Source organism: Alligator mississippiensis, chromosome 4 (assembly GCF_030867095.1).
Source record: "Alligator mississippiensis isolate rAllMis1 chromosome 4, rAllMis1, whole genome shotgun sequence".
NCBI classification, from domain to species: Eukaryota; Metazoa; Chordata; order Crocodylia; family Alligatoridae; genus Alligator; species Alligator mississippiensis.
This window is the reverse complement of record NC_081827.1, coordinates 39,739,867-39,881,704: the sequence shown is the minus strand read 5'-3', so window position 1 is coordinate 39,881,704 and position 141,838 is coordinate 39,739,867. Positions and strand designations below refer to the sequence as shown.

Genomic DNA, 141,838 nt, shown 5'->3' with positions numbered 1-141,838 from the left:
ACAATTAAAAACCCTTAAATGGAATGTGAACTACAAACACAGACAACTCAAGGTCCTAAAATTAAAGTTTAACTTTATTAGTACAACAAGTATTATATTAGCAGTTTTTATATTTAGAGAGAGAAAAACACTTAGTACAATGATTTCACCCAATCCCAGATGTTACTATGCTCAACAGAAAAGACGGCCACTCAGTTCCTGAAGCAAAGTGTACGTCATTGGCTGGGATGGTCTAGACAGGTGTTGAAGGCTGGATTTATGATGACAACGACACACTTAACTTTTTTGCTGCCCCCTTTCATAGTTTTCTTAAACTTCACACCTTTGACTGCCTGGCTTTCAGATTGGTCTCTTTGCAGTCAACATATTGTCCATATTTTATCCTGTCAGTGTATTCCTTTGTTCAACAGACCCATCATAAGCACACCTCTTAATCTGGCCTTTTTCGGGTGTCTTATTTTGGGCATTGTCCATTAGTTTCCCTTACCACCTTTCATTAATATATCCAATCATTTCATCCTGTGATGCAGCAGGTTAGTGCCAAGTTCAGTTAATTTGAGCTAGTAACAAAACTATTACTATATTGTGTTAGAAAAACTCACAGTGGTAGAAAAGGAAAGAAACATCATGTGAGCAAACTCAAAGCCATAAGCTGCTTGCAAGAGGCAAGGCCATCTGATATTGCAGAAATGTTCAGATAATAAGGAAGCTATACAGAATTTAAGCAACGATTAAATAAGGCTAAATATAAAAGAAAACTTTAAACAATACCGTAATTCACCACTCTATAAACAGGTACAACTTTAAAGCATAAAATACAACAAGCTACCTTAACAGGAAGACATGGTAATAAGAGTAGAAAGGATCATAGATGTGGCAAATAGGAAATTTACCTATAGCTTATTTAACCCTTACTCCCTGCCACCAGAGGACTTCTTCCCTGCACTGCATCTTTATAGACTTAAAATGTTTTAAGTTGGTTGAGCTTTTTCACTGCTTTCAATGAAAGACTATCCCAAACATGAGAGTCCTAAAATTTTCCTGATGTTTATGCTAAAATTCTCTTCTTTGTATTACAGCCTTACACCTTAATGCCTCTTCTGTGAAACTTCTAACTTTCAAAGGCTTGTAAAAAAAAAAAAAAAAAAAGACATCTTTATGATTAAGCTAAGTGTCACTCGTACTTACTAGTTAGAGGCATTGCTATTCAGCTGCTTGTTTCTTTACCTAATTAATGCACTCAGGGTAACTGTAAATGCATTTATAGACATGCAACTTCATGTAATTTATATATTAATTATTGATTTAAATATGAATATTTAAATTAGAATAAATTAAACAAGAATGATTGTGAGTAATCAATTGTTAAATTAGAATATATGTGAATATTTAAATTACATCTTAACAATACATATTTTAAATAAGACACCAGTCCTATTTAAAACTTTGACCACATTCTTTCAGTTCTTTTAGCCTCTTTCATCTGTTGTATTTCTCAGTGACTGGATTGGTATTTCTGGTTCTGGAGCTGGTCTAAGAGTAAATTGTTCCCCTAAATTATAAGGTAGCCTATATACAAAATAGGAGGTTTGTGAATGTCAATTGTTGCCAGCTATGGCCATCTTCAAGGGGCCTAGGCCAAGCTGCATAAGTATGGCTAAGTAGAAGGCCCCCCAAAGCCTATTTCTGAGTGACTGTAGCATGAACTTTAAAGATATGACAATTAGCTTAGTCAGCAAAGTAAAGGAAGCCAGACACATGTACCAAGATGCAATTAAACAAAACACAATGCCTGAAAGGAAACATTATAAGGGAAGAACATACATTAAATAATCCAAATACACTATATGATAACTATCTTAAAATAATAGTAGCAGTGACTGAAGTAACCAAATGTATTAGATGTTATTTTGCTATAATAGATATATTTTTATTAAGATGCTTAGATAAATTGTAAAAACAAAACAGCCTTGTCAGAGATTACCATAAACTCTAAGGTAAAGAAGAAACAGGCCAATGTTGAACTTTCCTTCCCAATTGTGGAATCCTAGAGATTAGAAAGCCCTCCTTATACTTTCTGAAGGATATAAATCCCAGTTAATTTACACCTTCCAAGTCCACAAGAGATCTCTGGTTCAGTCCAGGTCCAAAGTTTCAACGAAACAAAGAAATTTAAATAAAACCAATCGGAGATCATTTAATATTAGAACCAGCCAACTATAAATATTGGGCATAGTCTGGAAGGAAATTTTAATAACTCAGCAAATTCAAGAACTGCTGCCAATCTGTGCCACCCTCCTCCTACCTATTGAGTCTCCCTGGCCACTATAAGTGAAAATCTACTTTGGGCTGTCACGGTAGCCAGATAGACTTTGAGATAAATGTCCACAGGCAAGGTCAGCTCCCAGACTATTGCACCGGGCAGCATAGTTTGAGGAAGTGAGCAGCCTTCAATGGTGAAAGAACAGGTTAGGGACTACCTAGAAAAGCTGGACATGTACAAGTCGGTAGGGCTGGATGGGATGCACCCGAGGGTGCTGAGGGAGTTAGCCGATGCGACTGCAGAGCCACTGGCCATCATCTTTGAAAACTCATGCTGATCAGGATTGGTCCTGGATGATTAGAAAAGGGCAAACAGTGCTCATATTTAAGAAAGGGAAAACGGAGGATTCAGGGAACTACACACCAGTCAGCCTTACCTCAGTTGCTGGAAAAATCATGGAGCAGATCCTCGAGGAATCCATGTCTAAGGACTTGGAAGAGAAGAAGGCGATTAGGAACAGTCAGCATGGATTTACAAGGGGCAAGTCATGCTTGACCAACCTGATTGCCTTCTATGATGAGATGAGTGGCTATGTGGATGTGGGGAGACTAGTGGTTGTGGTGTACCTTGATTTTAGCAAGGCTTTTGATACAGTCTCCCACAACGTTCTCAGAGGCAAACTAAGGAACTACAGGCTGGATGAATGGGCTGTAAGGTGGATCGAAAACTGGCTACAGCATCAGGCTTAGAGAGTAATAATCAATGGCTCAGTGTTTAGTTGGCAGCCAGTATCAAGCAGAGTGGCCCAGGGGTCGGTCCTGGGGCTGGTTTTGTTCAGTGTCTTCATCAACGACCTGGAAGATGACATAGAGTGCACCCTTTGCAAGTTTGCAGATGATACCAAACAGGTGGGTGTAGTAGGTACGCCGGAGGGTAGGGCTAGGATTCAGCGTGACCTAGACAAACTGGAGGATTGGACCAAAAGAAATGTCATGAGCATAGGTGATGGGGGGGAGGAAGAAAGCATGTGCCCCCCCAAGGTTAGCCGATGCCGATTTCTGTGGGTGGTTGCTGCTCACCACCCCCCACTGGCTTCTGCAGGCAGTTGCCAATCGCCACTCACCACCCTCCCCTTTACCCCACTTCTCCCCTCCAACACCGCCACCGGCTTCTGTGGGCAGTCATTGCCGCCCACAAATTGTGCTGCCCCAGTCTCGGGAAGCACCAGTCATTTGTGCTCATGAGGTTCAACAAGGACAAGTGCAAAGTTCTGCACTTAGGACAGAACAGTCCCATGCACTGCTACAGGCTGGGGACTGACTGGCTGGGCAGCAGCTCTGCAGAAAAAAACCTGGGGGTTACAGTGGACAATAAGCTGAATATGAGCCAGCAGTGTGCCCTAGTTGCCAAGAAGGCTAATGGCATACTGGGCTGCATTGGTAGGTGTGTTGCCAGTAGGTCAAGGGAAGTGATTATTTCCCTCTATTCAGCACTAGTGAGGCCATATCTGGAGTACTGTGTTCAGCTTTGGGCCCCTGCACTATAGAAACGACATGGACAAATTGGAGAGAGTCCAGTGGGGTAACAAAAATGGTGTGGGGGCTGGAGCACATGACTTATAGGGAAAGACTGAGGGAATTGGGTTTATTTAGTCTAGAGAAGGAGAGACAGAAGAGACTTAGTAGCAGCCTTCAACTACCTGAAGGGGGTGGGAGGTGTTCAAAAGAGAATGGAGCTAGAGTGTTCTCAGTGGTGGCAGACAATAGAACAAGCACCTGTGGTCTCAAGTTGCAGAAAGGGAAGTTTAGGTTAGATATTAGGAATAATTTTTTCACTAGGATGGTAGTAAAACACTGGAACAGGTTACCCAGAGAGGTGGTGGAAACTCCATCCTTGGAAGTTTTCAAAACCCGGCTAGAAAAAGCTTTGACTGGGATGATCTAGCTGGGGATGGTCCTGCTCTGAGCATGGGGTTGGACTGCATGATCTCCTGAGGTCCCTTCCAACCCCAGCTTTCTATGATTCTACGATCTGTTGGTTACATTTTCAGTATGCACCAGCCATATCCTTGCTTACAAATGTCAAAAAGAGCAACTGCTAATTGTCATCTCATACTAGAAACAGAGTGCTAGAGTACATTTTACTTTAAGCTCACTAAACAGTAACGAGTGAATCCAGTCCCAGGTTTTCCAGTACACTCCAGACAGCCAGCTTTCACAATTTTCCTTTGTATGCCACACTCCGTTGAGATCAGCCATGCCACAGTGGCTGAACCGCCACCCAGAATATCCTACATCCTAGGCACAGTTGTCATATTCATGATCATCAATAATGCATACAGTGTAGCCATCATTGTCTCTGTCATAGGTAGTGAAATGTTGGCCATTCTGATCCCCAAATTCTTCTGTGCCTCTGAATGCATCTCAGAACAAATGCATTCACTGGCATTTCAAAAAGATGTTAATCACCAATGAGATAACACAGGTGCAAATTATTTTGCTTCATTTTTCTTAAAAAGCCATGGTGACCTACAAACACTAGGGCCCAATTTTGTATTCCATGTATGCTTGGAAATCCCAGGGAAATGAGTGGAAGTTTTGGGTTCACAAGGAATGAGAGTTGGAGGCTTTTCTTAAAGACAAGACCATAATCAGAGATGTTCTCCTATGTTTTGTTTTGTGTGAGGATGGCAGGCTAAAAAAGCACCGTCATCCAGCTACTGTAGACTTGTTAGGGGAGGTACTGCTCTGGTACCATATCCTACAGGAGGGGCTTCGGTTAAGCAGCAGTCATTACTTCCCTTTATTAATTTGTAAAAAAACAGATGTACAAAACCCAAGTCACCAAAGTAGGAGAAGTGGGAGAAGGGGAAAGCATGGTCTTTTTTGTCTCCAGTTTTTTAATGTACTTCTTTGTTACTAGTTCTACAGCCCTCTACCACTCCCTTAAGTGCCTTTCTCTTTTACATATGGAATCAAACACAAGCCATTGTTTTATCTGGTATTTACTCTAGGCTATGTTTTATTTCTTTCCCAGACCTGATGAAGGGCACTTTGTGCCAAAAGTTTGTCTAACATCTTCCCCAGCTCTGCAATTGGTTCATTAAAACAGTGGTTGGCAACCTTTAAAGATTGTGGACTGGAGTGACCTAGTTTGGGTTAGAGGCAGGGCAGGTAGGTAGGAGCACTACTCCCCCCTCCCTGCACTAGTGCTTTTCCCTGTGGTGGCAGGGGACAGAGACTACTGAAGGCCTGCCCCCCCACCCCCCAACCGCTGAATGCTGCCAAAGCCCCACATCTGTGGGCCAAATGTGGCCATAGGTTGCCACCCATTCATTGAAAGATACCATCAAAACAATTTTGCTTCTTGCACTGAAGACCATGGCAGTCTTTCATGTATTTCACTAGTGCAGCAGGCCAGAGGGGCATGTGGGGGTATCCCCATTCAGAGCTTTCTACTACCTTAAATATTTCCTTTCCCTGCCACCCCCCCCCAAAAAAAAACCCCAAAAAACCAGAATTCAAAACAAAATGGTTCATTTCTGAGTGACTTGGCTGAATCCTGGTGTGTGTCCATTTTGAGGCAGGGGAAGAGAATGGACTTGGGAACTATTAGTTTGCTCATTGAGAAGTGTAATACATGTGTTAAAGTTGGAAGTTGGTCAAATAATGGGGGAGAAAATAGTTTAATGCTCTGTTATCTGCCAGAAACTTTTTAAGGCCCCTTTAGGGTATATTTAACTCAATACTCTCAACAAGCCTAAGCCACATACCTGTTTCCATCTATACCTGACCTCGGTGATTCTCAGCCACGGTGATATGAGATCCTTTTGAGGGTGCCATGGGATACCAGACAATATTACTATTAGGCCTTGCACAGCTTGTCTAGGACTACTTGTCTCCCTTTCTAGGATTATCTGTATTTATGGACAATAGTGAGCACGAAGTGAGTACAGAAACAAAACTGTAGGATTGCTATTGGTGGACTTTCTGTGCTTGAGACTCATGTAAATTCTAAGCATACTGCAAAAGGAGATGGGCTAGGAGGTGGAGAGAGGTGCTGGGAGATCAGCACAGCTTCCAAAGGTGGGCTGGACTGCAACTGGTACTCAAGCTTAGGAGTTTATCATACTCATAATTGGCAGGTGTGTGCTTTTGAAAACCGTGCTGTAGCTCTGAAACAAGGTAGATATAAGTTTAAATCGTTAAAAGCACTTTGATTTCCTGGGGCACTTACCTACATTTCCTGTGAAGTTTCCTGGAGAAATTTGATACAATTCACTTTCATTGCCAATTGTGAAAGTAGCATATAGTGCATAGGCATGCTCTTCTTTGCAGTTCTTCATGTCCACTCGTAGCTAGCATGTTTTGCCTGCCTGCTGGCTCAGGGTATAAATATTGTCAAGTCCTAGCCAGTGTTCATCTGGGAGAAATAGTTCATATCAGTGATGATGTCTGTGCATTTTCCTTTCTATATAATTAGGGCATCTTTATACTATACAAGGGAGGGCATCTTATACCACTAATATAGCATCTACACAGCTTCCAGTAATGTGGAATGTGATTAACATCTCCTAATTAAATTATGAGCAGAGACATAATAACCATGTTAGTTTGAAGTCAGGCAGAAAGCAGGGTAAAGAGAGATGCATCTTATAGATCAGCTGGATTCATTATTATTGTTAATCCAGGTAGTCTATAAGGTGCATCTCAACATTTTGCCTAATTATATTATTCAAAGGTAGCAATGTACTGTCAGTATGCTAACAAGAACACAATATAAAGTTCGAGAAGCCCAGTAGTGGGAGTCCTGGCTTCTGCTGCAGAACAACCTAATACAACAAGCTAACAGAACCACTTGGTGCATACCTAGTTAGACCTTGCATGTTTGTATATAGTTAGTAAACACAGTTCCTGAGCCCCAAATTGCATATGTGGCTGGGGAAGTGTTTTCTAATAGTGTCTAGAGAATAAAGACACATTAAAAAAGGATTCAAAGAAATTCCTCCCTTACCCCAAACCTATAAGAGTTAGCTCATGCTGATGTCTATAGTCAATGGCACACAGGGGAATGACGTGGCTAGTAGCCACTTTTGGTTCCTCAGTTTGATGACCCGGTAAACACCTACTGATGAGTTGACCAAAGGCAGATGTTAGCATAAGTCCAAAGCAAGGCTTAAACTCATATTTCTGGCTCTGAGGCAAAATATCTTAATCACTCTACCCCACACACACTTGTTCTCCCTAAAAATACACAAGCCAGTAGGGTATTCTACAGTAGGCATGTCTACATGAGATGCTACATCACCGTAGCAACAAGCCATGGTAACATAGCTCGTCATTACAGTGATGTAGTATCAGCAGACACAAACCATGATGCCGTCGCTACTGCGCGGTAAGGTCAGAAACAACTTGTGCAGTGCCAGGACTGCACAGTGCTGGTGATTACTGCACGGTCAGGCACACGTGTAGACGTGCCCAGTGAATCACAACTTGGGATACTGAAATAAAAGATGGGAGCATGCAAAGACCTCACCTGAGGTGAAATTTAAGGGTCCTCCCAAGGGAAATACTTGATATTTGGTGATAATTTGTGCATCCAAAGGCAGAAAAGTCACTTCTGTACCTACAATGTAGGCCGACCTTAAAAACTATAACTTATGTTAGACATTAGATTTTTTAGGCTTAACTTTAAGACTTAGTTTTAAATGCAGTTTCTGGCAACAGCAGTCTTTTTACTTACACTCAACATGTCCAAATCCTCTTTTATAGCTTCGCCAGGCCTTCATAAAATTCACTGGCTGACCATCCTCACCCTTCCCATCTTGCCTCTGAAAAACAGTCCATCCTCCATCTTCACACTTTTCACAGAAAGCCTACAAAGCAAAGGCTGCAGCTGAGGTAACTTTGTTGCAGACTACACAGCACTTAATATATATGTATATACATTTTTAATGTGCTTTGCAAACCCTATTAGAAATAGAGGAATCAACCCTGCACTCATTTGCCTGATAATTCTACCCAGCCAGGAGCTAGCATAATTCAACTCAAGGTTTACATTGACAGGATGCTAGAACAAAAGCTTTTTAAAACATCCTGTAACAAAGGTTTGCCATGTCATCTAGCCAGCAAACTTTGGGCTTATCTAGTTTTTTCCTCCCTCTTTTCCTGTTTTCTTTTCAAGGAAGAAATGAGCAGTCACAGGATGCAGATTTTTGCAGACCTTGGTTATATTAGGTACAGTTGAGACCAAATGCAGCCTTGAGCAATAATAAATAAGAAACAGCAAATGCAAAAAAAAATGCACCTATTCAGTGAAAAAGAGCTTCTCATCATAAACAACTTTGTGCTTCAGGCTGCATTAAACCCAGCCCTGTGCTCGTCGACCCTAATCTGTTTGTAACTGTTTAAATTTCGTCAAAAGGCCTTTGCCAAGCAAAATGTGCATTTTCCATTCTCTTTAGTTTAGTGTTTTGCCACTAAATTATACCAATGCCCATGCTTTACTAAAATTGAATGAGAAATCTTCCCATAGAAAACTCTGAAATGTTAACATTTAATTTTTATGTAGAATCAGAAAAACGTTAAAGTACTGAACTTGCTTAGAAGTGGTGAAACATTTCATTCTAAACAACATTTTCCTGTTGTGGTACATATATCAGGTCTGCTGTCCCCATTCTCTATAAGGATTCTTCAACAGGATAGGTTAGATAGTTGTGACAGTGGCTATCGAAGGACATAAAAAAGAAGTGGATGGTCTGGACTGAGAATGTGAGTATGAAGTGATTTTCAGAAGAACAGACTTCCCCATCGGGTGTGTGTCTCTGAAGTGCCCAATTATTATGGCAGCTAAGCATTCCATCAATGCCTAACTACAAGATGGTACCTGTCTATTATATGTATAGCTCCAACAGTATAGTACATGTGAAACAGCAGAAATGCTAGAAATAACAACTTACCTTAAATGGTTTGGCAGTTTTTTCTGGTTTTATCAGATAAACACCACTTTCAGCATTCATATTTTTTGCAAATATTTCTGTACAGTCACCTCCTTTAGTTAAAAGGAAGAATTACAGTTCTGAATTTCAGACAGGAGAAGAGGGTGCATCACACTAACATTTTTATTAGAGCTGGTCAAATGTTTTTCACTGAAAATTTTCTTCAGTATATGTAATATGGCTTTTGAGCTGAATGGAAATGTTTATGTTCAAAAATCTGTTTTTGTAAAATAAAAAGGAAGGTTTCCTAGACAATCTGAACCTTTTTTATTTTCAGCATTTTTGGCTTTTCATGAAAAAGCACAGAGTACATTTTTAAAAAAGGAAAAAATGTTTAGGTTTATCAAAATTCTCACAGGAAAACAAATTGTTTCCTGAGCAGCTTTGTTGTTTAATCTCTTTTCACGGAAAGCATTTTTTGACTTACAGGATCTAAACACATGTTTAGGACTTCAGGATCTAAACACAACAGGATTAGTGAACAAAGTAGGTACAGTATATATGATCTGGAACCTTAGGTATATTCAGTACAAATGATGCAACAAAAAGTGTGTGCACATACACATATATTCATTAAAGATATGCGTTTCTCTCCTTTTTGTAAGCTACGTGTATATTATCTGCATTACACTTAACTATTATAATGGCTGGGATAAACTGAGAAGTTTTAGCTGTCAGAACTAAAGTTTAAATATTCTGACCAAAGTTTTCTAATCAGAATACCTACAATTTGAGAATTCAGCTAAAACTGAATGTTATGCTATTCTGAAATTCAGACTATTTATCCTATGCACCTAAATTTTAGCCAACCATTTTTAACGTTAGTTTACATTTCTTACATTTCAAGTCTACAAAAAAAATCTAGCTTTTGAAATTTACTCCAGTTGCGAGTAACCAGGCATGATAACCTCCTATTAATTTCAATAAGCTTTGGATGAGGTCATTGCTACACACAGCTGTCCCAACAATGGGTACTTCAGTATATAATTTATTCATGATCCATACCATAAAAACAAAAACCTTACCCTATGTTTTGCAAAGTTTACATTCCAAAATGTATTGTTAAATTATTGTATTTAATTTGATAAATTAGTATCACTTTGTAAATAATAAACATTTTCATTAACAAAAGATTAGTGGCAAAAAGATGTATTCAGATGTCATACCTTGAACAGTCTCTTGAGTCACCTTCTGCAAAGTAATTGTATAGTGTTCATTTTAGTCAAACCTAAACACAAGCACTACAGCACATAACTCATAGATGCTGTTTCATTCATTCAACAGCAAAACAGATTAAAATTAAATGAGTCCCTCCCATTAAACTGGATTTCTAAGAGGACAAGGCAAAAGCTGTATAAATGAAGCATTCACCAATCAAGTTTAATACATCAGATACTTTTATTCCATATCTTCTTGGTGAGGCCTTCATTTCCCTCTGGTGGAGTCTGGGCAAACACAGATTCATGAGTTGGCTAACATGGCTGACTCTTTTAGTTTTAGGCAACAAAGGTTCATGCTTTAAAGTCCAGAGGTCCCAGGTTAGACTGGTACTGCCAGGAAGCCAGCCAGGGAACATCTATATCATTGCCTATGTGGCTGTATCATTGCATATGAACTTCTACATGAGACCTAGTTACCCTTCAAGCAGGCTAAGCTGAATGGGTGCAAATTATGTATTTTTCTTGATATAGAGAACAGCTATTTTGTTCTGGCACTGGACTGGGCATCTGGAAGGCTGATTTCTCTTTACAGCTGTGCCACTTATAAACAAGTCATATTGCCTCTCAGTGCTTTACAATTCCCCAGTTGCACGATAGGAACTATAACTTGTGTCCATTCTTGTGAAGCCATTTAAAATCTATCAATGAAAAGTGTGAGTTAAACTAAGTACTAACCATTATTCTGTTTTATTTTATTATTAGGTCTTGCCAACATTGAAAGGCAGAAAATAAGTCAGCAAAATTACCATTTTTCATTAATTTGTTCCAGCAAGCAAATGCTTTTTTCTTATGTTTATATTAAAAGTTACATTCAATCTTACCTTGGCACTTGCTTGCTGAAACTACAGGCTTAATAAGAGCATTACAATGCTGTTGCATTGACAAGGGAGATTCATTTTCTTTACTAAAACAGAAAGTTTTCAAGAAAGACGTTTAGACTTAATTCCTTGGCTGAGTTGACAAGAACAAGGATAGTGGTCTCTTTACTGCCATTCTTTGGCATTCTGTGGCAAAATGTATAAAATGATTAATCAGCCTTCTTAAAAACAAAATCTTGTTTATATTGCACAAGGACCACAGCATTTAGAAAAGCTGCAGACTGTTTAAAAACAACAGTCTACAGACTATTTTACCTAAAACTAGAAAGATCTGACTTTAGAAAACCCCAGTGTGTATCTGTGCCTTGTTCTAGTTCCCCCAAATTGCCCCCTCTTGAAAGCGAATTATTTTTAAGCTGACCATGCTTTTCTGTGTGCTCAAGTTCTAGTGTGTCAGCCCCTGTCATCAAAATCAGTTCTTTTGGTTGGTTAGAACTGGAGGTAAAATCATCAAAGTAAGTCTAGTATTGTCTTAGCAACTCTTTGTGTTCGTTGCTTATTTTGGGTGGCTTATTTTTAATAGGATCTTAGGAAAGTAGGGCTAGAAATGACCTCACAGCATCATCTAATCCAGCCCCCTGCTCAAGGCAGGATCATCCCTGACTAAAACCATCCCAGAGAGATGTAATTATATATCTACTTTGGTTAGTCTGTAAAGTGCAAATCTACCCTGCCTTCTGCTAACCCATTCCAGCCAAGCATCTCCCAGCCTGCCTTGAACATTTCCAGCGATGGAGATTCCACGACTTCTAGGGGTATCAATAGGACACCTATAGAAGTATGTTTGACCACCTTCCCTCATAGTCAGAAAGTCCCTCCGAATCTCCAACCTGAATTTCCTCTGCTGCACTTTGAGGCCATTGCTTATAGTCCTTTCCCTTTGACCACAGAGAAAAGCCCTTCTCCAGCCTCTTTATATATTTTGATTGCCCTGTATTAATCTAAATATACAGTATGTAGTCCAATAGAAAGCACTCCAAAAACATGCCAGGTCAAAAACAGTTCATAAATTACCACAGAACTGCTACAAATACATGCCAAGTGAAGTTATAAAACTTAGGAGCTCTGCAGTATCGGAAACATAAGCATTGCGTGCACCCATAAAAATAGTCTGCAACTCAAGCGTATCACACAGGCAGGCCTCCTGTCCATGCACTTCTGCCCTCACCCTGCCCAAAGCATCCCATTAACAAGAACCAGGAAAACAGGTGATGTGAGAATAGAGAAAAACAACTGCTACTCAAGGACAAGTCTGAGGGAACAATGAGTCTTGCTGTGTGATCTGATGAGTGGTTTAGGACACTGCTAGGATTGACAAGCTATGGAACTGGGTCCCCATAAGAGTCCTAAGTGTTCCCAAAGGACAGGGAAGATTAAAACTTTAACCCCTTCCACAAGTCTCTTCTTTCCCTGCCCATGCTCCCCTCACATCTCCAGTCCTGAACAACTCTACGTGGGGAATGTGAGTGGTTTCTCCACTATTTTTTAAATATTGTGCGTTACCTTACCAGCAGGGCCAGATTAACACATAGGCAAACTAGGCACATGCCTCAGGCCCTAAGCGAAGAAGGGGCCCACCTGTGCTTATTTTACATGCTATAATTACTGAGTGAAAAAGTAGGGGTCCATGAATTTGTTTGCCTAGGTGTCACTAAAGGGTTAATGGCCCTGCTTACATGCATGATTTTTATACAGATCTGACTTCAAGGGGTTAAATTCTTTGCATACACACACTTGCTAGGAGTCAGGCATAGGTAATAAGTAGCATGTGTCAAGTAGCCTTGTTTGGCTTGAATAGACAGCTGACATTTAAATTGGTCTACATCAGGGGTGGGCAAAATATGGCCCGTGGGCCAGATGGGGTCCACCAGGCAATTCCATCTGCCTTGCGGGGACCTTCCATAAGCCCTCTGCAAGCCCTGGCCTGCCCCTCTGCAAGCCGATGCCTCCACGCAGGAGGTGCAGCTCAGGTGGTTAAGCAACCACCCCCCCCGACCCCAGCCTGGCCTGACCTGCCCAAGCCCTGAGGCAGGGGCATTGCCCTGAGCCATGGGCACTGCCTGGCAGAGCTTGTGCCTGGCTGCTCTGTGGCTGTTCCCAGCCTGCCTGCCTGCCTGCAAGAGCAAGAATTCAGGTACAGGCCCCACTAGGCCAGGAGTCAGGGTCTCCCACCAGGGGAGAGGGATGGGAGAGCAGGGAGCCATGTGCTATGGGGCCAGGCTGGGCGGGCCCCACACACTGTAGGAGTTGCATGCTATGGGGCCGAGTCAGGCTAGCCCCACACCCCACATGCTGCCACCATGTGCGGCCAGGGATTTTGGTGGGAGTGCTATGGGGCCTGCACCTTGCCACCATGTGTGGCCGGAGACTTGGGCAGGAGTACTTTGGGCTGGGTGAGCCTAGCTCCACGTGCTGCCACCACCTGTGGCCGGGGACTGGGGTGGGAGCATGGGGAGCTGTGCGCTATGGATCTGGGTGAGGCTGGCTCTGCTCGTTGCCACCACATGCAGATCCAGGGCCTGGCACGCTCCAGGGACTCTGAGGACCCCCTGCACACTCCCCCACCCCACTGCCCAAACACACCCATGCACACTTCCACCCCCAACCCCAACACACCCACACCCTCCCACAGCCCCCCACCCACACCATACCACCAAACACACCCTCCCATCCATTCCCACTCCCAATCTTTCCACAGCCCCCACCTTGACCACATACCCAACATCTACACCCTTCCACATCCACCCCCCACTCTCCCTAACATACCCCACCCAGCATACCCATACCACACCCCCCACACAACCACTCCCCAGCCACCCCCCATGCATCCCCTTACCCGCCCCCCCCCACAATGTACAAGAGTAAGACTTTATCTTGAGCTATTATACAGTCACCTCTAAATACACTATGCAAACACACATAAATCTGGACAATTTTTTTTTAAATAAAATTAAAATAAGTTATAGTAGATGTTTGATTTTTTTTTAGTATATGATTTTTTTCCCCCCTGATTTCAAGATGGCAACACCCTCTCCCCCAAAAGGAGTACTTCTGGGACAAAGAGAGGGACGTCCGCTGACAAAGGTCAGAGGTTAGGGGGTGGGACTTTGGTTCCAAGTTGGTGACCAGGGGGCAGGGCTCCCATCAAGGGGTGGGGCTACCCATGCGGCTCTCAACAGCTCACCAAAACTTGGTAAGCAGCCCTCCAGCTAAAATAATTGTCTACCCCTTGTCTACATGCTCAAAAATGGCTTTACTAATGAAGGTGGCCAAACCAGTGCACTTTATTCTACTAAGTGGTCTGGTAACCACATAACAGATCAACTGTCAGGGGACTTCAATCACCAGACAAATGAGGTCGTAAAAATGAAGGCATCTCACCAGGCATTTTAACCAACAATTTTAGAGTGAGAGAGAAGAAACTAGATGTAGGAAGTTGCCTGCAGGAGCAGGACACTCCATGATTTGTAGGCAAAGCCATGATAAGCAGGAAGAGAATCTGAGTGGGCCCTGATCCACACCCAAAGACCAGTTCAGTAGGTGAGGAAACCGAAGTAGGGAAATAGGTAGGTGTCTATTATTTTACCTGCATCCATAAATCTCCTGAGTTAGGTAATGTAGGGATTGATGGGGTTTTTGGAACCATAATAAAGCTTGTGTTCCTGATCCAGTATCCTGAATAGGTAAACTAGTGCCGACAAGGGGAAAGCTCTGGGAGAGTCTGCTTAAGCTCCTTGGAGTATTTTGAGTATCTGTCCTGTTTCCAGGGGCATAAGGCAACTCGGTAGTCTCGTTGCCTGTCCACGGAGGAGTAAATAGACAAAAACATTTTAGCAGCTCTCTAACGAAGCTGAGGAAAGAGCCAGTGCCGCACCAGACACAGACCAAAGCAAATATAAGAGCACACAGGTATATTGTGTTTGGACTCTCAGTTGCCATGTCACTATGCAGCCCTCAAGTAGGCACCCAAGCAAGTTTATGGACATACTGTACTTCAGCTATCCAAATTTGGTGTAACTGGTGGTCGCAGGCAGCACTAGCATGTGGTTTGTGAGCCCCACACAGCACAGGCCACATGCTGTAGGGGTGTCCCCAGCCCTCCCATGACTCCCACATGTCTGCACCAGCAGTACGTGGCCTCCCCACCTCCTGTAGGTGGCATGCAGACTCCCTCCCCAGCTGGCACACAACCCCCCACCCCTGCCCCACTGTGGCCGCATGGCAGCAGGAGCCTGTGGGCTTAGATGTGAAGTGCTTGCTAGCCCCATACAGCCTGTGGGAGGCTAGTTGGGCAGCCCTGCTACTTCAAAACCTCTCCCCCAAGCCAGCCAATAGCAAAAATTTAATATGAAGCTTTCTCAGATGCCTAGGAACCAAAAGCACTTACAAACATCCTTCCAGGTGACTATGTATTTCAGGTATAACTACATTCATTCCCACAGCACCCACAGAGGACCTGAGAGACCTAAACCCATTGACAGATTCCCAGTAGAAACTGGCTGACATTTCAGACATGCTGAGCACCCCCAAGTCCTATGAAAGTGAATTGAAGTTTTGGTGCCATGCTCCCTTGGGAGTCAGACTACTAATATTTTCATGCTGAAATGTGACTTTAGGAGTCCAATTTTTCCTGCATACACACTGCTAGCTCAGCTCCAACACCCCCATTCTGCCCGTCCAACAGCAGCCCAGGCAGTGTTAGCCTGCTGCCAGGACCTGGACCTGAAGGAAGCAGGTAATACAGGCTAGTTCTTTTAATCCACCCTAAGCAGATATTGCAACCTGTATCCCAGTGAATGTAAATTAAGCTGTAACACCACCTGTCCCCAACAGGCACCACAACAGCAGCTTCCTTACCTAATGTGCACAACACAGCATGTCCCCCGCTTCAGTGAGAGAGAAATGAGATGAGTGCAGGACTGGGGGAAGGAGACACAGGAGGGAGAATTTCAGGCTGGGGACCAGCTCTCTCCTTCACCATTGACTCACAGAAAGGAAGGAAGGGGAGGGGCTGAGTGTGATTTCTTACAGCTATGGCTACAGACACAAGTGCAGAGAGAAGCAGCTTACCAGAAATATTGTGCAGCTATACAGGTTTAATCTGAAAACCAGGGGCCTGAGCCACAGCTTGCAAAGGAATCACTACACTGATTCCAGCACCTTGTCGTGGAGAAGGAACTTGATTTAAAATAGGTTTTACTGAAACTTGGTGAAGACAGCCGCAGGTGTGGATCTGCAAGGTGATGATGCTAGGTAATTTGAGATGCAGCTGTTCCATGACTATTGTACATGATCACCTCCACAAGGGGGAAGGTACAATAGTTTGTGTAGTGCAATTTCGTGTATGTCTGTATTAAATAAACTTTATAGGACACTGGGACTATAAACAGATGTCCCATTTGTCACAGGAGAAACCATTTTCTCCCAGGACAAAGTGCAGTCATTCATATATCTGCATCTTTTGTCCTGGGACAAATCAGACAATCCTAAAAAGATTCACAGGATAAAAAGTGCTAATAGTTTGTCCCTGAACATTGCAAAGTGCGTGTGTGAACAGTTATCCCAGAACTGCATCATTGAATCAATGACAAAGAAGTGGCAATGCATCTAAACCCCCACTAGAAGGGCAACACATGTACGTGCCAATCCCAGGACCTTACTGTCCTGGGACAAATACAGGCACAACTTCCCAGGACAAATGCAACATGTTCCTAGCCTAGGAAAAATAAAATAAAAAGCAACACAATAGACCTCAATAAGCATGCCCCATTCACTCTTGCAAGACAATGATTCAGACTATTAGCTTCAAGAATCCAGTCTCTGGCCTCTCTTTGAAACTCTTGTGCTGCCAAAGCTAAAAGGATCAGGGTCTTCACTGTGCCACATCAAGGTAGACAGTACTAGGGTTGACAGACCTGAGGTTTGACTCAGTATGGCACTTACATTTTTATGGAGTCTAGAAATCTCTTAAGAGTAAAACCTTGTTAAGTTGAATTGGAGGGGACCAAAAAATACCAACTTTGAAATAAATATACCAACAGTAACTGCAGGCATGCAAATTACTGTGGGTACATACATACTTAATTCTGCTACATGCTGATAAGAACAAAGTGAGGAGGTATCCAATTAAGCAGATTTCATGGGATGTAGCACAAGGAGTTCCTAATGTAGACCAGTAGTAATGATTTAGGGGCCCTTTTTCTTCTGTACAGATCAAAATGTGGATCCCAAAGGAGTAGGAGCACACTGAGCAGCCAGGGCTCAGGACAGCAAGCGTCAGTCAGGGGACAGGGGCAGGAGGTGGGGGCAGCATCCCCAGCTACATGCATGATCAGGGCAGGATCAGAGGTTGGTGGGATCAGGGGCCGTTCTGTAGGATTGGGGATGACAGGTTTCATGAAATTAGGGATGGTGGGTCTGTGAGGGTGGAGGGTTGGTGAGACAGTTCTGCACAAATTGATCTAAGCAAAAGTTCTCCTAAATCATTGCTGCTGGTCTACATCAGGAACTCATCTGCACCTAACGAGACACTGACTACGCGGTAGCTCATTACTACTGCACAGCAGCGTCATATGGCATGAAGCATGATGCAATGCTACTGCACAGTAGTAATGAGCTACTGCACAATCAGCCTCACCTAAAAGCTGTTCAGCACTGCTACTGTGCAGTAACTCCAGTTACTACACAGCCATTTACTACTTGTGTATGTAAGTACTAAATGACAGCACAGTAACGACTCTGCAGACAGCGTCTCATGTAGCTGCGGCCCTGTGCTACATCCCACGAAATCTGCCTAACTAGTCACTGGGATAACTCCTCTCTTTGTTTTTAATCAACTGGTAAGGTCCACAAATTACAATCTGCATATTTCAAACCCATTTATAATATTCCAGTCAGTACTTTGGTTCCCTGCATTTTGAATTAACAAGGTTTCTTGGTCCAAAGGACCAGAAAACAACTTTGAATTTCAAAGTAGATGTATTTCAAATTATCCATACAGTAAAGCATATGAAAAACCTATCCTTTTGGCTGGGGAGGGATAATAGCTTCAAGGTAACCAACACTTTGAACTATCCAATATTGAATTAATGAGTTTTTATTGTGCCACTAACATGTTTTTAGGTGTTAACCCTAACCTTAATAAAGTCAATAAGCAAGACTATGGATTACCTCAGGCAGAGTTAAGTTAGATGACTTAGAAAGGCAAAGGTGGATTTTGAAAAGTAAATAGCTAGAGGTGTACAACAATAATTAGTTCAAAAGAATCAGAATTAGGAAGCCTGTGAAAGACATGGTAGGTCTTCTGGATCACTAGGGCATAAAGGGAACAATCAAGGAAGAAAAAGACTTTGGTGCAAAGCTAAAGATTTCTTTGCCTTGGTCTTCTCTGCCAAGACTGTTGGGGAGAGCCCTGTCCTGGACCTGACCTTTATTTTACCTTTTTCTGGTACTGAAATGGGTTTCACAGTTTAAAGAGCTAAGGGTGCTGAAGCAAACTGGTGATTTAAAAAAACAGTAAGGCTTCCACCACCAAAACAGGGGACACTGCCACCTGCTCTGGCTCCCTTTGGTTTGAAGCCTAATCCATTAGGCATGTTCCCCAAGTCCTTTTATAAATTTACCACCACAGACAATCTACAAAGGTGACAGAAAGTGTCTGGGTTTCTTACCTCAGAAAGACAACAAGTGGCAAGGAACAGGATGACTAAAGTACATAATATAAGGTATTCTTTAGTTTGGATTGAAATGAGTATTTGATGCAAATTTAGACACACAGAGGTACTAGGAATTGCAACACCGAAATCCTAGGCACCTTGCCACTCACTGAAGTCCTTGTATGTGCTTTAGGTGCCCACATTTCATATATACAGTAATGTACTAAAAGGGCTTGGTGCTCAAGGAAGGGATCCTCACAAAGCAGGAAAACAAGAAGCTGACTAATGCAAAGTACAGAAGAAATGGGCAGGGCTTAGAGGTTTAGGTGGCTAATCTGGCACCTTTGACAGGCACTTATCTCTGGCCAGGTGAGGTCCTCAGCCACATACTCTCATGAGTTAGTCACCTAAGCCTAGTTTTCCTGACAAAATGCCAGAATAAGCACTAGTCTGTGGTTACAGCACCCAGACAAAGGGTAAAGTTCAATCAGGGGAGATTGAAAGAGATCCCATCCAGCCTGTTGGTTAGATGATTCACATCACATCTAGGTTTTGAGTCAGTACTTCAAAGCAGGCACTGAGCCCAGGCTGTCTATACCCCAGGCAAGCAGCTTAACCACTGTAACATGTTCTTTATAACCATCTTGTCTTAAGCACATGTTAAGCTTGCCCCATGTGGTCAGGCCCTACTAATGTGTTAGGGGTTGATCCCACCCAGTATAGAGGCCTCTGAAGTTCCAGGTTGAGCTAGGACACCGATCAGCCCCCCAGTGAGGGGGACAGTACTAGTGCATGTATGGCTTTGCACTCCCCTACTGGCACAAATGTAGGCATCTGAGGGGTTAAGCAGCAGGAGGGCATTGGTTTTTTTTAAGGATGTCAATGGTACCTACTCAGTGCATTTAGGTGCATAAGATGCCAGATAGGCATCACTACCTTTGATCTGGGCCTCAGTGGAAATGCCCCTTCAGCATGGAATAAAAACAAATTGTCAAAAAGTGAATCAAAGTCTTGATTAGGAAAAAACCCTTTTCTTTAAAAACTAGGGGGTCTCAAAACAACTTGTACACACACTTGAGTTAGGAATACAAGACATTGAGCAGCAATGCTGATACTTATTTCCCGAGAAAGGACAATGCAACTTAATCTTAAATTGAAATCATGATCTCAGTGGATCAAGGCAGTACCTGGCTCTAAAGCTGGTCTTACATCACTGGAAAATTGGCACAAGTACCCCCAGGAAAAAGTGCAGAAGGGTGTTAACCAATAACCCCTTTACTGATGCATCAGACACAAAGCCCTGAGGCTGTTTAGCTCTAATTACTCCAGAAATGGACAGGTCAGAGGCCTAAATGTAGCAGATGCTAATTACATTATGGCTAGATGTTGATTCATTTTTCTTATGTGCAATTTGGCAGAGAGCCAGGCAATCTGTCCCTTTCAGGTTAATAAGCCCTTTGGCCTGGAACATTTATCCTGTAGCCTTTTTTCCCCGTCTCGTTTCCTAAGGAGGAGTATGAAATCACAAGCCTATTTAAAAGGCCTTTTGTCCAGGTTCAGACAGCACAGATTCTTAAGCATATAAAGAGAGTAGGTTTCAAGGGGTAGGCTTGGAGGTCATTTTGCATGTTGACATTTTTCCCTAGCCTTTTAGAGGATTGGGATTATAAATGTGATTTAAACTGTAGATGGGGGGAAGCAATTCTGTACTTATGATCAGTCAGTCAAGATAGCTCAGTATCAGAAGACATGACCACTGCCTGGGTATCAAGCAGCCTGGACCATTGGAAGAATAAGGGCAAGCAAAAAAGATTTGCATCTAGGAGGGTAAGGAAACAGGCAGGCTGGCATTGTGACATTTGGGCAGGCAGGAGAGGGAAGAACTTGGGGCCAGAATTCAACAGAACTGGCTTAAGCGCTTGGAGTTAAATATATGCTTAAATGTTGTACTAGACCAGTGGGGATCAAAATTTTGGTAGGACTGCCACGAATTAGCCCCACATCCTCTCTGGGTACATCCAGACATGCATGGACGTTTGGTTCCCCAGGGACAAGTAGCAGCGGTGCACCTTACACCACCACTACTTGTCCCCAGGGAATACTGTGCCACACGCGCTTTGGTGCATGGCAAGTTACAATGGGAGTGGTAGGGGAGCTTGGGGCCAGCCAGTAGCCTAACCTCAGCATGTCTTCTTGAGGCTGCAGTTGTGGTGATCCTGCCAGGCGGAGCCTGGCCAGCAGCTGCAGCATGGCTTCAGGAGGCCCAGCTCTGCTTTTCAGCAGCGCGTGTTGCCCAAGAGTGCACTACTGTTCCCCACAACCCGCCATAGTTTGTTTGGTTTTTTTTACCCTTGGATATTCAGTTCAGGGATAAAAAAAGCCCACAAGAAAAAAAAAAAAAAAGGAGCAGCGCACTATCAGGCAGCGTGCCCTTGCAGCACGGAGAACACCAGACTGCACAGTATGTGGCACTGCAAATCTGTTTGCGGTGCCACATACGGCATGACCGTGCTCGTCTAGACATGCCCTCCAAATCTCTTCCAATCCTCTTTCATTGCCCAATCTCCTGTTGTGCTTTCTACTCCCTATTCTGTCATCCCTGCCTGATCTCCTGCTCTGCCTTCTGCTCCCTGCCTATCTGCTGCTGTTCTGTCCCCTTCCTGATCCGTCACATGCCACACAGAGGCTGCCTGTGTCACTTAGGACTCTCTTTGCAAGAAGTGACACAGCTTCCCAACTTGCAAGATCTTTACTCACTTTTTTACTCATTTCAATGCTCCAGAAGGCAGGGCAGGGTAGCACTTAGTAAACTAATTCAGAAAGGCACGAGCTTTTGTAAGCTGCACACTATTTTGTTAGATGCTACAAATGGCTTGACAAAGCACATTGAAGCCTATGGAAGCTCATTGCTCTTGCAAAAGCCAAGCAGGTCAACCACTTTTATTCACAGGAGTGGAAGAGATGCTGTCATTCCCCCTTGAAGAAAGAACTGGTTGGCTACAGAGATAGTGGAAGTGAAAGAGGAGAATAAATGTGTAGTAGAGGAAATCAGCCTCGTCACGGGACTTCCATTAGAGATGCTCTACAGTGTATGAACATGAGCAGAGGAATTGGAAGTTGTGTAAGAGATAGGGGTTGATAGGACAGACTTTGCGATAGATGGTGCAAGAGAACCAACAGTGAAGGAGTGAAGAATCACCTGTCAGCAGAAGAAATGTAAAGAGAAGACAGCTGAGAGACCTTACGACAGGGTCCAGAATCTAGTCTCTCCCCCCCCTGGTGAATTTAGTTTTTTCTTTTGCCTGAAAGGTTTCAAGTCTGCATCTCTGACCTCCCAGGAGACACCCCACCTCCCATCTCACCTGGCTATTCCAGGGCAGAGGTATCTTCCACAAAAGTATTCTGCTTTGCTCGATTAAATATTAATTAGGCCAGAAAGATGCAGGAATGAGGAGCTAGGTAGTTTAACAGTTAGGGCAATAACTGCAAAAAGGGGTCCTGGCTTCCAATCCCTGACCCAGGTACTAATTAGAATTAAATAGTGTAAGACTTTTGTATGAGTCCTCTCCCTCAGAGGGAAACAACGCAGATCTCCCACATTCCCGAGCTATTGACACCAGTCATGTTTTGTGCAGAGCCCAACTTTTTTGGCTTGCTCCAGCCCCTCACATGCCACGTGCAGAAGCTGATTTGGGTCCATGCATTTGGGTGGGGCTTAGATGGGAACTGGGCCGTCAAGCTGGGCCACATTGATGACTTACGTACTTCTGAAGGACCTGAACATCAACTTCAGTGCCCTTGGCCCTCTGGCACCTCCAGAGAGAGACAGTAACTGAACAGGGGTTTTAACGATCAGTTTTTGACTCTGGCACCTAGTTTGTTTGTTTTTTTGTCAAGGACAGATCTAGCTTTCCTACCTGACTTGTTGAAATGTCTATCCTACTCCAGTTCCATAACAGAGAAGGGGAGGGGTGGAGGAGGGAGAGCGAGGAGAAAGAATAGAGGCCATACAATACAGTTCCTCAGAGGGTGCTGTACAGGTGCCAAATATTCCAGTGATACAAGGATGATTATGATCCCAATGCAAAGACAGTTACTCCCACAGATACCAAGTCATTACAGTAACAACTACAAGAGGCCCTCCTGAGAATTAAAGCATGAACATGAAACAAAGTGTGGTTTTATTTGGTACATTTCTTATATTAAAAAAAAAAAAAGAGAAAGTTCATTCATAGCTTATTTTTAAGCCAAAACAAGCCAACATGAATAGATAGCAAAGCACAGTGAGGCAGCCAGACATTTAACAAGCTTATGCACACCGATCTGTGATGATATTTTAAATCATAAAAGCAAAATCCCAGTGCCTGATGATGCTACTAGAAGCATCCAGAGCCTTGCCCTGTTTCAAGTGTTTCTCATTAGTAAACTGTGCAAACTGCTCCAAGGTTACCTCTGCTCATGAGTAGTTTGGACTTAGTTTCACTTTGGGCCGTCTTAGCCCAAAGCCCTGCAGTACAAATTTAAACTGTACCACAGCTGAAAATGTAGCTCTTAAATAAACAATATATTCCCTCTACTAGCAGAGGATTTGACCTGATGATAACCTTTTTTACTTGGATGCAAACCTCAAAGTAAGCTAGTCATAGACCACTCTGCTACTAGAGGCCAAGATCCTCAAAGGTATTTAGTTGCTTTACTTGCAGAGTCTTTGAGGATCTTGGTTCCTAGGGCCAAATTCCTGCTTGCAGAAAACTCCCACATACTGAGTTTCAAACTCAATCTCCTTCGCTTGCTATGCCCATGATGGAATTATGTGTTACTAATACCACTCTGCTGCAATAGTGCTCCTCTTTTTTGAAATGAGAATTCTAGAAATCACGAGCTAATAAAATCAACCCGTCTTCTGTCTGCACTACAAGTCTTCATTTACTTTTTAGAAAGTTTGAATAAGTGTATGCTGTAGCTAACCTGCCTTCCCAGGTCAAACGAATACCACTGACAAAATATTCCCACGAAGGTTGAGAAAGCAAAAGTCAAGAAAACTGAAAATACAAGGTTTCCACCACAATAGTAAGAACAGAACTAAATAAACAAATAGTCTTGTATGATCTAGAGAAAACACAAAGTTCATTCATTAAGGTTCCTTTAACAAGCAAATGAGGACATATTCACACTTTAGGTGGAAACCTTAAGTCGACTCTGAGTTATTAGTTTAGAACTGTTAACCGTACATGAATGAAATGCATGCTCTTAGTAGCTTGCTGCAGCACTAACTGGTTATATTTTAATATCCCTGACTATATTTGGATTTCCCTGAATTATTGTTTTGAAGGGAGAAAAAGATAAAATTGCCAACAATTTCCTTTCAAGAGGACTTAGCTCTATCTGTTGTCTCTGTATTGGTACTACACTCTTTGACCTATCCTACCTAAAGCAGCTTAAAACTATATGCATTATTTGCTAAAGAAAAGAAAGCACTGCATATAGCACTAGTGCAACTATGCCAGGAAGTCTGTATATGCCTGAATAAGGTGCTGTTTCACAGGAATACTAGCCAGGAACGTAAAGTACAACTGAGGGAAGTCCGTGTTTATCTAAAATGATTCCCTGGGATGTGGCTCTGTAGGAGGAGAAAGTTAGGCAAGCACTTCTGGGGCTTGAGGGGCCTGATCCCTATTGGGGCTTCCTAGGGAGGGCAGAATTAGGCCCCTGAAGCTCAGGGAGCTCCTGCCTGGGACAGCTGAAAAGCATGGGCAGCTCCAGGCTGCCCACACACTGCTGTGATAAAGCTAACAGATGTCTGCCATAATAAAGTGGCAGAAATTATTACCACCTTTGATGGACCACAAATTTGGGCATCTGTGGTGTGACAAATGGTATGGGTTGGTTTGCTGTCCCTTTGTCCCACCATAAAAATCGTTATGGTAGTACAAAGACAATGTCTGCACCCTGAGATACAAGATGCTAAGCAACTTGGGCCCAGTGACTATTGAAGGTAATTATATTCCTAAAGATGCATATAGGCACTTGAGTATTTATATGCTGTAAATCATATATCATGCTTGACCTATTTAGACACTTGATTTGCAACCAATTTGTATGAGACTCCTAAATATAACACTGGCTTCTGTATCTGTCACTTAATGAATTTTTTCAAAAGCACTTAACTTCCATTGCTTTTACTGGGAAGGAGGTACTTATGGAGCACCTATTGCATCTTTAGATGATAAACTCAGCCCACATGCAAATTGAATGCCCTAGCACAAGACCATCCCTTCTCTCAGCAGCATCACAATAAGATACCTGGACAAACTTAAGAGGCAAGACTCAGACTTCATTCTGATTCTAGATTTGATACTTTGACCAAATGTTGTGCTCGACAGGAGTGCCCTAAAAAGATCCCACAAATAGTATAGTACCTTGGCTTTCCCCCTTCTCAATATTCTACTTTAATGCCTGGAAAGAATTTACTCCAAAAGGGAATGGATCCAAGACAAGAGCATAATTCAGTCCGCATGGCTTCATGCTGATCAGCCTGATCTACTCTTTTTGTTCTAAATCTAGTCAGAAGCAGGGAAATCATCATCATCTACCTCTCAGAGCTGATCTAATGTAGATAGATTGGAAAAACATTGTTTTTTTCCAATCATCTTTATACTGCCAGCTCCCTCCCCCTTTACTTTTGGCTGGGATTGTTTTTACGTGGCAATGATTACATAGTTTAACACAAAACAAATCTGAATGAGAGGAAATGCTAAACCCTGTCGACAGAGTTACTTCAGCACTCTGCAAGACAAGCAATCTAAGTTTTCAGACACTGCATGCTCTATTGTAAAAATTTGAATTCTTTCTTAAGGAAAACCTGTTCTGCAAGCCAGTACTACCCAGGTCTGCATGTCTCTCTCAGGCACTTCCCTCAACTGCCTCTTTCCATGGCTGACCCCTACATACAAGTACATCCACTAAATTGTTCAGATTTGTTCTAAACAAAACAAAACAAAACAAAAAAAACCAGGATATTCTGAATGTGGGGGTCTATGTTTGGGGGAGGCTGGATACCGCTTTGGGTACAAATGGTAAATAGGCATAAACTGACAGAGAAATAGAACTGTGGTTCTTTCCTTGGCTCCCCAGCACTTTCAAGGGTGATACTGGGGGAGACAGAGCAACTCTAACATGAAATTATTCTTTTTCTGCATAAATCTCCTTTGGAAAGGGTTTTGCTGTGGTATGTAGACATTTTTAGACACTTTTCAAAACAGTTATCTGAATACCCACCATGAAGCCTACTTGATTTTTCAGTATTTCAGAATTTTCAATACCTTTATATGGTCATTTTGGGGCAGAACTCTTTCCTAACATACATAAAATGACTCCAAATTCAAAATCTCTTGCATCCCATATTTTGACTCAATGTCATAGTAAAAAGGCAAAAACAGTAACACAGGAAGGGTGGTTTACCTATAAACAATATTAAACTGAAGCCAGGTAGAACAAATCCCAAAACTCAGTTTATTTTTTTTTGTATTGCTAATCTTCAAAGTGATGCACCACAGAGGTACTGTTCTTGAAACCAGTAGAGAAAAAAAAATCTATTAGAATTTCTTACTACTGATAGCACTTGCATGTTTTGGACCTGCTAATAACTAGCCAAAAATTACAGTTCAAAAAGTAACGGCTATTTTATTTTAATAAAAAGTTCAAGCGAACTGTTGCAATTTTTAAATTTATTAATGTATGTGGCCCAAAACTGGGTTGTCTCGATACCAATATGCAAAATAACCACCATAGCACCATCAAAAATGAGTTGTTGAGAAACATTTAAGATGGAAAAGAGCAAAATGGGAGTAGTGTGACAAGCTGTTTCAGAAATAAGTCAGCCCCTAAATCCTGTAATTTCCATAACTAATACTTTTACATTACTGGTCTTTGCCATGATTTCTTTCATTTACAAGCACTCCTGCCTGATGCACTTCCAACAGTTTTTAAACCTTCCAAAAAATAACTATGTACATTTTCAGCATTCTTCTACTTACTGGTATGGGAAGCCTTCTCTTTTTGTAACAAGGTGGAAAAATCTTACTATGATAAGGTTCAGGCTGAGAACTCTCCAAGCAATGAGCTGGCTAAAAATTTTAAGTGAAAATTATTAAGGATGTCTGCTTCTTATCCTTGCAGTCACTCCTTCCCCTCTCCCCTTCCCCTCTCTCCCCACCAAACACTTATATTTATTTAAAATTTGCTTTGCTTTATTTTCCACTAGTATTTGCATGATTATGTGTGTATATTAAGTTTTAAATAAACTGTGACTTAAATATTACTTTAAAAATAATAATTTCAACTACTACACTTTGGACTAAAAACTTAGTTTAGGATATAACAGTGCCCAAAACTGTTTTAATGTCTAAAAGACATTTTTGCTATTAGCTTTATGCTTAGTCAGAAACACCTACTTCATCAGGTCCCTTAATGCTCTGTATTAAGAAGGAACAGCTTTACATTGAGGGCTGGTAGTTCAGTAGGAAAAGCTCAGAGTTAAATGCTGTTCACTTGATATAAAGAAAAATATTAAAACAGAACCTAAATTGCATAAAATTAGCAAGAGGGGAGGAGGGTTTATCCTTTGTATATGCCCAGACAGCACCACACTTCAACAACACTAGAAAGGCAACTCCCATGTTTAACATATGTCAGGACCATATGTGATGGGTGGAAGACTACATTGGAAAAGTAGAAATACAAGAATCTTGCTGAATAATGGAGAACGAATAAGCCCATATCTGCCAATTTAAATGTCAGAAGAAATCATGTCAACTGCATAAGCAGATAATGAACTTGTATTAGGTACTTTATACGAAACAAACTAATTTTGGTTAAGCGGCCTTGTTTGAGTCAATTGGCTTACAAGTTGCAATCCAATGTTTTTAAAAAACTATTTAGATGTGTATATCATACACAAACATATGGAAGCTGCATAATATTTTCTGCCAAGATTTTCAAGTGCAATGCATTTAGTTTCCCCTGATTCTGGCCTTCATATTGCATATTATAATAAAGGACCCTCTGGTTCCTTCCCCTAAACCCTAACCTGCACAAATTCTCAAAAAAAAAAAATCAATCAAAAGGTTCACAAAAAATGAACTAGTCAATTAAATGAAACATAGCTTCAAATAAGCAGTAACGAGCCTATTCCTCCATTACAGAGGATCAAACTTCCCTGCATAGTAAAAGCAATAAACACCTTTTGGAAGTACTATTAGGTCAACATCAGACAAAAATAGATCAGACTTCTGACTTGTTATTTTTGTCTTCACATAAAAACAGTTGAATTTGGACGTTCAAAACTGTGCGCACCCAAACATGAAACACCACTTTCTACTTGTAATATGGTGAGGAAAAGGGAAGTCATTCATTACGCAAATGGTGTATATGGATGCTGATTGTCTTTTAAACCTATGATCCATGATTGCTTCAAAATAAGCATTGCTAAAGTGTAGTTGCAGGCACATCCAAATGAACTGTTTCACTGACTTAATAGTACTTTGCCGTTGCCTTGCTGATCCCCCACTGCTGAAGATAGACCAGAATCTTCCATCTGCAGTGAAAGCAAAAACAAGGCGATTATGAAGATCACGTGACACAGAGTTCTGAAGCCCAGATGGGAGGTTTACTGCAATATGGAGGTTTGCTTCTGGTCACTTCAGCACAAGCAGCAGCTGCAGCAACTATTTCTTCCTCTTCTGGCTCTTCCTGTACCTCATTGAAACTTTCTGTCTCTTGGAATGGATCCTCCAACAGCTTCAACACCTTTCTTACCTAGGGTGAAAGCAAGAACTGGAATGTTAAGAGGTTCAAAATAACCTTTAGTTATTAGCTATGTATTAAGTTTGAGCCACAGATAAAAGAACACAGTGAAATAAACATATCAACTAGTCTGAAAATAGATTCATGTGTAACATTATAGGTTCTGAATCACTATGGCACCGTTTAAATGAGAGGCTTATCATCTTAAACTATACTTATATTACCATATTGAAAAGTTATCAAAATTAGTAGGTACCCAAATATTAAGGCACCACTTTTAACAGTACAAGAAGTACAAACTAATTCCCAACACTCCCGGAAAACAAGTATCTATTCTACAGATGGGGAAAGCAAGTATTCATTCTACACCTTACAACCAAGCCACGAACCACTCTGGAGCAGGAGCTGGGAGTGGGAAATAAGGAATTTCTTAGTCCCTTCCTTTAGTTTGAATCACTACACTACCTCCCCTTCAAAACTAACCTGGACTGTCACATTCCCAGCTTTCATTTGGAAAATAGGGGCTATCATGCCCATCATTATAAAGCCACTGTAAATAGCAATACCGTACCTCTGTGAAGTCACCATTTTCAGCTGCTTCTATGGCATTTTGAGCGATGTAGTTTCTCAAAATATATTTTGGATTGTTTGAATTCATAACTTTCACACGTTCAGCATTCCAAGTATCAACAGCATTAATGTTTTCTATTTCTTTTTCTAAGCGGGCTCTGAAATTAAACAAGCAGAAACAAACTGGGACTTCTGTTTGGTTTATTTGGTTCAAACGGTCTGGGTCTATTTTCCCGAAATACAAGGACCTGCAAAGCAAGGATGTTGAGAACTTTGCCTATAATCCTGTTGCTATAATCTGAAATACTGATTTAGAAATGTATTTATTTCTAAAACAAGGTTATTTTTCCCATTTAACATGGGAGGAAGCCCCTTGTCTTAGAATTGAATGGGGGTGGGGTGGGGAACACGGATGGGATGGGGGGACGGGACTGATGGCTGCTGTGGCTCAGGTTCCAGCAACAGCTGCCATCTGCCATCCCCCCGCCACTTTTGCACCCTGCCATCTAACCACCAACAGCCTCTTGCCCCCCTCCCCCCACCACACAGCCTCTGCTCCCTACCTGCCCCTCTCGATCTCCTCCTTACCTTTGATATGTACCAGCAGGCCCCTTTATATGATGCAACGTGGGTCATGAGCATGGCCCCATAGCAGCAGCACACAGCCCACATCGCTGCTTTGGGGGCTGGGTTGGGGCTCTATGCCCCAGGCTAGAATGGGGACAAAGCCTGCTTATGTAGAAGGTGAAGGGGAAGATGAATGCAAAAAGCAGAGGCTGGAGGGGAGAGGAAAAGGAGGAGCAGAGGCTGGGAAGGGGCAGACACAAGCAAGGGGCAAGCTGCTTGACCTCCCCGTGTCATCTGCCTCCCCACTGCCTGCCCCCATGCAGTGGCAGGGGGGATGAATTAAAAGTGATACTTCAATAATTAGATTCTATACATGGAAAATTGGGGTTTTTTAATTATAAATTGTCCATGTATACATAATCTAATTATTGGAGGGTCATCTTAGATTCAAGTTAATATGGTATTTGCCTTAACCCCCCCCGGCCAAAAACCCCCTCTCATTTAAGAACGTATTTCATCAGAAGTTAGGTTCTTGAAGTTCAGCCACTGCAAAGCAATAGACAACCAAAAGATGCATTTCCTGGAGACTTCACATTTTTAGAAAACATCACTGCTTTTTAAAAATCTGGCCAGATAAAATCTGTTTGATAATCATGCTACCTTAGTTTCTTTAATTACATCACGTTTCTCCAGCATTTTTCTAAGCACTCCGTTGTCTAGGTCTCTTGGGTACTTATAAAAGGGTAGAGATGGAATATACTAGAAGCAATTGGTTCTACCTAAGTAATACTAATTCTGGCTACAAATAATCAGACAAATAAGAGAAGGTCACAAGGTTCCAGCACAAGTGAGTCCTAACTTAATAATGGAAGACAGCTACAACATTCTCCATGAGCTCTCTGCCACTGGAGATTCCCTTACACAGAAGTAAGTCTTTACAAAGAATTTTCAGTTGGCTGTTTTTTCGTATTTCCGTGAAGTGCTGGGTTGGCTTAGTACAGTGGTTCTCAACCTCCTTAGACTCAAGGCACCCGCTGGAAAATACCAGCTTGGTTTTCACTTATTTTTTTGATTATAGGAAAAGAGCAATCCTTCTGTTGCAAAGAACTCGAAGTCCATAACAGGTCAGAATTTTTTAACACTATGGCTTCCTATTTGAAATCTTTAGGTTTACCTTGTGAATGGCATTAACAAACCTGACAGTGCTAATATTACATGGCACCCTTGAAAGGATCGCACAGCACCATGGTTGAGAATCACTGTTTTAGTGGAAGAATGACTGGACCTCCACATTTTGTTTTGCCTTAAGTTACCCCTCACCTACTCCTAAACAGAAATACTTTTGCTGCTGAAGTGTTTGTATCTTGCTTTACCATACTGTAATAGATATGCAATATATACCCTAGACCTGAAGTCAAAATTATTGATTGTATCCATAGGCAATGTGTAGGGGGAGCACGGGGAGAAGAGGGGCACGTGACCCCCTCTGAGATTGGCCCTCACTGGCTGGTGCCCCCCCCCCAAATTGTAGGGGTGCAGAAAGAAGTGCTGGCAGTAGCGATTGGCCACCAGCACCCAGGGGGGACACCCCACCCTGGTCGGCAATCGGCCACTGGTGCCTCCCCAGTATCAGGAGGCACCTAAATGTAGTAATGCCATGCTGGATTTAATACTAATTAAGTTTTAAGGTTTCTGATGGATAAACATATTAAGCATGTACATACATTATTCTAACATTCATAATACCACAGATTAGCCTGTGGTAGTTCAGTCACCTTCTAATTGTTCCAGACCAGGGGCCAGCAACCTATAGCCTGCAAAGAAATTGGGACACCAATCCTCCGTTGCAGCCTATCATCCTGGATTCTGCATTTTACTGACAATGAGCTAATCCTTTTTAGTGGTCATTTACACTGCTGCTCCATAAATGTAATGGAGCACAAATGCATCAAACTCACCATTTCATAGAATCATATCATAGAATCATAGAAGTAGGGTCGGAAGGGACCTTGTAGATCTTCAAGTCCGACCCCCTGCCTGGGCAGGAGGGAAACTGGGCTCAAGTGACCCCAGCCAGGTAGGCATCGAGCCGCTTCTTAAAGACCCCCAGGGTACGAGACAGCACCATTTCCCTTGGAAGTGATTTAATAAATCTCACCTGTATTTCTCCAACCATTCTGTCCAATGTCTGTTATTTCTGCTGAGTAGGTCAGCTGCTGTTAACTGCTGCAATTTAGAATATTGTTCTATGCGTTCTAATTCTTCATTTATATTAGCTTTTGTTCCAATTAAAGCAAACAGTTGAGGATTAGATTGAGCCAACATCAGCATCATGGAAAGTTGTCTAGAGATAAGAAGAAAAAAAAAAATCACTTAATTGACAGGTAAGGACTGGCTTTTTCTAGTGTATGCTGTTTTTCCCCCTAGCAATTTAGTCTTTACAGTGCAAGTACAGCATGCAACAAATCATGATAAGAATACGTTCATTTCACTCTTACCTCATCCTCCCATTTATTCACTCATACTGTTATGTGAAGTGTAGACTGTAAACCTGAGGTTTTTAAAACCCCAGAGGATTTAGATGAACCATCCTCATTGAAGCTACTGAAAACTGTCTAAGCTTCAGACAGTTTTGAAAAATCTCTGTTCAGTATTTTTGTATAGTGAATGATCTAATAGGATTTCACCTTTAACTGTGGGGAGAAGGGGGATACTTATAGGCATGACAGTGCAATAATACAAATACTGCGTATAGACAAGAGAAAGCTTTAGGAAAAACTGGGTGTAAACATACTGGTATTATCGTATAATCACACCATAAATTAATAAAATCACAGACTTGTTATATATTAACCAATCGTGCTAGAAGAGATTCTGGGCAAGACGCCCCTAGCTAATTTAGTGCATAATGGCTTTAATATATTCTGCTAAAAATAAAGTGGTAATGACATTTACTGGGAGTAATTTGTTAAAATTATAGGATGGAAATTACTACTTTTACTAATGGAGTCCTTTAACATCCAAGTTGTTTTGGCATTGTTTTGATTAGCTTCCAAGCTCAGGCTAACAGTCCAAGAGTTTCACAGCATTCTGAATACCAGGTTCAGGCAACTTCTCCACTTCACTGTCTAAACAAGCAAGATATTTGTTTTTTTACTACAGTACTTTTTCCATGCAGCATCAACCAAGCATCTAAAATAAACTTTGTAAATCAAATCAATTCATTTACAGAAAGGAGCTAAAAAGACATGAGGCCCTACCATCCCTCCTCTCCCAGAAACTAAAGGACAACTCATTACCTAGAAGACTTGATTTTTCCTCCAAAGAAGTTACCCTTCAATTCTCATCTATGCATCTAATGCACACATAGCTATGGCAATTAAGTGTAAAACTCAGTGTAATACAGCACCGCACAAAAAACCTTGACTTCTGTACTAATTTGGCTTTATTCATTTTTATGCTCTTTTATCAGAGTCTGAATGTAGTATCCCAAAAGGACTGCCTCGTCCACAGCTGTGTAATGAAATATGTCCATATAGCAAGATACATATTCATCATTCTAAAAGTGCAGATCCAAACTGAAGCCTGATTTAGTATGAAATAACTAACTTGTTAGATTTTTTCACATTTTTCTTTCTAACTTACCACACTTCAAATGAAATTTAACTCAACACCACCACCTTAAAGCTGGTATACAACTATCATCACTTTGTCAGGACAGCAAAATGTGTGAGCATTCTTACTATGCTCTACAGTTATGGTTTCTACTCAGACTGACAATTCCAGTATCAGTACCTAGAGGAAAAGAATTAAAGCTAAGTAAATGGTTTTGTAATCAACATAATATCTGCTAAATGGGGGTGGACGTGGAGTAAGACCCTTGAAACAGATGTACAAGATCTACCATAAAAATATACTAGGAGCAAGCAAGAAATGTAAAGGTCACCTCTTGGTGAGTCTCTGCTTTCCACTGCTCCAGCAATGCAGCACATTGGTAATCCCAAAGTAAGTGGCAGATGCAACAGAGTTACAGCTGCTCTGTGCTACCAGAAGAGTTCAGAACAGCTGTGTACTAGTGAATCTGGCCCTGAAAGTGGTAACTGGACGCCTCTGGGGAAGTATACAGAATATTTAGCACAGGGTGTTAATGATTGTTGGCAGGATGTGACATATTTATTTGGTGGTTTAAATCTAGTTATAAGTGAAATACAATCTCAGAACTACCAAATTTGGCAACCCTGGCTGACCTCAGCAGAGAAGCTAAGTGTGGTGGGGGAAAAAAAAGATATGCCCACTAATCAAAGGCCTAGAAATTCTCTGACAGGGTAACAGAGAATGTGTACTGCCACTGTATACATCACACTTAATTTGTGGGTATGTTTTCAATACTAAAAATCTCTTGCATTGCAAGCATGTCTAACTATCCCAAATATGCAGTTGGTACAATAAAAAAAATCACCCTAAGAAACCCATGCCTCTTGCATAATTCCTGGACTATCATGGCTACGACATCATTCTAACACTACCTTAAACATTAAAAACAAACAAAAATTAACAATACTATGGAGATGTCTGAAAACCCCAATTAAAAAAAAGATGATTGTTTATTTAATTTGTACCTTGGATCCATCTGGGGCTTGAAAGCGACTTTCAATTCTTCCATGGAAGCACACTGATTGGCAATTTTTTCTAGAAATTCCTCAAATTTTAAAAAATCCAAATCTACTGAGAACGAACTCAGCAACCGGAAAATATTTGTGAAGTCTGCACCTAAAATGCAACCAAACCCACAATTATATTTGTTCTGAAAGATTAAATAAGACTGTGTAGCTTTAACTTGAGGTTTATGATCCAATTTATTTCTTTAAATATAGCAAAACTTTTGAAGCAATTTTTGTTCGTGTTTAAGGAAAAACTAGTCTCTTGTTACCTATTTTTGAAATGTTCAAATTATTAGGTAAAATTCATTGCATGTTATATTCTTTTTCCTCACTAACCTGTGAGATGCATAGTTTCTAGGAGTTCAGATACCAATTTATTATCTTCTTCTAATTCCAGCTGAATGAGTCCTAGCTTCTTTCTCATCTTCTGCAAATAATGCTTCTCAAATTCTACATTGTACTCCTCTTCCAGAATGAGTTCGCTGATCTCCAAGGGCAATTCAGGGACTAAAGCTTCAGCAAGCTTCCCTAGATTCCATTTGCAAATTTCTGGCTGCTTGTTATAAGCGTAGCGTCCTGTATTATCAGAACCATTGCAAATGTGTTCAGGGTCATATCTACAAACAAAGAAACAGTTAGCATTCTTCTAGTTAACTGGTTAGATCATTTAGGAAACTAGAAAATCCAAAAAGAAATAGTGCTGCTAGTTATGACATTTCTCCCAAATTATTCATCTAAGCATGTTCTTGCCCTGCTGTTCTTTGGATAATCCAGACCTCACCCAAAACCTTTCAAAGACAAAATAAATGCCAAAGAAGAAAATCTACATTGGTGGTCTTCAAGCTTTTGACCCCATGGGCTAAATGAGTGGAACACGGCATGTCTGCAAGCCAGATTGAGCCCCACACACCAGGATCAGGCGTTATGGAGACTTGGCTGGCCCCTGCCTGCTAGAATCAGGTCCACTCCTCTCCAGCCTGCATATGAGGATCGTGCCCTGCATCTCTGTGCACTGGATCTAGCACACAGGGCCCCAAGACTCCCCACAGGTCCAGAATTTTGGCAATAGGGGAGCAGTGCTACCACTTCCCCAAACACTAAATTTTCAGACCTGTGAGGAGCCCTGCTGGCTGGATGACAACGCTAGGGGCTGGATCTGGCCAGGCTTGAGTACTACTAGTCTAGTCAGAGATAAGATGAGTAGAGATTAGAAAAAGTAACATAAATAAATGCAGGGTAATTACAGCTAATTTAACTGTCCTTGTTACAAATAAGGTTCATACATCCACTTAAAAGAAAGTTGAAAAGAAACAAAAGTAGTCAGATTTTGCAGAGCAAACATTTATACATTTCAGATCATTATGCCATACTGACCTGTCCATAAACCCAAAAGGGCCATAGTCAATAGTAAGTCCTACGATGCTCATATTATCTGTGTTCAGCACACCATGGCAAAATCCAACACACTGCCATTCAGCAACCAACCTTGCTGTCCGCTTTGTTATCTGAAAAAACAACACTGTCCACTTTCAATATAGCTTAGGCATTTGTATATGCGGGGTCTGTTATTTTAAGCCAAATTGTACTATTTTGCAAAATCCTATTGTGTTATATTTTAAAGTTTGCAATTCAGGAAAATTACTTTCCACTACGGCATGTTCTCCTGCTCCACTAACAGGACTAACCCAAAAACAAAATAATGGTTGATCCAGAATGCCAATGGAATGCCCTCTACAGATTTTTCACTTACTATAATGGAAGCATGATTTGGCTTTTGGATTACTTACAATTAGTTATGTATCTTAAAGAGTGCTTTGCTATGTGTCTTCTCCTCCTATTATCACGCTATACTTTGTGTTCATTCTATTTTCTTCCCTTCTCTGTTTAACTGAAGTCACCTTTTGTACCACTAAAGGATTATTCCTCCATTTTCCAAATACATGTGGCTTCCAAGCAAATCTTGGTGGTAGGGTGGGAATAAAAGAAAGGAAATAATGCAGAGTCAGGAATGAAGGAAAGGGGAAGCATTGACAAACTTAGATCAGTCATCCAACAATAAAGGAGGTTTCCAAAACAGATTCGAGAACACTATTTGGAAGAAATCTTATTTAGAAAAGCTAATGCAAAACAACCCTACGCTATTACTATATTTGTAACAGGTAACCTCTGGTGTTCACTGAACTCCAGAACAACATCTATACAATCCCCATCTTCTTCTATATTAATAAAGGGTGGGTGGGTGTGTGTGTGTGTGTGTGTGTGTGTGTGTGCGCGCGCGCGCACGCACCATAGCTCCAAGACCATTATATCTAGAGACCTGAAACTTTGCATATTAGAGATGTGAAACTTTGCATGAATACTAAAGGGACCCTGGGAGTGTGCTCCTAGGCACTTTTTTTTTTTTTTTGTAATTTGGCTCAAAAAAAAAACATTGCCGATTTTTTGATCTATACTGCATAACCCCCTGTGACGGGTCAGCACCAGGAAGAAGAATAAATCTGCATGTACAAAACATTCTTTAGCAAAGCTCCTGGCCAAGGTCAACCAGTACAGCTGGAGAAGGCTCCGGATTTAGGAGTATTCCCCTAAGGGCTGTGGCTGGGACTGGTTAACAGGAGCTATGGTGCTGACACATATACACACACTCCCTTTTATTAATATAGAAGAAGAAGAAGGTTTGCAATGGCCACACACTACTACCACATTATATCGGAAACTAACCAACCACTCCAGCTACCTAGGTGCCATCAGCAGGATCCACTGACTACAGCCAATCTCTATGTTACATTTCTATCTACACTAAACCTACCAACCAGAATATACACCTTAAAGACCTGCCACAGAGATTTCTAAATCTACAATATAATCCCAAAACCATAGCCAGTTATCAAAGCTAGAGTCAGACCTCCACTTAAACCTGCTACAATACCAACTCCATGAAAAGAACAACAGAATCCCTCTGGTTGTCACTTATAGGCCCCAGCTTCGGCACATTAATGACCACCAACACCTCTTGCATAATGACAACTATCTCAAGGCAGCCACTGGGAAACGAATCTGTCCTGGCTTGTGGAAGTCCTGCAACTGCAAATGGCCTCTCCAGCAACAGGCTACCTAACTCCTATTTACAACAAGACCCCAGATCTTGCAACAGACTCAGATCCCAACTCATCAACATACATCACACCATGTCTGAACCAACCATCACTGATTATAACATCTCAGCTTCATTCACCTGCTCCTCTACCAACATTATATATGCCATTATCTGCTTATAGTGCCCCTCTGTAATCTATATTAGACAGGACAATCTCTATGTGAAAGAATGAATGAACACCAATCTGACCTCAAGTTCAGAGACACAATAGCTTGCAGCAGAACACTAACTTCTCTGGACATCTCATCATTGACCTCAGAGTAGTTATTCTTATATAATGAGACTTTAAAGCCCAACTTGAACAAAAAAAAATCATGAATGGACTGTTAAGCATTGTCTACTCTAACGAGTAGCAAAACAAGGTTGCTCTCATAGTGCATGTTATTATGTACATATCTTTGCACCATGTAATCTTTAAATACCTTGGTTCAATAACATGGACAACAGCTGCAATTAGTAAACCAAATCTTTTAACTCCAGGACAACATGGACACTTCAAGTGATGTCTATAATTTTAACCATAATGAAGAAACCTTGGATGAGAGTGATGAGCTCGTTGAGGAAACCGAGGTAACCTTAACTCCAGCATTTCCTAACTTCTGAGTACTATATTTTATAAACTTAACCCTCCAGTGTTTTCTCTTTAGGAAGTACTCATACACATAAGGTAACTGAAACCATATTAAGTTGCAGGGTGGGGGCAGTAAATTCAGATATACTACATAAAATAACTTCCCCCAGATTAGACTGTCTACAGCAGTGGTCTCCAACCTTTTTACATCAGAGATCACTTTTGGAATTTAAGAGGAATCAAAGATTTACCCACCCCCAGCAGGTAAGTCTGTGGGGAGGGGAGAGGGAAGGGGAAGATGGAGGCCCCAGCCCTACCCCACTCCCTTCCTCACTGCTGGGGCCTTGACCACCATGCCTCTTCCCCCCACCCCAACAGCAGCGAGGGAGGGGTAAGCCCTGCACACCTAGGGCAGGTTCGGGGACAGAGCTGTGAACGGCTCATCCAGGGGGCACGGGGAGCGGGGCAGGGGGCACGCAGCCTGGGAAGGCAGGGGCGCATGCCCCCGGATCTGCACGCAGGGCGGGGCAGGCTGGGGCAGCACTGGGCTCTTCCTGGCCAGGCTGTGATCCGGCTGTGATGAAGCCAGACGGTAGCGGCACTGGGAGAGGGACCACAGGGGTAGGGCATCTCCGCCATCCACATAAAGTACAGCGCAGACTAGATCTGGCAGGAACAGCCCAGCGCAGCCTGCTAGCCCGCAGTTGCAGCCCACCCTCTCCTGTCCCCATGCCTTTGGGGAGGGGAAGGCTGCACTGAGCTGTTCCTGCCAGGCCTTGCCCACACTGCACTCGATAGTGGTGCTGGGAATGAGGGTTGGGGGGCTACAGCCCCCCTCCCACGGCCCTGCTCCCAGTGCCGCTGCTGCAGCCACCTGGCCTGAGCACAGCCCAGCAAGGAAGAGCCTGGCGCTGCCCTGGCCTCAGCCTGCCCTGCCCTGCCCTACGTGCAGATCAGGGACATGCACCCCCGCCCTCCCGGGCTTCCTACTTTTTGTAGGAAACAATGATTAAATCAAGGCTTTCTGACCAGTTATTTAAATTGTGATTTAAATGAAACTCTGTGACAGCTAAAATTATGTCTGTGTAATAAAGGTGCTTGCTGAAGGCTCTATGAAAATTAGACCAAGTGTTTTTCTGTATTTGTTTAGATATTAAGCTATATGTTGTTACTAAAAGCCTAATTAAAGTTTAAGATGTAGTAAGGCCTTGTATAAAGTAAGGCTTAGCAAAGCCTTACTTATTTAGCAAAGCCCTGAAGTAGTAAGGCCCTGGGGCATAGTTAAAATTACCTTATCAAAGGAATGCAAGGCTTGTACTGCTAATTGGTCAGTCTAAGCACAGTTGAAGGAAAAGGAATCTGAGTGGTTGTACGTTATATCAGAACCACTCAGAAGCTTTAAATTGGCTGGAATATCTGGAAACCATTCAGAAGGAAGATACAGCTGTGTGAAAAGGATTAGTTAGCTGTTGCCTGGATCAGTGGGCCCGCGGACCTCGAGGAGCCCAAGAACTGCATTCCAGGGTCCTTCCCCGTACCCTTCAGACAGTGCTGTTCAGGGACGCCTGGCTTCACTGAACTTTGTGGAAAGAGAAGTTTGCTGTGTATCAGGCAGAGGGGACTGTCGATAAGTTGCTGAAGCAAATTGCTTTTGTCTGTCATTGTTTGTCTTGTTACTATGCGTAGTTGTGTTTTTGTTAAGTAAATAAATCTTTCTTACCTTTCTATCCCCGACCATACTCTCAATCCCCGAACCCTCTGCAGGCGGCTGGGACAAACTCACCCTGATCAAAAGTTTTAAAATAGCATTTTGGTTCAATTCAAGAGTTCCTGAAATTGATACAGTACTAGCTAGGTCATGATACATCCTGACAAGTAAAGCAAATCCTGCTGCCTCACTGAGCCAAGTATCAACCAAGTTCTTTTTTTTTTTTATCCAACTGCCAAATTTAAGTTCTCTAAAATTAAGTTCAGTTATCATACATTATATCCTCTGTCAGAGCCAAGACTTCTTTTCCTTTAAGAAACTCAGAAAGATCCAGCTGGTAAGTCTTATGGCCTCTTTCTACTTTTCCAGCTTCCTTATGTGGGGTTTTCAAACTGTATGCACTGAATAGAGCTCTAGAATGCAAAGTTACCTGAATGTGCATCTTGTTGATACTTCAATGAGCAATTAGCACCTCTCATCCCTTGTCCCCACTAAGGTAGATGCACGTTACTACCTTAAGAATAACTAAAACTAAAGAGTGAAGAATACTACCACTGTTTCAACATTTTTATGCACAATATGAACAAACAGCAGTGAAGGCATTTCAAGCTATGATTCCACAATATTAGCCCAACCATATTACATGTTTGTACAAAGGAACCTGTTCAGCCTACACAAAAGAAGGCTGAGAGGTGATCTGGTGGCTGCCTACTAACTTGCCAAGGGAGACCAGCAGGCAATGGGAGAATCCCTGTTCCCCTGAGCACTACCAGGAGTTACAAGGAATGATGGCTATAAGCTGACAGAGTAGATTCAGGCTAGACATTAGGAGGCACTACTTCACAGTCAGGCAGGCTAGGAGCTGGAACCAACTTCCTAGGAAAGTAGTGCTCACCCTTACCCTGGGGATCTTCAAAAGGAGGCTAGACAATCACCTAGCTGGGGTCATTTAACCCCAGCATCCTTTCTTGCCCATGGCAGGAGGTCGGACTTGATGACATGCTCAGGTCCCTTCCGACCCTACCGACTATGAAACTAACTATGAATAAATATACATAAATGCTATATAGACATAAGAGGCATGTCCAGATGAGCGGGAATGTGTAGTACACGGTACCATAAAGCCACCTGTGGTGCCACACACACTGCACATGCAGGCATTCACTACACTGCTACTTAGCAGCACGGGGGGGAAGTGAAACCAGGAAATCCTGGTGTCAAAAAAAATGTGCCTAAAAAAAGTGGGGTGGTCCACATGGCAGCAGCAGCACACACCATTCGAAGCTGGAGCCTGGCTGGCCAAAGCCATGATCTGGCTGCTGGCTAGGCGCCCTGCTGTAGGATCGCCATAACTGCAGCCTCTTGGGGCCCCCAGGATCAGTGGTGATGTATAGGTGGTGCACAGGGGTGCACAGGCACCCCATGAGAGCGCTGGTCCACCCCAACAGCTGCGCTCGCTGCTTAGGCAACAAGCAGGGGAAGCAGGTGGGAGTGCCAGTTCCCCCCACTCCGAGGGCCGGCCGGGAAGTGGGGCCGCCAGGAGAAGCAGCCACAGCCACTTCTGGAGGCGCCGCAGCTACTTTTTGGTGAGTGAGATCGGCCGCGCGGGGATCCCCCCCCCCACCCCGACTCAAGAAGCACTAGTCGCCCATGCCCAGAAACCCAGGTAAGGCTGCTGGGGCCAGCCCAGGTGCTGGCTCCAGCCTCCCCTACCCCACCCAGGGCAATGTGCTGCATGCCAGAGCATGTGTGCATAGGTGTTCCCTGGGGACAAGTAGCAGTGGCACACATTATGCTGCTGCTGTGTGTCCTCAGGGAAACGCACACTCCCACTCGGGGGGGGGGATGCGCCCAAGGGGTTCAACTCATGACTACTGAAGGAACCAAAATATTCTTTACAACTGTAAAAAACTGAGTTATAAACCTTGAAGATAAATTGTTTTCGACTGACTCTTTTTTCAAATTATACAACAGGAGGAGACCAATCATTCTGATACTTTAAAACCTCACCTCCCGCCATCAGCAGCCAATCAGGTCCAAAATTCCCTGACACCCCTAGCACTCAACTTGCTAAGAGAATAGTTTTGTGCAGCTGCCTAAAAGCCTCAATTTACTGGTGAGGAGGTAAGCAAGACTCTTTAAGTATACTGTCAAAATATCGTTCCACCAGGAGTTTTCTTCCAAAAACAAAACAAAAAAGTTAAGTTAGCCAAAAGACAAAATAGGGTGAAATAACATTTTCTGACTATGTTGCTAATAAGATAAAATGATCTTATACTTTGCTTCTGTGACTTCTATGAAAGGAAACTGTCGGCCTTCCTACCTCTCTGAAGAAAGCAGCATTCCTCTGAATAGTGTTGTCAGGATAAGCCTGCTGGATTTCTGGATAGAAAGTACTGATCACGTAGTTAAGCATCTGTGTTCGAATATCATTTCGGTTGACACTGGGACCCTTCCGTCCTGTATGTTCATCCATAGGTTTAAAAATCTCAAATGATCCAAACCTGTTTTAAAATAATGTTGACACATATTAAATCAGTTGCATTACACCTACAATGCATAACTATTTAGAGTTATGGTGTTGCAGTTGGGGGTCTAACGACTGACTGAGAGTGCAACCTTGGAATATAGCCCTATTTGAGCCTCAGTGGTTTCATGACACTCTAGTGGATGCATGTCCCTTGCAGAGAATAACAGGATCACTGGTCTCAGTTAGTATTACAGTACAATTCTCAGAAGTTTCTTTCAAATGTAGTTCAATTAAAAAGTAATTATATGGTAAACATTTAAGAACGGAAAATCAGACTAAAGCAAACACTGCACATCAAATGGAAACCAATCCTGCAAGTTACCATTTTTGCACAAGACAGATTTTTCCATGATTTATATATACCCTAATCCTCATCCTTTTGCTAGCTTTGTTATTTTGTGAGAAAAAAATTATAGATCTTCATGGTGTCTTAACATAGTTCCAGGCTTCAAGCAGGCACTCTAATTACATTCACCAATTCAGAGAATGCTTTTGTAAAGTGGATCCTGATAAATGTTACATTTACCCAAAGTACATCTTGATGTAGAACCTTTCCTCGAGCAGGTTTTAAAACAGTCTTGTCTCCATAATCCACAAATATTAGGAATAACAGAGACAGCTTTTCTTTGTAATTGCTTGGCTAAGCATGACAAAATATTTATTTTTAAATGTATGGAACGTAAACAGTTCCAATTCCAAAAGTACCAGACTCCCTAACAAATTAATATTCATTTTGGCAGCATGCAAAGATACTGGCACATCCCATCTGTTCCACAGAGAGCCCAGATTTCCACAACCTAATGCCAGAGAGCTAAGTTCTTAAGATGAGAATTGCACAGATGAATGTACTCTCTCTCTAACAATACCAGGAAGCTGGTTTTGTTTGAAAAAGAATTTGAAAAATAGGTTTCTCTCTACCTTATAAAAGTGGAAGCTATTCTCAGGACAACTGTGCATCTTTCATGTTTTGGATTTCCATCATAGAATACATCCCGAATAACTTTCGAGTCAGATGTTACACATGTTCCAGCCCTTGTTGTGGGTATTCCAAGGTGAAACATAGCCTCACTGCACAGGAATTCTCTTATACTTGACCGCAGGACCTTACGACCATCAGCTTGCCTGTAAACAAAAACAAAACCAGTACTTAATTCTTGTGCAACATCTTACACAAAAAAACCCGCCCACACAACCAAACAGCAGCAGAGACAGAAGGAACAGAACCCAGATCTCCCAACTCCCAGGCCTAACTTCTACAGTACAATACTGGTTCTCAAATAATAACATTTATTTCTGCTGTTTATATTAACACACATCAGTAGAAAAAAACACTAGAACTTAGGTAAAAGATACAGCTATCCAGCCAAATAATCTGTGCTGCTATTCTTACAGGTTCTAAATCACATTTTGTAAAACTTCTGAATGCACTCAAGGTTCAGGCTCATTAAACCTTACCAAAATGTAAATTCCACACAATATGCTGTTACTCAAAGCAAGGCCAACAGAAGTGCTCCCATTACTCGCGTTTTAAAATTTTTACTAAAGATAGGTTTTAAAACTAAGGCAGAACTTAACTTAATATGCTGACTGAACAAAAATAAACATGCCTTTTATCTACTTTCACTGTCCAAGCTGCAAGAAATAAAAATAAATAAATACTGGTAAATGAATAAAAAAATAAAGAAGCAAAACTCCAAGGTTTTAACAACATGTATTACCTATTTTAACTGTGTTCCTTTAAAGAAGTGATTATAATTTTAGAAATAGTTGAATAGGTACCTTTCTGCTCATAATTAGGGACCTTAAATGTTGATTCACTTATCTCATACCACTGATAATCTTCAAACTAGATTTTTTTAAACCCAGATCAAACATACTAAACAAACTACTACAACAGTTTTCAGACTACTCCCAGATAGTTTCAGAAGCTGTAAACAAGACAGACCATCTTATAGTACCTCCTGTAACCATAACTTAGCTTACTCCAAGGCCTGGGTTCTTAAATTGGTTTTTTTTTGGACCTAGTAATCCTAACCCTTGCTTACTCACTTCTCCTGCCTGCTTCAGGTTTTTCATGTATTATTTACAGGTAATAATATTTTAACACTGCAAAAATCTAAAATTTCCTACTATTGCTATGACTAGAAAGTTTCCAGAATAAGCAAGTAAGTCTAATGGGAAAAGTAAAGGGGCAACAAATGATGCAAATTAAGGGTGCCCTTCACACTAACATTTTTATTTTCACTGTCTTCTAAATGTCAGCTTCTAACATTACTTTTTCACTTAATGAAACCATGTGGTTTTTGTTGGGAAGGTGGAAAATTAGGATTAAAAGGATTACAACAGGAAGCCTTGGTTAAGAAGTGGTATGGGACAGTCTGAGAATGGCTAGTTTAATATAATTAAACAATAGTCAAAGAAACCTTTGATTTCTGTCACGCAGCAAGTTTAAGGGTACAAAAAAAACTTAGGGATGGTTATCTGACCAGTCAAATATTGGACAAAAACTGTAAACAATAGGTCCAAATAATACAGAAAGGTGCAAATTTTCCAGTAAGAAATATATTTTAAAAAAATCATATTTCTGTCAAGAAAACTACAAAGGTTATTGTTATGTAAAATTGTATAATCTTTGACTAGCCAAAAATATGTAGTCAACTGACTTGTCAACTGACAATATTTGAGTGGTCAATTGACCAGTTTGCCACCCCCCCCAAATATCTGTACTGGAGTAGCCAGGGCTTAAGCAGAGCACCTGATGTTATTCCTAGATGAATTCACTTAACAAGCAATTGTTAAGTAACCAAATGCTTGTTAAAAGTTAAGAGGATACAAAATGGGATACACTGGCAAAAGGAGCTGTAAATAGATTCAATTGCTCTGGTATTCAAAGTTACACATTTGCTTGGTTCAACCAGCAGTTGTTTGACCTGGAAAATGTACTGAAGGTTACATCTTAAATGGCAGGTAAAAAAACCCACTCTCTCTGACCTCACTATCCTCCTGCTCAAGGGAAATCTACCTAATACTTTTAAAAGATGAGGTTGGGAACAAAAATTCATAAGCTGGCTGGACGCCAAGAGCCAAGGACTAAACACTGACAGTGGGTTTATGGTATATTATGTTTTACCCAACTCCTGAATTCTTTCTGCACAAGGAGGGTAAGCAGCCCTCCTCCCTTTTGATAGGCCTTGATCTCCCAGTACTCGGCTTCTTTCCTTCTGCTAACTAGATGTCTGCTACCCTGGAATTGCTCTCAGCTCCTCCCCTGGGCTGTGGTTCACTATGCTGTGCCCACCTGCTGTGATCAGAAACCTGAGGAAGAATGTCTTGCATTCCAAAGCTTACCTAACTTTACTCCAATAAAAGATATCACCCTAAGCAATCCTTGCCTCTCCCATAATTCCTGGACATTCCCATGTCATTATACAGCAAGTAATTCAAGTGTGGAACTCCCTGCCACCAAACACTGTGGAAGCTGACAGTTTAGCCAGATTCAAAGAGAGACTGGACCAATTCAAAGGAGGATCAGTAGCAGGAGCCAGGGCTGTCCCTAGGGGGGGCAAACCAGGGCAACCACCCCAGGCCCCACACTTTGGGGGGCCCTGTGGAGCCAGGCAGAGTGGCCACAGCAACTCCACACTGACGCCGGCTTCACATCCGACTGCTTGGCACCACCTCCCTGACCCCCAATGGCTTCCTTGCATCCAGCGGCATGGCCCACACAGGCTGATTTGCCTTGGGCCCTGCTCGGATGCTCTCTGGGTACAGCTTCTGAATTAGAACTTCTAGACTCCAAATCACAGAGACTGCAAGTGGGAGAGGAACAGCAGAAAAAACCTTGGTCATACCATTTACTCTCCCTTTCAGCATCTCCTCTTTGCCACTGAATGACATAGGATTTTGTGCAGATGTCTCTGTACATACAGAACTAAATAAAAATGGATCTCTTGAAAAGACAAAACACTGGACTCTAGGTCATGTGATGTGGCACAGCACAGATGCTTGCCCTCTCTGGGTCTTGGGGTCAGCACATGCACGGCTGGATCATAGAGGCCCTGGCATAAATCTAGCGATCCTCACCAGCTGGCCTGGCTAGAGTCTGTGGATTGAGGAAAGCAAATGAGATCCTTAGGGGAAGAGCACTGCTACACAAGGACACCACAAGGACCAACATCAAAATCACCCAAAAGCTGAAGAGGGGAAGAAGAAAACTGCAAAACCTTCCTGGCATACATGCTGTTTTAGAACTGTGGATGTTTCTTGGCCAAACGTTACTAGAACTGTACAACTTATGGGAAAACCATTAGTTACCAACTGGATGGAAAGAAATGATGCCTTTTCCTAAGGTTAAAAGTTATTTTCTTTCTTCAGACATTTGGCTGTCTGCCACTAGCAAAATTGATCTTGTAAATGTTTTAACCTGAAAGTTCTTCATTCCCAAATCATTCAAGTCTCAGCTTGCCTACATTTTAGCTTTTGTTTGGTGGCATCGCTTTGATTTGCTACAGACACCCCTGCCTCTGCAAATCTATTCACTTGGTTTGGTTTGGTTTGCCCTTTGTGTTTTGCTAAATGTCTCTGCTCTCTAAAATACTGATTGTTCTTTTTTTAGGATGGTACCAATTATTTTCCTAGATGAAGTAATACATGAAAAATGGGAATTCTGATTGATTTAAGATGCTTCCCTTGCCCTCTGATATCCCCACTTATTATTTTATTAGACTACAGCAGGGGTGCTCCACGTCTGGCCACAAGGCCAAGTGTGACCAACAGAGCCATCCCAACTAGCCCACTGAGCTCCCTACACATCCAGAAATTTGGCAATTAATATGGCCACCCTCCACCCTACCAAATACCCAATCCCCATGCAATGGGCTACAGCTGGGCCATGCCCCCTCTTCCCACCCCCAGTGGCTGGATCAGGGTCCCCTGTGGCTGGACAGGGACTGGACCATGCTGCCCCCCCCCAGGGTTGAAGGGCTAGGCTGGTTCTGGGCCATGCCCCTTCCTCTGTGTGGCCATATTGGGCAGGGTTGCCCCCCTCCCTGTATCTGCACAGCAGGATGGAGCCCACGGCACTGCCCATTCAGTACACCAGCCAAAAATGCTGGGCACCACTGGGCTAGAGCATGGTGGCAAGTGCCTTTCAGACAACTGTGCAGCGCATGTGACTCTTGTGGAAGACAAGGGCATCTCAAACCCACTCCCATCTTAAGACTCCCCCCTCCTGCCCTAATAACCAGGGATGATTTTAAAAAGTCCCCAATTTTCAGATTAAGAAAAGTAACCAAACATTTTCCTTCAATTAGACTTGTACATTAGTAGCATTTCATTTTACCTAAACCTAACTATATGTTTACCTAAACCTAGCTAGACATTAGTGGCGCTTCATTTTAAGTCACAGAAAAATGTGGATTTTGGGTTACTTTTTTTAATTTTAAAGTTAGCGATTTTTTTTTTTTTAAGTCAGAGAAAACCAGGATCCCTGCTAATAACCAAACCTTGATGGGGTGCTGGAGCTACAAAAGCTGCTGTCTAGAGCGGTGTCACTGAGACATGGATTAGGCAGAACAAGCCCAAAGGCCGGAGGCTCGGGGCCACTGCGAGCCTCCCTGATGAAGAAGATGGCTGGGGACCGTCCCGTCCGCTGACGCCAGGGGACAAGAACGAGGCCGGAGGGGACGCGGGTGGGGGCGGGGCAGGCCGGAGTGCGCGGCCAGCGCAGGGAAAAGCATCGCCCAACTTGCCCGGGGCCGGGCCGCCGCCAGGAGGCGGAGGCGGAGACAGAGGCCGAGGCGAGGCAAGGCGCCCCGCGCTCCTTACCGGGAGAAGGGCGTGAGGCCGGCGCCCTTGAGCTGCACCTCCCAGCGCCGCCCGGCCGGGCCCAGCACCTCGCCCAGGTACATGGCGGCGCCGTCGCCCAGCTGGCCCGCGAAGCTGCCGAACTGGTGGCCGCAGTAGCAGTGCGCGGCGGGCTCGGCGCCGGGCGGCAGGCGGTTGCCGCTGAAGCACAGCGCGGCCTCGTTCTCGGCCTCGGACCCCGCCGGCGGCCGCAGCCCCAGCAGCGCCAGCGCCGGCCGCGACAGCGCCACGAGGCGCGGGGCCTGCAGCGGCGCTGGCCGCACGCGCGAGAAGCAGGCGCCGGGCACGGGCCGCGGCGCCGGGTCGTCACACGGGTCCAGCGGCAGCGACCGCAGCGCCAGGTTGTCGAAGCGCAGCGCGCCGAGCCAGCCCGCGCCCGCCTCCGCGTCCCGCCCCTCGCTGCTGCTGCTGCCTGGCGCCGCGGCGGCCGGTTGGGGCTGCTGCATGGCGGCGCGGGGGCGGCCGGGGCCGCGCGGCAGCGACAACGGCAGGAGACAGCGGAGGCTGCTCTGCAGCGCCGCAACCATGCGCGCCCTCGGCCCCTCCCCCTTCTAGGGGGAGAATGCCTGGCTCGGTTACTACCCAATCAGCGAGAGCGCCGGGGCCCCGCCCCGCCCCGCGTCCTATCGCCGCCCGCGCCCCGCCCCCTCCCCGCCCTATTGCGAGGCCGGTCACAGCCGAGGCGCCTCTGCGTTGCTCCAGGACTGGCGGCGGCAGAGGCCCCGCCCCCCGAGCTCCACCTCCCACCCGCAGGGGGCGGGGCCTACAGGGGCGGGTGGCCCGGGGGCCGGCAGAGGTGGGGGGCGTCCGAGCAGTTGCCCCATAACGTTGACCCTGCTCCGGCGCGACGTCCGGCCCGCGGGACCAGCGCTGACCCCGTGTGGGGCCTGGGGTGGGAGGTGCTCCCCTGCCCCCGGACAGCTGCCCTTGGCCACCCGGCCTCGGCCTTGCTGCTGCTGGCGGGGCAGGTGGCAGATGCCCTTTCAGGGCGCGGGGGTGAAAGCGGAGTAGCCGGCGCGGTCACAGACCAGTGGGACTCAACCTTTTTCCTGCAGAGGATGAATGGGTCGAGCCGGGCCAAGCCCGCAGGCTGCCTCTGGGCCGCGGCCCCTATCTGATACCTGGGCCAGGCACTGTGGGCGCCATCCAGCCGGGGGAGGAGCACAGAGAGCAACTTGGCCCCCTAGGGGGATGAAGGGGCATGACCCACCCCCTGCAGCTGCAAGGTTGGGGTTAAGGATGTGGAAGTGGGGAGGGTAGCTGTATTAAATCATCACCACTCCCCCCACCACCAAATTTCCAGACCTTTGGGGAACCCGGGGGCCAGATGTGATGACTGCACAGGCTGCACTTGGCCCATGGTCCAGAGGCCAAGCACCCCTGCTGTAACCATTTCACTAAGATGGCTGGTTATTGAAAAAAAAAATCGCTATTACATTTTTGCAATTGTAATATCAAACCAGCCAATGAAAGTATTAGCCGTGAATAAATCAAAACCACTTTGAAAGGCTGCATAAAGAAAATCTGTTTAATAATGCTACTTCTAGCCCAACAACTAATGTGATGTAGGCATAGTACAATTACTGACCTAATGAAAACTACAGCACCAGCTTTCAAACTTAACTTTCATGCAAGGATGTACTTTAGCTTCAGGATTCTTCCAGTGACTTTGGAAACCAGTTGTGATTGTATTTACAGTGTCAGTCATTCATTCAGCAAGGGACAGGTAGAAAGGATTTAGGTTACAGCTAAACAATTAGCAGTTTGGGTTTCACCTGAGCCTCATTAGGCTCTTCTCCTCCCTACTAGCTTGAATGAAGTTTTCTGACCCTTCAGGCAGATCTCATGGAAACTCACAGTGAACTCACATTCTTTTGTTGTTTCTGTATTCTGAATTAAAACCAGTAAAGACAAAATGCTGCAAATTAGTGGACAGAATGAGATCCTACCTTGAGCAGGGGATAGAATTAGGTGAATTCTTGAGGTCTATTCCAGCCCTATCTTTCTATGGTTCTGTGAAATGAGTGCATATATAGACTCTGAAGTCTTGTGATTAGGCTGAAGAGTTGGACAGACCAAGAAGGTAAACTTCCAGAGATTGGTAAATTTTAAAGGTGTGTAGAACTTTGTTTTTCCAGTGTTCTCCTAATTTAAATTATCACAAGATCTTTAATTGTGATGCTGTCAAGGTATTTAGATACCAAGATGTTTCATAGTAAATAAGCAGTTTTGTTTCACTTAAAGGGTAATCTCAAGAAAGCCACCACATCTGTACCTTTTATGTATTAAGCCATACACCCTCAAGATTTCCCCCATATAAACAACAACTTTATTAAAACAGCATATCAGAGACCACTGCTAGGAGGAAGATGGGCTGTCGTGTTGATTAAAAGATGTAAAACAAAGTGTGGGTAATGAATGCATGATTTCTCATGTTCACACTCTTGCCATCTAGCGAGCAGTTCTGACAGCAAGAAGAGAGAAAGGAGAAGAGGGCCAAACAGCTCTAATTACACCTGTCCTGGGAGTAACTTGTAGTAACTGTATAGGATGCTCCTTTTATTCTGATTCTGCCTGGGTAGGTGGCTAGTGTTGTAAGTTTCCACAATCAAAAAAAAAGTTTCTAAATTTGCAACAGGTAGGGAACACTTCGAAGTACAGTTGTGCTTCTTGAAACATTTTAATTCCATCCACTTTTGCAAGGATAGCTAGTCATAGCACTTGCAGCCAGTAGATGGCAGTGAATTATTATTAGCACTAAACCTCCTAGTATCAAGAGGAGCCCTAGTCATGGAGCATCTTCATAGGAGATGCATAAACAAAAATGTTATAGGCAAAATACTACCTGTATTTTTATATTTGTTTATTTTTGTTATGCATTTAGTGTCAGCATGGGACTGAGAAAGCACAGGAAACAGTATGCTTTAATTTTTACTCCCCATATGGTGACAATCAGAAATCTTACCCTTATGGTATTTAAACACATACAAGCAAAAGGGAAGTGCTTACCTCAAAACCTATGAGCTGCTTCTCAGAGCACAAGGACCAAAGCATTACCTGAGAGAGAGATAGAGGTCCAGTGAATCTAAAAACCTGTGAAGAAAAACATACAATGCACATTCTTCTGGCTGTCCATGCTTCCCAGTTGCCTTGCCTTTACCACTCAGGCTAACAGTAAACATAATTCAACTTAATTGCAGCCACTGGCTCCCTGAATAGAAAGAGCTCTCATGCAAGCCCTTCCTATAACATAGCATACTAATACCGATTTTACTTCAGATTTCAAGGACATTAGGGGCTGGAGGGGACCTCGTGAGCTCATCGAGTCCAGCCCTCCCTGCTATATGGAGGAAGTCTGCTGGGGTCAAATGATCCCAGCAAGATAAACATCCAAATGCCTTTTGAATGAGTCCAGTGTAGGTGTTTGCACCACCACTGGGGGGGGGTCTGTTCCAGACCCTGGACACTGGGACTGTAAAGGAGTTTTTCCTTATGTCCTGTCTAAATCAGCCTTCCAGGAGTTTGTGGCCATTAGACCTTGTTATTCCTTGGGAAGCCCTGGTGAACAACTCTTCTCCCAGGTCCTTATATACTTGTAGGCTACCACCAAGTCCCCCCTGAGCTTTCTTTTCTCCAGGCTGAAGAGTCCCAAGTCCTTCAGCCTCTCCTTGTAAGGCTTGTTCTCTTGGCCTTTGATCATACAGGTGACTCTCCTTTGGACTCTCTCAAGCTTATCCACGTCCCTCCTGAAGTGGGGGACCCAAAACTGGATGCAGTACTCCAGCTGCAGCTTCACTAAGGCTGAGTAAAGTGGGAGGATGACGACCCTGATTTTGTTTGAGATGCATCAGTGGATGCATGCCAGAGTTTGGTTTGTTTTGCCAGCCATGGCATCGCATTGGTGGCTCACGTTCATCTTGTGATCAATCAAGACCCCCAAGTTTCTTTTGGTCGTGGTGCTAGCAAGCATAGCACTGCCAAGCCTGTAAGTATGATGCTGATTCTTCCTCCCAAGGTGGAGGAAGAACCAGCTTGTACTTGCATGGCAATTAGACAAGTTACACATCTGCCTCCCAGAGCAAAGCATACAGAGCCGAACAGCTGTTCAACCTATTTTCCTACACCCCTTTCACATACTTAGCACAAACTGACTGTTGATGGCTTCAAGTAAAATGGGAATATACTTTATAGTGGCAATTTCATCTATATGTGCACAAGATCTATTTTGAAGTTACAGCAAAGTAATTTAGATAGGATATCAGGAAATCCTTCTTCACTGTCTGAAGTGAGGCAGTGGAATAGGCTGCCTAAGGAAGCTGTGGACTCTCCATCACTGAGCAGTTCAAGAAGAGGTTTGACAAGCATTGCTTAGGGATGGTTTAGGAGTAGTTATGCCAATGCTCTACTATGGGTATTTCCCATGCTTCGGGGCTTTGCTGGTCGCCACAGGGGGGCCAGGAAGAAACTTTTTTCCATTCCTGTTGCTACACGTATTCGGGAGGGGGAGGAAGGTACTTTCTTTGGAAGCATTGATGTTGCCTGCAGCCAAGGCTGGGAAATTTAACTGGAGTGTGCCAGTGCTCCTACTGACACAAACGTGACTAGAGGATCTGCCACTCCATTCGGCGTCAGACAGATCACTATATTTGGGGTCAGGAAAAAATTTTACCTCATGGTCAGATTGGTACAGACCAGAGGGGGAACAGGGTGTTTGCCTTCCTCTGTAGCAGCCTTTTCTTGAATTTCTCAAACATATTTTAACTCTCACAGCAGCAGGACATTGGCCACTACTGCCCCCTGCATTACCTGTGGCAGCTTATAGCGCCATGCCTTGTGGCTGTGTCATGGCTGACTGTGGTTTTACTAATAGGTTAAACAATGGATTTAAATAGGATGATTTGGATAGGGATGATCCTGCCTCCTGTGGGGGGTTGGACTAGATGACCTCAGCCCTATTTTTCTATGAATCTGTATGCTTGACTACTCCTTTTTTGCAATTCAGAGCTACAGGGATGATCTCAAAAGGCAGGTGAGGGTGCGTTGCTCAGTACGACACTGGTTATGGTCCATTATTAGCATATCTGTAGAAGTTGTTATACAGATTGATGGCTTTTCTCTTGAAAAGGCTTTTAAAGGTGCACTTGAATAAAATCAGCCCTGAAACACCAACATCTAAAATTAAACTTTATTTCATTTTAAGAAGGAAAAATCAAGTATGTACAAGTGTATCTTAGAATCACACAAATAACTTTGTCTCCTCTTTCTAAAGCATGGTTCCCACTACTGCCTGGCACTTCTGGGATAACTTGTTATATTTCTCAATCAGTGGTTTCTACACAGTTTTCTTACACATACAGAACTGCAAAGAACAATTCCCAGTGGAACTCTGTGAAATGACTTCAGACTTTCTCATCAATAATTTAATTTGGCTCAGGCCACATATAAGTATCCAACACTGGTGATCAAACAATACATTATAAAAGCAGATAACTTCCATTCCTTGTCAAAGGACTAGATTAATAATATACCATAACGGACAGATGTGGGAGGATATGCATCTGTTCTCTCGATTAAACTACTTCCGTTGACACAGTTGTATATCAGATTACCCAGTTATCATTTATTGTTTTCATAGGTTACTCACCACCTTGCCCAACTGTGCCCTGACTGAGACAGTGCTGTGCTGACTCAGTTCATCATTTCACTGGCACGTCATGTGGGAGTTCCACAAACAGCACTTTGTCTTGATACTTATTTTAAAATGTAAAAATAGTGCCTGCTTTCATGTAAAAGGCATCATCCAGCACTCCTCATGTCGACAAAACTCACAACACTTTGACAGTAGCGTTACCTGAGTGAGGAGAATCAGAGTCGGAGCTCTATGCTAATAGGGCAGAATAAGTATCCTTTCTTCACAGGTACACATATGTTCACAGAGTACAAGGCAGTTAATTGGCTGTATGATTTGCAACATCAACTGATTGAATAGTCTATCACAGGCCCAACCGATACTAAATTGCAATTTGAACATTAGGAGTATAAGTAGCATTCCATTATTTTGTAAGGGTCCTATTGATTTACTGGTCCAATTCAAAAGGTTCAATAAATTCTGATTCTAAATTTATGTTGCCACTAAATCCTGCACCTTTATTCTTTCATGGGGCTCAGTCCTTCAAGGTGCTGCTGAGCATTCTAGTACCAAACAGAAGCACAGCACTTCAGTACGTGGGACTACTAATGTGCATGAACTTCAGAACGTGCTTAACTGGGACACAAACCAAAGTAATTTGCATTCTGGAGAACTGAGCACATAGTTCTCATTCATTAGGGGGAACACTCATTCTGCACCTCTGCTGGCTAACCAGTATTTGTTGTCATATAAAAATGACCAACCCACAAATAATGGCCTTGCCAGAAATGGTGGTTAAAACATTTTATTTTTATGCTGCTGAACATACTGCTGTTTATTTAAACCATTTTAGATTAAAGGCACATGCTTGTTAAAAATACTTCAACTTTACGTAAGATGTACAAATGCATAAAGCAAATGCACATTTCCCTAAACCTACAATATGGCTTCATAAAGGTCGAGTTGGGGCTGGGACAAATCAACATATATTTAAAAGTTGTACTGGATGCTGTTAACACTGAAAGGATTGACTCAAGACCATTGAAGAAAATAACTGGAGCTCTAAAACACTGCACATTACATAAACAGTACAACACGTCAAGTATACAGTAAATACCATTTTTATGTGGATTCGTAAGACTGTTAGGAGTCTGCAAATTCATTAGGCATTCATTTGCACAGGGGTTTCTGTGATCTGCCAGTTTGCAATAGTGGGAAGACGGAAAACTAATTCCCTAGCAGCAAACAGCTTGCTTCAAGAATTTGTTTATACATTTTGTACAGAAAGTGAAAAACATACTTCACGACAAATTTGGGTAATCATCAAATAAAAGAGTAACTTACTATTACATGCAAGTCGTAGTACATGTAACCATTTTTGGGTGGATTTTTTTTTTTGCACATAGGAAAAAAACAGAGAACATTAAATATGCAATAATGCTTCAAAACAATCATTTAGTCCCACCCACATTTAAGGCTCATTTGTCTGCAATTTACCTTAGACATTTATTCTTGTGTGTAAAATTTCCTGAGCACAGATACATTTGCAGATATTTTAAAGCAAAACATTAAATATATTCAACTATATAAGCTAGAAAGATCTCAGAAAAAATGCAAACTTTTGGTATGTCACTAAAGCCTGGAGGAGGAGCTTAAGCTTTTTTCTTTCTTCTTTAAAAATGTACACAAAAAAATGTAATAAAATTATTCAAACAGGACTGCTTAATAGTAAACAATTTATTAAATCTTTACCAAAAAAAAATAAAGGAATCAGAATTCACATGGTCCCTATTATGTCTTAAAAATCATTTGCTAATGATGTTTCTGAGCTCATTAAAGATCATTGCTCATTTCTCAAACAGTAATAAATGGAAAGCTAAAGAGCAGGGACATGATTCCACAGTGCCCTGCATCACCATTGTACCAAAATAGATCCAAAACGCTGCCATTCTGAATTGGTAACATTCACTGCACCGGTATAAGGCCCCAATTAAAAAAAAACACTTCCTTATACTTGAATACTTTGCAGAATCATGAGGGACTTAAGCATAAGCTTAAAAGGTAAGCATGCACTTAAGTCATCTGTTAAATAAAGATCTAAAAAACTATGCAAGGTGGAAGGCAAAGGAGTACCAGGCCCTACAAACAGACCAGCTTCTAAGCAAAGTCAATACCATCAGTTCCTCAGTTTCTTTTAGGATACAAGAGAAAAAGCCTTAAAAAAGCTTTTACAAATAGACACTGTACAGAAGGTGCATGCAGAATAAATTGGGGCAAATAAGAAATTGTGCAAAGATATGTCCCACAGAGCTTTGTAAATTGATTCTACTAATACCAGACGCACCATTTGTTAATTTTATTAAATGTACTGAAAATCAGAATCCACCTCTTCTTGGCTCTGCCTCTATTCCTTCATATGCGGTCTCCACCCAACTAACCAGGCAAATGATAATGGATATAGAATTTAATCATCTTGCAACTGCATAGCAGCCCCAGCAGTAGATGGGACTTTTTCATACGGTATAGTAGATTCTAATTTTATTGAAATAACAGTTATGATTACTATGGCACTGGACTGGTAACAGTTATTTGCAGAGGACACTTACAAATCAAGGCCAATTCCATTTGAGGAGTACAGAATGCATTCTAAAATAGGATGACTACAGGATTAAAAGAAAGAGTTGTACTGAAAAGTTTTTAAAGTTACAGTAGTTTGAAATACCCATAATTCGATATACAAATAGCAAGTAACCCTGAAACCCCACAGCTATTTAAAAAAATTAAATTGGGATTTTCTTTTTATTAAATAGGTTGAAATACCTATCCCCTAAATAATTATACTGACAAATAAAATATCTACATATATCCAAAAAAAAGTGGGCAATTATTAGGTCTCAGTCTTCGATTTACTGTCCAAGTAAAGAAAGGTTTGAGAACCAGAAAGTTATACAGCAGTGCTAGTCTCAACATTTTACAATACAAATTTGGTGCCAATGAGATTTGACTAATTAATATGAGTTATATTACCTAATCCAAAGGGACAGAGTGCCTTGTAAACACTGGAAGTTAACCAATAGCTTCCAACAACATTGTGGCCATACCTTTTCCACACAGGAGAAAAAATTGGATTGATGTCTGTACCAAGGGATATAATTCTAAAGGCAACATTTCCGTTCTTCAATAAGGCTCATAAGGGAACTTAGCAGTGTACATACGTATGACAGCCTGTACCATTCTGATATTTTTGGAAAGCTCTGAAGTTTTAAAAAACCTAAATGCTTTAAGTATAAAAATCTTTCAGTAAGACAATGGCCTTCTAAATCATTTCATAGGTGCTTGGCACCAGGAACGATCACTTGGTATTATTATACCGAAAAACACTCAGACAAGTGTCCCTGCACTTTTGAGCAGAAACACATGATTAAGATATTTTATGTTGCTCTGTTCCTCTGAAAAAAAACCCACCTCATGAATGCACAATCTTTATGGTGTCTGTACTAAATCATAAATATATATATTATATATACGTATATAATATGGAATATGAATGTGAGATTTTATATATATATATATATATATATATATATATATATATATATATATATATGCACACAATTCATTCACCTCCAGCTGGCATCATGTGCTTTCATATAACACACTTACTAGGAAGCAAACTTATTCATCAGGTCACAGCTGGTGTAGCTTTTAATATCAATCTATTTATTACACAGCAATTCGGCATCAAATGGTCTTTGATTAGAATTCCCTCCTTTTCAGTCCAGTTCTCATGTGTTGCCTTTAGCACCCTTTTCTGCCACTCTTCAAGTAGTATTTCACATGGGTGTTCAATGCCAAGGTCTAACTTCTGTCATCCTCTGAAGACAGAGACCTGTTGGCATGAGAGAATAAACTGTACTGTGCTTTGTCCTATCCGGTAGCAGCCATAGCCCATCAGTCCGAAAAATGTTGCCTTTATGACAAGGCTGAGAACTTTACTCGAAGTTGATGGAGGAGGCACACTGAAGTAAAAGAAAACAAAATTAGCATTTCATGTCACTGAAAGAGAAGGGTATTTCACCTCTAGATTAAACTGATAATTTCTGCCACTACTTCTGTCATTATAGCACTAGCTTACTCATGAGGAAAAACTATTAAGGAACAGAAACATTCAGAGCAAGCAAATGGTCAAATCAATTTATTCTTTCAATATCTTACTGCAAATGTAGGGGTAACTATAGTACATGTCCAGGCACATATGGCACAAACTTTAAGGCCTGAGGAACCTGTCATACCCTTCATACCATCAAAATCTCCAAGACTGCTGTAAAGAATACAACAAAATCTAAATAGTAGGCAGAATTATTAATATTATCACTCATCTAGTTAAAAAGAATAAAAACCCAGAGGTGATGGGTGACATCATAAACAGATATTTACTTAATAAAAATTAAATAGTGCAGGGGTTTAAAGGAGGTCTGAACCTTAGATGCATTAAAAAACACAGGTAGTACAAATAAATGTCTACAATTAACTACAACTATGTAAATCCATAACAGACACACATTTAAACTATGATTTAAACAGAGTGGGACCTGCCTATATTAAGTATTTGCACATAAACCAAATTGGTTAGAAATTGATTTAGTGACAATGGCACCATTTTTTTTCATATGGACAAACTCTTGCACACTGAGGAATTAGAAGCCAGCCTAACTCAGGAGTGTGAGCACATGTCGTTCAGAGCCAGGGAAAGATACCTAATAGCTTATATCCTTCTATTAGTTACTCTACAGTAATAACCCAGAAAGGAGATAATCTAAATCACCGCTGTATGCGACTCAAAGGATATAGTAAGGTATACTTAGCATTAGGTTCAATATATGATGATGTCAAACTCAATACACTGGAAGTACACACACTTTGATACAGAATTCTAAGAAATATTGTTTTCAGGATCACTTTGCCATGCATGAAGTATAAGAAGACATCCAAAGGCAAATTTTAAGTTTAGAAGGATTACAGTCACAATGCACAAGCTTTGTGATGAAGTCCCATGCTGTAATGGGGCAAGGCACATCTTCCAAGAAGAGTGAGTGAGTGAGGGTGGGGGGGACGGGGACGGGTGTTGTGGAGGGGGGTTAGTATAACTTCAGTGACAGTCTATCAATGTGCCTTAACTCTGACTTGCAAGGATTATCTCTGTAGGCATGAAAATAGGCAAACCAGTTCCATACTGTTCCACTTTTCTAATAGGATCATAGGAAAGTAGTATTGGAAGGGGCCTCACAATGTCATCTAGTATGGCCCCCTGCTCAAAACAGGATCATCCTGACTAAACCAGCACAGCCAAATGTCTGTTTAATCTGCTTCTGAAAACGTCCAAGGATGGAAATTCCAGAGCTGCTCTAGGTAGCCTGTTGCAGGGCCTGACCACGCTGAGTCAGAAAGCTCCTCCTGATCTGATCTCCAATCTAGATTTCTCTGCTGAAGCATGAGACCATGGCTCCTAGTCCTACCTCCTATGGCCACAGAGAAAAACTCACCTCCATTCTCTCAATAATTGTCCTTCAGGTACTTGAAAACTGGTAATGAATTGTTGGAGGGACCCTGGCAGCCCTGCTGTTTGCCACTGATTGGACAGGAGACAAAACCACAGCATATTTAAAACTGTGGTTTTTGCCTCCTGGCCAATCAAAAGCAAGTGGTGGGGCTGCTGCGGCCCCTCTGCCAGTCAGCTGCAAGGGGTGGTGAAATGCGGTGAAAAGAACAAGATTAAAGGAGCTGCCGCACAGCACTCTTCCAGCATGATTTCAGTAGATCCTTACTCATAAGAACTGCCTTCCAGGCCCCCAATCATTTTTATTGCTTCAAAATGGACTCTTTCCAAACTGCCCACATCCTTCTTGAAGTGTGGGGCCCAAAACTGGACACAGCACACCAGGTCAGGCCTCACCAGTGTTGAATAGAGTAGAAGAACCAGTGACACTCCTGTTAATACAGCATAATATGCTGTTGGCTTCTTTTGCAACAAGAGCCTAATGTTGTCTCATATTTGCTTATCGTCTTTTGTAACCCCAGGTCCTTCTCTGCAGTACCTTCAGCTTAGCTGGTCATTCCCCAGTCTGTATTTGTGCTATCATTCTGTCCCAAGTGCACAACTTCACACTTGTCCTTGTTGAATCTCATCTGATTGTTTGCAGACCATTTCTTCAGCCTATTTAGGTAGTTTTGGATCCTAGTCCTATACTCTGGAGTATCTATGACTCCACCCAACTTAGTGTTGTCTGCAAATGTGCTAAGCAGGCACTCAATTCTGTCATACAAATCATTCACAAAGATATTAAACATTACCATGCCCAGGACAGACCCCTGGGGAACCCCGGTTGAGACCTCCTCCCAACTAAACCTCCAACTCATTGATAACTACTTGTGGAACATGGTTATGTAGCCAGTTTTTTTATTCACCTTATAGTACTTTTATTTAGTCCATTTCCTTAGCTTGTTAATGAGAATGTTGAGAGAGAAAGTGTCAAAAGCTTTGCTAAAGTCAAGGTACATCACACCCACTGCTCTCCCAACATCCATAGAGCCTGTCACCTTATCACAGAAAGACATCAGGTTGGTCAGGCATGACTTGCTCTTGGTGAATCCAGGCTGCTTGTTCCTGATCACCTTCCCCTCCTCTAGGTGCCTCACAATGGATTCCTTGAGCATCAACTCTAGGATCTTTCCAGATATGGAGGTCAGGTTCACTGGTCTGCAACTCTCTGGATCCCCCTTCTTCCCTTACCTAAAGACAGGCACTATATTTGCCCTTTCAGTCATCCAGGACTGCACCTAATCTCCATGAGTTCTCAAAAAGGATAGGCAATGAATGGCTATGAAATTACTTAAGTCAGTTCCTTCAGTACCCTAGCATGCATCCTGTCTGGCCCTGTCAACTTGAAAGCACCTAGCTTTTCTAAGTAATGCCTAACCCAGGTGTGGGCAAAATACAACCTGTCAGGCCATTCTATCTGACCTGCAGGGCCCCTAAAAAATTTAGAAAATATTTATCTGCTCCTGGTTGCCTGTCAAAGATGGCAGGATCCAGGAGCAGTAGGACCCAGCGGAAACTCAGCAGGAGCAGCAGCCCAGCCCCGCCCCACCCTCAGCCATTTCCCTGTGTTTCTGTCCACACACTGCTCCAGCACCATGCGGCTTCTGGCTGCATCACCAGGCTGGGGAGCATGCAGCCGAGCCAGTACTCCAGGGGTGGGGGGAAGAGGGGTGTGCCTGGGTGTGTTTTCATAAGGAAGGAGTGTGTGTGGGTGGGTATGTGTTTGCAGGGAGGGAATGCGTGCACATGGGTTCGTAGGGTAAGTCCTACACCCCCCCCACCATACACATGCATTCACCCCCCCCTGCACTGCCATACACGCAGCCCCACAAACCTAAAGCCCCTCACACTCCAGCCACCCTCCCCCACACGCAACCCCCCACAAACCCCATACCCACCCACACTCCCTCACCCCATACCCATACCCTCCCCCACCCTCCTCCATACCCACAGTCCTTCACAAACTTATACCTCCTCTAACAATATACAAGAGTAAGACTTCGTTTTAAACTATTATATATAATCACCCCTGTGTACACTACACAAACACATAAACCAGGACAAAAATGTTTTTTGAAATCAAATTAACAAAAGAATGAGAAATGCAGCAGGAGGTCAGCCTGGCTAGCCAGCAATCTCTTCAAGGAGTAATAATTAAAAAAGGAACCCTATAAAATAGTGGAAACCTGGTCATTGTACTAGGGACAAGTATAAGAGTATTGCACAGGCATGCAGGGAGAAAATTAGGAAGGCCAAGGCACAGTTAGAGATGGAGGTGACAAGGTACATAAAAGGCAATAAAAAGGGCTTCTACAAGTACGTCCAAAGTAAGACCAGAGAAACCACAGGTTCTTTAAAAAATACGGAAGGCAATCTAGTTATGGACGATATAGAAGGGATGAAGGATTTAATGCCTTTTTTACTTTGGTTTTTACAAATAGGGGCAGCTACCAGATGATAAATATAGTTGGCAGCAAAGATAGGGAAGAATGCAAACAGCCAAGAGTAATGGCAGAAGTGGTTAGGGCAGGGGTGGGCAATTATTTCAGGCAGAAGACCGCTTACCGAGTTTTGGCAAGCTGTCAAGGACCGCATGGGTAGCCCCGCCCCTTAACAGATTCCCCTCTCCCTGGTTGCAATCTTGTGACCAGAAGTCCTGCCCCTGACCTTTAGCACCAGAAAGTCCCTCCCCTTGCCCCCCGGAAGTACTCCTTTCAGCAAAGGATTTTGCCTACTTAAAAGTACAGCCAGCTTTTCTGGATTCTTTTTTTCCTAATGGAAATGTTGACAAATGTACTATTAATGCAAGTTAACACAGATAACTGATGGGCAAACCCTATTTCCTAGGAACTACATTAAGAATAACGAGCCATCATCAACAGGAAGGATAAGTCAGTAGTTACAGAACTAGCCTGAGGCATCTTGAATACCTGTTAGATTAAATGTTATGAAGTCCTTTGATATAAAACGGCCATCCACACTTGTGGCTTAAATTTAAACAAGAACATCAAAAAAAGATTATTTTTGCTATTTAAATGTATACTAAGCATCTGTGTGTATACATCAACAACATTTGTACTTTGTATATTACTTGAACAAAACAAAAGTAAAGAAACCCAGAATAAGCTATATTATTATGCCTAAAGTATATTAGAAGCTTTCTTTCACAAATTGCAGGTCTCGTCTTTGAGAATCACATACCCTACGTTCATTTTAACAGCATTATACATAGATCAATACATTTCCTCCTAAGGCAAGGTAATTTCCTCATCAGATGAATTACCCTGGAAAACCAGATCTGTTCATTTTTAATTCTTTATAGCCCCTTTATCTTTATTGTAAGAACAATCTGCCAGCATTGCACATCAATTCATTACTGTTCTCTGCTGCAGTAAAAAAAAGAATGACTTACGCCTAGAACCCACACTGGTTAACTAGGCACCTAAGTGGGCTTAGGTAGCATTTAGGCATTTAAATTACAAAAAATAATACAAAATAATCTGACTACAGTGGCCACAAAATCCCTTTGATACTTGCAATCGGTCAGTACCTATGTTTTGGACAGCAAACTTCTCCTAAATCCAGGCTTCTCAGAATATGGCAAGAACCCCTGTTTCAGCAGCTAAGCACCTACCTCCTGCCTGAACTACAATCCAGAATCTCATTGGGGTGCTTCCTAAATTATTCCTAACTCACCAGTGGGAACCAATACCCAGCACACTACAGACTCACGCTCCCTCTGTGAAAACCCTTTGGAGAAGCTATATGTAGGGGTCTACTGAACTTGAGGAGGTGGCCAGCCAATTTCCCAGGCAGATCATGGTGCCCATCCCCCCACCCCCACTGGCCAAGGGGCCCCAATGCCCCCCTCTTCCCCTCAACACTGATTGGAGAGGTCTGGCTGTCATACAGCCCCAACCCTCGCTGCTGACTGGTGGAGACGGGCAGGACTGCAGGACAGGCAATCTTCTCAGCCAATCACCAGCAAGGGCAAGGGTGGGGGGGGGGGTGGCAGCCATCTTGCCTACTCCTCTTCCCTGACAGGCTGCGCAACCAGGCCGCAGCAGCTGTGAGGACTGCCAACTCCTACCAGGGAGCCAGTGTTTTATTTTCAGTAAGTTTCCCCTCCCCACACAGATTTTGTAGAAATCACCTGATTTCTCATGTTTGAGTAGGTCCATAGCTATATCCTAGGGATCCTGCATCCTAAGTGCTCCAACCAAGCTATTATACAGAAAGTTCATCACACCAATTAGATACCTCCCCGTTACTCTGGATTCCAAGTGCCTTGGTGGCACTTAAGGACAGTTCTGATTCAAGAGCAAAAACTTCAAAGAGGACCAAGAGTTCAGACCCACCCATTATATTCCTATTGGCTTAGCTCTAGGCAGTTCCCTGCTCAACATCCAAGCTCTCCAAATCACCCTTTGGAGGCATCTGACTCCCCATTTACAATGCAGGGAGCCTAGAACATGTTGCTAAACCCATTTTTTGAATCAACCTCCGGGTTGTGATGCCCAAAATGGAAGCAAATAAAGGACCAATCTGGCTTTTGCCTTCAATTAATGCTTAATAAATGAATAATATTACCTCATTATTTCCTGGATGTTTAAGTCAATGTTCCAGTTCTTCTCAATTCCAGGCACGTGACCCATCCCAACCACACCAACTACAACCGATGGGATACATTTTCTGGGTTCAGCTAAGAAAGAAAATGGGGGGAAAAATAATATATCAATCTGCTCTGCAGTGAAAAAAGCAGTGGCAATCTGCAAGCAATTAAAAAAAAACAAATCACCAATCTTTCAAATTAAACAATTTCAAAGAGGCACAGGCTGCATATAGGTATAGGTCACCCCTAAGCTATTTACATTGTCTAAATTGGGCCCAGTTCAGCAGCTAGTGGGCAGGGCTTGACCTTGACTGGGAAAAAGTGATATGATATGATGACTTAAGTCACCATGGCTATTCCAGCTGTGCAGAATGCAGCCCTCAGGGATCTGGGCTGTCACAAGCACATACGATTTGCCGCACTGTCTGCCTTGCCTTCCTATTGGCTACCAGTAGAATTCTAAATTGTTGACGATGATCTTTGAAGTCTTGAATGATCTAAACTTGGGCCCTGCCTTCACTATATCATACTCTAGCAGACATGATTAAATAGAAAATACTTGGCATGGGAAGCTAAATTTGAAAATGTCACATGTAGTGACATGTCTCTCTCAACTACACACCTCTGAGGTCTGCTCCCTTGGAATCAGGGCCTGAGTTTAGTGACCACATAAGTATGAAGCCAAATGCATTTGGGTCCTAATCCAGCTAGGTGGATCACTGCACATATATGGAGCTCCACCAATTTCAGCACTGACCCCCTCAAAGCAGAAAGTTCAGTGTGCACGCATATCTCTGCATAACTAGAGACTTGCTCTGTTTTTAAGCATCTGATGGGCTTCTTTATTTTTGTTTTGAGAATCCCAGTTCCAGTCTCTGTTCTGGCCTGGTAACTGCTGGCACCAAGATCTTTCATGTTCACAGCTGCACTGTTGCTTATGTATAAGCAAAAAAGGAGCCTCGAGCCATCCTCAAAATTTGCACCTGCTACTTAGTCTCCTCAAAGCCACAGGAACAAGATTCAAGATGCTATTAGAGAATCTGGCATTCAAAATATGGCATAAACTATTTAAACCACCAAAGCTTGTGTGTTGCAGCAATCCTTTAGAAACATAACTGGCACCACTGCAATTCTTATTCTCTCCCCCAGTTAGTGGGAGAAGTCAAAGCTCTTTCCCTAGAAAAGAAAATAATACTTCAAGCTTGATACACACTAGTGCTCTTGACATAACAAACTGATTGCCAAATGAGAGATTTGCAACATTATCATGCTGAATTAGGACATAACTGAATGAATCGGGAAAGAGGCAGCTCAGCTTCTGGTTGCACATGGTACACAAAGGGAGAATCTGTGTCTTGAGATTTTCAGCTACAAATCAATAAATGAAAAGTCTGAGGTACAATTTCCTCCAAAATTATTTCTTTCTTCTTTCCTTTGAATTTTAATTTGCTTCCAAACAGCTTTTATCTTTACCCACCCCCTTCATCAGTTTCTGTTTTTCCTTTTCCCTTCTGTTTGTATCCTTCAAACCACATTCTTTTCAGTGAATGAATCTAATCCACCCTCCCTTTCCTTTGCCACATCTTCACGCCAGACTCAACCACATATGAGGCAAATGCTGTCCTGCTGTTCTCGTACAGGATATTTCCAGGATAACAAATTAGATGCAACTGTGAGCGGGGACTCCTGAGTCGCTTGCAAAATCCTAAACTCTTTTCTCCACTACTGTGCTCTGGTATTTATTAGAGAATTTTAAAAGAAATTTGTAAATTCTTTCATTAAGAGCACTATGCTAAGAGCATAGTGGGCTGTTTCACACACTACATGACAACTACTGCTTCTGTCATGACCCGGCCAAGTCTTTGTGTACTCTGAGATAGAGGGCCTAAAATAACCAAAGGCCCCTCCCTTCATGAAGGGAACACCAAGTCTAGAAAAAAAATGACTCTCTGGAACTGTGAAGCAATAAAAACAGGAACAAGGAAAGCAGGGGTCAAAGGTTTAAATAAGGGCACAAGACGACAATACCAAGCCGAGATCTTTTTTGATAATTTATACTCCCCCACAAAGGAGTCCAAGAGGTCAGTGGCTGCTGCTGCAGCAATGCAAAGTCTTCGGGGGAGAGAAGTGGGCTCCAGAGCTGCAGAAAAGGTGCCCTTTGAGGTTCCTCCTCCTGGACTGGTGCCAGGAGGAAGCTGATGAGGAAGTATGCTGTCTTTATGAAGAAGGCCTGCATAGAGGAAACAATGTGGGGGAAAGTGCAGCCAGAACTTCACAATGTGATTCTAGGAGAGTCAAAAAAGGGGCTGTAACTTGCCACATGAGGTAGACATTCATCAGGCTTTCCCAACTGTTGGTACTGGAGGTCTCCATGAACTGCATCAGTTATGTGTCCATACGCACAGCTTTACATAAGAGCGACCAACTAATAATCCCACTGTGCTGGGAAACTGGATCAAATAAAAGTTGGCCACTGCTCATGACCCAATCATGCCCGACAGCCAAACTGAAAGAGCTTCCAAAGTTTTACTCTACTGCTGCTCTAGCTGGCAGCATTGGGGAAACACCATGCAAGGGAAAAACAGAAGCACAAGCACACTCTTCCCTCTATGAAATTTCAGACAGTGTCTGCTACGCTGAAATTATTACACGTAATAATTAATTAATACTACGCTGAAATTATTACACGTAATATTTTCTTGAGCTATCAGGAATGAGATAACCTAATCCATAACTTGCTATGATTATGAACTCTGAGCAACTGCAGATCACAAATGATCAACTGCTTTCAGTGTCCAGAGAAACACAGGCAGACAAGGTTCTTTGGGTAAATCTGATATGTACTATTAGACGGACTCAAATAGTTGGAAAAATATTTCTTAGCAAGCTTTCAGGCACAAACACCCTTGTCTCCCTATGTCCTTAGACCAACACGGCTCCAACCTACACCCCAGAGAAACACAAGTAATTCAGCATGCCCATACTTCCTCAAATTTATATATAAAGACTTGGATCCCATCCTGTGCCGTAACATTCACTGCCTACAGTTTTCAAATGTTCTCAGGCCAATTAGTATTTTCCAGTTTAAAAAAAAAACCATCAGAAAAAGGAGGAGTTTATTATTCAAAGAACATTCATCCCTCTAAGGCAGGACAGGGCAAAGTCTGGTCTGTGGACTGGATCGGGCCCATGGTGGACTCCATTTCCCAGCAGCCCCTGTCCACGTTGCTGCAGCCAGTTTCCATGGAGACCTCAGCAGGGACAATACAGGGTCAGGGTTTCCATGGAGACCAGCCCCAGCAGTGCTGCCAGGGCACAGCAGCGGGGGCTGCAGCAAGGTGGGCAGGGGCTGCTGGGAAATGGAGTCTGACAGCAGGCCAGATCCACCATTTTGCCTACCCCTGCTCTAAGTAGGTAATGTTGCTACTTCTTATGGAATATTAACAATATTCTCCCTTCTTTTTATGCACTGTAATACATGAAGTTATAAATTATACATGGACCCTGCCTACACTGCATAGCATCAAAACTTTCCAGATTTGCTAAGAGAAAGTACAATCTTAGAGTCCTACATAAAGAATATGTCCTACATAAAGTCATTACCTTCTGAAGCACGAGGTAGTTCTATTTGCTTAGCTGCTTGTTTCAACATGTAGGTCAAAAAAATATCTCGTTCAGAGACGATTGTTCGATGAAGATCAGGAAATTCTCCAATCATTTCAGCCATCATCTGCTCCAATAAATCCTTCTGTTTACATTTCTCCACATCATCTTTACTGAAAGAAAGATAAATATTCTCAGTGATTGTATTATGCTCTTGGAAGTCTAATATTGACATATAAAAACAAAAATTCTAAAGCATCATACTAAATCCATACAACTCATGTCTATAAAAGAAACCCTAAGCTCATATTCTAAGCAAAAACCCTGAACTTAGTAAAACAGACAGAAGAGGGGGTCATTTATCTAACAGCATTCTGGCAGAAGTTATTCATTACCACATGATGTGTAAACTAGCAGTATTACTTAGAAAATGTAGCAAAATCCTGCTTCTTCCTGAAAAGTCAAGAATTTTTACTGACTGGCCCTCAAAAGAGCAGTGTCAAGCATTCCTCAATCAGCAGATGAGTCATCATTTTGTGAAGTACCTATGCTAAGGGAGAGGAATAAAAAAAGGCACTTCCTAAGAGACCACATGAACATAGACAAAGATAATTTGTGATCAAAGTCCCAAGTGGTCAGTCCCCTGAACAGGAGCACAAGCAATGAGTGGGAGGTAAGGAGTAAGAAGCTGCAGAGCACTCAAAACATTTGCCATATATTACCATAATGTTTCTGTGTATGTTTAGCTTTACATTTGTTTTCATGGTTGTGGTGTAGATCAGAGGTTCCCAACCACCAAACCATGGCCTGGGTTGGCTGCAGGGTTGTGGCATTAGCCCCCCATGCAGACCCCCTGACGATCTGCCTGGGTGAGCAGCTTCTGGGTAGGTGGCAGTCATGTCCTGGGCAGCAGGGCAGCTCCAGGAGGGAGACAGGCAGCTCCATGCACCCCATCCTGCTCCGCAGAAAAGAAAGGTTGGGAACCACTGATGTAGATACATTTACCAGGAACCAGTGAGTGGGTGCTTTGGTACCCCACGTATTAAGAACTGATGCCAAAATGTGCTTTATTCGCTTAGTTTCTGAACTGCTGGGTCATAAATACACAGGGTTTAGGGCACTGCAATTGGAGACAAGGAGAAGTAGAAGCAGAAATGTTATGTGGATTTTCTATGTAGCGCCTCAGAAGCAAAGTCAATGTCAATTAATTTAAACTAAATATAGACACTTACAAAAATACTTCACATAACCAGCAAGGTGCAATTCTACCAAAACTGAATAACCATGTGATTTTAACTGCAACTCTGTCTTTCCTTACTTCCTCTAGTCCTATCACTGTTTCTTGTCATATCCATAGTTAGATTTTAAACTCAGCTATGTAAGGACCTAAATGCAAATGTGCCTTATATTACTATTTCAATTGAATAATCAACATCTTCTTGGGGCAAGTAGAAAGGAACTGCATGGACAAGGAATATGGTTTCTTAAAATGAGTAGCATAATCCATGCCACAGATTGTTAGTGAAGAACATTAGTTAATCCTAAATTCTGTGTATAAATTGTTAGTTAAAGGATCAAGAGAGTCACATACTAGTTACACAACTCAATTGGAAAATATGTGCATACAAGCTAGCATGGAAGATGGATGATTTAGTTGCTACCAATAAAACTTGGGTCTTTACCTGACTCTGAACAATGAAAATAGGAAACTTTATATTGCTGTACTCCCTACCGGAAAGTTAACAAAGGTCTTCTACACATACAGCATTAACTAATCAGACAATCAGCCATGTTTAAAGTTTATGGGCTATGTTCTGCTCCATGCCAAGATCTAATCAACACAGACAGCTGCTTATTTTGTCTCAGCACTCAAGCTGCTCTAGTCCAAAGTGAATTATGACAGCAAGCTGCATTCCCTTAAAGACCACAACAAACTGTGAATAGCACAGTGAAGCTCCGCTTTCTCCCTATCACAATCCCTCCATCCACCAAACTGAGGAGGAGGTTGGCATAGAAACTGCCTCCCTCAAATATGTGGCTGAGAATTCTCCCCCAGGCTGCTAGTGATACCTAAATCCTGGATACATTTTGGTATTCTTGGTGACACAAAGGGGTTGGAACAGGGCCAGAAAAGTTGGCAATAAATGTGTTATTTTCAAATGAACATCTGTAGGATAACAAGTACATTTTATGGTGAAAATCCTTTCATCCAGGGTACCCTCAAAGTCTGTGGAACAACTTGAGTGAGGTAAGCAGCATTATGCTGACGACAGCAGGTCAAGTTCAGTCAGTGGCACCACACTTATGCCATTGCACCTGGTACAGGAGTAATGGGTTATGGAAAATGCTTCCCTTTTGTGGATTTCAGGCCTGATCACTTAAAGCAGTTGCTAAAGACTTCCAGCTTCCACTAAAGTCAAGCTGACAGTGCTGATCTACCCATCACAAATAACGGTAACAGACTTATTCATACCTGATAGGGTCAGATAAGAAGCAGAGGCCCCAAGCAAGCTTGACTTTTTGCCAGAGAGAAAGTGCAGCAATGGTTCTCTTAAATGTAACAGGGATGGGTCTGTCCCCCAGATGGAACCTGCAGAAGGGGACTTTGCTAGCCTGAAAGAGAAGGCACATATTACTCGTAGTCAACAGTACCAACTAGCATTACATGTTGCAGCACTAGCAGATCATTAGGACAATGTTAATATTTATGTCAACATTATGAAATACATTAGTATTTATAGTAACCCATGTACTCTAGGGAATACTAAGAAAACAAGAATAAGTGCCATCATACTTGAATAATTTTATATTTTGTAGTAAACAATATTTTTGTTTTCAATGTAATATCTCAGAAAGGAATCCATGAAATACAATGGATATTACAGTAAAAACACAGAACTGTTTACATCAAAGGCGAAATGACCCTCTTAACCTTATTAAGCGAGTCATCAGGCATCTAGCTAGATAAATGCAAAAAAAGGCATTCTTTCTATCTATAGTAAATGGCTGGACTGGGACCGAGGCGCATATTTATATCTGGAGAAAGTCACAAGTAAAAAACAAATTTTAAGCAAGATCTAGCCACATCATGAACCTAGCCCATATATTGAGATGAGCCACAGGCCCCCAGCAGGCATTAAAATAATGGAACAACTGGTATTTGAGGAATTTTATGGCCCATTCCAAATATCACGCGCTCCCCTCTCCTCCAACTGAAGACTCTCAGAAAAAGAGACAAAGTAGCAGCATTTTAAAATTTACATCAAGAATACAGGTGCTTTGGGTTATATCTGGACAATGTCATTCTGAACAGTGTTGGTCAGCTGCTACACAACCTTCTTGTTGCTCCCCCCACCATTCCAAGAAAATGGATATTTGCAATTCGTGTCATACTCATCTTCAAGCACATTTCTTAAAGCATACCATAGGCATGAACATGTTCAGTGTAACCAAGTACTTCATTGTGCATTATTACTGAACCAAAGCCCTACACTAAATTGTTCTGAGGAAGTCAAAATTATGAGTATGGAAAGCTTCATGTCAAATTCCAAATGATGCTGAGCAGAGAGGTTCACCCTCAGCTTCCAAATGCATCCAATTCATTACTCAGTCTGACCTCTCCATCTTGAGCTCCAAGATAGGCTTCTTCCATGACTTACAGCAAAGAACTAAAAAACAGTTTATTTTGCATTGCTAAGTAGATACAGAACCAAGGAATATTTCCAACTTGTTCATGTTACCATCATACGTAACACCAACGCACAGAATTTTTGTGTTGTGCTCCTCCCATTATGACTTCCACATAGATAACTACAAAGGTTTGCTTCCTTTTTATGTTAGAAACAGGACATCTCAACTCAGTTCTGGTTGGGGGATCCTCTAGACCCTGAACTGAGGTTTCTCCAAACTTCTAGTCACAGACTTTTTTTACTCCAATTGCAGTTCCTAGTAGGTTCTGTTCATTTAGAGAGGGGTCGTCAAGCCTGGTGACCCATGGGCTATGGCTGGCCCACATAGCTATTCCATTTAGCCTGACTAACCACTGAAGTTAGGAGTGTGGCCTGCTGTACAATTCAGGTCACCTGAGCGAGCCCTGCTACACATGGCCGGAGTGGCAGAGAGTTTGCAGCTGCTTTCTCTGCCCCTGCCATTTGGCTTTGGTGCAGCTGGTCTGCACCTACTAGACCTGCCACTGGCCCTACGGATCTGGCCCAGGGTGAACCCTGTGGTCTACATCTGTCCCAGAACCTGAAGTGAATTTGATACCCCTGATTTATAGCATCATTCATCCCTACCCAAAAAGCTCACCTATTGTTTTGTATATGCTTTTCATCATGGAGCTGGTGCTTTCTGCTACTAACAAGAAAAGACAAAATAAATGGTGAAAAAGAGAACATACTGGGGGCTGCCAGGAACACAAGGCCAGCAGAATCCAGTTCTTATTTTACAGGAGCCAGTTTGAGCCTGAAGGTCTCCAACCTCACGTTCCTATCAACTCATTCCCCATGTCCTTCAGATGTCTGTGTAACAAGCTGTACTTGCTCCTCTCCCATAACTATGACTAGGCTTGGCAGGATTCAATTTTTACTGGTACATGTTGATAAACACTGATTTTGCCTCACGCTCACAGACCAGTGAAAAAATATTTCAAATATAATAATAAAAATTTATAGAAAGAGGGCGTAAGAAAAATAATGGCTGATGGAGTACGTGCTGACAGAGGAAACAGTCCCTACAGCACCTGGCTGACTGTAGTTTGGACTGCAACTCCCAGAAACCCTTGGAGACTAGAAAGAAAGGAAGAGGAAGTGACAAAGTGGACAAGGGAGCTACAGGTGAGTGGAGAGGGACTCAAGGCAGCTCTACCGCTCAGCTGGCGGCAGTCCTACAATAGTCACATTTTACAGTTTTATGGATATTTACTTTTTATATTTTGACATGTGATTTAATAAAGCTTTTAACATTATACTATCATTAATAAGTTGTCTGCCCTCTACACTCCTAATTTCACAGTCCTGAAAATTGAAATTGATAAAAATTGAAATAAATGCTTTAAAAAAAAATTGATATTATCTGTCAAAATTATTAAAAAAATAAAAAATAAAAGTCGAATTCTGCCACACCTACACATGCTCAACTTCTTTCCATAACAAACACAGTACTAGTTAGTTCTACTGAACTACTCCTCTATTAAACAGGGCAACTCTTAACAACTACATTAATTATCCCCCAGTTATTACATATAATATTATCTATACTGATATCACATAAGGGGATCTGGATTAGCAATATTTTGCATGACATTTTAATGTAAGTATAATATTGGGAGACAAAAGAGCCAAACAGCAACATTTCAATAATAATAATAATACCAGGAGAGATTGCAGGGGTAGGAAGAAGAATAGAATTCAAGGCCCTTATGAAGGGCCTCCATCAGTCTGGAGCAGGGAGGGGCACAAAAACAAATGTTTCTCTTACTTTACACTTCGCCTTTCACTTACAAGAAGATGATTCTTACCTCACGACAAGTAAGACAGGTATTTGAAAAGAACATTCTAGCCAAATAAGCAGCTTTATTTCATCTGACTGGCATACAAGCAACTGATCATTTTTACTTTAGATGGAAGCACTTCCAGCCCTTACCTCTTTGAAAGCCTCCCTAAATTCCCCTCCTGGGGCCATTCCCAGCTGTTCCGTGATGTGAGCAGAGACTTTCAGAAGAAGCATTTGCATCAATCCAGACATAATTCCATTCTAGCGGAAAAGAGAAAAAACTATTAAAAAGAGAGAACCATCAACCTGTGCATTTTACAGAGATACTGTGCTGTTAATAGTCAGAGAGAATCATCAATTATTCTGATAAAGAAGAAACACTGATGCTGCCCTTTGGAGCCAATTTACTGATGAATGTAGTTTCTATTATTTCAGCTCCCATCATTTATATGTGAGTTCATCACTGAAATGTTCTTTAGTTGCACACTGAATTGTTGCCTTACAAAAAAATATATTAAAAAATAACAATCCTGGTTTCGCCCTATATTTATTCCACCTGCCCAAAGTGAGAGAGGAAACACCCCCACCAGGGTTGAATAAATTAATAAGAAGAGTAGCTCATGCTATACATGGAATGGATTGTACTCCTCCAAACACAGCAACACAAAACATGAGATTTTCATACTCTCTCTAAATTTGCCATTTTAGGGACTCCAAAAGGGATAAACCTAGAAGACTCAGCATGAAACACTTCGAGTCATGGAAGAGTAGGCCTGGGCGCTCACTGACAATTGTGTGTCAGGTGGTTTCTCTCTTTCATACAAGACCATAAGGAAAATCCTACACAGCCCTAGGCATGATTCGCCCATTTGGAAGTAGCTGTGCCCAAGGGGAGAACCATGCCATGGGGACAGGTCTGCCAACTGTACTAGTTCCCATTAAAGTTTTCTTCTCTTAAACACCAGCAGGGATTCAAAACTCTCACAGGCAAATACTTCCCAGGAGAGGCACTAGGATCAGAGGTTTCCAAACACTGGGCCATGGCCCAGTACCAGGCCGTGAAGGGCTGGCTGCTGGGTTGTGGCATGATTCCCCTGCTCAGACCCCCGTCCGTCCCCCGGGCAAGTGGCTTCCGCTGCCAGCAGGCATGTATGAGGTTAAAGCTGGGGGGTGGGGCAGCCCCGGGAGGGAGGCAGCTGACTCCGTGTGCCCGTCCTGCTCCTGCGCTAAATCACGCTGCCCTGCTCTCACTTCCCCTCCATCCAGCCTCAGTTATTCCATAGCTGCAGCCAGCTTGTTTCAAGAACACCTCTCCACTGGCTGAATCAATGCCAAAGACTTGCAGTTTTACTGGCAAGCCAATCTGACACTCTCTGCATGGACCTTAAAACCCAAGGGCACTTTTATTCCATTCCCCCTCCCTCAAAGGGAAGCCATGTCCTGGAATCCCTGTCAAAAAAATCTCTCCCTACCCTTCCCTTAAGAAACAGAGGGGAAAAAATTAGTCAGTACTCTCTCTCCTCAGTCTGGATCTGGCTGCCATGATATTTTGGTCTGGCTATCAATAAATGGGAGAGTTCAATGACAAACATTATCTGTTCTTAATGGTAAGCAAGCCATGTGTAAGGGGGATAATCTCCAAGGCACAGAATGCCCATTCATCATTCCAATGGAAGCATGATCCTGACTGTCACCTCTCCGACAATTTACTGAGCAACTGGCTATTCTGCTCCTCTGGAGTGACAGTGTGATCAGGACAGTGTGAAACTTCACCAATGTGGCCTGGAGGATTTTCAAGCACTTCTGTCTAGTTTTGGTACTCAAAAGCTCAATTTGGCTGTTTGTATTGGAAACTCAAAGCAACACAATCTCATCTTTCAAGCACTACTCCGATTTGGAAGCCACCTTCTCCTCTAAACAAGAAATAATTCCCTCAATTTCTCTTCCATCCCATGTCTGAGACAATTCAAAGCCAAGTGTTGGCCCCCTGCCCTCTGGATCAAGGAGTCAGCCACAGAAAGGTGGGACATGTTCCAAGGTCAAGATGGGACACCTAACAGAAATGAGTGACATGCACAAGGAATAGGATGCCATTAGTCCAGCCTGGTGCCTGGGACAGAGAGGCGGCAGGGCTCCCATGGAAAATGAGGAAAAAAAGTCGGCGAAAATGAGAATTCTCTGAATGTATGGCAGGAAACCCAGAGAACACAGGACAACTATTTCCACAAACTCAGGAAAGATCCTCACAAAAAGAAAATTGTTCTTGAAACTAAAGCAACTGAGGCTTTATTCCTGCCAAGATCATGTACTACTGTTACTCCCTTAGGACTGATCTGCACTTATATTCTGGTTTTACAGTGATGGGTCAAAACTGTATCCTGCTGTGTAGCAAACGCAGATTCATAGATGTTAGGGTCGGAAGGGACCTCAATAGATCGTTGAGTCTGACCGCCTGCATAAGCAGGAAAGAGTGCTGGGTTTAGATGACCACAGCTAGATGCCTATCTAACCTCCTCTTGAAGACCCCCAGGGTAGGGGAGAGCACCACCTCCCCTGGGAGCCCATTCCAGACTTTGGCCATTCTAACTGTGAAGAAGTTCTTCCTAATGTCTAGCCTAAATCTGCTTTCTGCTAGCTTATGGCCATTATTTCTTGTAACCCCCAGGGGCGCCTTGGTGAGTAAAGCCTCATCAATTCCCTTCTGTGCCCCCATGATGAACTTATAGGCAGCCACAAGGTCACCTCTCAAGCTTCTCTTGCGGAGGCTGAAAAGGTCCAGGTGCCCTGGTCTCTCCTCATAGGGCTTGGCCTGCAAGCCCTTAACCATATGACTGGCCCTTCTCTGGACCCTCTCCAGGTTATCCACACTCCTCTTGAAGTGCAGCGTCCAAAATTGCACGCAGTATTCCAACTGCGGTCTGACCAGCACCCGATAGAGGGGAAGTATCACCTCCTTGGTTCTGTTCATCATGCATCTGCTGATGCACGATAAAGTGCCATTAGCTTTTCTGATGACTTCGGCACACTGACAACTCGTGTTCATCTTGGAGTCCACTAGGACTCCAAGATCCCTTTCTGCTTCCGTGCCACCAAGCAGGTCATTTCCTAGGCAGTAGGTATGCTGGACATTTTTCCTCCCTAGGTGCAGCACTTTGCATTTCTCCTTGTTGAACTGCATTCTGTTGTTTTCTGCCCATATGTCCAACCTGTCCAGGTCTGCTTGTAGTTGTTCCCTGCCCTCTGGTGTGTCCACTTCTCCCCGCAGTTTTGTGTCATCCACAAACTTGGACAGAGTACACTTCACTCCCTCGTCCAAGTCGCTGATAAAGACATTGAAGAGTATCAGTCCAAGGGCCGAGCCCTGCGGGACCCCACTGCCCACACCCTTCCAGGTCGATACCGACCCATCCACTACGACTCTCTGGGTACGACCCTCTAGCCAATCGCCCCCAACCGGACTGTGTAGTCATCCAAGTCACAGCCTCTTAACTTGTTCACCAGTATGGGGTGGGATACCATATCGAAGGCCTTCCTGAAGTAAGATGACTCTTGCCATTCATATTCTGAACCTGCCCCAAACCCAGTACCTGCCCTTTTTACTTGGCAGCAAGATAATAATAGCTGAGACTGCAGCAAGCAGCAGGGAAGAGAAACAGCAGTCCAGACAGATTTTAGGTCTAAAAAAGAATATGTGGGAACAATTATGGGAGCAAAATACCACTGAGGTTACTGGGATACAGCCTAAGAACAGAAACTAATGTTCGACTGGAGTGTTTACCAACAAGACTAGAAGCCAATACAGGCAGTCCTCGACTTACAGTGTTTTGAGTTACATTTCGCACTTACATTGTTTATAAATTGACACCCTGTTGGGTGATCTATGTCAGTTTTGACTTACAACACTTGATCCGATGTGACACCACGCCAGCGAACAAGTTCACTGCATCGCTCATCTCCCTGGAGAGCATCTGTCCAAACTTCCTTGGACATTTTCTTTAAGAAAGCAGACAAGACTCCAGAAAAACCTGCAGCCAACACTCCTGAAGGCTCCAGCCAAGAACCCTTCAAAAAGTCCAGCAGTCACCTCAAGAAGTCCTTCCAAATCAATGATTGCCATTTACAATATAAGTACATTAATTGTACTCATCTATAATTGATCGAGTACAAAATTCTGGGGTATTTGTGGTGAAAATAGGGTATTGGGCCTTGGTTCAGGAACCAATCCCCCATTTATAACATTGTTTTTCTTATGAGAAAATTGGTTCCGAGTTACAATGTCTCGACTTAAGTTTTCAGGAACCAATTGTGTCGTAAGTCTGAGGACTGCCTGTACCATGTGTCTAGAGCCAGGAAGAGGTTAAAGGCCATGAATGGTCTCTTATTACACTCAGTGTTCTACATAAGGTAACAGATTAGGGACTTTCAAATGACTGATTATTGATCCCACTGCCACAGTCCATGATCTTCACAGTATCAAGAGCTGGAGTTACTGCCCCAATTCTAGGGCTACCAAACAGCAACTTGGTCCCCTGAAAGCTTACAATCAGCTGTTTTCAAACTGCTCTCTACCTTCCTTTACTCATAGTATCTATGCTGGAGAAAGATGAATAAGTTGGTGACACAGGAATTGTCATGCCAACCCAGCATCAGAGACACAACAATTCAAGAGTTTAAGACTGCTCTGCACTTCCAGAGCAATATGGATCAACTTTAAAAGGGCCAACGCGGTGAACCCTGGTACTTTGTTTTTTCTTAATATTAAAAAAATGACTTAACAAGAGGAAATCCAAACTTGTATTTTAATATTTATTTTGCACAGTGTATCTATGGCATTATACATTATAGGAGTCTTGGTTATGCTACACTGCAAATTATGCTAAGTTATAGTTAAACTAAGACACCACAAAGGACTGGAAATAACAGGCTTCAATGACTGCTGGATGACTTGATACAAGGCTCAGTAAGCAAAAATGGCAATTCAAAATAAGAAACAGTAGCTAAACAAGCTGAGAAGTAAAAAGTTTGAATTTGCTAAAGTAGAGATAACAAGAGGTAAACTGTCCTCAGCAGGCTAAAGATACTCAAATTTAGTAAGGGACTGAACTACAAAACCCCAAACTCAGCAGAGTGAGTTCTAGATGCCTAAAGTTGGATGCCCAAACTGCAGTCAGCAAGAAATGAGCTGCAGGTATCTGGACTTGGCCAAAAAACAAGAGGGACCTCTAGACAGAGAGAAAAGGAAGAGTTTGCACACAGTGGCCACATCTAGTCAAGCATGGCAGCTTGGTATTTGGTACCACAGACACGTTTGCAGCACCACATATAGCATATTTAGCTGTTGTGCATGCTGCAAGGGATGTGCAAGAAAAAGTGGAGCGGTGCACATGGGGGCAGCATGCACCACTCAAAACCAGAGCCTGGCCAGCCAGAACCACACTGAAAACTGCTGGCCAGGATCGCCACTGCTGAATTACTGAGAGGCCTCCAGGTAAGGCTGCTGAAGCCAGCCCAGTGCTGGCCCCGGCCTCCCCTACCCAACCTGGGATAACCTGCCATGTGCCAGAGCATGCCCAGGCATTCCCTGGGGACAACTAGCAGTGGCACAACGTACACTGTTGCCAGCTGGCCCTGGGGAACCAAATGTCCATGCTCGTCTGACGCAGCCAGTGGGGACATTCTAGACTATAAATACAGGAGGTCTGAGACTTGCCCTTTTGTGGCAACTCAGGGGGCACATTGCTTTGCTTGCCTTTGCCTGGGCAGTTTCACTGAGTCAAGCCGATTGCTATACAGACCTGCTAGCTCCCATCCTAAAAGACAATAAACCTATCTATCTAAGCTTCCGCCACCAAACACAAATTTGAGCTGCTAGTTGCAGGCAACTGCCTCAGAGAGCACCCAATTTAAACAGCTTGAACACCAAGGCAAGGGACAGAAATTACATATAAGCCAGCAGAAATGACTGAAAACCGGTTTAACCCTGTAACATAACAGAAATTCAGTGCGCACAGACCAGCTTCAAAATGGATGAACCTGGTTTAAGATAGACCTGGACAGATGTAGTATCAGACTTACCAGATTTATGTTGAACCAGTCTAACAAGCTTCTGTCCCAGATCCCCTCCCAACTAAAGTTAGGTTGCAGTCCACCAGCATCCCAGGATGCCTTGAGCACCCCACTCCCCAACCTCCTATTGCAAGGCAGTCAGGCTCTGTCTGCTCCAGCCAAGCCAGGCCCACCCCAACCCTGGGCTGTCATAGAGCTGAAGCAGCACAGCCTCTGCTCCATAGCCTGCATCCTGCCTGCAGCTGGGTGGGGGGAAAGGAGGCAGCCCTCCCCCAGATGCAGCCCTGCCCTGAGCCCTGGTCTGTTCAGCTGCTCACCCCCTCCTGTGTGCTCAACCTGCCCCTGTAGGTGAAATGCAGGAAGCAATCCCGTGTCAGTGCTAGGGGGCTGCCCATGCGGGGGGAGCCACCTAAGGGGATTTCCCCTGGCCCATGCCATGGGAGCCTGGGGGATCTTCCTCCCCTTCCCTGTGTGGTCTAGCCGCATCTTGGCCAGCCCTATCACCACAGATGGGAGGGAAGGAGGCCCAGTCCACAGTCCTGGTGCCAGGAGGGCTAGCTATGCATGAGGGGGAAGAGATAGTGGGAAAATCCCCCAGGCTCCTGTAGCAATAAAGATCACACCAAGAGGGCCAGAGGAAGGTACCCCCTCCAACCCCAAGGCGGCCTCACCCACATGGGCAGTCCCCTGGCACCAGAAAAGGGGACTGTTCACCCTGTGCAGGGGGACAGCAAGGGGTTGGTGGCAGGTGCTAGGCAGCCAATCAAGGATGGCCCCAAAGTGATACTTTGCATTTGTAGTAATTTTTTAGGGGATGTCAAAACTCTTTTGAATGGAAAAACTGAGGCAGATCTGAGAATGTCATTTCTGTGCCCTGCTTTAAAACCCTTTCTCCAAGTAGATCACTTTCCCTGTCATACACATTACAGCACAACCACAAAACTGTTTTCCATCAGTTGTCAAGGTCTAAAAAGGTTTGGTCATAGAGTGTAGAATGTGTCTGGCTTTTCAGTTACTGCTGTATTTGGCTGTCCTCAGAGACTAAAAGCAAACAACTCCGGCAATATAGCTAGTCTCCAATTACTTCCTATCTCCTATCCATTAGTGATCTGGATTCTCTTACTGAGCAATGCCCTCCCTGTTAGCACAATTTCAAGGTTAAAATTAAAAAGTAAAGGCCAGAGCTCTTTACTAGGAATAGGATGATTTATATCAACCATACTTTCAAAAAGGTATATTTGCAACAACCACATGAATTCATCCCTGCTACACATCTTGTCCATTCCACGCTATGTTTCTCTTGGGAATACAGGAATATATTGACACTACATATTAATGAAATCCCCAAAACAGAGAAAAAACCCTGACTTGGTGCAACCTGGCCAAGTTGACATGTTTAAGACAAGGACTGCTCCATATGGCATAGCCAACTCAGTCAATAGATGCAAGTACACTGCTGTTCAAGGCAGTCACAAGAAGCCATCCTTAGAAGGAAGGAGGATAAAGAGCAGGGGGAAAAAAAATCTGTGGTTTACTTGCAGCAGAGTAGTTGGGTTAGTGAAGGTTTCTGGGAAGGGGAAGAAGCAAAGAGGGGGCCGGGCCTTGAGACTTTGGGACCAATCACAGCCAGCAAATCCTGGTTCACATAAGTACAAGCCGGGTGACCCCTGCTTCCAAAACACAGTTCCTGCATAAGTTCCACTTGATCTCCGCTGACTTCCCGCCTATGGCAGGGGGAAGAGGGGTGGGGGGCTGGACCCGATGATCTCATGAGGTCCCTTCCAGCCCCTCATGTCTATGAAATCTATTAAATAAGGCACTTTATGCATCTGAAACATTACTCCTTGCCTTTTGATTTTGAAAAGTTTATTGAATTACACCATATATGCTCATTTCCAAAATTTCTAGGAGCATTGAAGACATCATCTTTAGGAAGAATCAGCCTATTAATTCTGGTGAAAACTGAAAATGCAGGAGGTGGATGTGGGGTCATATAGAGCCCATAGCAGCCAGTAGCAGACCCAGCAGCTTCAACCATCTCTGTAATTGTATACAGATCAAAGAATTAGTGGATAGCACCCATTAAAACCTTCCTGAATAACACTACCCTTTTCTCTCTTCTGATGAGATTCCATAAACCAGTCTGTGAGCTAGGGCATCATGGAGTAACCCAAGATCCTTTCAAGGGTGTCATGCAATGTTCACATTGTTAGGTGTGCAAACACTGGTTCACAAGATAAAGCCAGAGATTTTAAGTGGGAATTCATAGTGGCCTGTTGTGGTCTCTTGAGTTCTTTGCAGCAAAGTAAGTTGCTCTATTACCCTTTTTGTGTCACCAAAGCAGATCAAAACTAAGAGCTGGCATTTTCTGAGTGGGGTCTCAAGTCTAGAAAGGTTGAGAATCACTGTCCTTGGCAGATTTTAAAAAGCTGAAATTTGACACAAGTGACTAATCTCCTTGACAGAAAAGAAATAGGAATAGTAGGAGACGAGGGAATGAGGGTGCACAAGAAACCTCTAGAATGGGGAGACTGAAAAATAGGGACTATACAGAGACCCATCCTGGGGGTGGAGATAGGAATCTGAGGAGCAATAAAGCCCCAGCTCTGGGGTCATGGGAGTAATGAGCGTGCATAGCAGGAAGAGGAATTGGAGAGGGGTGTTACAAGCTGTCCCTGAAACAAAGCGGAATGGAAGTGCAGCACAAGGGGAGCCTGTGGGAGAAAGTGGACACAGGCTTTTGCAGAAATTAACTTTTGGGGGCTATGTATAAAAGGCTCCACCTAAGCAGGGAGGAGTACTGGAATGGAACTACAGGGGGCACCTCACCCTCCTGTGCCCCATGTCCCCACACTCCTCTGTAGCAGCTCCAGATCTAGTAACAGGAAGGCAGACAAGCAGCAGTGGTGTGTGATGGAAGAACAGCAGCTGGTGGGTTGCTGCTGCTGAGGGAGATGTCACCTTTTTCACAGTTAAAAGCTGGAATTTTCTGACAGCTCAAGGTTCCTTGGGTGAATCTGTTATCTTTTATTAGACCAACCCAAATGGTTGGAGAATAGTTATTAAGCAAGCTTTCGGGTTCAAAACCCCTTCGTCAGACTAAGGAAGTTTCAGCAGTTGGTGTGTGCTCTTCCTGGATGGAATGAAAAGTAAAGAAGCCAGCGGCTGGGTCTAATAAAAGATATCTTGCTTAATAATTATTCTCCAACCATTTGGGTTGGTCTAAAAAAAGATATCAGAGTCACCCAAGAAACTTTGTCTGCCTATGTCCTTAGACCAACATGGCTACAACCTACAACCCTGGCAGCTCAATACACATGACAGAGGCAAAAACAAGGTGACATTTCCCCCAGCAGCACTATCCCCAGCTGCTGTTCCAGGACCATGTGCAGCCACTACCCAGGGCACAGTACTGGCCAGTTACACTTCTGATCAACTCAAGGCTCCATGCAATTACTTGGTTTGTATTATTTCCCCAATGCCACCTCTGGATGAAAAGATCCCCTGGTGTATGCTATGAATTTGGCCCATAGAAGCAGAACACTGTACTGCAGACTAAATACAGATAACTGGTCCCAGAGTTGACTCTCATCAAAACAGGCTCCATTACACATGCAGCTTGAATGGCAATTAACTTCAACTGTCCTGGGGCAAAGTATTAATTTGGATAATTAAAGTGGGACAATGGGTTTATAGTCAGTAGGATCCCAGGATTAAAGTCTTTGTCCTGGGATAAACCAGTCATCTGTTTTTAGCCCCAGAGCCTGTGCTGCCTAGCAACTCCATGTACAGTCACCCTGACTCCTGATAGGAGCTACTGATCACACTACCAAGCTGCCAACACAAATTTGCATCAGTCTAAAATCAGGTTGTCTACTTAATTTTAATTGGCTTTTTCTTTTAACAAAGTAGCAGAGTAAGAACTGTTGCATTCAATTTTATAAACAGTAAAAAGTAAACTGAAATTGTTCTCAGGTTAGCTGTTCAGAACTTAGACGGTGAATCTTTGATTGCATTGCAACTACATTATTTTAGTGACTATTATGAGGCAAACTATTTTTACCTTAAAAATAATTAATGCATCATTTAAATATGTTGCATCATCCTGGTCTGTGATACTACATCAATCCAAAACAGGAAGGACAAATTATTGCCTAACAGCCCGAGTTAAAAAGAGGTCATCGAGAAACCACAAAAAATATAACTGACTTCTTAGTCACTACATGTGCTTTCAGGTAGATGAGATGTTCTTTACTCTGAGCCCAAATTCTGCAAATCCCAATTCAGGACCAATCCCTGAAATGTCAATGGGACTAACTCATATTAAAAAAATTCCACTTTAGTGCAGGGTACCAAACTTATCTGGTACTATATGCTGGATGAGCTCCCCAGAATTGGTTTGCAGGGCAGGTCCCAAGTGAAGAGCCATATCATTTGGCCCATGCAGATACCCATGGGAGGAGCTGCAGCAATCCCCAGTCATACCACTATCAGATACCCAGTCCTGCAAGCAGGCACATGGGCCAGATGATGCATCTCTGCACTCTGAACGGGGTTGGAAATTTGGTGGTGGCATGAGGGTTGGCAGTATTACCTGTCACCTTCTGGGAGCTATGGCCATTACCACTGCCACTTGTCATCCCAACAGCTAGACTGAGAGTGCGTTGCCATATCATCTGGCCCACAGGGCTGGAAGTCTGGCAGTGGGACAAAAGGCAGCAATCAAACCTGCAACCGCTCATCCTGCTGCTAAATTTATAGCCACATATGCAGTCTTCTAGGCCAGATCTTTAACGCCTATGCTTTGATGCTTTTAGGTTACAATTACTATCTACAGCAAATCATCATTTTCTCCATTCAACTTACTTATTCAATACGTTTTTGATTACTGGCCCAATACCTGCAGCCCATACAAGTTAAAACTAAGCCATTATGATTTTAAAGCAGCATTTTGTGCTGTCCATCAAATAATTAACTTAAACACAAGTTCCTTATTTAATGCAGCAAATAAAATAACCCACACTTGTATTTTGCATATGCATCTATACACTGGGAAACAGCCAGGTTATATATGACCTTACACTACATAAATTCAAGTGATAACTGGGATTTTTTAAGTCCTGCGCCAAGCCATACTATGAATAACAAAGCATTAAATGACAAAGCAGAAAGGAATCAAGAAAAACCAAACCTAAAATACTAAAATGAAGGAGAAATGTAACAAAACACACCACCTAGGAGCCATCCAACATTAAATGCACAGGAAATGCATACTGTATATACAAATGCAGAGTTAAAATTCCATTTTAAAAAGTGTCAAGAGACTGTTAAAGGAATAAAATTAGGCTTCCATCATGTAAAGACATCCAGCTGGATGTCTCATCTAGGAAAAGCCCTGCTGGTATCAACCTTAATGTGGACCTTGCTTATGCATACATGAGGACTGAAGGGCTATAAGGCTCACTGAAGTCAGCCCCAGGCATATTTGTCTGGAATGTGATAAACTACCTTTTAGCACAAACCAACTGAATTTTCACTGAGGAAATGATACCTGCTTTATAGCTTGCTGAAGTTTCTCCAGACTGATTTCTTTGGCTTCTTTTAATAATGTCTTTTCATCCATCTTTAACATAGAAACTCTGTACTGGCAGAGCTCAACCACGACCACATCAGGCTGCACCTCTTGTATCGTCTGAAAAAGATGGATTTATTTACACCAACCTGGATAAGATGACATGGTATTGCAGCCAATATTGATGTTTTGATATAAGTAATTTGAGAGGTACGAGACTTAATCAGAGCCCCTTCCACAAACCATCTTCAATTAACAGAATAAGGGAAAGAAAGCAAGGCCTCAGGAAGCTGATATTGCTTTGAGTTATCACAAGCTGTTAGTTACTTTGCTGGTCTGAAGACTAATAATGGAAGAAGTCAGCAACAATCAAAGTTTTACCCTAGCAGCTACCTGGGGGCAGGAAGCTAGGGTAAAACTTGGATTAGAAAAATATGATTTTTTAACTTTTCCCCTACATTTTAACAATATTCATTGTAAAGGGTAATTTGTAACTTTTCATGTTGCAGTCTTTGGTGGGCCAGGCCTTCCCACTGGCTTGAATCACTGGGGGTGGACTCATCCTGGCATGGCATTCCACTAGGTCAGCTTCCAGAAACAGGCAGTCTCCTCAAACCTGTTCTCAGTCAGATTTACTTCCTCAAATTTTGAGTGAGCATGCTAAGCTTTTATATTCCAGTTGCACAGACTACTGGTCCAGCACATGGGACAATTCCAAAATTCCACTTTCCATTTGAGGCTTCGTATCTCAACAAGGCACTCCTCCACATCCCATGATATAGCATCATTTGGAGTCAGATTATAATAACTATCTGTTGATAGGCCAAATATTTCTAACTTTTGGGACTGACGGGTTGTCTATTTCACCAATTTATTTACTGTTTAAATAACATGGCCTACAACTTCATTTTGGACCTATTAGTTCCAGCAGCTAAATGGAGGGCAGGAGCCTAGAGGTTAAAGTGCAGGGCTGGGTCAAAAAACCTACATTCTACTAAAAGAAGACGCTTCCTTGTGGCAAGCTGCACATATCATAAAACACTGTTGAAGAGCTCCAACTGTATATTTACCTTTACTACATCTCTTTTGCTGCTGTCACTGAAGTGGGCAGTACCAACAACATATACTTTAGAACCTTCCTCAGTGACAAGTTCAGTCACAGTGCAGGGTAGATTGGGCTTCTTTTGCCGTTTCTTCATCTTCACCTCCAAGAGAATTTTAAAAGCATCTGCAGCTGCTACAAGGTTAAAATGTATACACATCTAACAAACTGTTAGCAAGTACAACAGAACAATTTAAAAAACTGTATATTAATTATCCTGTGCTATTCAGTCACCTATGGATTTTTTTTAAAACAGCACAATCTTAGATTCTTTCCCAAGCTTCAATAAATATTGTGGATCCACATCTGGGGATTTTTTCCCCCAAGGATGAATCCCAGCCTCTCTACATGCAAGAGGGCCTCCTGTTTCCATCCCTCTGGATACTAGGACAAGATCTGCACACAGGCCACAAAAGGTAGGGTACAGAAGAGGAATGTGAAAACAGGAGGATGGGGAGAGGGACACATTGTGCCCTGCAAAGCACGCTCAATAACATGTCTCAAACTAAAATGAGGAACATCTCCTGCCCACCCCCTTTCACAATAAGAGTGTCTATGCATCACATGACACTTAACAGCAGAATAATTATACTGGTCCAGTTATTCTGTTATTTCCCTGTGTAGCTGTAGGAGTATATCTGGTACTTGCCTGTGCTTTTAATGGCTCTAACAGCTAATCTAAACTTTTAACTTCAAACACACTGAAGGTCACTACAGCTTTAAACGAAATACGGTACAGTTTTGTCCAGCTCCTTGAGAATTGACCCTGTGATTCTTCCCCAGTTCTCAGAACTGAATTATTTGATAATACAATATAAATGCTAATTAACTGATAAAGAAACAGGTAAAATCCATCAGTTTCATGAAAGCTGCCTGTGAAGAGCCAGAAGGTTTGATTAACTGGGGTAGAGGGACTCCTATTGATTACAATGGTAAAAGTAGTAACCTTTGAATGATGCTTTTTAAAATGTAATCTATATTAGAAAAAATTGGAAAGGAAGAATAAGCATAGTTTAATTTTTTCAACCAACTTTTTCTTACAAGGCAATAGGAAATACTTCTCTGGCAAGTTGCTTTACAAGTCAGCTGAGTTTCAAGCTGCCAAAAGCCTGGAATATAATAGCAATCACAGGAGAGGAGGATTAGGGAACAGACTGCAAGTGAGATGTCCAAGATGCAGATAAACTGCAGATCCGTGTGGTACATCTGTAAAATCATGGAAGCTGGGAAAATGCATCTCTGACTTCCAAATGTGTTGCACCAACATGAATCTCATACATAGTATTTGATACAGCACAATAGCACATGGGAAGTTAAACAGCCAAATCCAGGCATCTGCATATTTCCTTTGAAGTTTCCATTGTTATTCACTGTACTCAGGCCACTAGATTAGTAGAAAGACCACTTTTCTAAACTACATAGGACAGACACATTTCAACTAGAAACTGTCCTATCTCTTATACACCTATCTCTTTCAACACAAAATTTATTTTGGCTATAGCAATAGTGATAAGACAACATCAACCACAAGACATTAGTGATACATCACTAATATCATGGGGCAGAATGGAAAATCAAATCCATATGCAGGGGTGGATCCAGAAGGGGTGAAGTGGTATGGCTGCACCCCTTCCTTTCAGACAATGCCACAGGAGCAGCAGCTCAAGACTTGTTTTAAGTCCCTAAAATCAGGTAAGAACTTCCATCCGCCTTCCCTTCCATGTACAGCAGCATGTCCCCTACCCTGCTCTACTGGCCACTACCGCTGTCGGCAGGTGGGGGCCGGGCTTAGCCAGGGACAGTGGCAGTGGGCGGGTTCTTCCTTCCTGCCCAATCCCCAGGATATTTCTTGACAGTCTGGGAGCAGGCAAGGGGAAGGGACCCTGTCTGCTGCCACCACTGCTACTGCTGCCTCAACCAGACCTGGCTCCCTGTGCAGCCTTCCCACTGTCCTAGTTGGAATAGGGCAGGAGTGGCTGGGACAGCAGTAGGAGGTCCAGAGGTGTAAGTAGGTATAAACAGAGAGGGTTCTGGGACTCCTCCTCCACCACACCAGTCAGTTAGAGACAGCAGCAATGGATGAGGGAGAGGGAATGAGACGGTAGGGAGGTGTCACTGAGCATGGAGGGGAGGGAAAAGGGGATTCTTACCTGTTTTGAGCACTTAAAAGAAGTCCCTGGCTGCTGTTTCCATGGCATGGTTTGCCCATCCTGCGGGAGGGGAAGGCTGGGACTGGGACATGCAGCCACCTCTGCAGCACCCTTCACTGCTCCCACGCCTCCTTTTTTTTAAGTCCTGAATCTACCCATGCCTGTATATGTCCAAATACTGCTTAGGGAGTAGGACACAGACTACACAAGAGCTGAGTATATCTATGTTCTCAACAGCAGAATATGTTTATACAGTAAAGGCTGCGCTATCTGACATCTTTCAAGCCAGCATGCTCTACTAACTGGCATGCTGGCTTATAAAATAAAGTGAAACCGGAAGTGCCATGGTGGGCACTTCCGGTTTCTCCGAGCTCCCATGGCCAGGGGCAAAGCAGCCTGCGCTGCCAAGCCCCCACAGCCTGTGAGCATAACAGGTGGTGTGGGGCTGTGCGGGACCCGCCTCCCTGTCCCACAGGGCCTGCGGGACAGGTGGCAATGAGGCGGGAGGGACGGCAATGCTACGGGAGGGGCGGAGGGACGCCCCAGACGCGGCGGGAGAAGCGGCAGCCAGGGCCGCTCAATTAACCGGCATATTTTGTTATCTGGCATTCCCCATTCCCCGGGGATGCCGGATAACAGAGCTTTTACTGTAATAGTTCCAAGATATGAAACTAGAAGACCGACAAAAATCAAAATTTTCTCTTTGGTTTTTGCTTTTGATTCAGCCTCCTCCCCCCCCAACTTTGCTTGTGTGTTTGTCAGTCATGAGCATATGGACCTACATTTTTTAATGGTGCAATGAGTTCCCCTTTGGACTAATAATCACATTTCTGCTAATGAAATAGTGTAAATGTGTATCTTGATAATCTAAAGCTATGGCCAACATGGTGATTTTTAACCTTAATCAAAGTCAGAACATACAAATATTCTGCGACAGTCCTGAAGCCTCCTTCAGACCATCTTCTGGTATGCTGGAGGAGGGCTTTGGTTCTGCAGCAGCCTGCATGGAATAAATTTAAAAAAGAACAGGAATTACAATGATACTGTTATATGCCACTCCCATTTTTTAGCCTGCTTAGTTTGAATCTGAGTATAATATCCAAGCAAATGAACAATTTAAACGGTAACAGGGTTTAAATAAAATCTCTTTGGTTTTCTAACAGTTTTTTGTTAGCAAGAAAACTATTCTACAGAGAAATACAACTAAGGATTAGATATTTAAAACCTCTTTTGAAGGACATATTTATACCTAACATAGCACACAAAATCAGATTATAGATTATAATACAGCTGACTGCGCTCTTTAAAGGTGGTATAGAATTTTGTGTTGGAAACCAATGTACACAAAGGATTATAATAATATTGCGATATATGGGAGGACATATTACACTTAATTACCAACCACTCAGCTTTAAAAGTAGTACTAACCAGGACACTGATAAGAGTGCAAATCAGGCTACCATAAGAATACCCACATTCATTCAACATAAATACACATTTTAATACATCCAATAAAGACTTATGCACATTCTGACTCAAGCACATGAATAATCCAAGTCAATAAGATGTGAAGTAGAGTACACCTATAACCCCTACCAGGATCGGGATTTAACTGTCCAAAGCTTTTCCCATAAATATCATCACTTGAGACATTTCTGGACTGCTTTTAACTAGCAAAATTCTTCTCATTTAGAATTAGCACAAGTAGAACACAATTTAGGTGCTGTTGGTAATTCATCCAAGACAGTTTTGTTACTGATCCAATCTTCAAGCAAACCAAGAAATATTGCTGGGGGAAATTAAAGCCCAATTTAAATATGAACCATGTTTAGACACAGAATTACTTATATCAGAATAATTGTTGGGAGGACCTGGAATATTTCATCAACATTATGTTCACAAGCCAGTAACAGAATGTGGATCAATAATTATTCTAGGTTCCTTCCAAATGAGGCAGTGTTAAGGCATCAATAGTAATCAGTGTTTACTTGATAACCAGTCTCTTCTGAGGGATGTAAAATGTTAGGTGGGAAGTTGTTTTATGTTACACGTAATTCAAAAAATTGAAAGCAAGGCCATATGAAATGCATCTGATTGTTAAGAACTTTCAGCAACAAAGTATAACTTCCCAAATCCTGTTTATCCTGAATTTAACTTTAAATCGGTAATTCTCAGTTTTAAAATACTATAGGTGAAATCTTTCCCCTCACTTCAGCAGATTACCCCTTCAGCAGGGTAATCTAACCTATTTTTTTAAATTACACAGAAATGGAGAAAGATGAGCAGCTCTGCAGTATCGAACTTAAATTATTTGATGCAATGTATCATCTACCCGTTCTGAAGCATAAGCCTATTTATGGACAGGATGCAATTCCATTTCTCATCCAGAATGTATTCAACCTCTAATCACAACAGATATCTAGACTCTACTTCTAGCAAGAGGAACCATGTGTGCAAATATGAGCAACAGCATTTCATATTATATTTCTCTAACTGGTGGCAGAAAAAAAAAAGTTTTCCACATTCAATGACTTTGGTGGGCTAATGAGGTTGAGTTAGACAAAAGTGCTGTGTCACATTAAACAGATTTTTTTAATTAAAAGGAAAAAGGTGCCCCCTCCCCTGACACACTCAAAACAGCCTTCTGTAGCAAAGTATTTAAAGGCACTTGGGATAGGAAACTGGGAATGGAGCTGGAAGATGGAAAATTGAAGAGAATCGGAAGAAGTTTAGGGCAGAAAAAAAAGCATCCAAGTTTGATTCAGCTAGGTGCTTAAAGTCTATCTTGGGACTAACTCATGTATGAATTGCCTTTGTGAGTTTAACACAAGTCACATTTGGCATGTTTCTAAGCATGTTTGCACTACCTTAGTGGTGTGCCTGGGAGCACTGCCAAGAAGCATGCCCTGTTGACTAATCCCTGCTTAATGCATGTGCACGCTGAAGTCTGCCCCTGCTTAATGTGTGTGATTCTACAAAGCCGAGAGTCTCCAAAAAAACCCAAAACCTCTGAATCTCATAGTTGCAGTTTTAGAGCCCCAAATCAAACACTAAAGGATCAAAAACTAAATAAAATAAAAAACCCTCGAGAGCTTCAAGAAAATTAAAGACAACACGGTTTTTAAGCTTATTTCATATTTGGGTGGCATGATTCATGATTTCTCAGTGCCTGGGACTGGCAATACCAGGCATATGCTTGCTGACTCTGAGACCTCAAGTACCTCATGTCAGTTTTCCTGGGGGAAGCCCCTATTTTCAACCTTACCTCAGGTTGTTGGTCCTCTTGCATCACTGAAGTGCGTTGTTTAATTTCACCAGCCAGAGAAGGCCTATAGAAATAAGGGGGGGTGGGGGGGGGAGACAGAAATAGAATTAAGAACTGCAACTAGCAAGGCTGGAGCATCTATAAAGAGCTAAAATAAATTTAAACAAATTAAACAGTCCTGTGTTCTATCCCTCTTATGCAAAACATGTTTCAAAATGGCTGAAAGTAATTTAAGATAAACCTATCAGACTTAACTGATTTGGGTCAAACTGGTTTATGAAACTTCCTGGTTCAAGTTAAATCACGGTCCCGCAGCATCCCAACATTCTTTCAAGCCCTGGGCTGGGCTATGCTGTCTGCTCCAGAAAGCAGGCAAGTCCAGCTAGGGATTCAGCCCAGTCTACAGGGAGGACTGCCCCGCCCACCCCCCAGCAAACCCCAGCTAGGGTTTGGGGTCAGGGAGGGAGGTTAAACACCTCTTCCCCCACTCAAATTTACTGCTGGCTGCAAATCCTAGAGGTACCTCGAAGCAAGAAAAGGAAGTGATGAACAATCCTGCAGAGTCCTACTGCTGTAATTCTGGACTGCAAATCCCAGACACCTTTGGGGCAGCAGGAAAGTAAGTGAACACACAGTCAGAGAGCTGGGCAGATTCAGGACTTTAAAAAAGGAGGCGTGGAAGCTTTAGTACCCTCCTCCAACTCCACTGGGCTTCTGGCCTTAGCCACCACAGGCATGTGGCTGCATTTCCTGAATCCAAGGTAAATGTCTGTTCATGTCTGTTTCAATTTAATCTGTGCATTTTAGACTAACCTGCAAAGACTGAATCGATTAAGCTTTAGGCTTTTTGACCATCTGTATTTAGCCCTTGAGTTCCTATGAGACTACCAACTAGGAAAGCGAAACCAACCAACATGCCTGTCTCTCTTTCCTCATGATGGAAAACATAATAGTTCTAGGCCTTTAAGATGGATACAAGTTTTTAAACATTTACAAATATAAAGTTGTAGTGTTTACAAACACAGTAATTTCAGCTTCAACTGCTGTCTTTTCTATTTATAGACTACTCATACCCAGCATGACACATCAGCTTAAATCTGGTTGCCAAAGGATGTAACAGATACAAATTCAGGAACTGGAACTGGTTTCAAAACCATCACCAAGGTGATCTACTGTGTGTATTGTATTTGTTTCCACCTACGTCTCTGAAACTCTGAGCAAATGACACTGTAATCACAGATGGTTGAAGACTGGTTATGGCTGCTTCTGCATCAAGAGTTAGCAGAAGGTAAATTTAGTGGCTGAGCTTTAACCAACTCCTAATCTTCCCAACAGAATTTAGGTAGGGGCACAATTCCCAAGAGATAAAGGAGTAGCTGCTCCATGGTAACAGCCTATTTGCATGCTCTTACTTAATGGTAAATGAAAGCCAATTCATACCATCCTACACCTCAAAAGTAAGAAGGTCAAGTTATCATGAAATGCACATGGCTGGATATGAGTAGTTACTGCACACCAGATGCTGTGCTACTGTATGTCTACACCTATAATACATGGATGAAACTTATAATCAACACTAATCCCTTTCCTGACTGTATAACTATCAGAAAGTTCTGGTGCATCTTTAATTCAAGGGCATCTTATATTTGAAGGAATAAATAGACTAGATGACCTCCTGAGGTCTCTTTCAACCCTAATTTTCTATGATTTTATGTATATGGTATATGTTACTGGCTTGTCTACATGGCTTCCTCTTCTCCAGGGGTGACCAAACTGCAACATGTGTGACACCAGTGGTGCCTGTAGCCTGTAGGCGCAAGGCACGATAGACCGGGGTGGAGACAGGCAGCACAGTGGCAGACAGGACAGGAAACAGAGAGCAAAGCAGCAGATCAGTTTGGGGAAAAGGTTCAGTGGCACTAAGGGAGGGTGTAGGGCTAATTTGTGGCACACCTGACTAAAAGGTTGGACCCTGCTGTTCTAGCCCATCCTATTACTACCTTTCCTACCTACTATGAAAAATTCAGAGTAACTTTGGTTCCTATCCAACCATCGTTCCATCGCCTTCAAAAAGCAACATTTAAAAACTGATTTAAATTCTTTTTAAAAATCTAAAATAATTAGTCTCTGTATCTAGCAAATTTTATATCACTCTGCTTTTAGAGATGGTAACAGGAGTTACCCTACCAGTCTACCCTTTCTCCTTTCTATTTGAATGTGCCATTTAAGATTCAAAAGGTTCAATAGGCTGATCTGAATCGGCAATGCAAGAAATGTCAGATGTTGAGGAGGTTCAGTTTGTTCATCCTCTTTACTCCTCCCCAGTACAATTCTTTTAGTACTCAACAGATCCTTTTTGCCTCTGTAAAGATCTTCCTCCTTTGACTCCCCAGTAAAAATATCATACTGCTCCAAGATCTTAATCCCTAGGCTAGGGCCAGGGCCACTGCCTGCCTCCCTCCTCCCCCACCCCTGCCCACATTAAACGAGGGGGAAAACCTTGTTTCCAAATCAACTAAATATGGTGATTGCACTCTCTGTAATTTCATTCAATTGTGGGAAAAGACTCACTATTTTGTGAATGAAATCCCATTGCTTTGCAAATGTTTTACAGTCTCTGGAGCAAAACGGTAGTCCATTCTCACTACTTCTTTAGGCATGCCATACACTGCAAATAGATTTGTAGTTTCTAATGACAGACATACCTGGGACTTTTGAGATAACCCTACTTCTACAGATTTTGAATAAAAGACACCCAAAATAGGATAGATTACCTGCTGACACTCAAAACAATACACTCCCAGTTTCTGCCTTCATGTAGTATCAGTGTTTCCTTTTGATTTCTAAGATGTCTCTCAGGACTGCACCATATCCTCAATTTGACTGTATATATATATAACTAATAAACAACATCTAAGCTCTCCTTTTAGATGAGTCTGCTTCCAAGTGACTTTCATAAATAGTTATTTTTTTCCTGAGACTTTCCAGTACCTGTCATTTTTACAAGCCCATCTTGCAAAATGAGCAATAAGAATGGAGACCTTTGGTACCCCAGATCTCATCTGATCATCCCTGCAAAACATTCCATCTTAAGTGCTGGAGGAGCACAGAATTTGCAATAGCTGCTTGAAATTTCTTCAATTTCTGTTCCAGTACTGGCAAATTGGACAACATGAAACATACTGCATCAATAGCTCCCTCTGAATTTATCCCTTTGCCATTCAAAGCGTATGCTCTGGATAAGACATTAGCAATTGCTAACTCTTTTTTTCTGCTCTACTCTCTGTAGATATCTTCCAGGTAATACTTCTAGAGCATGAGAGCCCATCTTTGAACTCTGGGTGGAACACTGTACAAAGGTTTTCTAAAAAAAGCTTCAAGATGCTTGTGGTCCATTTCACCAACTACTTTGTTTCCACGGGTATACTGATAAAAATCACATACATCAACCACTGTTGCTAGCATTTCTTTTTTTCTATCTGGGCATAGTTCTGTTGTGTCATTGTCAGAAGTTCAGAGGCATAAGCAACAGGAGCCCCTTTTGGCATCAGTATATCCTCTAATCCAGTAAAGCTAACACAGCAACTCATTCTTTGACATGAAGTACTGTAGCACTGGTGCTTTCCAAGCAATTCTTCAAAATGTTTATATGCCATAAACCCAGGCAAACTCCCCAGCAGATGTCTTAACTGAACTGTTATTATTGACATGTGCAGACTAAATTTAGCCAGGTAAATAACTCTTCCCAAAAATCTTTACAATTTAGCCTTGCAAGTGTCACCAATTCAGTTACTGCAGAAACTTTTACATTATTACTTCTTTTGTCCAGTAACGTATTAAATATTTTCTCTTGGTCTAAGCCACTTTGATCTGTTCCTATTCAGTCGTAGATTTCTTTCACAATACTTATTAAAAACTCTTTTATGCTTCTCATTCCAATCTTGTCTGATATTTTCTCCATACCAGGATGCTATTCAACATCTTCCAGCCCTTCAAAATACCTATTATATTACTCTGATACACTTCAGGAGCTAAGCAGATGCCAAAGTGAAGTCAGATAAACCTGACCCTGCTGAATTGTATATTCAATGTACAAAGTCATCCAGCCGTGGTTGCCAAAATTCACTACTGGAAACTAAGACAGTTAAAAATTCAGCTTTAGCCAACTTAATGATTCTTATACTGCAGGCAATTAAAAGTGTTCCTTTCTGTGTTTTATTACTAACTCTTGGATTCAAATATGTTTTTATGTCATCTCACCCTGGCATAGTTGCAACTGCTATAGAATTAGCCCACCTACAGGCTTTGTTATAACTTGCAGCTGTTCTGTACACTGCAGTTCTCTCACTTACTTTAGCCCTTAATGCTATGGTAATTTTATGATGTATACGCATTACAGACGGTACTTGCAAGTTTATCTTTATGGCACATTTCCGTGAAAAGCACCCCATGATTTCAAAAAGACCCTGGTATTCTGCAAACATATCTCAAATCACCTTATTTCTTTGCCATATTGACTCTATTTAAATTTACCTTAGCACAGCTGATGAGCCCTATAAGGCTTGCAAGTTAAAATTCTACCACTCGAAAATGTAGCAATGCTTTCCTAGCTTGAAGCCACAATATAAACTGCACTTAACTACAAACTTGTAGTTTTTCTCCTGCGTAAATTATTAACCAGATATTCAATTTGCAAAGTGATCCAGTCTGTAAACAATTGTACAAGTGCAGAGCAGTGGATCTCAGCTTTTTTAGATTCAAAGCACTCCTCAGAAAACATCTGTTCTTAGTTTTCATTAATTTCTTGACTAATGAAAACTAATAGAGAAATGCTTCTGTTGCAAAGAACTCAGAAGAAACAGGTAAGAAAGCTTTTGAAATAATCAATGACTTTTTTGCCTCAGAATTTACAGGCAAGGTCAGCTCCCAGAATACGACACATGACAGCACGGTGTAAGGAGGAGATAAGCAGCCAAGAGTGGCAAAAGAACAGGTTATGGACTACTTAGAATTGGACATGTACAAGTCCACTAGGCCAGATGCAATGCACCCAAGGGTGCAAAGGAGTTGAACAATGTGACTTGCACAGCTGCTGGCCATTATCTTTGAAAAAGTATGGCAATTGGGAGAGGTTCCAGATGACTGGAAAAGGGCAAATATAGTGCTCATCTTTAAGGAAGGGAAGAAGGAGAATCTGGGTAACTACAGACCGGTCAGCCTCACCTCAGTTCCTGGAAAAATCATGGGGCAGGTTCTCAAGGAATCTATTTCTAAGCACTTGGAGGAGGAGGACCTGATTATCAAGGATCCCACTTCCCCTTTGCTGTTGAAAAATGCATATTTTCTCCTTTAAAGGATAAAAATGCAGGAAACTGTGGGTTTCCCCTTGCAGACTTCCAGCCTGCAAGGAGCTGCAGGGAGTGGGACACAAGGGGTCAAAGTGCATGCATATGCACATAGCAGCCAGGCAGCGGTAGAGAGCACTTACTGCAGCTCCCTCCAGGTAAGTCTATGCGGGGGAGGGGGCACAGGTGATACATCAGGTGAGTGGGGGGATTACTGGCAATTTGGCGGGGAGGTGGGTAGCTACAGGTGACATGGTAGAGGGGTATGGAGGGGGGCCAAAGTGATGCTGCCGGGGGAGGGTAGGGGGGGGAATGCACTGCCCCACAAGTTTTCTGCATCCACAGTAGGGCATGAAGCTGTAGCCAGGCAGGAGCTGCCTCTGTGGCCCAGTGGGTGGGACGGAGCACTGTGCTGCCATGGCTACCAAGGTAAGATGCAGCAGCAGGGCAGAGTTGTGCCCCCACTGCTGCTGGGTGGGCAAGGGGCACCTAAGCTTAGCACTTCCTCCCATACTGGGTCCTACCCACTGGGCCAGAGGCAGTTCCTGCCTAGAGCTGATCTGGCCTGGCTGCAGCCCCAAGCCCTTCTGTGGGCACAGAAATCTTGGGGGCCATATGCTGCCCCTTTCCCCTGCCATGTGCCTGTGCCCTCACTCCCTCTTCCCCACACGCTAGGAGCTAGGGGGGCAGCAGGTCAGAAGCAAGGGGCACCAGCAGGGCCAGGAAGCTGCAGGTCAGGGGTGAGGGGCAACAACAAGACCTGGGGGCGGGGCTGTGGTTTGGCAGTGAGTGGCACTAGCAGGGGTGGGGGCAGGGCACCAGCACATCAGGGTTGCTCGGCAAAAAAAGCAGCAGGGAGAGACAGCTGCAGCTGGACCTGCATCTTGGTGAGTGAAGGGGGCAAAGGGAGCTCTGATTTTCCATGATAGAAAACCAAAAATCAAATGCCAAAATATATAGGTATTTAGAATTTATTTTATTACAATGATTGAGGCACCGGTAGTCTTCCAAATGACTTTAAAAGTGGAAATATATAAAAACATTGTGTTCAACTGATACCTATATATATAGTGGCCCTTCATTGTAATAATGGAAAAGTGTGGATTTTGTTTTTTATTTGAAAAATCACAGAATTTGGAGGGGGGGGGCAGTAATTTAATCAGAGAAAACCAGGATCCCTGCTGATTAGGAACAGTCAGCACGGATTCACTAAGGACAAGTCATACCTGACTAACCTGATTGCTTTCTAGGTTGAGATGACCAGCTCTGTGGCTGTGGGGAAATCAGTGGACCTGATATACCTTGACCTTAGCAAGGCTTTTGATACAGATGCCCACAACATTCTTGCAACCAAGCAAAGGAAGTACAGGTTGGATGACGGAACAGTAAGGTGAACAGAAAACTGGCTGGACTGCCAGGCTGAAAGGGTAGTATAATCAATGGCTCAATGTCTAGCTGGCAGCCAGTATCAAGTGGAGTGTTCCAGAGGTCGGTCCTTGGGCCAGTTTTGTTCAATATCTTCATCAATGACCTGGATAGAGTTCACTCACAGCAATTATACAGATTACACCAAGCTGGGGGTAGAGAGGGAGTAGTAGATACACAGAGTATAGGGGTAAGATTCACAGGGACCTTGATAAATTGGAGAATTGAACAAAAAGAAATCTCATGAGGTTCAATAAGGAGAAGTGCAAAGTTGTGCACTTAAGACAGAATAATTCTGTGCACCACTACAGGCTGAGTACTGTAACTGGCTAAGCAGCAGCTCTGCAGAAAAGGACCTGGCGGTTACAATCAACCTGCAGCTTGGTTGAATATGAGCAGGCAGCGTGTCCTTGTTGCAAAGAAGGCTAACAGCATACTGGGCTTCATTGGTAGGTGTGTTGCCATCAGATCAAGGGAAGTGATTATTCCCCTCTATTCAGCACTGGTGAGGCCACATTGGGAGTAGTGTGTCCAGTTTTGGCCCTCCACTACAGGAAGGATGTAGACAAACTGGAGAGTCCAGCAGAGGGCAACAAAAATGGCTATTAGGCTGGGGAACCTGACTTATGAGGAGAGGCTGAGGGCACTGGGCTTTATTTAGTCTGGAGAAGAGAAGGCTGAGAGGGGATTTAATACCTGAAGGGTGGTTACAAAGGGAATGGAGCTAGGCAGTTCTCAGTAGTGGCAGGTGACAGAACAGGGAGCACTGTCAAGTTGCAGCAATGGAAGCTTAGCTTAGAAATTAGGAAGAAGTTTCTCACTTGGAGGGTAATAAAGCACTGGAACAGGTTACCCAGAGAGGTTGTGGAATCTCCATCATTGGTTTTTAAGACCTGGTTAGACAAAGCCTTGGCTGGAATGGTTTAGTTGGGGATGGTTCTGCTTTGAGCAGGTGTTTGAGCTAGATGACCTACTAAGGTCCACTCCAACCCTGATTTCCTGATTCTGACACCATAGATTCCTGTTTGAAATCTCTGAGTTTATCTTGTGAATCGTGCACAGGTGTTTGCATAGCACCCCACATTACTCTGGTTGAGAATCACTGCTTCAGACACATCACACTGGCCTGTGTTCTGTAACACTTTTAAACTCAGTACATCTTCACCAGTAAACAAGCAGATCCATTTTTCTCTCATCCTTAAAAGGCTCAGCACTTAACATATCTAGGAACAGATCTGTTCAGTGCTTGCTAATCTGTTTTTCTAAGGGTTAGATATCTGTTTGTCCTGGAGTTTTTCCTCTCTAGGTTTTCACATTTTGGCAAAATGATGGAGTTTGCCACATCCACATCAAGCTTGCCCCTATGAAAGAGTTTCTTATATCATAGCTATGATTACATTAAAAAAAAAAAAGAAAAAACTTTAATTGCCTCTAGTCTTTTTTTTCAGTTCTTTAGGTCAAAGTTTTTATTGGCAGCACACTGCCTCCCAGTCCTTGATGTCATTTCTTAAAGATAGTCTTATCGATAATGCATGCATGCGTTTTTCTAGTTCACTCTACTGCTTTGCTTACATTGTCTCTGCCCAGCATACATCCACGATGACAAGTCTTGCATGTCATGAGCCTGATGCAATATCACACACAATGTGATCTGTAATGAGGGACCCAATAGTTTGCCAAATTTACAAGTTTGTGCTGCCTGTTTTAACTCTCCCCACATAATAGTCTATATTTTCCCCTTTGTCTGACCTCTGGTCAAATATTTATGCCTCTTACAGTAACACTTTTCCCTGGTGTACAGTATATCTCAGACTTATTCATTAAAGATTTGTATTTATTCATCTGCCGCATCTGCAAACTGAAAATTATTAAAACATTTGTATTAGTTCTGCACCTGCTAAATGAAAAAATAAAATGTTGTTGGCACCTATTCATCTTTTGACTACACTGCAAGTTGTGTACAGTTCAAATTCTTGTTTCTATTTACTCCAGTTTTATGATGCACTTCTTTCAAACACTAACTTTCCTGAAGATTTTAATTTTCTCAGCCAGGCATTCTTACTTTCTGCATCCCATTCTGACACCATGTAATATCTATAATGTGTGCACTTGACAAAATGCTGGAGGCTTTTAATTAAGGGCATACCCTATACTTAAGTTGTAACTGATAATTGTACACATCTGTGTTTCTGGTTTGCCTATTTGACTCTTTCTAGCCCATGTGTCTGATCCCCCCATACAGTTTTCTTATGCCACATAAAACAGGCTGCAGGTTACTTCCTATTTCAAAGTTTCTACCATCATTACCCTAGTCCCATATCCTCTGCTCTCTGATCCCTCTCCTCCCCACCGCGTCTTCCTCTTGCAGTTCTTCCTCCTGCTAGGGCTCTGCTCCAGTCAGGAGCAGGAACCATGGAGCACATGCTGCCCCCACACAGCTATGCAGTGCCATGGCAGAGGCAGCTCTGGTCTACGCTCCAGGGCCAAAGCTGCCGCTGCTGCCACAGCTGCTTTATGGTGGGGCTGGGGTTGTAGGTAGTACATGTACCATGCTCCCTGGCCTGGCCAGAGTGGGGCCAGAGTTGTGAGGGTGAAGGTGAGTGGCAGTGGCAGGGGGAAGAACAGCATGGGGTTCAGATAGCAAAGAGGTGGCAACAGGTGCTGGGGTTGCAGGCATGGGGCCAGGTAGAAGGAGAGTCAAGCAGGGGGAATGGTGCTGGGAAGGGAAGGCAGGAAGGGTGCAAATGAAAGGAGAAAAGGTGGTACAGGCACCACAGTGTGTGTGTGTGGGGGGGGGGGATAGACATGGGGCACACAGGCACTGAGGGGCCAGAAATGAAAAGAGGCAGGCCCTCCCCCCACATGCTGTTTGCCATACTGCAACAGGTGGGATAGGCGATTCTAGGACAACCCTCCAAAAGTTACATTCTAGACTTAGAAAATTATAACAAATTCATAAATTTTCCATGTCTAGAATCTAATGGGGGAGGGCATCTTAAATTCAAAGTCATCTTGGATTCAGGTATATACTGTAGTTCACACATCACACTGCCCCTTCCTACATTAAAAGCCTGAAATAAAGACACATGGTGGTCCATGAGAAATACTGAGGGTTGATAACATCCCATCTGTTCAAAACATTTGAGAGCCACTGCATTAATACATTATTAGAAAGAGCTCAGATACTGTGGCAAGCGGCACAGTGAAAGCCTACACAGAGAACAGTACAGAGAAGTCCAAGGTTAAGTGGCAGTAACCTCTGGCCTACGGGTGCTTTGTGCAGTTACAAGTTATCTATTTATAAATAAAGACATAGTAACTGATGAATAAAACTGGAGAAGAGAGGGTCAGATTTCAGGAGGTACCCTATTCAGTACGGCAAGGGGTAGGTGGAGGTAACATTGGAAAGCAAGGTGAGCTCAGTGCCGCAGCAGATAATTTTCAGGTAACTCAGTTAAGATCTCCCTTCTACAACTCTACCTACCTTCTGCCTCTTTTATTGCTAATGAAACAACACTAGCATTTAATGTGTAAGGAAATCTATGTCTCTATACTTATAAGCAAACCAGACAACTCTGCCCACCCAAGACTTTTTTATTCTCATTCCCATCTGTTCTCCTCCCCACTCACTTTCCCCTCCAAAAACATAAGCAAGAACTTAAGTCTGTGCAAACTTTATTATAGCTTTTCAGTGAGAACCTCAGCCATTCTTGGGCCCTGAATTCCTTATGCAGAAATCTGCAGTGCTGACTAGCCCTCAATCAGTCACTTTGCTGGTCTACTGAAGTACACTAGCTGGTTATAAAACACATAGGATACAAATCTGCACAGCAGTGATTAGAATCAAGACCTCTGTGCAAACTGTACAGCATGACTCCTCTCATACATGTTCTCTGTTCCTTCCCATCCCACCCCCCCTGCCCAACACATGCCTCACAATACTAATATGCAGCTCTGCTTACTTACCTACGGTATTTTGCAGATACCCAGAAGGATCTAACACAGCGATTCTCAAACTTTTTAGACTCCAGACCCTCTCCACAGAATTTCTGAATTTAGCACTACGCAATTTCAAAAACCGATTTCACTCATATTTTGGTATGGAAAAACAAAAGAGCAATTGCTCTGTTGTAAAGGACACAGAAAGACAAGTCAGAATGTTTTTTACACCGTGAATTCCTACTTGAAATCTCTGGGCTTATCTTGTGAATTACGTGCAAGAGTTTACACATCTAACTGCTAATGTTGTGTGGCACCCTGCATTACCCTCAAAAGACACTCATGTCACCCCAGTTGAAAACCACTGATCTAGTAACTAGGAGCCAAAACTACCAGGCTCAAATCCAGCCCCTCCCATGGCTCATCATACAGTTTTAAGCAGGTAATTTCAAATCCAGTTTTTAGAGATGCTAAGCACTCAAGGCTCACACTCACAGGACTGCATAGCACATCTGGAAAAAACAAAACAGGGCCCCTAATTTGTTTTTGTCAAAAGTGGAGGGTGGGTGTTATTTAGCACATGTACATTTTCATATCATATCATGTACATTTTACTTGTTAATACCATCCAGCTTACTCGTTTGATAGTTTGTGAGCATAAAAATTCAGTTTTTCTTTGTAATACTTACAAGTCAAAAGTAAAATTCATAATTAATTTTTAGCATCTACATAACATCAGTGTACCTGGCATTTTACAAAAAGTGCTTACAACTTGAATATTTGACCTTGCAAACACTTAAGACTCGAAGTCATGGTTCCAAATTGATAGTACATCTAATGGTAACCACTACTAACTGAACAGATTTGCAGGTTCTCTCTCTCTCAATATTTCTGTGAAGCGTGCGTAGGATTTATATTGATGTTTATAACTTTCAATACTGCCAACACTTATGTTCTTGATTTTCTCAACTAGGAGATGTGAAGAAGCCATTTCTTCACCAAAAATCAAATGAAACTCCAAAAAGATCTCAACATTAACTTGTTTTATTCACAGCTCTCTGGCAGCAACATCATCTCAATGCCCTTGGTAGAAAGTTAGTTAATCAGTTAAATATATTTTTAAAATTTAGACTAATTAAAATACTGAGATACCAAAACTAGATGCTGTTATTACTGTCCTGAAAAGAACAAGCCAAACCAAAATAAATGTAAACCCCAAACTTAAAAGTTAAGATACTGAAATGTGCAAAATTCTACTTTAATACACAAGCAAAAAAGGACAAGAAAATGCCATAATTTTGCAAAATTACATTTGCAATAAGGAAACTCAAAAATACCTATTATAACCAGACAAAGTAAATATGTGTTTTTCCATGCGCATAATGATAATACTTGTTAATATGCGGGACTGAAAGTCCTAGCAGCTAGACAGCTTTTCCTTTTTGTGACACTAAAATTAAAAGAAAAGTGTGCAAGAGACCATATTATGCAAAATAAAGGCCTTCCGGGCATGTAGTTAAACTTTATATATCTCGTGAAACTTCTGGACAGTGCCACACATGCACATAGGTACAGTGTCAGTTTTCAAAGGTTTTTTTCTGTCTGGCATTTTCCCCCCCCAGTAGCAGCAGTTAGTAGTTGGCAAGCTGTTTTTGCTTCCATAAATATTATTGCCTCAGATTGGCAAATTGTTTAAATAAAAAAAAAAAAATCTGGTTAATAATAAACACCTCAATTCCAAAACCACTAGCCCATATGATCAGTAGACTATCGTAAGTGAACTTTCCTCACATGAAGACTGAAGCAGAAGTTAAAACGCGTGCAAGTTTAAGGTCAAACTACTTCTAAGACCTGTGTATCAGAACATCACTTTTTAAAATGACTTAAAATCTTTATTTACAGAAGCTGTCGGTAAGCGATGGCTCAACACTGACAGCCTGACAGATGCACAGAAGTAAGGAGACAAAAAAAATGCAAGGTTTTGGTTTTTTTTTAAACAGTTCAGAATGAATATAATCACAGAAGAATGTAAAGCTACTAGTGCTTTACATTTTCAATGTACCACATATGTCTCTGATCCTGGCAGACCATATGCTAATACAGTTCCCTCCACTGGACTATAATTCTGGAAGGCAACAGAAATATGTATAAGAATGTGTTAGTGAAACCATTTTTAGGCCTGAAAGACCTAGTACAGGTCTTCTTTCAATTAGATTACTGTTCTCCTTTATGTACGAAGGAGGCTTTAAAAAAAAAAAAAAGTTTCATGCCATAATCAGTTTGTCCCCGATTCCAAATTATCTGAGGGAAGAAACAGGGTTTTTTCCCTTTATATATTGTCTTTAATCCTTACAGTTCTCCTGCAAGCTAAATACTAAACTATTTAACAACTGAGGAAACTGAACCACAGTTAAGTGACTTGCACTAAGCCACCTAGCCAGGCAGTGGTAGACCTAGGTCAGCACCCATCTTACAGATGCGCGTGTTTAGTCCAGTAGCCTACATCCCTTCTTTTACATTGTTTTTCTAATAGAATTTTTTCTTGGCCAGTTCATCAGGTTGCTTTTTTACCACAGATTATACCAGTGGTTTTTAACCTTTTTTACACTTGAGGCACTCCTTATTAGGTTCAAGCCACCCCTTGGAAAATGTGAGCTTTTAGCTCTCACTCATGTTTTGGCTACAGAAAAATAACAGAGCAATTCTTCTGTTGCGAAGAACTCAGGAAAGACCATGACACGTCAGCATGCCTTCGACACCACAGATTCCTGTTTGAAATCTCTGGGTTTACCGTACGCATCGTGGCAGGTGTTTGCACCCTGTAGCACCTTGAAAATGACTTGGTTTAGAAACTCTGGTCTCCACCATCAAGCAGAGCTTCAAGTTGACCGTGGATTTATACCCTGAGCTGACGGCCGACTACTTTGCCTGCAGCACCAGTTGGAAAGACCATGAAAGTTAGTTTGGAAATGTCCCAAGAGGGATCCAACTACTGTGACGTTTCAGTTCGGCATCGCCCCTGCTCCCCTCTTCCTTGTTGCTGGGGATTTTCCTTCAGTGCTCATCTGAGTCCCTCCCTGCCGGCTCTCCTGCGTGCCCAGGACCTTCCTTATTCAGGAAGTGCCAAGCTGCCCCGTTGGCAACGCCTGCAGGCCCGGCCAGACCGACAGCTGCCCTGTCCTTCCAGCGGGGCCGGGGGGCAGAGGGGCTGCGGCCCAAGTACCTGACTTCCAGGACACACCTCCCGGCCCTGGCAGAGGAAGAAGGCTGGAGGGGGCAGCCAGGACCCTCCACCGCAGCCAGCTGTGCTCGCCTCGCCGCTGCGATGCTTAAAATAGCGCGGGCAGCGTCTGTGCTGCCGGCAGGGCCCGGCTCCGCGCTGCCCCACGTGCGCCAACTTCCTGCTCCGCCAGCGCCAGCGCGCGCCGGTCCGCCAGCCCGCCCGCAGGCCCGGGGAGGCAGCGCCCCTGCGGCTCCGCTGCAGCCTGAGCCGGGCCCCAGCGCGACCCCGGCCCGGCCCGGCCTGGCCCTCCCGCCCCGCGCGGGCTCGCTCACCCCGGCCGGCTGGGGCCACTGGCTGGCAGGGTCCGGGAGCGGGCGGCGAGCGGAGCGGCGGCGCCTCAGCCGGCCCACACGCTGCCCGAGTCACGCACGGAGCGGGCGGCGGGCGGGGCCGGGGCGGCGCCGCTCGCTGGGACTCGTAGTTCCGCGGACTACAGCTCCCGGCATGCAACAGCGCCACCCGCCCCGCCCCGCCCCCGTGCAGATGTGCACTGTGCATCCTGCGGGGGGAGGGGGCTCGAGCTGGCCCCGGGGGGCGGGCCCGGGTCCGCAGCCGCTTGGGAGCTGGGAATGTGTCAGGGGCCGCCTTGTGTGTCAATGGCCACCGCTTCCCCCTAACATGTCGAGACCTGTGGGGAGCTCTGCAGGCCGGATGTGAGGGCTCCGGTGCCGGATTTAGGCATGAGCTAAGTAAGCTTGAGTTTAGGGCCTCATGTTACGGGTAGCGAAGGCAAAGGGTAGCACAGACCAGCAAACCGTGGAGCCAGGCAGAGAGGTCACGATTCCTCCCGCAGGGCCAAGGATGAGGTTGGGGCCCGTCCCCCCCCCCCCCCCCCCGGGGGTGGACGTATCTTTACGTGTGCTCCGGCCGGGTATTTTGACCGCGGGGCTCCGCACAGTGGTCCGCAGTTTTCCAGGCCGCGGCGTAGAAAGGTTGGGAGCCCCTAGTTTAGGGCCCCAGCACGTCGTTTCCTGGCCCTGGATGGCTCTGTGGATTTGGCCCACAGGCTGGAGGTTGAGCGCCCCAGGCAGAGTGGAATAGTTTCAAGTGGAGAGGTGGAGGAAAGCCCATCCCACAACACTCAGGAGCCTGGTTGTGAGGGCAGTTTAACGGGAAAGGTGCGTTCGGGCCCCCTCAAGCAGAGGAGAGATTTAGGCGTGGGGCTTCTGCCTATGCAAATGCATGCTAAACTCAAAAATAAATAAAGGCGAAGTAGGTTCCTTCTCTTGGCTGAGTTTGGTGAGGATTAAACATTCTCAGAGTGATTTTACCAGGTTGGTCCTCATAGATGACACAGCTGAGCAACTGCTTCATTTATCCACCCTGCTGGTACTTGGGTGTGAGTGAGGTGCCTAGCTGCTCAGGGCTCTCTGGACTGTGGCACTATTAGGCATGCCTGACAGCACGTCTTTAAGTGCCTGAGTGCTCCAAGGCCTCCCAGAGTGAGGCAGCAGCTGCTGAGTCAGTTTTGCTTCGGCCCTTTCTGTATCTGGTCCTAAGAACTGAAGTGAATTTTGAAAATGGACTTTAGGCTGGCCTGAGTCACTTGCACACATTCAGATTGTCCCTGCCCTGAGTCATGCTGAGCCACATGTTGGAATCCCAGCGGGATCATCTTAGGCTTTCTTTTGTAAGAGACAGACAAATGTTCTGTACAGTTCACAAACAGCAGGAAAGGATACATCTTGGTCAAGGCTTTAAAACCCAAGGTCCTATCAGCCATGTTCAAACTTTAGTCACATGAAACTCTCCACGAGTGGTATTTCCCTGTGGGTGCTGACATATGTTCATTGTTGGGTCAGGGGAGAGGGGCTCCAATCCACCCGCCCCTGCTCCAGCTCAAGCTGAGCAAACCCCAGCCAGTACCTCCTTTTCCCTTCCTTTTCCCCCTCCCATCAGCTTTGGAGTGCCTTCACCTGAACCTCATATAATGAGAGTTAATTTGTTGTGCAATCGGGCACTTTTAAAACACTCTGCAGCCATGCACTTCCGTCTGGGCATGGCTGTAGAGCATTTTCAAGGGGCTGATTGCATGATAAATGCCACTCTGTCAGTGCCCCTCGTGTCCTTAAGCTAAATTTCTTCCTATGTTAGTATGCCGGTCTCTAAGTCACCACTAAAGTTTTCTCTTGCAAGAAGGTGGGTGCATTTCAATGGTGCTGTATATAGGAAAACAAGAATTAAAAGAAGAAATGTTTAGGTAAAAGGCACCACCATAAGGGCATGTTGTCCAATTCCAAACTACAAAGATCTTGTTTCAAGTCACAGTACTCCTAGTTCTGGTTGTTTTTTACTCAGGCTCCTTTCTTTCCTTGAGGGCCTTTCCCACTTTGGCTACATAATTAATGTTTTACTTGTAAATCTTGGGAAATCAATACAGCCAAACCTGTTTAATCACGTCATATTATGCAATGATTCAAAACAAAAAAAAAAGACTAGATGAACAGTCTAGTGCAATACAGACGTGTACAAATGCGCCAGCTATATATTTGTGGGACAAACCTTCAGGGAAGCTAGGTTTGTAGAGAGCCAATTGTAGGTAGTGATTGTTTTCTAATACCAGGTCCTGGCCCCTTTTCCTGTTCTTTGTTTCTATTATGGCAATTTATGAATTAGCAAAATGTAGCAATAAAAACTTATGGAAAATAAGTTTCAGAAAAATATTCAGAATAAATTATTTTTCTTTTGTACGTAAAGTTTTCATTACAGTAAGGTTAAAGACAATTTGAAAATATTCCTCATATTTATTCTTCCCCTCAAATATTTTACTTGATTGATATGTTATAGTTCTGCATTAGACTGGAGGTGGACTGTACTGGTTTGGAAATGTGAATGTGTGGAAATCACGTACAAACATGTTTCTTGGTGTGGCACAGAATTGCACTTTCCAATGAGAGCCTAGTTTATAAAAGGAAGGCTAAGATATTTATGTAGAAAACATTCATATGAATACATATTATGTAAACCCTTATACTTCTGAACAAAAACCATCCACTGTCTGAAGGTTAGGAATAAACTTCTGTGGAGCATTTAACAAACTGCCAACTATAGGATTTCATACACCCTCTTCAGAAACACAGGGCATAGACCACTGTGTGAGATGGGATACATGACAAGTTTGGGCATCTCCTACATTTGTTTGAGACAATGTGGGATCCTGGTTGCTTATTTTATCCCCTGCATTTTTTCACTGTATTCTGACTGTATCATTGGTGGCATTGCTTCCACTTATGATGTAGTCAATCATTTTTCCTCTACTGCACCAAGAGAGCAGAATTGTAGTTGAATGTGCTTTTGTAAGGACTGAGGTAAGATGCAGGTGCTTTTGGAGAGGCACGCCACTTCTGACTATACCCTCCGTGTGTTGTTTCAGTGGTCTGTTGTGCACAATTTTTGTGAAAGCTGAGAGGAAGTCTTCCAAAGGAAAGAGATTCATCAAACAGAGGAAGTCACAGTATTTCTACAGAGCGGTTTCCCAAGGGTGCAGGGCTCCACAGCTGCTGACAATTGGAGGCTTCCGAGTATCTTTAGAGATGCCCTCTGCCAGAACTCTGCAAGTGATGCAGTTGACAATGCTGACACCTGCTCGAACATTTTTTACTATAAATATTTGTCTAATCCATTTTTGTAATTGTGGGGGAAAAAACTGTTGTGGTTGAACTCTTCATTCTAGTAATTAGGGTTTACTAGATGAGTCAATGGAGTTTGCTAATTAATTTAGCAACTGCTAATCTGCTAAAAATAGAGATGACTTTTTAATTGGCTTTAATATTGGGTGTGTCTTTTTAACAATTTCATTGTGGACCTGAAACTATTCTTATGTCAGTGACAAAGGAATTCAGATGTCAGTGGAGACAAGGGAGACAGTATTTTGGTGGCTGACACTGCTTTTAGGATGTAACATGCAATGATGTTAAGTGTCTTTAAAATTCATTTATGTTCTTCTAAGTAGAAACTGTCAAAATCATAGAGAAAAAAAGTCAAAATTACTTCTTTCCTGATTCTATAGGTCACTTGTCTATTTATTGACAGGGATTACAGTAAAAACCTCTTGTACTTTGCATGACACATGGTTTTGCTATTCTTAATCAGAAGGGTATAGGTTAAGGATGACATTTTTCCTCCTTTTTCTCTTGCTTCAATTCAGAAACATTATTTCAAGATCACACTATGATTTAATTGTTTCTGTGAAGGAACAAGATTCAAGATAAAAGCCCCATTGTTCCTCCTTGTCTTCCAAAGCGTGGTATCATCATGTTCTATCATGGAACCTCTTTGTGTCTCTGGCGAGCAAGAAGATTAACTTTTGCATGTCTAGGTTCCCTTTGTAGCCTAAAGACATATACGGTCTAATTTGCTTCCCTGTTCATGTACTTGACTGCACAGTTCCTAAGAAGAACTGAAATGCTGATTCACTAATGTGTGCACATTTTATTAGTTAATGGTTCCAGAGATGATGAATCCAAGCATTTTCAGTTTTCCAGGACAGCAATAAATGATTGTGGTATAGTCCCTCTGACACTGGAAATAACACATGAGATTCTTAAAGGAATAAAACTTTATCACTAAACGTTAAAAATTATAGTTATTTACATGGTTTTGTAGAGTTGGAAGGCAATATAGGACCCTGAGCATAGTGGTTGGTGGATCAGTTCTGGTCTAGCCTGCAGACTGGATCAGAGACAGTCATCTGGCCTGTAGGACTGGAGGCACCCCTGCCATATAGGCAGATAAACTAAATACTGTGCAAGTTATTGTGTATGGATCCTTTTAGATGTAACCTTAAAAATAAGGTCTCTTCTGCGCAGATGTTAAAGAGCTCATAACATTTTTCATTAGAATAGAATTTTATCTAAACATAGGTGGCCTTACTACTGGCAAACATCCTCCACCCACACCTGGGGCTCCAGATGTTTCCACAACCTTTGATGGGCATCCTACTTGCAGGCCCAAGCCCAGAGCCTCAGGGTTCGGATGACTCTGAGTTTTGCTTGCCCTTAGCCATAAGGCCCTCGGAGCAAGCAAGGGAGGAGACTCCCATTTCCATAAACTGGGCTTAAAGCTGCTACACCTTGGTGGGTAAAAAAACACAGCTGGAATAAGAGGAACTGAATTGAAAGGAACGTTCCGGGTCACTGACTCCAGAGACTTGCTATCAAAGGCACCACGTTGTATGATCTGCTCCATAAGCTGGTCAAGCTCCATCTTAAAACTAGTTAGGTTTTCTGCCCCCCAGCACACTTATTGGGAAACTACTTCCAGAAATGGGATCTGAACCAGCTCTCCATGTGAAAGAGAGGCAATGTCAGGGAGTATGTGTAGGGCGCAAATAGACGTAACAGTTTTCAAGCAGTCTGGCCCCTGAAAACACTCTACAGCCACGATGTAATGCATGCTCACAGTTACAGAGTGTTTTAAAAGTGGCCAATCCTGTGAAAAATTAACCCTGGTTAAATCAGGTATTACATGAAGGCACTCAGAAGCAGAGCACCTTAGAGAACTTGTGTTCCCTCCAGGGTTAATTTTTCATGTGGTGTGTCCAGCCCTGCCTCCTGGGGTGTTGGGGAAGGAGAGGGAGCTGCTGAAAAGCTAGAGTTGGGGGGAGGGAGAAGGGGGAATGGAGCTCCCCCACCACATGGGCCAGCCTGGCTTCCCTCAATACCTCAGCCAGGGTTGCTGAGCAGGGGAATGCAAGGGGAAGGGGCTCCATTCCTGTCCACTCCCCCCCAGCTCTGGCCCCTCAGCAGCTCACAGCTCCATGCTGGCTGTGGTTGGCTGCTGAAGGGTCAGAGCTGAGAGGTGGGGAATGGAGCCCCCTCACCTTGGAGGCCTGACCCAGCTCCCCCCTGTCATGACCCAAAGGGTATGATTGTGTGTGCGCTTTGGCACTGCAGAATTATTTCCCGCCACAAGGAGCTTTCTTTGCACAGTGCAATTCTCAGTTGCATAGAGAAAACCCCGGTGCAAAGGAGTTCCCGCCATTCGCATGTAAATTTGTGTCCCGCTATTGGCTGTTTCTAGATTATTCCCACGTGGCGGCTAGCGATTGGCTTGCTAGCCGTATAAGAGGCTTGAGCAGTTTCCGCCCAAGTTGGAGATCTCCAGGGAGGACCTCATTTAGGAGGACTCCACATCCATCTTGTGGAGAACTCTAAGCACGCTGTGGAGCCTAACAAACCCCGCGTGTGCCTTAGAGGAGGATACAGGGGCCTGATCAACCTCTAGTCTCTCCCCGTCACCGCCTGATCCCTCGACGTACCCTTCCCTGCACGCTTTTGGACTCTCATCGTGGTATCCAGAGCTCTTCGGGTTGTTTCGTCCGGTTGATGCGACGGGCTCGCGGTTCTAGAGCTCTCAGCTGGCCTTGGACCAGAGTTCACAGTTAGAACTCTTGTCCGCTCTTCTTCTTTCCTATCTGTAACTGCAACGCAAGCAAGTTTTCCTGCCTGTACTGTGACCATCTACGGTGTAAGTAAAATAATCTTTAATCAACCACTACGCGTCCGTGCCTAATTCTAGTCCGCCGTGCCGAATTCCCCGACCCACGTGCCAGGGCTGCTGGCCACAGCCCGCAGCGCGCCCCTGAAAGCCTTGGACCGCTCCCAGCCCGCACACCCCCAATACCCCAGCCAGGGTAGCTGGGGTGGAGCCACAAGGCAAGGGGGCCCAGTTCCCAGCCCTGCCCCCAGCTGTGGAAATTTAGCAGCTGCAATGCCCCCACCTGCTGGCCTGGGTCAGTATAGGCTGCTCCTAGCCCCCTCACTCCCCCCTGACCCAACAGCTGAATGTCTATTTGGTCGGGGAGGGGGAGAGTGGAGAGGGCGCTTTAACTCATGACACTTTATGAATGTACCATAAGTTAAAGCGAGGCCCTAACATCTGTCTGCACTCATAGTGGTTTGAAAATAGAAAGGTTTATCCTCAATTAGCCACCAGAGGGAGTCTACACCTCCTTTTAAATGTAATGGAAATAAAGTACAGCAAGAGTCATTTCAGGCTGTAGCAAGAACATCTGACCTGCTCTCTTGTCAGATTGTTTTATCTTCCTAAGGCACATGGCATGCTCTCCATGGCATTTCAAGCAGTACTAGATGTGATACATGTCACATTTGACTTGTATCACAAACCGCTGTCTGGTAACAGGCCTGTGTCTCCTCCTCTTTGAGGTTTGACCTCACAATTCAACCACTCTCCAAGTGGCTTTCTTGGTCACACCTCTCTCCAGGTATCAACAAGGATAACTCCTGATGGGGACAAGTGTCTCCTATCAGGAGCCCACAAACAGGAACAGTATGCAATGAAACAGAAGCAGCTGCTTCAGAATAGAGTACAATTTATGGTAGTTTGCCATCAGGTACAAACCACTCCAAGAAATTATTTAAAACAAGAAAGAGATTTCATAGATTTGATAGACATTAGGGCTGGAAGGGACCTTGGAAGATCATCGAGTCCAGCCCTCCGCCCGAAGGGCAGGAAGTCAGCTGTGGTCGTAGGATCCCAGCAAGATAAGCATCCAATTTACTCTTGAAGGTGTTCAATGTAGGTGCTTGAACCACCTCCGATGGCAGGCTATTCCAGACCTTGGGGGTTCGGACAGTAAAGAAATTCTTCCTTATGTCCAGCCTGAAATGGCCTTGCAGTAGTTTATAACCATTCAACCTCGTCATCCCTTGGGGTGCTCTGGTGAACAAACGTTCCCTCAGATACTGGTGGTCACCCCTGATAAACTTATAAGTGGCCATCAGATCACCCCTGAGCCTGCACTTTTCTAGGCTAAAGAGCCCCATAGCTCTCAGTCTGTCGTTGTAAGGTCTGTTTTCCTGACTCTGATAGTGCACGTGACTCTTCTCTGGACTCTCTCAAGCTTCTTCACATCCTTTTTGAATTGTGGGGCCCAAAACTGGATGCAGTACTCCAGCTGCAGCCTCACCAAGGCCAAGTACAACGGGAGAATGATGTCCCGGGATTTGCTTGAGAAGCATCTATGGATGCAAGCCAGCATTTTGGTCACTTTACTAGCTGCAGTAAAGCGACCAAAGTCCCTTTCTTTTGTAGTGCTAGCCAGCGTAGCACTGCCGAGCCTATAAGGATGCTGCCAAGCCTATAAAGAGGCCTACATACACATGGTCTTACCAATGTTTGGCATTCCCTTCAAGCTCCTAGGAAGACATGACTTAGTCCTGAGAACCAAGTTACAGTCTGCTTATTGTACAGTTCACTGGTGTTAGCCTATGACCTTTGATAACGCTCTTCCTCCCTTTCAACCACTTTTAATTGTTCAAGACCTTTTGATCTCCTGCTATTCAGTCTTAGCAAAACAACTGGACTTGAAGGTGGGCAACTGCCTCTTCATAGCTATCAACCTGGCCATTGCATTGGGATGTTCCTTATCAAAACCTCATTCCCTTAATAGCCTCCTTCAGCTCTAACTTCATACCAAATAAATGAATCAGAAAACCACATATAGAGGCATGTGCAATATTAATACATAATACAGTTCTTTCCCAGTTCTCTGAACTGGTCTCCAGACCTGCTAGGAAGCAATGATTGGTAGGTGAAGACTGAGACAGGAGAACAGTAAATGGTGGGAAACAAAGGTGAAAAAAAACAAGGAAATAAAAGTAAAGGGAAAAAAAAACAGAAAAGAAAGAAGAGAAAGAAGAACTGAAAGAAGAGAAAAAAATATAAGGCAAAATGTGGATCCAACAGGAAACCCATTTGGCAATTACAAACTAGAAGAACTACTCCCAGAAAAAGCTATCTGAGCCACAAGACTTGGCAGGAGTGATGGGGAGAATCAAAAACATGTTAGTGAAAAAAATAAGTTGGCTCAATATATAATCTTTTACCACCTTCCCCTTTCTCACTGAGAAATTTCTGAAATAAGTAATGTTACACGGTAACAAAGTAGCCTTTGGTAACTGAAATGCCTGCCATGGCACATGCTTCCTGTTGCCAGCGATCAGGGATCCGCAGGGTCATTCTTTTCAGTCCCACCTCAACCTGCCTGTAAAACATCATGCATACACTTACCTGGCAGGGGAGATTCCGTAATAGTTTCTGCCCAGGTAGTTTTACTGACCTGGCAGGGGAGATACACTTCTCTGCCTTGAATGACTTAATGTAGATACAGGGTGAAGGTCTGTCCCTTGTACTCTGGGCAGGCTGACCCCTGCAAGAGACTATGCTTCCAATGCAAGCATCTCAGCTACACAATTCAAGGTGACGGGGGATTGCCCTCGGGCTTTTCCTCTAGCTTGTTTCTTCGGCCTAAGACTAGGGGGCATCTGAATTCCAAGGTCTCCGGGCTTCGGACTTGCATGTTGGATGCATGCCATAGATTTAAGAGTATCTGAAGTCTCAGGTTGAAGAGTCTGGGAGGTAGGATACTTGCCTGTGGTAGCGCCACACCGAGTTGAATGATTGAGCTCTGCTCAGTCAATAGAATTTGGAACTGATTTGGCGGATTTGGCCCAAGACGTGACATTTAGAAAAAAATATATATTTGTGGCATTATGTAAGCCATTCTGTTTTGTGTTCGTGTAGTGTAGAGGTTATCAATCTGAAGTCCATAGGCCAAATTCAACCCACAAAGAGGTTAGATTCAGCCTAGGAAGATCTGACCCAGCACAGGGGATCAAGCAGCCAGCAGCAGCTGCACCATGCTACCTGTCTCTTCTGCAGCACTCCCTGGGTCACACCAGTTCAGGTGCCACTCAGGGAACAAGTTATTGGAGTCTAGAATTAGAAGAAGTGAGTTAGAAGAAGCAAGCGGGATTTAGGTGTGGGCTGGGTCAAGGAGCCAGGAGATCGGTCTGAGAACTGGGTCTGGGAACAAGCAGAGTCAGGAAACCAGAGGATCAGGCAGAGCATGGAGTCAGAGGGTGAGCCAGGTCAAGTAGTCAGGTGATCCAGGAGGGCAGACAGAGGGACAAGCCATAGGAAACAGCCAGGCAGCTGAGCAGAGACTGAGCTCTGTTACCCATACATTTCCTCTTCTAGGGTCTATGCGGGAAAGAGTGAGGTGTCATCTGACCCTGGCCATCACTCTGGGAGCAGGGCATGGGTGGGTGGCTAGGTTGAATGGAGGTTTCTGGACACCTGTGTCCAGCTTGAGTGGTCAGTAGGAGAGGTGGCAGACTAGGACAGGCAGCTAATCTGGGTAGACAGATGTTCTGGGTTCAAGACTGTGGCCTGATACCCTGCTGCTTTCTTGTGCCTTCACATGCCTTGCTGTGAGAGGCCTGTACTTTTCTGTCAGGCAGCTTGAGCTCTCTGGAGAGGGTGGGGATTTGTGGCTTATGGCAGGGGGCTGGGTCACAAGCTCTGTCTGGCTTGTAGCAGCAAAACATTGCCAATCCCTGGTGCTGTGCTTTATGTTACAGGAACACGCTCTATCGTTGAGTTTCTGGGGACTACTGCAATACCAGTAATATAATAGTCCAGCTGGTCTCAGGTGAAGTATAGGCATGTAAATAAAGTTCCACATGTGTTTAAGTATTTTGCTGAATTAAGGCCTTATGGTTTCATCCAAAGTCCCCTGAAGCCTATGGAAAGACTCCAATAACTTCATAGTCATTGGATCAGTTCCAGAGAAACTTTACACTTACATACAGCAGTCCTAAATGATGCCTTTTGTCTTTTCTGACAGTGTAAGCCCCTCTCCTTCAAACATTCACACATACAAATGGTTTTAAATTGGTGAAGAGTCCCTTTAACTTCCAAACCTCTCTGGCTAGAAAATATAAAGAGTGATACTTACTGATTAATTATTTTAGCTATCATTAATTTTGACCATAGGGCTGCAAGTACTACAACTAAGACAAGATCAGAGAAAGTCAACACTACAGCACTTATTCTAAGTCTTATTTTTCATTTTGGAAAAAAAGAAAGATTGGCTTTGAGCTTCCTTTCACTGAGCATGAGTATTATAATCCAAAAATCCCAACTCCTTTTTCCTGTTCTTTTTATAATTACTTGATACACGACCTTCCCTGAAGCAAACCAGGAATGGAATGGATGGTCTCTTTTATCTTATATGGGTGCATGAGTTTTGGAAGGCACTAGAAGAAGTGTAGGATCTGCTGCTAATACAAATTACATTTTATTCTTTTTTAAAATTAATTTTTATTATTTTTACATTATTATTTTATTATGCTTTTATATTTTTGTCTCAGTTTTGTGAAGTATGCACACATTACAAAATGAAACTCAGAGCCTGAACAGCAGGATGCTTGATTATGTCAATTCCTCTGATCCTGTGTTCCCAAAGTATATCTTGATATCAAGATATGAACTCCAACTGGCAGTATGTGTTCAAAACAAGAATACTGTTGCTATAAATCCTAAACAGCTGACCATGGAAAAGAATTATGAGAATACCTGTAAAATGTTCCAAGGAGAGCTCATTGGCTACTACCATTTGCTCCTTGATTTTACCTGAACTTTGCTAAGGACAGGCTCATTTAAAAACAGAAGATGTGGAACAAGAACATTTCTATATGCTAATTAAATCATTGGACCAAGATAACTTTAAGCTGTTTGTTCTGGCTTTGCATTTCCTAAGGAAGGTTGAGATATGCAATGGGAACAAAAGCAACATCTTTGAAAGGACTGATACTGAAAAAAATGGAAAAAAGCTGCCTTATGACCATTAAGAACAAACAAGTGCCCTTTGATTGCAATGGACACTCTCATTTAGCCCAGGCATGAAAAATAAAATGGTATGAGCCAGGATGCTTTCTAAACTCACTGCAATTTTTAGGAAATGAAAGCTACAAGTGGATAGCAGTGCATGATGCCTCTCTTATAAGCATGAATAGTTGCTTTGCATCAAGGTTCACAGACAGCAAATCAGTTTAATGAAGATGCCCAAAAGTGCTCTAATAAACATACTGACCTTTCTTTAACCTTATCGCTAACAGATGAATGTGCCACTTACCTACTTAGCTCTGAGAGACGTATGGTATGCTGAAGATAGTAATGAAGATTATTTGGAGGTCAAGGATCCACTAATGAAGAAGATCATCACCAAGGACCTTTTTGTGTATGATAAGGATGTTGACATAATAGCTCAAATATCTGACAAGGAAGCAAAAGCGTTTATAGTAAAATATTTGTGAGCACTTGTAAATTTGACTACATAGAATTTACATTCAGAATTTGTGTTCAAAGACTGCTACACATCCTGGCTCGGTATCACTTAGATCAACTAAAATCAAGTTCTGTACAAGATGTCTGCATTTTAGAAGTGGTAATAATGATTGTGATTATATTCCAGATGATAGCTGTGATGCTCTGCTGGCTGAAATCTGGAATTATTCCAGTATTTTTTGGAGTGCTAAATGCTGAGCAGAAAGAGGAGGGGCTAGAGCAGGGGCGGGCAATTATTTTGGGCGGAGGGCTGCTTACTTAGTGTTGGCAAGCCATCGAGGGCTGCATGACAGGCAGCCGGGGCAGATAAATTGAAATTTTCTAAATTTTTTAGGGGCTCTGTGGGCTGGATAGGATGGCCTGGCAGGCTGCATCTGGCCCACGGGCTGCATTTTGCCCACACTTGGGCTAGGGTGTCACATCTCTCTTTTTACTGAATGGTTTCCCACCAAACTATCAGAGCTGTCACCTGAGGGACTTACTTTCTAATTTACTGCATAAGCCAGATGCATGACAGAAAAATGAAAGATCTGCCTGTTCTGTGATTACGCAGTGGGTGTTATGGTAGAGTGTGAAAGAGTAAACAGCGAGGCGGCAAAAGCAGCCGGGGAATGCCGCTTCCGGAGCTATTACCATATAAGGCTAGAAGCTCCGGGAGAAAGAAAGGAGAGACAGGAGTCTTAGAAGGAAAAAAAGAGAGAATGGCTGAAAGAGAAAGAGGGGGAAAAAGAAGATCCCCAGGAGATAAGAAGCTTACCTCAGGATTTCTCTCGACGCCAGAGAGAGCAGAGCTCAGAGGAAGAGGGGAGGATCCCCGAAGAGGCACACCACGAGACGCGGCTGGCAGTTGCGATGAAAAGCAAACAAAAAAAAGGGAAGAGTGAATTAATCCACTCCCATAAGCTTAGAGAAGGCATCTGAGTGTCAGCCACAAGGATTTAAGGCTTCAGACACGTGCAAGATAAAAGGTACACACTTCTGGTAACAGAAATAAAGAGAAAGAATACAACGGGGTTTGAAGAGAAAATTCTGCCCCAAAAAGAAATAAACAGACTAACCGGAGTTAGAGACTTCATTTCCTAATACCAAGTTCAGCCCAACCAAACTGATAATAGTTATGTAAGAACAGTATATAGATAGAATTACAAAGTTGATATAACTGATAAGGTAAAAAAAAAAAAGATAAATGGACCGCTTCTGTTTAAAGATAAAGAAAGTTTGTATAGCATTATAAAGAATAAAAATAAAGACAAGTGTTAATCTGCATCCGACTGTGAATATATACACATATCGGCGAGTGTGTGTGAATAGTCGAGAAGGAGTGTGAAGTTTTCCACTATCATACCGGAACTCCTAATAGAGATACCAATAAATAAATAAATAAATATAATAAAACAACAAATATATATAATAATCCTCCCCATGAGTGACATCATAAATTAGAACATATTATAATAACATCCAAGACATGGCAGGCGGGAAAGTCAGGGTATTTATAGTTCTTTTGGGAGATTATAAGAGGATACAGAGAGGCATCATAAGCTCCATCATCACATAGAGATTGATGAAAAATGATTTAACGCAGTGACACTCAACCTTTTGGCCCTATGAAATAGTTTGAGTCTGGTGTGCAGGTTTGGGCCTTGGGCGTGGCACCACCTCCTCCCTGCCCCACGTGATGGGATTGGGCCCTGGTCACATGGCACTGCCTACTCCTAGCCCCCCACATCAGGATTGGGCCCTGGGGCCCAGTACCACCCCCCTGCCCCGCCCCCCCAGTTCTGTGTGCCGAGATTGGGTGCCCAATGCAGCACACAGGGCCTAGGGGTCCCCATGGGTCCAGAGTTTTGGCAGTAGGTGAACAGTGGCTCCATATTTCTGGACCTATGGGGAGCCCTGCAGGCCAGATGACACAGCACCACAGACCACGTCTGGCCTGTGGCCCAGGGGTTGACATGCCTGGTTTAATGGGATCTACAACAAAAGGTTCTTGTCATAGCTCTCAGGGTGTGATACACCCTTGTATACACTCTGGCTGTGCGCCAGCATTTTTCACTTACTTTGCCGTGGTATAAATGACTATAAAAGATACTAGACAGTAAGGGCACGCTTGCATGTCTATTGAGCATCTTGTGCTGAACTGGTTGGTTATATACGTTTCTATAGCAGAGTGCAAATGTTAGCTCAGATGCCACAGACGTGTCTCTGGAGCTACAGGAGCAGGGCTCTGCAGTCATTTGCATTATTATAGAGAGGTGGTAGCCAGGCCATAGTTAAGGCTCATTTTGATCCCCCTTGTTCTTTAAATAAGGAACAAAAGATATTTTCATATTTGTAGTTAGGTTTCCTAGAAAAGTCTGAATAAATAACGTGTACTAAAAGACTTGAAAGGCTTTTTTTTAACAAACTGTCTACCATTTCTATTGTCCCACTCTCTTCATCTGCCCACGGAAACATCTGAAGCATAAGATGTTTTCAGAGATCAACCTTAGGCATCCTCATAATTGCTTTTTTACATCTATTTATTATACATACACAGATTTATATTACAAAAAATGTTTGCCAAATCCAGCATTCAAATTTGGGGAATGCCAGAATTAAAGCAACCTTATTTGTGTTGTGACACCATTTTTAATTACATCATGACAAACTTTTTTCTACAGGACTCCTGCCCTAGTCAGTGTGCAGGAGGAACTATATTCACTGAATGAGCAGCTATTTGATATTTAATATTTTCCTCAATGTGATTTATGTGGACCTGTTCTATATTTTCTGTGTACTATGTAGATCCTGCTCTGAAGACAAAATAATGAATTTTCTTACAAGCTTTTCCTCAGTACTCCTCACTGTAGTATTTGTGAGATTTACAAACACCAGTATTAATGGATTTATTTTCAGAACACCTCTGCGAAATGTGATGCTGTGAGGTCAGATTTGACACAGGGGACTGAGGTACAGACAGATTAAGGCAAAAAAAAAATCACTAATTTCGGATGGCAAAACTCAGAGACCAAGGACTGGATTTTCCAGAGAACTCAGAATTACATAGGACTCTAGAAATTCAAACCATAGCTACTTATTGCTTGTAGCTCTTCATCCCAGTACTAGCCTTCTTGGCCAATCAATCCCAGTCTCCATCTCCGGGCTCTCCATCTCAGATTTTCCCTTAACTGTGAATCCCAGTCCCAGTCTCCTTCCCAAGTTTCTTGCCCTTGTTAATGCCAAACCCAGAAAGGATTCAGTGAAGCCCCCGCCCCCCGCCCCCCGCCCTTCCCTCCTTGGGGTTTCTTCCCACTCATGTCTTGAAACTTTGGCTCTTACTGGCAAGAGTAATTTCAAGGAAAGTTAGCCTTGAGCTCCTGAAGCCCTGGGCTGGAGCATGCTCAGTGCAGATGAAATATTCCATAGCTTTGCCTGTTAAACTTTAAGAAGCCTGTACTGAGTTTGTGTGCATTGAGATTTTCACAGCTTTATAACATAGACAAATGTCTTAGTTTTACACAGGAATGAAACATTACTTTCTCAAACAACGACAAAGATCCTTGCCAAATTTCAAGTCCTTTCTCTAAGGCATGGAGACACTATGCACATCTTAAAGAAATGATTGTGAGATTTGTTTTCATGATGAGGCAAACAATACATTTTTCCACAAGTTAGCTTTCTGAAACAACAGAACCATTTTTAATGAAGCATAGAAAGGGAAAAAACAGTCTGAGGCAGATACTTGAAATGGAAAATTTCAGCTCAAATGGTTAAAACTTGGCAAAACTGAAAGCATCATCAGAACATAGTCTTAAAATAGGAAGTGCTAGGGCCTTCTAATTACAAATGGAGCTACTAGCCACACTAGCAATTCTTATGTAAAGCTCAGGTTCTACATGATGCCAATAGTTGCTTTGTTAACGTTAACAGAAACTGGCACTGAATGAATAGTGCAACAAAGAGTATTCAAGGACAGGAATATGAAAATATTTAAGAAACCGCCTTTATTGAAAAACCTAACCAGAATCTCCATTGTTGAAATTGGCAAAGTAAAGATATATTTCTGCTGCGACTGACAAATCATTGCATTGACTAAAGCAAAGATATCAGTGTAACATACTGTGTGTACAGTGTGCTGTCTTAGACCTTTACAAGAGATTACAGTGATGTCTGCTTAAGGAAAACACATTTTCATCTTAGCATTGCAAAGCAGTTGTACAAGTCAGTGGATCAGGAATGGGAAATCCACTGGTGATCTGAGGTCAGTATAGCAATTCCTCTACCTCCCCCACTGGGGGCCCACAACACTGAAAACAATGTTGTAAAAAAGTATGTATACATACCTGGGCAATCCCCATACTGTGGCAACCTGTAGTTTTGGGGCCTGCATTTGCTATAATTTATCCTAGAGATCACCCAGTCTCTGGCCAGTCTCTGTATCAAGAAAACATGAGTGTGGCTTAAAACCAGCTTTTCTATTTTCCTTGTTTTTCCTGCTTCCAGTCTTATGCCAAGCACAGCTCAGACTCACTTGTGGGGAGGAGAAACAGAATACTGTCATCTGTCTGTCTATCTATCTGAATAGTAAAGTCCAAGTACTAATATTATTTTACCATACATCAGTAATGTCAGACATTTCCTTGGAAACAACATATAGGATATTATTAGACAATTCTATCTGTTGATTAATATATTAACCAGCAATATTCCCATCTTGTGGGTTATTTCATATGTCTACAAAGATGTAAGTCACAGATAGTAGCCACATAACAAACTGCAGGGCATATTGGGAAGCAATATCTACAGGGGTAGAACTTTGACTGGTGCTAAATCATACTCATTCCCAGCATGCTCCTGAGGTAACTGTGCTGTTCTGCTGAAAACTTATCAGAAGCAAAAATGTAGCCCTTAACTATGATGGCATCTGTTCAGCATCACTGAAAAAAAGAAAATAGGCTTGCAAGATGCAAGTCACAAGTTCAGATAGCTTTAAAACTAGTAAAGGTGACTGCGAATTATGACACAACAAATGGAAAGTAGACTTTGCTGGTGACAATTCCCAGCGTCTGACACCCTGGAAGTTTTGCTTACCTGTTATGTGTATCAAGGTATGAGTTCAGTGGATTGTGCCATAGCAACACATCTGGCTGCTGCCAATACCCGTATGTAACACAGCGCTTCCTTCTGTGAAAGACTGACATTTCTCAACTTCCATTGAAGTCAGCGGACCTGTTTACTATGCACTCACCTTCCCTACATATAATCCACCCAAGAAAACAAAAGCTGTCATTTTTAATTCCTTTTTAACACTTTTCCGATCTGGTAGGATTTATTTTACCAGCTCTGCCTAGCTATTTAACTACCTCACATCTTGTTTGGATGTGCTAACAGCCAGATCTTTTTGAATGTGTTAATTCATATTAATTTCCATGTGTTCCATTAATCATCTCACTGAAGTCAGTGGGACTAATGGAGTAACATATCAAGTAAAGATATCTAAATCAGGACCAAAGTATAGACAGCCTTTTTGCTCAATAACTGTAAGCAATTAATACAAAATGGTGTTTGCCTATGATGGGGCTGGTAGGCATAGCCCAGTGCAAATAAAAAATAACACTAGTTAGTTACAGTATCTGTAACTAATCAGTGCAAGTTTTCTCTAAGCTAAATAGATACACGTACCTCAGCATCTACAGTATTCCTTTTAAGTAGCTTAATTAAAATTTTATTGTCTACAGAAGGTAGACTTCTCATTTGTACAATGCCTTTATTTGTGAATCTTGGGCAAAACAATATTATCATATTTCCCATAGGTTAAATAAGACACAATGGTTTAGTGACTGCCAAGGTTTATGCAGAAAGTCAGTGGCAGAGGAAGAAAAAACAACTCTGAATCTGATGACTTCCATTCTTATGTTCCACCCACTACACAGACTCCTTCCGAGTGGCATCTCAGCTGGAAGAAATGGGATCATTCTGCAGTAAAGAAAAGCAGTGGTCAGTTCTTGATTACCTCAGTAGGGATTTGAGATACATTTTATAGCTATTCTTCAGAGATGCTTTAACTGAGCTCACTCAGTAAAATTAATCATTCAGTACTTACTCTTACAGCAATTGACTAAATTGATCAAAGGCTATATATACATTTCTCCCCAAATTACCAAAATAAAAAAAATGCATTTAATAAACCGAAACCTGAGAACCTCCCTACCATAATGCGTTAGGGCCAGATCCACAAAAGAACTTGGGTGCTAGCGCATCCCAGTAAATACTTAATATAAACAAAACTGGAACCCAAGCATACTACCTCCCAGTTCAGTGGTTCTCAACCATTTTGGACTTGAGGAGCCCCTAACTGGACTCGAGGCACCCTCCATTACTTTTGTGAATTGTATGTCATCCAGTTTTCATAACTAGTTGATATATCACAGAGAGGCCTTGCACAGGAGCAGGGCAGTAAGGGTGGGGAGCAGGCAGGCAAGGACAAGCCTGAGCCTATGCTTATTTGCTTATCTCTTCACACCTTGAAACACCCTTCAAAAGATCTTGTGGCACCCCAAAGTGCCATGGCATCCTGATTAAGAATCACTGTCCTATTTGAAGATCCCAGTCACTAGGCTTGCTGTCTAACCACCAGAGCCTCTTGGCTGGCTACAGCAAGGGGTAGTTAAAGCATTCACCCCAGAGGTGAGAGAGAGAACTTCAAATCCCCTCAGACAGAGGAAGAAAATTAATCCAGTCCTCTCATACTCTGGGTGACTGCCCTATTCATTGTATTATTGGCCAAAAGAGCACCCATAACATCTGCTGTGCTTTGTGTGAAGTCTGATCTGGTTGGCATGATCTGGGAACACATATGGGATTTGTTTTTCTGTAGGCAAACAGGTGTAGGAATGCCTCATCTAGAAACCTGATGTGGTTTAAGCATAAGCAAAGCATCAGGCTGCTAAGCATTATCCAACTTTGGTGGTTCTGGGAACTCACAAGTAAACATTCAGGCTGCTAGGGAACTTGGCCAGTGGAAATTTAAGGGACTGAGACATTTAAGCACCTTCAAAATGAGGGGTGGGGAGTTGAACTAAATTTTAGATTTAGGCACATGTGGCAGTTTAACACCTCCATCTCTTTTCTGGATCTGGCCCTTAAATCTGACCTTACCAGCCATTTATGCAACGATATTTATTTCTCCATCAGCCATTTCCAACATTAAAGGAACATTTATAGACTTAAACCACCAGAAAGAAACTATGATATTGTTGGGAACACTGTTATAAAAATGCCGTGAGAGATAAAAGAGTTCATTATTTTTGCAAGGGAAAAAGCACTTCTTAAATGTGTAAATTAACAGTTTAGTTCAAGTGCAACGTCTTCAAGCTTTTGAGAACTTAAGCTAATATTCTGACTTCTGACTATTGCATCTGCTGTGTTGACCCCTGTCAGTTGTGCTTCCACACGATACTAATCTATATTCATATACCCGCCACGCCACCCCCAGATACACATTCAACTTAGAACTCTTCATACAGACATCAGCAAAACACAAAAGAGCAATGCTACTCTACAGATAGGTCTGTAAAAAGTGTTCCTATGTGAAACAGTGGAAAAACATTGATAGTTTTGAAATAAAATTATTTCAAAGTTGATATGGAGCTCCTGTTACCACTGAGTATAGTTTCCATTAAATCTTCCATTATATTTATCACTGAAGCTGATTCATGTTACTATATTCCTTGTCTCCACTAGAAAGTTTGCAGTGCAGTGCAAATATATGATAGCAGTTTGTAAGTTCTGTACTGATAGATAAAAGTAAATAACTACTTCTAAAACCATCATATTCTTTGCACAAATCTTTGGGCTTCAAGAGAATAGAGTAGGCATGTGATGATTCTTAATAGTTCTTTTCTTCCTTGAACTATGTTACTTCGCTGTTCTCTATTTTGCATATGTCTCTTTGATTCTTACCATTAAAAATTTGGTCCTGAAGCACAAGAAGATATACTGATCATAAATGTCCTCATTGTTTCATTCTAAAACACTAGTTCCTTAGTGCAAATTAATGTAGACCCACTGATGTTTCCAGAAACATGACAATTTACATGAACAGCAGCTTTGGCTCGTAGATTGAATTTTTACTATATTTTCACCAAGGTTGAAATATTTCTTCTTCCACTGTGGCTGACTGGAGAAACCAGACACATCTTTGTTCAGAAAGTGGCTGATACTGAACTTTCTGGTGGTTCCACCAATGGCAGGCTTAGATGTGTTTTTATTGACGGGTAAAACTGTGACTATTTCTTTTTCAGTTATATAAAGAACTTTTTTTCAGTTATAGAAAGATCAAGTAAAGGCTTGATCTTTTTAGCCACCAGTTCTGAGATGTCAGGTGCACATCACCATGTAATTTGCCTCTGGACTATGGTACACTTAATTGTGGATATTGGCATGGTGACACAAAGCCAAGTTTGATATATATTATAGTTAATGCTGCCCTTCTCTGAGGGGTGAAAGGGAAACAGAGATAACCTCTGTCTGAAAACTTCAGAATTTCCTAGGCATCTTTGAGATTCATATCTGTGAAGGTATAGTTACACCTTAAAATTAGCACATGCTAACTTTAAAGAATGTTAGTTGATGTTAACGTTAGCATGGACTTTGAGCAGTTGCATGTTAAGGCTTAATACTCTCTGGGTGCATCTACATGGGCACTTTACTGTGGAGTAGACTAATTAGCTCTGCAGTAAAACATCACAGTCTACACATGCACCAATATTAGGGCGCAGTAAATTAATTAACTCTGCCATAGGATAGTACTGTCTTATGGCAGAGTCATTAAGTGTTATCAAGCGTTATTAAGTGTCCTTAAGTGTTATTAAGTCACTGTAGACAGTGACTGCTGGTTACAAATTGTGGCTGGTCAGCCCAGCCAGCCGGGAGCCAAGACCCCTGGCTCTCCACTGCCCAATGCCACCATCTGGAGCCCGGGGTTGCTCCACCCCGGCTCAGATTGCTATCTATGGTCCCAGGTGCACGTGTAGATGCTGCACCCAGGAGCAGTTGACTCCATCTTGAACTGCTCCAGAGTTTATTGTGTTCTATTAATTTCACATATAGATACACCCCCTGTAATGTGCACTGCTCTGACTTGCCCTTACAGGGCTGATTTGCAGGGGCCAGGCTAGGAATCAAGTTGTCTCTGTGCCTGCCTGGGTCACCTGTTCTTAGGAGCAGGGCGGGTGGGGCAGATTGCGGGTCACTGGGAGCTGGTGGAGTTCCGTCAGGCCCACCAGCCCCTGCCTGCCCTGACTGGGTCCCCATTGCTCCCAGCCAACCAGATTAGGCTGATGGCCCCCTCCCCACCCAGACTGAGCCTGCTGCCACTAGCCCCTACCCCCTCCACTAGCCCAGCCATCAACTGCCTGGCCACTGCTGCTTTCTGGGCTGAACCCTGCCCAGAAAGTGGCAGCGGTGTTGGCAGTGGGCAGGTTCCCTTTCTCTGCTTCTTCCCTGGAGACAGCAGGAGTCACCACAGAAAAGCCAGGAACTGCCAAGAGAACAGTGAGCAGGGATCTGGGGTGCTGGGGAGGTGGGGGGGGGGGGGGGCAGGCCCAATCTGGAGGTGTGCGGGGTGGGGAGGACTGAGAGGCTAGCAAGGACAGCGATGAGTAGCAGAAAGCCCAATCTGGGTTGGCGGGGATGAGGGTGGGTGGTGGTAAACTTGATCCAGGCCAGTGGGGACAGGGAGGGGGGCAGCAGGCCTGATCCAGGCTGGTGTGGGATGGCAGCAGGTTGTAGCGGGCCCAATCCAGGAGTCAGCGGGCTCAGTCTGGTTGGTGGGAGGCAGCAGGTACCCAGTCAGAGCAGGCAGGAGCTAGCAGGCCTGGTGGGACCCTGCCAGGCCCTGGTGGCCCACAATCTGGCCCATCTGTACTGTTCCTGAGAGCAGGTGAGCTGGGCAGGCAACTTGACTTCTAGCTACACTAGGGCTAGAGGCCAGAGCTGAGAACTTGGGAGCTGGGGTCTACATGCCATGGGATTGGGAGCTGGGAACCCTGAGCTGGGGCTGGAGGTCCGGGGTCCCTGTGCCAGGTCTGGGGGCAAAAGGCCACATAGTGGGGTACAATTCAGTCACAGCAGGGCCAACGCAGCACATTGCCTTTGGAACCTCATGCCAGGACCAACCCAGTGCACTGGCTCCAGAGCCAGTACACAGTCTCAGATTCACTATGCCAGGTTCAACCCAGCCTATGACTCCAGAACCAGTGTGCAGGGTCCAGCCACAGTCCAACCCACTGTGCCAGCCCAATCTGGCATGTTGTTGGAGCGGGAGACTCCCCATGGGTCTGGACATTTGACAGTAGTGCAGGGGGACAGAGCAGTGGGAGCCACAGCAATTAACACTGGCGTTGCTCTACCTCTCCTACCACCAAATGTCCATACCCATAGGGAGCCTTTTCCTCACATTTAATGCACACCCCAATTTTCTCCATTTGCTTTGGGAGAGAAAAGGTGCAAGAAAATATGGCATGTCTAGATTGGCTTTAGTTTTTTTAATCCTATTTATGTAGCTATGCAACAGACACTTACACTGATTTAACGTGGTGCACAGTATAATATCTGCAATATATGCACCAGGTAAAATCTAGATACTTTTAGTTGATATTGGACTCTTTACTTGTAACTTAAATTTATATACAGTTGAATCTGGATCATTTGCATACTGGTGACTCACAATCTGTTTAATTCCCAGCAGATTGTTGAATTAACAATGACCAACAGTATTAACAATGACCTACAGTAATGCACATGGAAGAAAATCCTAAATGGTGTAGAATAAATTGTCACATAGTTTGTGTGTGTTTTGCCAGACCATATTTAAGATGATCTAATACCTAGAATGGAATAAGGATCACACCTGACCAGATTTGTAAAACACAATGTAGTCCAGTGAATAGAGCACTGCATTGGGATTTAGGTCATTTTGCTTTTATCGTCTGAGTTCCTCTCCATGTTTATCTGCTTCATCTATTTATATTATAAGATTTTTGGGGCAGAGATGGTCCTCTGCATATGTTCATCTCATTTGAGATGATACAGCTTTCTGATATGATCTGTTTCTGTGGATTATCAAATATTGAAAATAAAATGAAAAAAAAAATGTGTCATTTTCTTTACAAATATATTTGGTTCAGTCCCCTGTGTCTACTGCAGTCCTTCTCAACTAGGGTGCAACAGTACCCTACACCTGCCGGTGCCTCCCTTTGCTTTCAAGGATGCCACGTGAAGTTAGCACTATTTGGTGTGCACACATGATTTACAAGATAAACCCAGAGATTTGAAATAGGAATCCATGACATTTAAAACACTCCATTCTGCTGTGTCCTGAGTTCTTTGCAACAGAAAAATCACTCTATCATTTTTCCATAGTAACAAAAATGAGTGAAAATTTAAGACTTGGCTTTTCAGAGGGATGCCTTGAGTCTAAGGAGGGGTACCTCCTTTCTAAAAAGGTTGAGGACCATTGGTCCTGTGCTGAGGAGTGAAGTTAGAACCAGTGACTGGAGACACTATATAGTTCCTTGGTGGAATGAAATGCTGTATCACTGCTGGGGAGTCCTGAACACCTCTCACCACTTTTTGCTGTGCTTTGTGGGTCACTACATTCCTCCTCCCAAATACTGTGATCCCAGAAGCAGTTCAGTCTGAATCACAATGATTAGCATGTGAGAGAAGCAGGTTGCCAGGGACAGTTTCAAGGGAGCTGAGATGCAGAGGAACAATTTCAAGGGAGCTGAGATGCATTAGGGAGTGATCAACCCTAGGAAAGAACAATGGTCAGAGACCATGACTCTGTTTCCCTGCTCCCTACTGAACTGGCCAAGAGATCCTTATCTCAGAGGAATGGCGGGAATACAGAAATCTGAACCTGAACTGTATAAATCTCTGCCACACAAAGGCAGAAGTGTGGCAGTCTGGAACCTGCCTCAAACCCTGAGGACTGATTCTGAGGGTCTCGAGACCTTGCTACAGCAGGCCAGCATGCGCTACAGGGTGTCCAGCACCTCTGCCGCCTCCTCGTCTTCCCCGTAGGCATGCTCAGCCTGGCACAGGCCATCCTGGAAGCCGTGTGCGATGTCCTGGCAGTAGAAGAGTGCCAAGAGCCCGGCCCCCAGTACGGCCAGCAGCACGGCTGCCTGGAAGGCACCCGAAGCTGCGCAACAGGCAGCGCTGCTCCGTGGTAGTGTGTCTGTGTAGTCTCTGCTGTATGTAGTGGCTCTTGTTAATATTGCCTGATGGATAACACCCTATACGCCAGTGTCTAGTTCAGAGGAACTTGCTTTGGCTTTTCTTGTACTTCTCCAGATAAAATGAAAGCCCCTGAGACATCCTGGGTGTAACAGCACTTTATAACCAAAGTGTATAGGTTGTAGCTGTGTTGGTCTAAGGACATAGCCAGACACAGTTTTTTTTCCATAGATTCATAGACATCAGGGCTGGAAGGGACCTCGAAGATCATCAAGTCCAGCCCTCTGCTCCAGGGGCAGGAAGTCAGCTGGGGTCATAGGATCCCAGCAAGATAAGCATCCAGATGTTTCTTGAAGGAGTCCAGAGTAGGTGCCTGCACCACTTCTGGAGGGAGTCTATTCCAGGTCTTGGGGGCTCGGACAGTATATACATTTTTTCTTATGTCCAGCCTAAAATGGTCTTGGAGGAGTTTATGACCATTGGTCCTAGTTTTCCCTTGGGGTGCTCTGGTGAACTGACGTTCTCTCAGATCCTGATGTACACCCCTTATGTACTTATAGGTTCTTTGGGTAAATCCAATATCTTTTATTAGACCAGCTATTTTAGTTCATCTAATAAAAGATACCGGATTTACCCTAAGAACCTTGTCTAATCAAAGCGGGGCCGCCTGCCAGGCAGTCACAGGTCACAGAAGCCAGAGATGGATCCCGCTGGTCTCCCTTTATTACACCATCAATCTCTCCAGGGCTGTCTAAAGAGTGTGTGGAACTGTCGTCCCCATCCCCCTCCCCTCATGCCGTATTACTGGCGACTCGCTGGTAGGAGCGAAGGGGAGGGCAGGTGGGGAGAAGCGGTGGCTTTCCAGCAGCAGATCCCCCAGCACGGCAAAGCAGTTTTCCTCGGGGTCGGAGGGCCGCGGGTGGGGTCCCTCGCACACCCGGGCCCCTAGAAGAGCGAGCGAGCGAGCGGGTCCGGGTCTCGGCGACGGCCGGAGGCTGCGGGGAGGGCGTGGCGCTCGCGGCCTCATTGGCCGGCCCCGCGGCGGCGGGAGCGGGCTGCTATAAGAGCGCAGGCAGGGGCGCGCTGCAGCCGGGGCCCGGGCGGCTCGACGGGGCGGGCGCCATGGTCCTGCTGAAGCTGTCGCTGATGGCCTTCAGCTTCGTGTTCTGGGCGGCCGGGCTGACCATGCTGACCCTGGGGCTGTGGGCCAAGGTGGCGCTGGGCACGTACCTGGCGCTGTCGGCCAGCGCCGCGCCGCACACGCCAGTCATCCTGCTGGCGGCCGGCGCCGCCGTCGTCGTCTGGGGCTTCCTGGGCTGCTTCAGCGCCGCCACGGAGCAGCGCTGCCTGCTGCGCACCTTCGGCGCCTTCCAGGCGGCCGTGCTGCTGGCCGGGCTGGCGGCCGGGCTCTTGGCGCTCTTCTACCGCCGCGACATCGCGCGCGGCTTCCAGGAGGGGCTGCGCCGCGCCGTGCGCGCCTACGGGCAGGACGAGCGGGCGGCCGAGGCGCTGGACGCCCTGCAGCGCGCCCTGGCCTGCTGCGGCGTGGACGGCTACCGCGACTGGCTGGGCCGGCCCGGCAACGGTTCGGTGCCCGCCAGCTGCTGCCGGGCGCGCCGGGGCTGCCGGCACAGCCCGCCGCCGCCCGACGCCCGCGGGCTGCACCGCCACGGCTGCTTCAGCAAGGTCTCGGCCTTCGTCAGCGACAACATGTTCTACATCGCCACGGCTGCGCTCGGGCTGGCGCTGCTGCAGCTTGTGGGCATCGTGCTGGCCTGTCTGCTGGCCGCCCGCCTGCCCGCCCCGCCGCCCGCGGCCGCCGCCGCCCCGCGCTGAGCCCCGACGGCGCGGGAGGGAGGGAGGGAGGGAGCGGGCAGCGGACCCGGGGCCGATCCTCGCTCCTTCCCGACGTGCGCTGCCCGGCCGCGGGGCGGCGGTGAAAGGACCTCCAGCCGCTCCCGTGCCCCTCCACCACGGCTGTGGGGTAGCCACGGGGGGCTTCCAGCAGCCACCGCGGGGGCAGGCGAGCCGGGCTGGGGGATGGCCGCCCCGTGCCTGAGGGCAGGGGACACCTCCCTCCTGCCCAGCGCTGAGAGGCCACTGCCAGGGGGACACAGCAGGCAGCCCCCCGCTGCCCGCAGCAGCGATGCTGAGCTAATTCATTGTCATGGGCTCCTGCTGCCTTGTTTTGCCTGCGTCAGGCAAGCGGTTCCTGTCTGCCCTTTTCAAACAGCCCAAAATGACTGTGTGTAAAATAGGCTGCCCTGATCGTCTCCTCTCCCAGGGGCTGAGGGGATCTGAGACTGGAATCCCTCCTGCGTTCCCTTCAGCACTGGGCCAAAACCCCTCTCGCAGTCTGGAGCAGGAAAGGTTTGGCTTTTATTTCAGAACTGGACCATCTGTCCCAGCTCTCCTTCACCACTGAGAGGTTACTGGTGGCCTCAGCTATATTCACAGGCGTTGACTTTCATTTTTGTACACCGGGGTGCTAAAATGATGGACATGTAGAAAGTTTTATGCATTTCAGATGACAGCCTGCTTCCCGAGGGGGGCCAGGGTCCTTGGGAGGGCCCCCCACAAACTCGGCACCTCTTGCTGTATTAGAACATCCTCCTCCGAGAAGAGCTGGACTTGATGTCACTGACAATTGGTCCCTGCTGCAGGATCAGACCTGCTGAGACTTTTTAACACCGAGCAAATGTACAGCCTTGCATGTTGTCTGCTGCACAACAAATTAAACAAAAGGCAGCCGCAGCAGGAAGACCTGCCAGTCGCCACTGCCACTGTCACCCCAGGAACACGAAGCACAGCTGCTGAGCACTGACAACCCGCTGAAGAAAACAGGCTGTCAGGGATGGGACATGCTGACAGGGTCCCCTGGGGGCTGGAGGGAGCAAAAGAGAAGCCCTTTATTTCCTCTTAGTTGGAGAGCTTGCCTTTGAGGTGACTTAGTATCTTTCTAGCCAGGGTGCTTGAACATCTGCATGCCCCTAGGACGCTCTTTTTTTTTTTTTTGGTAATGCTACAAAGTTCTGAGGTTCTTTGTCGTGCTACCAGTGAATCTGTCCATACCCCAAGTCACTGTTGTACTGGGGGTTGTTCATCACAGTTCCTGACTTGTCAATCTTCACTGTTGCATGAACCAAACTTGCTGAACAAATACACAAAGAATGCTGATAATTAAAACATTTTCAGTCAGCCTATGTGAACTCTCAGTGTCTCTATGTTTACAAACTCATGAGTAACATAATTCAAAGGCAAAAGAACTAGTCAGATACACAGCACAATCCAGGAATACTTCTCAATTCCACCGAAATATTTTTTTCCTCATAGAAGTAGTCACATTGACTCATTCACATGAACCAAGATCAGGTCTATGGCTTTCATCCATTTGGGATTAAAATAGATCTGAGTAATTATATTGGCTGTTCATAAGAGTATGTAATGTGTGTTAAACAGGTGTAAGAGATTGTCTTTAGGAAAAAGGGGGTATAGTAAAAAGGGGACATAGTATATTCACTTGGAGAACTATCCTATTTGAATGGCTGAAGAAGGACAGTTCTACTTAAATCTGTCAGCTCCGTTCGGGTTAATTGTTATTTTATATTGACTACCCATTCTGTCTTAGATTAAAGCTATATTAATAAAAAGGACTTTATCAATGGAAAGTGCAATGGAAATAGGCTACTGGTGATTTTTGGTTGCTCATACATGTAGATTAGCTGGAGCATGTGAGTATCTTTTCTTAAATTGAGAGAATGATAAATTTGTTTAAATTTTAACTTTAAACTCTTAACCTTTAACTTCCATTTTGTTAGTTATGGCATGGCATTTTCCAGTTTTAACAAGGCAGATACATGGCATATTTTATAGGTAAAATATTGCTAATATTCAGTACTATGTTAACATAGTAAGTGTTGCAAGCAACCCTCCGTATATAATATAATAATAACGAACATGATGTGGGACAGTTATGGACTGAATTTTGGATTGTATCTGAGTTTCCCTTTAAAGCCTGAGTCACATTGTATTTCTGTATATTTGTATGTCCTTTAACAAACTGTGCCATAGGAACTGAAATGCAAACATAAAAGCCTATTGGAATGTATCATATCAACTCAAGATACATTTGAGGATCAATAAAGCTTATACAGTTTGGAAATGTTTGGATTGTGTCTTCATTGTTCCTCATGTGAACTAATAAAGCATTGAAAATTAACAAAAGTTACTAATGACCTATTTTTCCTAATCAGGTTTTGAATATTAGAAGAAATTTAAATGTTAATCCTGATTACATTCATATGGATTAAAAAAACCTCTTCCCATAGAAGAGGTTAATAACAATAGATGGACTGCTACATTAACAGGAGCAAAAATCAGTCTCTTTACTAAGAACAGGTCCTATAGATAATGATACAAATCCAGTACAGGAGTTGTGGACTTTAGGTGATACCTCTGTTGAAATACTTGTGCACTTGTACATTATGCAAGGCAGTGTCTACTTTACAGGGGATCTTGTCCCAGAAAGTGAAATATGAACTGCGGGTAAGGTGCCTAGGCTCTCTTAATAGTGCATGGAGAGCTTAGATTAATCCCAAAACTACCATGAGCTGCAGTTACACAGCTATGCAAGTACCACTTTGGTGCATGGAAGTGAAGTAGCTTAGCTATTTGTACCTGCATATTCCTGTGGTATCTACGTGTCTCAGACTATTGCAGGGGCAGTTAATTGCATGTTCAAAAACACTTACCTGGCTAAAGATTTGGCTCATTAGAGAAAAAAAGTGTTCAGTGTATTGACAATGCTTATTATTTTTTTAAATACACAATTTTAGAGCACTATTGTACTTCAAATTAACTAGACTTTACATTAGTTCTAAATTCCTGGCCTCCATGCTGTATTCTAGGCCTGCTGGCACTAAACAAACTCTTTCTGTGATCAGCTACATTACTATCATCATGTCACAGCATTAACTCAGTCCTACCACTTACCCAGTGAAGTTTAATGCAGAGCACCCATCCCATCCATCACACTAACAGATAACTCTACCCAAGAAGAACACTATATTTTTTCCTCTGTTCACGAACCTTCACAAAAATATATTTATGTAATAGTGGAAAACCATTTAAGTTTAAAGGATGCCATGATTCTGTTGTATAGTTTCAGCAGCCCTGCTCCTGAGAGGTTTTGTGTACTTTCACTCCAGGGAAGTCTTTCCTCATACACACAGTTTGTTAGGGGCTGGAAGGGACCTTGTAGATCATCAGGTCCAGTCCCCCTGCACTAGAAAGGAAAAGACAACTGGGGTCAAGTGACCCCAGCAAGGTGACTGTCCAGTCTCCTTTTGAAGATTTCCAGGGTAGGTGATCGACCCACCTCTGGAGGGAGTTTATTCCAGTCTGGACACCATGGCTGTGAAGGAGTTTTTCCTAGAATTGAGCCTGAAGTGGCCTTCTAGAAGTTTGTATCCGTTACTCCTGGTTTTTCCCAGGGGTGCTTTGGTGGACAGCTGTTCACCGAGTTCTTGATGCACTCCCCTGATGTAGCAGTAAGCTGCTACCAAGTCCTCTCTCAGCCTTCTCTTCTGTAGGCTGAAGAGGCCCAAGTCCCTCAGCCTCTCCTCATATGGCTTGTCTGCACATCCCTGATCATATGGGTGGCTCTTCTCTGGATCCTCTCAAGTTTTTCCATGTCCTTGTTGAAGTGCAGTGTCCAGAACTGTATGCAGTACTTCAGCTGCGGTCTCACCAGTGTGGAGTACAGTGAGAGTATCACTTCCTTAGTTATGCATGAGATACAATGGTTAATGCATGCCAGTGTGTTGTTTGCCTTGCTGGCCACAGCATTGCACTGCCAGCTCATGTTCATGCCATGGTTGATCACTACCCCAAGGTCCCTTTTGGCTGTGGTGCAAGTCAAATTGTTGCCACCAAGCCTGTAGGTATGTTGGGGATTGTTTGCCCCCAGAAGGGCAACAACTTTGTCTGGTTCTGGTCCGCCCAACTTTGTCTGGTTCTGGTCTGCCCAACTCTCCAGCCTCTCCAGGTCTGCCTGTATCTGTAACCTATCTTCTGGCATGAGCACACTCTCCCATAACTTGGTGTCATCCGCAAACCTGGCCAGCAAGCTTTTCACCCCCACATCCAAATCATTGATAAAGATGTTGAAAAGCACTGATCCAAGCATGGACCCCTGAGGGACACCACTGGCCACTTCTCACCAGGACTACATAGATCCATTCATAAGAACTCTCTGGGTCCTACCAAGCAGCCAATTTTCCACCCACTGAACTGTTAAGCAGTTAAGCCCGCAATCTTCCAATTTTTCCACAAGGATATCATGGGATAGTAGATCAAAAGCCTTTTGGAAGTCTAGGTATATAACGTCAACCTTCTCTCTGTGTCCACGTGCTAAGAGACCTATTCATAGAATGAGACGAGATTGGTAAGACAAGACCTACCCACGACAAAGCCATGCTGTCATTCAGAATCTTTCCCTTGGGTGTATTGCACTTCTTTAATGGGTTTTTCCAGGATTTTCCCTGGGATGGAGGTTAGGCTGATTGGCCTTTAGTTGCCTGGGTCCTCCCTCTTCCCTTTCTTGAAGATGGGCACAATGTCGGCCCTCTTCCAATCCTCAGGTATCTCCCCAGTGCACCACAGTTTCTGAAAGAGTTTTGCCAGGGGTTCTGCAATGACCTCAGCCAGCTTCATCAGCACTCTCGGGTGAAGTCCATCCAGTCCTGTTGACTTATAAATGTCTAGCTTTTCTAGTTGGTTTTGAACCAGCTCAGGATCCACAGTGGGAAGGCTATCATTCTCACCATGCCCCCTGTGATCCTTATCTCACTTGTCTTTCTGCTTGGTTGGGTGAAATACCTAAGTAAAGTGAGCATTCAGGAGTTCAGTTTTTTCCTGAGTGTCCGCTACCAGCTGTCCCAAGGTGTTAAGCAGAGGCCCCACACTTCCATTTGTTTTCCCTTTGCTCCCTACATACCTAAAGAAGGACTTCTTATTGTCCTTGACTCCCTTGGCTAACTTAAACTCTGTTGCCACCTTAACTTTCCTAATCATTTTCCTACAAGTGTGGACTACTGTTGTATAGTCCTCCTTGAGGACTGTCCCTAGTTTCCACTGTGTGTACACCTCTTTTTTCTTTTTCAAGTGGAGTGCAATGTTCCTGTTGAGCCAGGAGGGCTTGCCAGCCCTTCTGTTACCTTACCTCTTCATGGGAACGGTTTTCTTTTGTGCTTTGATGATCATGTCCTTGAGGAACAACTTCTCTTCATACACCCCATTTGCCTTCCATCCCTGGTCCTGCATCACTTCCCCTACTAGTGCTCTGAGCCTGTTGAAGTCAGTATTTTTGAAGTCCAGGACTTCAATCCTTCTAGCTGATTTGTCAACCTTGCGTGAACCTGATAAACTCATGGTCGCTGTCACCCAGGCTACCCTCAATGTTCAAGCCACACACCAGGTCATCTCCTTTGACCAAGTCTAGGACAGCGGTACCTCTGGTTGGCCCTTGCACTTCCTGGGTCAGGAAGAGCTCGTTGATTACAGTTAAGAAGCTACATGACCGATCTGACCTAGCCGAGTGTCCCTCCCAATCTATGCCTGGGTAATTGAAGACACCCCTGACAACCAAGTCTCTTGCAGGTGCAGTCTCTGTCAGTTCTCGAGAGAACTCCAGATCCAGCCCCTCCCCTTGGTTCGGTGGCCTGTAGTAAATGCCCACACTTAGGTCTCTCTCACCTTGCCATTCCCCACAACTGAAGCTTGACCCAGAGGTTTTCAAGCTACTTATCTTTGTAGCCAATGTCAGTCTCCAGAGAGGTGTATTGCTCTCTCACATAGAGAGCTCTCCCTCCACCCTTTCTCCCTGCTCTGTCCCTTCTGTGCAGGGTGTAGCCCTCTATGGCTACGCTCCAATCATGCAAGGAGTCCCACCAAGTCTCTGTGATCCCTACCAGATCATATTGCCCACTAGAGAGCAGGAGGGCTAGCTCCTCCTGCTTATTCCCCATGCTTCTGCATTGATGTACAGGCAGCTGAGGCCCCAGCTGACACCCTCGATTTCCTGTGACACTGTGGAAGAACCGTTCCGTTAGCATTTTCAAAAACCTTAAAAATCTTAGTGTCCTCCATGTGGGAGCTTTCCCATGTGCCAGTCCCCAGGCATGCTCCACTTGTAGTTTCCCTGTCCTCCAGCAAAGTCAGCTTAAAGTCCTGTCCAGTAGATCAGCCATCCTGGCTGAGAACAGGGATTTACCTCTCCATGTGAGATAGATGCCATTTCGTCCCAGGAGTCCATAATCCTCTGGATTTTATTCAGACTGTTTCACGAGAGTAAGGACTTGATCCTGCAGTTCTAAGTGGAAAAAAATGCAAGCTGGCATTAGTGTAACTGTTTAAGGCCCTAGAAGCATAACTAGATCCTGTAGTTAAATTGATGTAGACTCCTAATTAATCCCATTGCACTACTCTCTTACAGATCTGACTCACCTATGCATTTATTTATTTGATTTATAGGCCACTTCCCAAGAGAGGCTCAGGGAAGGGTACAATAGGAGAACAGAATCATTTATAAACACAGGAACAAGAATTATAAAAACAAGAGGAAATGAAACAAAAAACCCCACTAAATATTGAGGTTTGTTTGCTAATGGCCTAGTTTTGTTTGCCTAGTTTGTTTGCTTAGTTTCATTTGCTAACGGCCTGCACAAATTGGAAGGTCTTTCAGTGCTTCCAAAAGATGTACAGGCTTGGGTTTTGGCAGGCGTCAAGAAGCAGGGAGTTTCAGAAGTGTAATTTACTTTGCTGTTCTACACAAAGTTTGAATTACACTTTGACCCGAGGGTGGGGAGGGTGGGGGCAGGTGATCTGCAAAAAAAAAAAAGAAAAAAAAAAAAAAAGGCTGCCCATCATGATGCCCTAATAGCATTGGAAGCCCCCCCGGTTATAATTTTCAAATCTTACAGGGGGCTCTCATTTCTTATGGAAGGGGGGCTTCGGGCCCCTGAGCTCCTCCATAATTCAAACCCTAGTTCTACCTATTTAGAATGCATTGTTGCAAGTCCTGTTTTGCACTTGTGCAGCAGGCCTATCCTTGGGTTTTGTGGTAGTGCAAGACAATCAGTTCAGTTAGTTATACCAGGAGTGCTCATCCTCTGACCTGCAGGCCAGATATGGCTTACAGAGGCATTTCATCTATCCCAGAGGGCTCTCCATAAGTCTGAAAGGTCTGGCAGCGTAGAAAAGGTGGCAGCATTAATTGGTACTGCCCTGTGTATTACATTGGGCACCTATGGCTTAAGTGGCACAGGGCCCCATCCAGGCATATGGTGCCAAGGCAGCACAGGGCCCAATCTGGGTGATACAAGGTGGGAGTCAGGCATACAAGGGGGCCTGATCTGGGTGAATCCAGGCACACAGGGCCCAAACCTGTGCACTGACCTTGCATGGGATCCAGCATGTGAATTAGCCCCACACCACTCATCTGGCTTGCAGGACTGAAAATTTGATCACCACTGAATTACACTGCTGCAAGCTGCCTTAAGGTAGGAAATGCCAAATTGTTAGAAGTAGTGACCATCAAAGACCAAAGCATCATGCGACATAGGTATAGAAATAAACACCAACTCATGAGTCAAGCCATTATTACAACATATAAAATACTGTTTAGACTGGGGAAAAAGGAGCTGTCTTGATTTAAGTAAGTTCAGTTATTTTTTAAAATATCATGTAATAACAGGAATGTTGTATATACATCACAGTAAATGATTCTTCCCTTCTCTTCAGCATTGGCAAGACTCATCTACATCACTTTGGACAGTTTTGGGCACCACACTTCAGTAAAGACATGAATAAATTGAAAAGAGGCCTGAGGAGAGTACAAAATGGTTCAAGGTATAGCAAACTTGACTTATGAGGAAGACTTATGAGGGAGAACTGAGGTGTTACAGAGAAGACTGAAGGGTGATTTGGAAGGAAAAAAGCTTGCTATAAAGAGAATGGCAATCAACTGTTCTGGGTCCATGTGGGACTGAACAAGTAGTAATGGACTGTTACACGGAGGAAAATTTTGGCTGGATATTAGAAAGAACTTTCTAAGGGTTCACCCTTAGCTTGTTAAGCACAGGTGCAGACTATCTAGAGAGATTGTAAAACTGTCACTAGAAGTGCAGGTTAAACAAGTGTTTGTGAGAAATGGTTCAGATAGGGATGGTCCTGCTTGTAGCTTTCAATACGCTTGAATGATCTTTTGAGGTCCCTCCCGGCCTTATTTTTCAATGATTCAGTGATGTGCTTACAGTCAGATAGCCAACACATTGCCAATTCCTAGACTAGACAGCAAACAGTAGTTTTACCTCATCTGGTCAAGGTGAACCCCAAATTCCCCTCAACTATCTGACCTGTTTTAAAATACATTAGGATTTTAAAATGTTAGTTAAAAATATTAGTCAAATGTTTTAAAAAGACATTTTCTATTCCAGTGGGAACAGGCCCTAGTGTTTCAAGATATACTAGTTAAAAACTAGTTTACTTAAAGATTTTTTAGATGTAGTTACAACTGTGTAATGGTGTCTGTAAACAATTCCCTAGTTTAAGAGTAGCTTATCCTTATTATTGGACTGACCTAAATTGAAATAAGCCGTTCCTAGACCAAAATAAAGAATGTCAGCACCCACAATTGCACCAGTTTAAAACATCCTTAGATAAAAGTCTAACATTTATGCATAAAGCATAAACTGAGCTAGTTAATTCACTCTTTAGAAGTGCATGTTTTATTCTTCACAGGCCCCTACATGATCAAAGGTACAGATTTCTAAGCAGTTTCACTCGCACACATAAAGCATATTATTATATATTATTTCTTTGTTCTAATAAAACAAAACACCCTAAAAGCAGACTTACTATGCACTCTAATTTTGACCTGAACCGACTAGTCACTGTTACCAAGTATCTAAGTGGTACAGAACATTTCAAGAACCATTTTTGGGGTTGCATTTGTGTTTGTGTGAGAACATGGGCCAAGTTTGGGGGAGAGGGAGGGAGGGGCGAAATTACATGGCAGTATAAAATATAAGCAAGAACTTAGGGAATTTTAGTGTAGAGAAGATAGAAGTCTAATGGCTTAACTTTAGGCAGAGTTGTGACAGTTAAAATGAGGGGTTACTTAGAATGGTTTAGCTAAATTGCTGTTTAGCCTAACCAAAATAACTGGAATGTCTAACTTGTTAAGGAATAGGTTTCAACTAAAACAAAATAAAGATGTCCTCACAGGGGTTTAACCAAAACCAATGGAAGGCCCAAATCTCAAGATATCTTTCAAATGAAAGATAATGAATAATTCAAAACCTCAACTGTCACTTTCCAGCCTCAATATACGACTGAATATGATACAGTTAATTATGGGGATCTAAGATCAATCTCACTGGAAGTTTCACTTCTGTCCAACAAATTTTAATTGAATGGATAAGTATATTTCTGGTCCTGAAAAAAAGGAATGACTGCTTGCAAATGTATGAAGCAAATCATATTGTTTTCAAATTAACTCTTAGCAAGAAATTGTATTTACTTCACTAGTACATTACACACATCTTGAACTCTTCTCATGCCAAAGGATCCAAGTTTGCTTTAACTTTGAAATAAGGGACATCTAAAAATCACTTTATGAAATGACTGGCTACAACACTGGTCGATCCCATTATTTATACACAATCAACTTTATTTTGAAAGCCAGAGTTTACCTGATTCATGTACCAGGAATTAATTAAAATGTACAGGAAAATACTATATTGCAATTAATAGAACAACACTATACAACAGACACTGTTGTGTATTTGAACTCAGCTGGTAATGTAATAATCAGAAGTTATTTTTAGATTTTAGATTTCACTACTGTGACGCTTTGTGGCAGGGTTAGGC

The 141,838-nt window shown here is 43.4% G+C and overlaps 3 protein-coding genes and 1 long non-coding RNA gene across 6 annotated transcripts; 2 read left to right on the top strand and 2 right to left on the bottom strand.

The window, feature by feature from the left end:
• Positions 1-23,177: 23,177 nt before the first annotated feature.
• SELENOO (selenoprotein O) lies at positions 23,178-48,970 on the bottom strand. The gene is made up of 9 exons (XM_014601012.3): positions 48,408-48,970; positions 43,500-43,703; positions 42,375-42,555; positions 35,990-36,120; positions 34,952-35,232; positions 34,574-34,724; positions 32,113-32,298; positions 29,389-29,545; positions 23,178-28,829 (listed from the first exon to the last, which is right to left on the bottom strand). The coding sequence occupies exons 1-9, from the start codon at positions 48,890-48,892 to the stop codon at positions 28,635-28,637; spliced, it is 1,971 nt and encodes a 656-aa protein (XP_014456498.2). The 5' UTR covers positions 48,893-48,970; the 3' UTR covers positions 23,178-28,634.
• A 4,647-nt stretch (positions 48,971-53,617) lies between these two features.
• TRABD (TraB domain containing) lies at positions 53,618-105,918 on the bottom strand. 3 transcript variants are annotated; one of them, XM_059725909.1, is made up of 10 exons: positions 105,802-105,918; positions 91,538-91,601; positions 89,194-89,272; positions 86,091-86,257; positions 85,000-85,140; positions 73,533-73,643; positions 70,363-70,502; positions 67,890-68,062; positions 64,265-64,376; positions 53,618-58,094 (listed from the first exon to the last, which is right to left on the bottom strand). In XM_059725909.1, the coding sequence occupies exons 2-10, from the start codon at positions 91,559-91,561 to the stop codon at positions 57,944-57,946; spliced, it is 1,098 nt and encodes a 365-aa protein (XP_059581892.1). In that variant the 5' UTR covers positions 91,562-91,601; positions 105,802-105,918; the 3' UTR covers positions 53,618-57,943. The 3 variants fall into 3 exon arrangements, with proteins under 3 accessions (XP_059581892.1, XP_006266272.2, XP_014456594.1); XM_006266210.4 differs by lacking the exon at positions 105,802-105,918 and adding an exon at positions 105,470-105,759; XM_014601108.3 differs by lacking the exons at positions 91,538-91,601; positions 105,802-105,918 and having other exon boundaries at positions 86,091-86,225; positions 89,194-89,274.
• Positions 105,919-105,968: 50 nt separating this feature from the next.
• LOC109284186 (uncharacterized) lies at positions 105,969-109,597 on the top strand. The gene is made up of 2 exons (XR_002091543.2): positions 105,969-106,218; positions 108,903-109,597. It is a non-coding gene; the product is annotated as an uncharacterized LOC109284186 (long non-coding RNA).
• A 21,432-nt stretch (positions 109,598-131,029) lies between these two features.
• Positions 131,030-134,217, top strand: LOC106737453 (tetraspanin-7). The gene is made up of 2 exons (XM_059726171.1): positions 131,030-131,680; positions 134,161-134,217. Exons 1-2 carry the CDS (start codon positions 131,030-131,032, stop codon positions 134,215-134,217), a joined length of 708 nt encoding a protein of 235 aa, XP_059582154.1.
• The last annotated feature ends 7,621 nt before the right edge of the window (positions 134,218-141,838 follow it).

Excerpts from the sequence above, each read along its gene's own strand:
- TRABD (XM_059725909.1), bottom strand. The coding sequence starts at position 91,561 with ATGCAAGAGGACCAACAACCTGAG. Across the intron at positions 86,258-89,193 it reads AGGACTGTCGCAGAATATTT|CAGCTGCAGATGCTTTTAAA; the intron begins GTATGTTCTGAC and ends TTAACCTTGTAG. Across the intron at positions 68,063-70,362 it reads TTCTTATCTGACCCTATCAG|TAAAGATGATGTGGAGAAAT; the intron begins GTATGAATAAGT and ends TCTTTCTTTCAG.
- LOC106737453 (XM_059726171.1), top strand. The coding sequence starts at position 131,030 with ATGGTCCTGCTGAAGCTGTCGCTGATGGCCTTCAGCTTCGTGTTCTGG. Across the intron at positions 131,681-134,160 it reads AGCTTGTGGGCATCGTGCTG|GTTTTGAATATTAGAAGAAA; the intron begins GCCTGTCTGCTG and ends TTTCCTAATCAG.